The sequence below is a fragment of the Lepidochelys olivacea genome (genome assembly GCF_965140295.1).
Source record: "Lepidochelys olivacea isolate rLepOli2 genome assembly, chromosome: 28".
NCBI classification, from domain to species: domain Eukaryota; kingdom Metazoa; phylum Chordata; order Testudines; family Cheloniidae; genus Lepidochelys; species Lepidochelys olivacea.
This window is the reverse complement of record NC_140438.1, coordinates 2,017,811-2,131,009: the sequence shown is the minus strand read 5'-3', so window position 1 is coordinate 2,131,009 and position 113,199 is coordinate 2,017,811. Positions and strand designations below refer to the sequence as shown.

General features: G+C 63.4%; 8 protein-coding genes across 16 annotated transcripts in view; 6 read left to right on the top strand and 2 right to left on the bottom strand.

Annotated features, from left to right (window-relative positions):
- Nucleotides 1–3,535: 3,535 nt before the first annotated feature.
- LOC311514021 (monocarboxylate transporter 13-like) lies at nucleotides 3,536–16,159 on the top strand. Its single transcript, XM_084616285.1, has 5 exons — nucleotides 3,536–3,907; nucleotides 9,099–9,308; nucleotides 9,447–9,590; nucleotides 11,062–11,829; nucleotides 12,450–16,159. Exons 2-5 carry the CDS (start codon nucleotides 9,107–9,109, stop codon nucleotides 12,701–12,703), a joined length of 1,368 nt encoding a protein of 455 aa, XP_084472411.1. The 5' UTR covers nucleotides 3,536–3,907; nucleotides 9,099–9,106; the 3' UTR covers nucleotides 12,704–16,159.
- A 5,237-nt stretch (nucleotides 16,160–21,396) lies between these two features.
- Nucleotides 21,397–27,549, top strand: LOC311514023 (monocarboxylate transporter 13-like). Of its 2 annotated transcripts, none has more exons than XM_084616291.1 (5): nucleotides 21,397–21,607; nucleotides 22,097–22,375; nucleotides 22,585–22,728; nucleotides 24,061–24,691; nucleotides 26,930–27,549. In XM_084616291.1, the coding sequence occupies exons 2-5, from the start codon at nucleotides 22,159–22,161 to the stop codon at nucleotides 27,057–27,059; spliced, it is 1,122 nt and encodes a 373-aa protein (XP_084472417.1). In that variant the 5' UTR covers nucleotides 21,397–21,607; nucleotides 22,097–22,158; the 3' UTR covers nucleotides 27,060–27,549. The 2 variants fall into 2 exon arrangements, with proteins under 2 accessions (XP_084472417.1, XP_084472416.1); XM_084616290.1 differs by having other exon boundaries at nucleotides 23,924–24,691.
- Nucleotides 27,550–27,648: 99 nt separating this feature from the next.
- On the top strand, nucleotides 27,649–34,614 carry LOC311514019 (monocarboxylate transporter 13-like). Its single transcript, XM_084616283.1, has 4 exons — nucleotides 27,649–28,940; nucleotides 29,229–29,372; nucleotides 31,223–31,990; nucleotides 33,867–34,614. Exons 1-4 carry the CDS (start codon nucleotides 28,736–28,738, stop codon nucleotides 34,127–34,129), a joined length of 1,380 nt encoding a protein of 459 aa, XP_084472409.1. The 5' UTR covers nucleotides 27,649–28,735; the 3' UTR covers nucleotides 34,130–34,614.
- Nucleotides 34,615–35,937: 1,323 nt separating this feature from the next.
- ACAP1 (ArfGAP with coiled-coil, ankyrin repeat and PH domains 1) lies at nucleotides 35,938–59,696 on the bottom strand. 3 transcript variants are annotated; one of them, XM_084616274.1, is made up of 23 exons: nucleotides 59,674–59,695; nucleotides 58,000–58,053; nucleotides 53,954–54,011; nucleotides 52,238–52,357; nucleotides 51,326–51,379; nucleotides 51,029–51,087; nucleotides 50,085–50,268; nucleotides 49,006–49,050; nucleotides 46,904–46,999; nucleotides 43,023–43,097; nucleotides 41,801–41,913; nucleotides 41,501–41,552; nucleotides 41,184–41,284; nucleotides 40,852–40,963; nucleotides 39,893–40,098; nucleotides 39,081–39,150; nucleotides 38,746–38,840; nucleotides 38,310–38,476; nucleotides 37,826–38,010; nucleotides 37,625–37,734; nucleotides 37,340–37,450; nucleotides 37,172–37,221; nucleotides 35,938–36,700 (listed from the first exon to the last, which is right to left on the bottom strand). In XM_084616274.1, exons 2-23 carry the CDS (start codon nucleotides 58,050–58,052, stop codon nucleotides 36,600–36,602), a joined length of 2,217 nt encoding a protein of 738 aa, XP_084472400.1. In that variant the 5' UTR covers nucleotide 58,053; nucleotides 59,674–59,695; the 3' UTR covers nucleotides 35,938–36,599. The 3 variants fall into 3 exon arrangements, with proteins under 3 accessions (XP_084472400.1, XP_084472401.1, XP_084472402.1); XM_084616275.1 differs by lacking the exon at nucleotides 59,674–59,695 and adding an exon at nucleotides 59,476–59,648; XM_084616276.1 differs by lacking the exons at nucleotides 41,184–41,284; nucleotides 41,501–41,552 and having other exon boundaries at nucleotides 59,674–59,696.
- Nucleotides 59,697–61,166: 1,470 nt separating this feature from the next.
- Nucleotides 61,167–79,785, top strand: NEURL4 (neuralized E3 ubiquitin protein ligase 4). 2 transcript variants are annotated; one of them, XM_084616266.1, is made up of 29 exons: nucleotides 61,169–61,507; nucleotides 62,360–62,738; nucleotides 64,104–64,175; nucleotides 64,794–65,092; nucleotides 65,865–65,976; nucleotides 66,347–66,435; nucleotides 66,799–66,871; nucleotides 67,010–67,280; nucleotides 67,625–67,806; nucleotides 68,508–68,593; nucleotides 68,681–68,843; nucleotides 69,475–69,673; nucleotides 69,847–69,923; nucleotides 70,603–70,681; nucleotides 71,278–71,453; nucleotides 71,808–71,936; nucleotides 72,119–72,264; nucleotides 72,811–73,026; nucleotides 73,579–73,677; nucleotides 74,319–74,468; nucleotides 74,864–75,028; nucleotides 75,768–75,926; nucleotides 76,054–76,233; nucleotides 76,439–76,532; nucleotides 76,677–76,784; nucleotides 77,070–77,214; nucleotides 77,365–77,477; nucleotides 77,850–78,015; nucleotides 78,109–79,785. In XM_084616266.1, the coding sequence occupies exons 1-29, from the start codon at nucleotides 61,334–61,336 to the stop codon at nucleotides 78,311–78,313; spliced, it is 4,506 nt and encodes a 1,501-aa protein (XP_084472392.1). In that variant the 5' UTR covers nucleotides 61,169–61,333; the 3' UTR covers nucleotides 78,314–79,785. The 2 variants fall into 2 exon arrangements, 1 of the variants encoding a protein (XP_084472392.1); XR_014709807.1 differs by lacking the exon at nucleotides 77,365–77,477 and having other exon boundaries at nucleotides 61,167–61,507; nucleotides 78,109–78,249.
- Nucleotides 79,786–80,626: 841 nt separating this feature from the next.
- On the top strand, nucleotides 80,627–89,511 carry GPS2 (G protein pathway suppressor 2). Of its 5 annotated transcripts, none has more exons than XM_084616295.1 (11): nucleotides 80,627–80,759; nucleotides 84,303–84,508; nucleotides 85,425–85,537; nucleotides 85,810–85,889; nucleotides 86,245–86,327; nucleotides 86,415–86,580; nucleotides 86,672–86,758; nucleotides 87,609–87,688; nucleotides 88,201–88,296; nucleotides 88,378–88,437; nucleotides 88,554–89,511. In XM_084616295.1, exons 1-11 carry the CDS (start codon nucleotides 80,666–80,668, stop codon nucleotides 88,626–88,628), a joined length of 1,140 nt encoding a protein of 379 aa, XP_084472421.1. In that variant the 5' UTR covers nucleotides 80,627–80,665; the 3' UTR covers nucleotides 88,629–89,511. The 5 variants fall into 5 exon arrangements, with proteins under 5 accessions (XP_084472421.1, XP_084472420.1, XP_084472422.1 ...); XM_084616294.1 differs by having other exon boundaries at nucleotides 86,412–86,580; XM_084616298.1 differs by having other exon boundaries at nucleotides 80,628–80,759; nucleotides 84,399–84,508.
- Nucleotides 89,512–91,231: 1,720 nt separating this feature from the next.
- On the bottom strand, nucleotides 91,232–100,531 carry EIF5A (eukaryotic translation initiation factor 5A). Its single transcript, XM_084616307.1, has 6 exons — nucleotides 100,374–100,531; nucleotides 93,544–93,729; nucleotides 93,270–93,374; nucleotides 93,018–93,149; nucleotides 92,514–92,587; nucleotides 91,232–92,299 (listed from the first exon to the last, which is right to left on the bottom strand). Exons 2-5 carry the CDS (start codon nucleotides 93,706–93,708, stop codon nucleotides 92,525–92,527), a joined length of 465 nt encoding a protein of 154 aa, XP_084472433.1. The 5' UTR covers nucleotides 93,709–93,729; nucleotides 100,374–100,531; the 3' UTR covers nucleotides 91,232–92,299; nucleotides 92,514–92,524.
- A 10,711-nt stretch (nucleotides 100,532–111,242) lies between these two features.
- Nucleotides 111,243–113,199, top strand: part of YBX2 (Y-box binding protein 2) — a gene marked incomplete at its 5' end in the record, with an annotated part of 12,742 nt that continues 10,785 nt past the window's right edge. The window contains 2 exons of the mRNA XM_084616299.1: nucleotides 111,243–111,378; nucleotides 112,959–113,022. Of these exons, the coding sequence (XP_084472425.1) occupies nucleotides 111,243–111,378; nucleotides 112,959–113,022 (200 nt within the window). The remainder of the gene's footprint in view (nucleotides 111,379–112,958; nucleotides 113,023–113,199) is intronic.

Genomic DNA, 113,199 nt, shown 5'->3' with positions numbered 1-113,199 from the left:
TTTAAAAGTAATAACAATTACCTCTGGTAAAAAATATGATGCCTGATTGCCTGTCTGAACGGGTCTAGCTTCAACGTCCGGCCGTCGGTTCTTGTTAGATGGAAGAGATAAATCAAATCTCCGGTCCCCCAGGATCAAATCACCCCGTTGCCTTCTCTCCGTAAAGCTAAACAGACCCAGCTCCTGGTGCCTCTCAGTGTAAGGCACATTTTCAAATCTTTGAATCGTTCCAGTAACTCTTCTCTGAACCCTCCCCAGTTTAACAGCGACATCAGACGCACCGGTGACCTCCCTCCTGGCTGGTCTACGGGCACAAGGTTTTTGTCTCTCGGGCCCGTTCAACAGGTCCATGCCACAGGAAAACGTCCCCAGACTTGTTGGGTACGTGGGGGATTTGCATTAATTACCCCTCTTGTGTTTCCCCCTTCCGCTCCGAGTTCAGGAAACATAACCCCGTGGCCCACGAAGAGGCTCGGACGATTTGTAAAGTCAATACAATATTCCAGCGTTCTCCAAAGCAGCACATCTGCCACACCTGACTTGCACTTCACAGAAGTTACCAGCTATTAAGAACGGCCAGACTGGGTCAGACCAAGGGTCCATCTAGCTCAGTGTCCCGTCATCTGACAGTGGCCAATGCCAGGGGCCGCAGAGGGAAGGAACAGAACAGGGAATCATCAAGTGATCCATCCCCTGGCCCCCATTCCCAGCTTCTGGCAAACAGAGGCCAGGGACCCTGTCCCTGCCCATCCTGGCTAATAGCCATTGATGGACCTGTCCTCCAGGAACGTATCTAGTTCTTTTTTTAACCCTGTTCTAGTCTTGGTCTTCAGAACATCCCCTGGCGAGGAGTTCCACAAGTTGACTGTGTGTTGTGTGAAGAAATACTTCCTTTTGTTTGTTTTAAACCTGCTGCCTATTTATTTCTTTGGGTGACGCCTGGTTCATGAAGAGTAAATAACACGTCCTTATTTACTTTCTCCACACCGGTCATGATTTTATAGCCCTCAACCATATCCCCCCTTAGTCATCTCTTTCCCAGGCTGAAAAGTCCCTGTCTTATTCATCTCTCCTTGCATGGAAGACGTTCCAGACCCCGAATAATTTTTGCTGCCCTTTTCTGCACCTTTTCCAATCCCAAATAGATCTTTTTTGAGACGGGGCGACCACATCTGCACGCAGTGTTCAAGCTGTGGGTGTCCCATGGATTTATATAGAGGCGATAGGATATTTTCTGTCTTATTATCTATCCCTCTCTTAATGATTCCCAGCATACTGTTGGCTTTTTTGGCGGCTGCTGCCCATTGAGTGGACATTTTCAGAGAGCCATCCGCAAGGACGCTAAGATCCCCCTCTTGAGGGGGAACCGCTCATTTAGACCCCGTCCTTTTATGCATAGAGCTGGGATGATGTTTTCCAATGTGCATGACTTTGCATTGATCAACATTTAATTTCAGAGGCCATTGCGTTGCCGGGTCACCCAGTTTTGGGAGATCCCTTTGTAGCTCTTCGCAGTCTGATTTCCCAGTTTATTCCTCCTCCTCTGACTCGGTCTTTCCGCCTTCAGTCCGTGTCTTCGTTCCCTTCTTTCCGGCAACCTTTTTTATTCCCCCCGCCTTTGATGGTTATTTTCATGGGGCTCCTGGCTTCTTCACTGCCAACCGACAAGCAACCCAGCGCCCCGAAGTCTCATCGCGACTTTCCTCCTTCCAAACACGGAGCATTTTTCATGGGCTTCTGTTTCCAAAAAGCGACAGCCCGGAGTTGTCTCCTTTATTTGGTAAAAACGCCCGCCCGTCTGGTTTTCCAAACCACACCGGGCCAACCTTGAGGCAGACGATATCCCTCCAATTTTGCCACAAACTGAGATCCAAAACCAGCTGACGTGAAGCTCAAAGACTATGCCTTGTCGGAGGGAAGTTAAAGCATTCGGCTTTCTACGCCGCTGGGTTTTTCACTCCCTCCTCTCCACCGGGACGATCCGTTTCAGCGCCGTTGGGATCCGACAGCGGCCTAGGAGCATTTGGGGCTAGATCCAGCCCCGCAAGGGAGTTGAAAACACACGACGGGGGGAAGCATCGGCTGCCGGTTGCGTTTCTGCTGGATTCAATCCGCGGCGTCGGCCGCACCGTCGTTGTGACTGAAGGGAGGCGGGGAACTGATCGTTCACCGTGTCCGGCAAGGGGAGAGCAAGGCGGGTTTGGGTCGATCGGCAGCAAAGGCAGAGGGTGGGGAGACGTGAGGAGAAAATGCCCCCTTTGTGCAGAACGCAGGGCAGCCCCATAGCCCCACCCCATGCCCCCTCTGTGCAGGGCACACGGCAGCCCCATAGCCCCCCAGATATCCTCTCTGAGCAGCCCCATAGCCCCCCAAATGCCCCCTTTGTGCAGGGCACAGGGTAGCTCCTGGCCCCGATGTCCCCTCTGTGCAGCCCCATAGCTCTCACCCCACCCCCCTCTGTGCAGGGCACACGGCAGCCCCCCAGCCATCCTCTCTGTGCAGCCCCATAGCCCCCCAAATGCCCCCTTTGTGCAGGGCACAGGGTAGCTCCTGGCCCCAATGTCCCCTCTGTGCAGCCCCATAGCTCTCACCCCACCCCCCTCTGTGCAGGGCACAGGGCAGCCCCCCAGCCATCCTCTCTGTGCAGCCCCATAGCCCCCCAAATGCACCCTTTGTGCAGGGCACAGGGCTGCCCCATAGCCCTCTGACTCCCCCTTCTGTGCAGGAAACGGGAAAGTCTCATAGCTAACCCGATGCCCCCTCTGCCAAGGCACACGGCAGCCCCATAGACCCCCCCCCCATGCCTCCTCTGTACAGCCCCATAGCCCTCTCACCTGCCCAGATGTTTCCCCTGTACAGGGAACATGACAGCCCCATAGTGCCCCCAGATGTCCTCTCTGTGCAGCCCCATAGCCCCCCTCCATGTCCCCTCTGTGCAGGGCACACGGCAGCCCCATAGCCCCCCAGATATCCTCTCTGTGCAGCCCCAGAGCCCCCCAAATGCCCCCTCTGTGCAGGGCACACAGCAACCCATAGCCCCCTGATGCCTCCTCTGTACAGCCCCATAGCCCTCCCACCTGCCCAGATGTTTCCTCTGTGCAGGGCACAGGGCAGCCCCATAGCCCCCCGATGTCCTCTCTGTGCAGCCCCATAGCCCCCCTCCATGTCCCCTCTGTGCAGGGCACACGGCAGCCCCATAGCCCCCCAGATATCCTCTCTGTGCATGCCCGAGCCCCCCAAATGCCCCCTTTGAGCAGCCCCAGAGCCCCCCAAATGCCCCCTCTGTGCAACCCCTTAACACACACCCCATGTCCACTCTGTGCAGCCCCATAGGCCCCGATGTCCCCCCGTGCAGCCCCAGGACAGCCCCCTAGCTCTGCCCCCCCCCAACACTGCCCGGTTGGGGGGGGTGGGGGGCAGGGACAAGAGGCGGACCCACGAATTACGCCCAGGTCTGCGGACGTTTCGGGACAGCCCAGCTGCGCCTGCGCCGGTGGGGTGAGAGCGGGAGGCGGGGCTAAGGGGGCGTGGCCTGCCCCCTGCAGTGTCAGGCTCGGCTCGGCCGGGCCCCCCCTTGGAACGTTGCGACCAGGTGGCGCGGCCGCGGCGCCCCGCCCCCTTGGAACGTTGCGACCAGGTGGCGCGGCCAGGGCGGTCCATGTGAGCGCCCGGCGCGGGGGGGGACACACGTGGGTTTGGGTTTTTTTTTTTCGGATTTGTGGGGTTCGTTGATCCTCGCATCCCCCCCCTCCGCTTTTTAAGGGGGTCCTGGATCGCCAGCCCCCGGGAAGGCGGCGGGCTGGTATCTGGGTATAACGCCCAGAGGGGGATTTCTGAAGGTGGGGGGTGGATTTTTTGCCCTGGCTTTTTCGGGGGAGCAGCGGAGGCTGATGTGATGCTCGGCCAGGTAAGGATTGGGGGCGGGGGGGGAGATCAGCGACCGGGCGGGTATACAGGTGTAACGCCTGGCGGAGGGGAGGGATCGCCGCACACACACACACACCCCCCGGGCTGGAGGGGTGGGGGGAGGAGATGGTGTTTGGAGGTCCATGATTTCCTGCTGCGATTCGATAGACTTTGACCCTGGCCACACTAGCTCTGGTGGTGGGGGAGGGGTGACCCAATACTCCCCCCCCCCCCCCGCCAGCTGCTGTTGCTTCCCCCTTCCCTGGAGTGAGCGTGGGGGAGTCACCTAGCTAAAGGGGTAAACCCCCCCCCAACCCTCATCGCAGCTCCCTCCACTGGATCCCTTCTGACTGCTTTTGGTGTGGCTGATTCTGGGGTGAGTCGCTGCTGGGGGAGGACAGCGAGGGGGCATGCGATCTTGGGGGTGATGGAGATGGGTTCACCCTGGTATGTCTTTGGCTCTGCTGGGGGTGAAGATGTTAATAAAATCCTGGTGGCAAGATTAAAGAGTTCAGCACGCGGGGGGTCAATTTTTTGCTGATTTACTCTTAACCCTCACTGAAGTGGGGGGGGGGGGAAATAAATGTCTCATCCTCTTAAGGCAGTGGTTCTCAAACTTTTGTACTGGTGACCCCTTTCACACAGCAAGCCTCTGAGTGCGGAGCCCCCCTTATAAATTAAAAACACATTTTTATATATTTAACACCATTATAAATGCAGGAGGCAAAGTGGGGCTTGGGGTGAAGGCTGACAGCTCGTGACCCCCCCCCCATGTAATAACCTCGGGACCCCCTGAGGGGTCCCAACCCCCAGTTTGAGAACCCCTGTCTTAAGGGTTTGTCTACACTGGGACGTTAATTCGGATTGAGGGCTGGGTGTGCGTTTAAATCTGCTCTGAAAGCGGATTATCCGTATTAGCCAGTTCACGGGGAAGCAGAATCGGGTCCTGTGTGTGTGGGAGTTAAGCAGAAATGAAAGTGTAAATGAAATCTTGTCAGCTAAGCCTTTAAGCACCAGAGCTACTCCTGAATCTTGTGGAGACTCTGGATTAAGGGGGCTATGTTCCAATCTATCTTCATCCACTTTGCGCCAGTCGCGTCCGTGTATGGCGAACCCCTTATTCAAGATGCAAAAAACCGAAGGCAACCTGGGTAACTGGGTTGAAGTGCGAAGTATGAAGTAAGCCGTTGATCAGAACAATTTCCCTTCGGAGAATCGTAGGGTGGGAAGGGCCCCCGAGAAGTCATCTAGTCCAGTCCCCTGCGCTCATGAAGTATTATCAAGACCAGTGATTTTCAAACCAGTACTGCAAGGCCATTGGGAGCTTGTGGGGAGCGGGGGGGTGCCTGTGGGCGAGAGCCTCCCGAGATAAGCCCAATCCCCTGCCCCACCCCTGAGCCCCCCCAAACTTGGAGCCCCCTCTTGTACCCTCATCCTCGGCCCCACCCTAGAGCCTGCACTCCCAGCCCAGAACCCTGACTGCCTCCTGCATCCCAACCCCCTGCCCCAGCCAGAGGCCGAACCCACACCCTGAATCCCTCATTCCCAGCCCCACCCTGCAGCCCACACCTCAACCCTGTGCCCCAGCCCTGAGCCCCTCCCACACCCCAAACGCCTCCTCCCCAGCTCCGTTGGGTCGTGGGCATCAACAATTTTCTTCAACTGGGGTCGCCAAGAAAAAAAGGTTTGCAGACCACCGATCTAGTCCACATCTCTCTTGGGTGCGACTCGCACGAGACCCCCATCACCGGTTCTTTGCTCCCGTAAAACTCCTGTATAAGAAGTGAGATCGCTGCGTCACGTACGTGGAGGCTTGAAGACTTCCTTGAAAACCCAAGTAAAGCAGGGTGTGAATGCGGTTCCAGAAAAGCCCGATAGATCTGGCATAACAGGCTCTCGGATTGCCATGCGGTCAACTCCTAAAGGTGACGGAAAGCAAAGATCGAAGAACGCAAACAGCGAAGAGTGCGGGCCGACTGTCTAGTTTACGTCTTTCCTTTTTTCTCTCATACCCCTTTTCCATTACAACCTTGCATGTCTCAACCCCTGTCCACGTGTGATATTCCAGGGAGCCTGAGTTTACTTCTCCACTCCACCCGCTATTTCTGTCAATCCATCTCCCGCTGCCTTGGACAAATCACTGCGGTCCGCTCCGGCCGGTGGGCGTTTGGTGTTCTGAATTGTTGGAGCAATTTCTAACGAGTGTGTGTGTGTGGGGGGGGAATTCTCCACTGCTGACAATTTTGTGGTCGAGGTTGGAGGTTCGCCAAAGGGCTCAGCTCTGGGGATGGTTTTATGGGGACGTTCCCCGGCTTGGGTTATGCGGGCATTGGACGATCGCTCAAGTGTTGCCCCAGTTCTGTTTGTTCCCTCCGAAGCGTCCGACGTTGGCCACTGTCGGAAGACAGGACACTGGGCTCGATGGACCTTTGGTCTGACCCAGTCTGGCCATTACATGCTTTTGGGGGCATGCACCCCAAATCCCCGCCCTCCCAAATCTACCGGTTTTGTTCTTCTGGGGTTTGCTTGGATATCACGAGTTACGAATTGCTAAATCCTAGAATTGTAGGGCTGGAAGGGACCTCGAGAGGTCCTCTAGTCCAGCCCCCTGCCCTCAAGGCAGGACTAAGTATTCTCTAGACCATCCCTGACGGGTGTTTGTCTAAGATGCTCTTAAAAACCTCCAATGACAACCTCTCTAGGCAATTTATTCCAGTGCCTAACAACCCTGACAGTTGGGAAGTTTTTCCTAATGTCCAACCTAAACCACCCTTGCTGCAATTTAAGCCCATTGCTTCCTGTCCTATCCTCAGCGGTCAAGGAGAACAAATTTTCTCCCTCCTCCTTGTAACCACGTTTTATGTACTCGAAAACTGTGATCGTGTCCCCCTCTCAGTCTTCTCTTCTCCCAGACTAAACAAACCCAAGTTTTTCAGTCTTCCCGTGTGTTTTCTAGACCTTTCACCATTTCTGATGCTCTTCTCTGGACTTTCTCCAATTTGTCCACCTCGGTCCTTGAATGTGGTGCCCAGAATGGGATGCAGAGCAGAGCGGAAGAATTACTTCTCGTGTCTGGCTTACGACAATCCTGCTGATACAGCCCAGAATGATGCTTGATTTTTTTTGCAGTAGGGTTACTCTGTTGACTCATATTTTGCTTGTGGTCCACTCTGACCCCTAGATCCCTTTCCACAGTGCTCCTTCCTAGGCAGTCATTTCCCATTGTGTGTGTGTAACTGATTGTTCCTTCCTAAGTGGAGCATTTTGCATTTGTCCTTATTGAATTTCATCCTCTTAACTTCAGACCATTTCTCCAGTTTGTCCAGATCATTTTGAATTTGAATCCTACCCTCCAAGGCACTTGCAACCGCTCCTGTGTCCACATATCTGGGGGAGGGATAGCTCAGTGGTTTGAGCATTGGCCTGCTAAACCCAGGATTGTGAGTTCAATCCTTGAGGGGGCCATTTAGGGATCTGGGGCAAAAATTGGGGATTGGTCCTGCTTTGAGCAGGGGGTTGGACTAGATGATCTCCTGAGGTCCCTTCCAACCCTGATATTCTATGATTCTATGATCTATTCAGGGGACACCATCATAGGGCCTAATCACATCAGCCACACCATCAGAGGCTCGTTCACCTGCACATCTACCAATGTGATATACGCCATCATGTGCCAGCAACGCCCCTCTGCCATGTACATTGGTCAAACTGGACAGTCTCGACGCAAAAGGATAAATGGACACAAATCAGACGTCAAGAATTATAACATTCAAAAACCAGTCGGAGAACACTTCAGTCTCTCTGGTCGCTCGATTACAGACCTAAAAGTGGCAATTCTCCAACAAAAAAACTTCAAAAACAGACTCCAAGGAGAGACTGCTGAATTGGAATTAATTTGTAAACTGGACACAATTAACTTAGGCTTGAAAAGAGACTGGGAGTGGATGGGTCATTACACAAAGTAAAACTATTTCCCCATGTTTATTTCCCCCCTCCACCCCCCACTGTTCCTCACACGTTCTTGTCAACTGCTGGAAGTGGCCCACCTTGATTATCACTACACAAGGTGTGTGTCCCCCGCCCCGCTCTCCTTCTGGGAATAGCTCACCTTACCTGATCACTCTGGTTACAGTGTGTAGGGTAACACCCATTGTTTCATGTTCTCTGTGTATATAAATCTCCTCCCTGTATTTTCCACTGAATGCATCCGATGAAGTGAGCCGTAGCTCACGAAAGCTTATGCTCAAATAAATTGGTTCGTCTCTAAGGGGCCACAAGTCCTCCTTTTCTTTTTGAGAATACAGACTAACATGGCTGCTGCTCTGAAACCCTCCTGGTTTGGTATCGTTTGCAAACTTTTACACGCATTCCTGCTACCAACCCAGGGTCTGGAGGCCCAAACTTATTGCAAAGCCTCCTTCCGACGTGCAGTAGAACTTTCTTCGGCCGCCGTCGTTCCGGGTCGCGGCCTCTTCGCTCGCCTTTTGCGCGTGATACGTCGGGTTTAATCTTGCACTGAATATCTGTGGAGACTCTGGATTGAGAGGGCGTCGTTCCGATCTGTCTTTGTCCACTTCGCACCCGGTCTCCCAGGAGGGTCTGGCAGTGGGGAGAGGCCTGTTGATTTTAGGGGGAGGAGGGTCAACCCCTGGCCTCAGGCGCGTGCCTCTGGGATTGCCTGTAGAACAAAGAACCGGGGAAAGGCAGAAATTAGGGTCTTCCAGCTGAATGGTTCCCCCCCCCCAATGGAGCTTACTGTGTTGACACCCTAAATGACCGATCTCCCCAATAGAAAGACGAGAAATAAGATTGGAGGTGGGGGGCACACAGCCCCAGGCATGGGGGGGATGGTGGCCCTGGCATAGGGAGAGACGGGGACACACAGACACAGGTATGGGGGGAGAATAGGGGCCCCTGGTAGGGGGGGAGGGGCAGGTGGGGGGCCACCCAGAGCCCCAGGCATGGAGCCGGAGGCCAGGAAGGGGGCGCACGGAGTCTTTGTTGGGGGGCAGTTTTGAGGCCAAGTGAGAGATGCAAAGGGAGGGAAAAAGCAGCTGCTCGGAAGCCGGGACTGGAGGAGCTGGGAGCTCCCCCGCGCCCCACAGCGCCCCCTGCTGGGAGAGGCCGGGACTGGAGGACCTGTACCCCAGGACAAAAGCGCCTATTGTAACGCCCCGCTCTCTCTCCTGCAGTGAGCCCCATGCCGGTGGTGCACCCCCAACCCCCCGACGGGGGCTGGGGCTGGATGGTGGTGCTGGCTGCCTTCTTCCAGTCGGCGCTGGTTTTCGGGGTGATCCGCTCCTTCGGTGTCTTCTTCATGGAGTTTGTGGGGTACTTCGGGGAGCTGGCGGGGCAGGTCTCCTGGATCACCTCCATCGGGATCGCCGTGCAGCAGTTTGCTAGTGAGTTCGGGGGGGCGGGGGGGCAAGGGATCCTGACCCTCTTTTGGAGGTAGGAGAGAGAACCCCACTCCTCCCCCAGAGTCAGCAGCATCGCAGGGTAACAGGGCCCGCCCGTTGTCTCTCTGCTGCTCCCTGCAGGTCCGGTGGGCAGCGCCCTCAGCACCCAGTACGGCGCCCGCCCCGTGGTGATGGCCGGGGGCGTCCTCTCGGGGCTGGGCATGTTCCTGGCGTCCTTTGCCACCAGCCTGACCCACCTGTACCTGAGCATCGGGCTGCTCTCAGGTAGGTCCCCCCCGAGCCTCCCCCCCTGCCTCAGTGCCCTCTGGGAGTATCCTCGCTCAAGGCTGGGAGCAAGAGCTTCTGGGTAACCCAGTGCACCCTGGGACCATCCTCGCCCAAGACCAGGAGCAAGGGATTCTGGGTCTAATATCCGGTATTCCAGGCAGGAATGACCGGATGTTGCCGGTGGCGGGTTTTCAGATCTTCATTTCACCTTTTCCGGGAGTTCAAACAGCCAACCCGAGCTAAACCTTCATTGGTGGGCTTGGCAACATTCGATGTTGTTTGTTTTTGAGCATTTAGATGGGTCGTTTCGACGCTTTCTTTTAAAGCGTCTCTGTGAGATTTTTTTTTTTTTTTTTTTTATCCACTTACGCTTTCACGGTTGCGTAAGATTATGGGTTCGACCTTTTGTTTTCTCCTCCCTGGTTTTATGGATTGAAATTTGCACAGCGGCGGGAAACCGCGGGGGCTGGTCGGACAAGTTTGGACCAACAGGCGTAGAGGTTGAAAAAGTTAGACCTTGGTAGCCATAAAAACAGAAGTGGTCCCCCTCACGTGTCCGAACCAAGCTGGATTTCAGGATACTTCCTTTAATCCTTACGGCGCACGACTTTACTTTGCTGATCTGTACATTTCGATCTCTATCGATTGACCATATCTGTTCGTTGGTTTGGGTGTCTACAGCTGAATGGGCGTTTACCAACACTTACCGATGGGGGACGGGGGGGAATATAATTCTTCTAAGCCTACCTGTTGGAGACCATGAAGTCTTCCTGTCTTCCTGTTCTACTAAATTAGGGCTTTAAAATAGTTGACCTTTTTCAAAATGGCTACCATCATGTGGGGGGCAACCGTGGACCCAAGGGGGAAGGAGCCAGGGCTTCTTCAAAATGGCTGCCACTGCGTCTGCAGAATCAGTGGGGAAGTTGTTTGGAGGGACGAGAGCATGGGGGGAAAGGAGTGGGGCCTTTTCAAAATGGCTGCCATCCTGGGGGTTGGAGGGAGAGGGAACTGTGGGGCCACAGGGGAAAGGAGCAGGGCCCTTTCAAAATGGCTGCCATCCCATGGGGGGAACTGTGGGGCCACAGGGGAAAGGAGCAGGGCCTTTTCAAAATGGCTGCCGCTGAGGGGGACGGTTCGGGGGGGGCATCAAAGGAAAGAGAGGACCATCAAAATGGCCACCATTTGATGGGTGGGGGTAGGGAGAAGGAGCTAGGTCTCATTCAAAATGGCCATCAGTATATGGGGGGAGGGTAATCACTGAGGCTGGGGGAGGAAGGAGCCGGGCCTCATTCAAAATGGCTGCAGCCACACAGCAGCCATTTTGGAAAAATGAGTTAAAAAGTAGATGGGCCCAAAACAGTCTCATTTGTGGCCACGTCCGGCCTGTTGCCGTACCAACCTGGATGTGATGGGGGGGGGGGCCCTACGTGTGTATTTTATGCCCCCCCCCTTTTTTTTTTTTTTGCAGGCTTCGGGTGGGCCTTGGTCTTCACGCCTTCCGTGGCCTCGGTGGCCCGTTACTTCAAGAAGCGCCGGACGTTTGCCACGGGCTTGGCCTTCACTGGCGTGGGCCTGTCCTCCTTCGCCTTCTCCCCGCTCTTCCAACTCCTGGTGGACACCTACGCCTGGCGGGGGGCCCTCCTGGTGGTGGCCGGCATGTCCTTCAACCTGGTGGTGTGCGGTGCCCTCATCCGCCCCCTGACCCTCAAGGAGGACCTGGCCGGCGCCGGGGACCCCGGCGGGAGCTGCCTGGGGAAGCTTTCCACCCTCTTTGGCCTGCCTTTGCTCTTCCACTGGCCTTTCATGAGGTTCGTCCTGGCCGTGACCTTGATCAACACCGGCTACTTCATTCCCTACGTCCACTTGGTGGCCCGGGCCCGGGAGCTGGGCTTCGACGAGTACCAGGCCGCCTTCCTTATGTCTGTGGCGGCCGTGGCTGACCTGTGTGGCCGCCTCCTCTCGGGTTGGCTGGCCGATTGCCGGGTTTTCAACCTCAGCCACATCTTGGTGGCCTGGACCTCCCTGACTGGCATCTCCTTGGCTCTGCTGCCTCTGGGGCGCAGCTACCCGCTGCTGATGGCCATCGGCATCTGCTACGGGTTCTTCTCCGGGGCGCTCACCCCCGTGGTCTTTTCCATCCTGCCGGAAATCGTGGGCATCAGGCAGATTTTCGGCTCGATGGGGCTGCTGCAGATGATGGAGAGCATCGGTGGGCTTCTGGGAGCGCCGTTCTCTGGTAGATCGCCTCTGGCTTTCTTCTCCTCCCATTCAATTAATTGGAAATGAGCTCCTCCTTCCCCCATAAATCAATCCCCAACCCTGCCCTTTCCCCTGTAACCTTAAGTCATAGACTTGGTCCTTCTTGGAACCAAGACTCCTGGCCCCTACCCTGGTCTTGGGAACAGTGGTTAACATGTGAACGTCATCCGGCTTGGCATTAGCTGCCCTCCAACCCCAGGTGGGGATAGAACCAGCAGTCCTGACTCCCAGTTCCCCCTGCTCCAACCAGCTAGACCCCACAAGGTTCTCGTGACCTCGTTCTAGGTCGCCCTGTTTCTAGGTCACCCTAGGTTTTGATCTAAGTCATCCTGGCTTCTTATGGCACCGTAGGTCACCTCCATGTTCTAGTTTGCCCTACGTTCTAGGTCACTTTGTGTTCGCATGACAGTCTAGGTCACCTCCATGTTCTAGGTTGCTGTGTGCTCTCTGGATATTGTTCTAGATCACACTTGTCTCTTGTGTCATTTGAGATCGCCTTCATGTGCTAGGTTGCCCTATGTTCTCTGGCTATTGTTCTAGCTCACCCTGGGTTTTCCTGCTGTTGGTCTGGATGACTCTTTCCTTTCTCTGTTCCAGGTTGGCTGCGGGACACGACTGGGGACTACACAGCCTCTTTCCTGGCAGCTGGGGCTTTCCTCTTGTCGGGGAGCCTGGTTTTGGTCACTCTGCCCAATTTCTTCTCTTGCCTGGGCTCCTCCCCTCCTGCCTGCCATGGCACCAAAGTGGAGGCCGGGGCGGAGCCGGCCGCATTGACACCGGCCTCTGGGGAACTTTCCTCCCAGGACAGAGACTGGCCAGCCAGAAGCCAAGATCTCAGGGAGCCGGCGTGACTGCAAGGGGGTTGTGGCAGTGGCTGGGTGAAGGGGGGGAACCAAGGAGGGACAGCTACCCCCCCACCCCACAGCTCTTTTGGGGCCCCTCAATCCATTATCACAGCCTGGGCCTAATCCTCCTTCCCTGGGCCTAATCCCCTGTTTGTATCCTCTGATCCCTGGGGCGAACTCCTTGACCGGGACCAGGTTCTGGAAGGGCTAATGCGGTCAGAGCGTAAATTCCAGCCTGGGGAGGGTCCTAGAGTTTTGCCTCTCTTCCTACCTACCATCCCCTTCAATATCTCCACCGAGAAGGATGCTCCTTCACAGAAATAAGGCACATAAATACCCTTGCCCTCCTGGGGTCTCCGCCGGTGCCTCCCATGGGCTCCAACCTCCCAGAAGCCTGCTGGAAGCTTAAGGCCCTTTGTGGAGGTCCATAATTCAGGGAGGATGCTGAGGAAGCGGGGGAGGGTTCAGTCTATGAAGACCCCAACGAGGAGCAGAAATTGGATCAGAGTCTGAACATTTTATAAAAGAACATTTTATAAAGTGGGAGGAGGATCGGGCCGCTGCATTCATTTGGGGAAACCCTGTACACACCATCAACGGCAGGTCACCTCCATGTTCTAGTTTGCCCTATGTTATCCGGATGTTGTTCTAGGTCACTTTGTGTTCGTATGACAGTCTAGGTCACCTCCATGTTCTAGGTTGCTGCGTGCTCTCTAGATATTGTTCTAGATCACACTTGTCTCTTGTGTCATTTGAGATCGCCTTCATGTTCTAGGTTGCCCTATGTTCTCTGGCTATTGTTCTAGCTCACCCTGGGTTTTCCTGCTGTTGGTCTGGATGACTCTTTCCTTTCTCTGTTCCAGGTTGGCTGCGGGACATGACTGGGGACTACACAGTGGCAGGTGTATGCAGACAGGAAATAAAAGGCCCACTCCCATAATATGTGTGGTAGGCCCCTGCCTCAGTTTCCCCACTTGCTGCTGTGAATGGCTGGCGGACACCCAGCTTTGCACCCCACTCCGGGGGCAGGGGGTTAGTGATGTCCCAGAAATGCAGTTATGGGTGTAAAGGCCCCCCTCCCGGATTAGTTTAACCTCCAAAATGTAGGATTTGCTCATTAAAGGGGGGAGGGAGTTGTTTAGCAAAATGACAGTTTTATGGGGGTGGGGGACAAAAGTGGCAGTTTCGAGTGCCGCCTTTTTTGGAACAGAGCTGCGTTCGGGGGGGAATTAAAACCAGCCAATTCCTCTAGCGGGCATCTGAGTTCATGGACCCCTAACCAGCGCATGAGAGGAAGGGGCCCAAGCGAAGGTGACTTTAGCTTGGAAGTGGCCACAATGCCCCCCCCCGGGCAGGTGGGCCAAAGGTCAAAAGTGCCTCATTGAAGCAAAGTGGCTTGAAAGTTCATCTTGAGTTTTCTCGCATTGAAAGGAACAGGTCTCTTCACAGCGGGGTGGGTGAATATTAACGGAGTAACAAGGGAGGTTTCTCCAAGGATTGGGCAAAACGGCTTGGGGTGGGTGTGCGGAGTGGGGGAAAGATAAGCAAGTAAAGGGATTAATTTAGGTATGGTGCAGACCTGGTGATGGAACCCAGGAGTCCTGGCTCCCAGCCCCGGCCCCCGCTCTAACCCACCACACCCCACTCCCCTCCCAGAACCATCCTGTCCTAGGGAGTTTGCCCTGGGCTCCCCCTGTGATCCTGGCCCCTGTCCATTGTCTGGGGCATTGCTCGTACCCTTTGTAATTCAGCCTTTCCCAGGCTCTTTGGAGGCGGCTGGTTATCCAGGGACCCCTTGCCCAGCACTGAGATGCGGCCACCTCTGAGGCAGGGCGGCTGGTGACACAGGGAACCCTTGCCCGGCACTGAGATGTGGCCACCTCTGGGGCGGGGCGGCTGGTGACACAGGGACCACTCACCCGGTGCTGAGATGCGGCCACTTCTGGGGCGGGGCAGCTGGTGACACAGGGACCCCTTGCCCGGCGCTGAGATGCGGCCACCTCTGGGGCGGGGTGGCTGGTGACTCAGGGACCCCTTGCCCGCCGCTGAATTGCGGCCACCTCTGGGGCGGGGCGGCTGGTTATACAGGGATGCCTGGAAGTTACATAGAAACTTTTTAAAGATGCCATTTTAGGGGCTCCATTGAAAGGCATACCCCGAAATTAAAAAAATCCTAGCAAGAGAACCAAAAAACTGTCACCACGGTTAAACAACCAAGTAAGAGAAGCAGTGAGGCAAAAAGGCATCCTTTAAAAAGTGAAAGTTAAATCCTAGTGCGGAAAACAGAAAGGAGCATAAACTCTGGGTAAAAATATAATCAGGCCAAAAAGGAATTTGAAGAGCAGCTAGCCAAAGACCCAAAAAGTAACAGCAAAAAAATGTTTTAAGTACATCAGAAGCAGGAAGCCTGCTAAACAACCAGTGGGGCCCCTGACCGATTGAGGTGCTAAAGGAGCAGTCAAGGACGTTAAGGCCATTGCGGAGAAACTAAATGAATTCTTTGCATTGGTCTTCCCGGCTGAGGATGTGAGGGAGATTCCCAAACCTGAGCCATTCTTTTTAGGTGACAGATCTAAGGAACTGTCCCAGATTGAGGTATCATTAGAGGAGGTTTTGGACCAAATTGATGAATTAAACAGCAGTAAGTCACCAGGACCAGCTGGTATTCACCCAAGAGTTTGGAAGGAACTCAAATGTGTATGTCTACACTATGAAATTAGGTCGATTTTATACAGTCGATTGCGTATGTCCACACTACGTGCATTAAGTGGGAAGAGTGCGTCCTCACTACCGTGGCTAGCATCGACTTACAGAGCGGTGCACTGTGGGTAGTTATCCCACAGTTCCAGCAGTCTCTGCCACCCATTGGAATTCTAGGTTAAGCTCCCAACACCTGATGAGGCAAAAACATTGTCGTGGGTGGTTTTGGGTACATGTCGTCAGTCGCCCCTCCCTCTGTGAAAGCAACGGCAGACCGTCTACCCCAGCCTACCCCTTGCTCCCGTGGTTCATGCAGCCTGGACAGTAGTAAGGAGCAGTTCCATTATAGGCTGAGCAAGTGGAGAATGGTGGTAGAATGTGCCTTTGCACGTTTAAAAGCGCGCTGGCGCTGTTGGTCAGACCTCAGCGCAACCAACATTCCCGTTGTTATTGCTGCTTGCTGTGTGCTCCATAATATCTGTGAGAGTAAGGGGGAGATGTTTATGGCCCGGTGGGAGGTTGAGGCAAATTGCCTGGCGTCCGATTTTGAGCAGCCAGACACCAGGGCGATTAGAAAAGCACAGTTAGGTGCGCTGCGCATCAGAGAGGCTTTGAAAACCAGTTTCATGACTGGCCAGGCTACAGTGTGACCGTTGTGTGTGTTTCTCCTTGATGCAAACCCGCCCCCTTTGTTGATTTTAGTTCCCTGTAAGCCAACCACCCTCCCCCCTTCGAAATAAAGTAACTACTGTTTTGAAACCATTCATTCTTTATTAATTAAAAAAATGAGGTAACAGACAAGCCCGGGTGCGGTGGGGGAGGAGGGAAGGACAAGGCCACATTGCTTATTGTAGCCACACTACAAATCAAACTGTTTGAATGACAGCCTTCTGTTGCTTGAGCCATCCTCTGGAGTGGAGTGGCTGGGTGCCCGGAGCCTCCCCACCACGTTCTTGGGCGTCTGGGTGAGGAGGCTATGGAACATGGGGAGGAGATCAGGCAGTTATACAATGGATGCAGCTGGGGTCTGTGCTCTTGTTGGCTTTCCTGCAGCTCCACCAGATGCTTCATCATGTCCGTTCGCTCCCCCATTAGCCTCAGCATCGCGTCCTGCCTCCGCTCTTCATGCTCACTTAATTCTTTCCTGGTCTCTGCCGCTGAATGCCTCCTTGCATTACCAGGGATCGGCAACCTTTGGCACGCGGCACGGCAGGGTAAGCCGTCTGGCAGGCCAGGCCGCTTTGTTTACCTGCTGCATCTTCAGGTTCGGCCGATCACGGCTCCCACTGGCCGCGGTTCGCCATTCCAAGCCAAAGGGGGCTGCGGGAAGCGGCGCGGGCCAAGGGATGTCGACAAAACAGGCTTGGTTGTGTGGACGTGTGCAGGGTTAAATGGATCTAATGCTGCTAAATTCGGCCTAAACTCGTAGACCAGGGCTAACTGTCGTCTGTAATTGTGAAATCAGCTTCGGTACCAGATGGCTGGCGGATGGTTAATGTTATGCCAATTTTTTTGAAAGGCTCCAGAGATGTTGTTTGCCTTTCGTTCTATTCACTGCGACTATAGCCAATGGGCTAGCTTGCCTTTACTATATTGACTGCCAGCCAGTAAACCAGAAGGTTTATTAGACGACAGGAATACAGTCCAAAACAGGGCTTGTAGGTACAGAAAGCAGGACCCCCTCAGTCAGGTCCATCTTGGGGGGTTGGGAGCCCAGACCCAGGGTCTGGGCCTCCCTCTGTTTCCCCAGCTAGCTCCATACTGAAACCCCCTCCAGCCCCTCCTCTGGCCTTTGTCTCTTTTCCAGGCAAGGAGGCCACCAGATCTCTTTGTTCTCCAACACCTTCAGTTGGCACCTTGCAGGCCATCAGTTGCCAGGAGACCGGGTGTCTGCAACAATCACACACCCTTATCCCACCACCTAGATACTTAAGAACTACCTAGGGGAAACTGAGGCACCCACACAGTATTCAGAGAAAACATTAAGAACATTCCCACTTCGTGACACATGTGTCAACCACGGAGGTGTCCTGGCAACAAACTGACGAACATAACGGGTACATCAAAGGCTACCCAGCTTGCTTGCCTCTATATTGTTTCTTATTTTCTTACGGGTTTGATTATTTGTTTGATTATTATAGGTTTATATTAGAGTATATTTTGGCTGTAACACAAGGGACCTGCAGCCCACACCCTGTATGTTGAGCTAAGGTGAAGTTGGCATACATATGTTTGGGACTTTTCAGCTAGATAGATGGTTATGAGGTAAAACATAAGGTCTGCGACCTTTAACATAGATGATGTGTTAAAGCAGGTTGGTCTATGGGCTTTCCTAAGTTCAGACCCTTTTAAACTTAGGAGGAACACCACAATTCGGTGTGACAAAGTGAGGCTTTTCACCTTGTTATGTTGCATGTGAGTTTTACACAGTGTGTGCCTCAGTTTCCCTGAGTTCTGCACCAATGCCTAAGGGGTGGGTGTGCCAGGTTTTCCCTCCGGAACTATGGTACCCGCCTGATCCACCAGCCGGGGCTCCCTTCACACTGTACTGCTGTGACAAGCTACAGACACGCTCTTGGTCTCACACTTTCACCAGCGCACATTCAGGTAGGGACACAGCCAGTGGTGGTAACATGTCAACAGGCTTTCTGACCAGCCCCTGCATGGGAAAGCTTCAGCTAAGGAAGTGCCCAGATACTCAAAACCCAAAATTATACCGTCCTGCAATGCACAGGGAACTGTACAGCGTAAGCTCATGAAATTCACCCCCTCTCTCAATGTGGAGAGGAAATATTCACAGCTTTCCATCCCTCGTTATCATAGAATTTCAGGGTTGGAAAGGACCGCAGGAGGTCATCTAGTCCAACCCCCTGCTCAAAGCAGGACCAATCCCCAACTAAATCATCCCAGCCAGGGCTTTGTCAAGCCTGACCTTAAAAATATCTAAAGAAGGAGATCTCACCACCTCCCTAGGTAACGCATTCCAGTGTTTCACCACCCTCCTAGTGAAAAAGTTTTTCCTAATATCCAACCTAAACCTCCCCCTTATGACTCCCACACACTGGTTTCAGACAAAACAAAAACAAATTTATTAATTACAAAAGATAGATGTGAAGTGATTCTAAGGGACAGCAAACAGATCAAACCCTTCTCCGGTTCAGTCCTGGTTTCTCGGGTGTTTCCAAGCATCCCCTTGGGGCAGACAGTCAGTGAAGAATAACCATGATGATGTCACTTCCATGCATCAGTAGGAGCATCACCAGCAGATGGAGGGAAGTGATTATTCCCCTCTACTCATCACTGGTGAGGCCACACCTGGAGTATTGAGTCCAGTTTTGGGACCCCCACTACAGAAAGGAGGTGGACAAATTGGAGAGAGTCCAGCGGAGGGCAACAAAAATGATCAGGGGGCTGGGGCACATGACTTATGAGGAGAGGGTGAGGGAACTGGGGTTATTTAGTCTGCAGAAGAGAAGAATGAGGGGGGATTTGATAGCAGCCTTCAACTGCCTGAAGGGGGGTTCCACAGAGGATGGAGCTCGGCTGTTCTCAGTGGTAGCAGATGACAGAACAAGGAGTAAAGGTCTCAAGTTGCAGTGGGGGAGGTTTAGGTTGGATATTAGGAAAAACTTTTTCACGAGGAGGGTGGTGAAGCACTGGAATGGGTTCCCTAGGGAGGTGGTGGAATCTCCTTCCTTAGAAGTTGTTAAGGTCAGGCTTTGTGACGAAGTGGGACTGTTCTTAATGTTTCCTCTGAATAGTGTGGGGGTGCCTCAGTTTCCCCTAGGCAGTTCTTAGGTATCTAGGTGGTGGGATAAGGGTGTATGATCATTGCAGAGCCCTAGAGGGCAGGTGTGTGCAGGGGTCTGGACACAGAGAATGGCCGACACCCTGTTTCCTGGCAACTGGTGGCCTGGCCCTTCCCCCCTGCGAGGTGAGAGCTAAAGGGGTTGGAGAACAAAGGAATCAGGCGCCCTCCTGGCCCCAGAAAGGGACAAAGCCCAGAGGAGGAGGGGCTGGAGGGAGTTTCAGTTTGGGGCTGGCTGGGACATGGAGTGAAGGGCAGATGTGGTTGTCTGGCTCCCTGGCCCCAAAATGGACCCAGCTGAGGGGTCCTGTTCTCTGCACCTACAAGCTCAGTTTTAGACCATGTTCCTGTCGTCTAATAAACCTTCTATTTTACTGGCTGGCTGAGAGTCCCGTCTGACTGCGGAGTTGGGGGGCAGGACCCTCTGGCCCCCCCAGGACCCCGCCTGGGCAGACTCGCTGTGGGAAGCGCACGGAGGGGCAGAGGATGCTGAATGCGCCGAGGTCAGACCCAGGAAGGTGGAAGCTGTGTGAGCTTCTTGCCCTGGAGACAGTCTGCTCAGAGAGAGGAGGTTCCCCGGAGTCCTGCCTGGCTTCGTAGGGAGCAGTTCCAGAGCCTTGACTCGGTGACAACTGGTGTCAGCAGTGGGATAAACTGCACCCCGTGGTTGGAGCATCCCGCAGTAAGTGACTGGAGAGCAGTAAAACGAAGGGGGATTAACGGGAGACGGGCGGGCTGGAGGCTCCGAGAGGTGCAATTCCAGGAGGCGGAGGAGCCTACGACTTAACCCCGAGAGAGAGTAGACCCCCGAGAAGGGCTGTCGATTCTTCCCAGGGAGCAGGGGGAGCTGAGAGCACAGGCCTGTGAGTCCGTGAGCACGTGGGAACAGCGAGGAGATGGCCTATCACCATCTCCTTAAGAAGGACATTGTAGACCTGTGCAAGGAGAGAGGGCTGCCCACTGGAAAGCTCACTGAGGCACAGCTGATTGCTCGGTTGGAAGAGGAGGATCGCGCCAAGGAGCCGGTTCCTGACTCAGCTGAGGCCGCGAGAGAGGCTGGGAACCACCAGGCGGCCCCAGGGCCTGTGCCAGTTCCCGAGCGAGCTGGGGCCCGGGGAGGGGCTGGGAGCAGCCAGGCAGCCCCGGGATCCACCTCCCCGACCAGCGGGGGATCTTCACGGCCCATTGGTGGAGCTGAAACGGAAATTGCAGAAGGACCGGGAGAGGCGATGGCAGAGTCGCAGCTGGGGAGAGTGGGGATGATCTGGGAAAAGGGGTATCCAGTGAGGTGGCAAACTTGGCCGATGACACAAAACGACTCAAGATAGTTAAGTCCCAAGCAGACTGCGAAGAGTTACAAAAGGATCTCTCAAAACTGGGTAACAAAATAGCAGATGATATCCCAGCCCCACCCGGCTGCTCTAACCACCAGCCCCCACTCCCCTCCCACAGCTGGGGAGAGAACCCAGGAGTCCTGGCTTCCAGCCCTAACCCACCAGCCCCCACTCCCTTCCCAGAGCTGGGGAGAGAACCCAGGAGTCCTGGCTCCCAGCCCCCCTGGCTCTAACCACTAGCCCCCACTCCCCTCCCAGAGCCAGGGAGACAACCCAGGAGTCCTGGCTTCTAGCCCTAACCCACCAGCCCCCACTCCCCTCCCAGAGCTGGGGAGAGAACCCAGGAGTCCTGGCTCCCAGCCCCCCACCCCGCTCTAACCACTAGCCCCCACTCCCCTCCCAGAGCCAGGGAGAGAACCCAGGATTCCTGGCAGTGCCCCAGGTACATTCCTTCTCAAGACCCATAGTTGTCTCAGTCCTGCCCTTAAAGCAGGGGGTTCTCAGACTTCACTGTGCCCCCTTTCTGACAACAAAAATGACTACATGACCCCAGGAATGGGGACCGAAGCCTAAGCTCGACTCCCACTGCCCCGGGCAGGGGGAACAAAGCAGAAGCCTGAGGGCTTGGGGCCTGGGCGGTGGGGCTCAGGCTTCGGCCCGGGGTCCCAGCAACTCTCAGCCAGCTCTGGCCGGCCCATTCAAATGGGGGTCCCGACCCACCGTTTGAGAACCACTGTCTTAAAGCGAAGGGGGAGGGGGAAGGAGCCAGTGGCCTGGCTGGGGGGCGGGGGAGCGGAAGGAAATTCTTGAGGACACAAAGTGGACTTTGCCCCCCCTATTTGCCGTGTGATCCGAGTCGTCCCCCCCTCGGACACGGCCTGCAGCCCCCGGCCCCCAGCCTGTCCCTGGCGCTCCTGGGACTCCCAGAGCTCAGCGCAGACCCAGAGGTAGCTGGGAGCCAGGACTCCTGGGTTCTCTCCCTGGCTCTGGGAGGGAAGTGAGGGCTGGTGGTTAGAGCAGGGGGGAATGGAAGCCAGGACTCCTGGGTTCTCTCTTTGACTCTGGGAGGTAAGTGGAGGCTGGTGGGTTAAAGCAGCGGCGGGCTGGGAGCCAGGACTGCTGGGTTCTCTCACCGACTCTGGGAGGGGAGCAGGATCTGGTGGTTAGAGCAGCTGGGGGATGGAAGCCAGGACTCCTGGGTTCTCTCCTTGGCTCCGGGATAGGAGCTGGGTCTGATGGTTAGAGCAGGGGGAGCTGGAAGCCAGGACTCTAGGAGGGGAGTGGGGTGTAGTGGCTAGAGCAGGGGGGATACTGGGAGTCAGGACTCCTGGGTTCTAACCCAGGAAGGGGAGCGGGATGTAGCGGGGGTGGGGGAGGAGGCTGGAAGCCAGGACTCCTGCCTTGTCTCATCAGCAGTGCTGGTAAGTTGCTGGCAGGAGCCTTTGTCTCCCTGTGCCTCAGTTTCCCCAGCTGCGTCTCAGGAATTGAGGAGACTAGCTTGCCAGAGGATCCACAGCATCAAAGTTCATGGACTGACCCTCATCTCTTTCCCTTCAGCTGGTTTGTTTTTCCACCCCAGCCCCCAGCAACTTCTGATCTCCTGTCTCCAGGGAACAGCGATGGGGGACCCCATGGCAGAACTTGCATGCCCTGAACCCCCCGATGGGGGGTGGGGCTGGATGGTGGTGCTAGCCGGCTTCCTCCAGTCAGCGCTGGTTTTCGGGGTGATCCGCTCCTTCGGCGTCTTCTTCATGGAGTTTGTGGGGTACTTCGGGGAGCTGGCGGGGCGCGTCTCATGGGTGACCTCCATCGGGATCAGCGTGCAGCAGCTGGGGGGTGAGTGAGGGACCCCGGCGTGGGTGGGGGGCTAAGATCTCAGGGACAGAAGTGGAGTAGCTGGGAGCCCCCCTCCCCCAGCCACTGCTCCCCAAAGAGCCCCTGCTGGGGGAAGCCCAGAGCTCCCCCGCAAGCCCACTCCTCCCCCAGAGTCAGCTGCATCGCAGGGTAACAGGGCCCGCCCCATGTCTCTCTGCTGCCCCCTGCAGGTCCGGTGGGCAGCGCCCTCAGCACCCAGTATGGCGCCCGCCCCGTGGTGATGGCCGGGGGTGTCCTCTCGGGGCTGGGCATGTTCCTGGCATCCTTCGCCACCAGCCTGACCCACCTGTACCTGAGCATCGGGCTGCTCTCAGGTAGGTCCCCCCTGAGACCTCCCCCCCGCCTCAGTGCCCTCTGGGAGTATCCTTGTTCAAGGCTGGGAGCAAGGGCTTCTGGGTAACCCATGGGTGCACCATGGTCTAGTTATAGTTGCCCAGGGAGCAGGGGCTCCTGGGTAAAATCCAGGCATCTGTGTCCTCAGGTTAGGGTCCTGGGACCGGGGGTGGGGTCTCTTTTAGGGTTCTCCAGCCATTCCTCCTCCCAGATGGGTCCTAGACATTAAGACCAGGAGGGGACCATCCAATCTGGCCTCCTGCACCATCCCTGCTGCCTACTCCTCCTTCCAGCCCATATCTGGTGGTCGAGCTAGACCATGGCACACGAAGCAGTGGAAAATCACACCCACACCCACACCTCCCACGGCCTTGGTTCTTGAATGTGGTGCCCATGGCCCAGACTCTGCTGCCCCTTCTGAGCTCTAGAACCCTCTGCTCTGGATCATCCATAGTTGCTCTAGCCCAGATCTCCATGCTCACGAGCGTGGCCTAGATCGTTGCAAGGCCAATTTCCTGCCTAGCTCAGGCCCGTCCATTTCACCCAGTTCCTTCCCCGCCACAGCTCCGGCAAGCTAGAGCAAGGGCCAGAGCAGTGATCTAGAACCCAGCACAATGGCAGCTGGCACCTAGAACCCCCCACTCACAGGCCTCACCAGGACTTCCCCTCCCCGATCCCAGACCCAGCCAGCATGGCTTGAGATGACGTGTCTCTAATTGCTCATGACTCTCCCACCCCCAGGCCAGATGCTAAAGGGACAATGGCTCTTTCTCCCCAGTCATATCCTGCAGCCAACCTAGAACATACAATGCTTTGGGTTACCTAGAGCACACGGCATGTGTCACCTAGAACCCAGAGTATCTAATTGTTTAGACATCCTTGAACATATGATGCTTTGGGTTACCTAGAGCACACGGCATGTGTCACCTAGACCCCAGAGTATCTAATTGTTTAGACATCCTAGAACATACAATGCTTTGGGTTACCTAGAGCACACGGCATGTGTCACCTAGAACCCAGAGTATCTAATTGTTTAGACATCCTAGAACATACAATGCTTTGCGTTATCTAGAATGCTCCATTCAGCCTGGTGTCCTACCTGCCCCATCCCCAGATCAGACCCACCAATCCTGGTTTTGGTCACCTGTTCCCTTTCCTTCCCCCCCCCCCCCGCAGGACTGGGCTGGGCCTTGGTCTTCACCCCTTCCGTGGCTTCTGTGGCCCGGTACTTCGGCAAGCGCCGGGCCTTCGCCACGGGCCTGGCTGTCTCGGGGGCAGGCCTGGCCTCCTTCGCCTTCTCCCCACTCTTCCAGCTGCTGGTGGACACCTACGCCTGGCGGGGGGCCCTCCTGGTGGTGGCCGGCATCTCCTTCAACCTGGTGGCCGCTGGGGCCCTGCTGCGGCCGTTGGAGCTGGAGGGCAACAAGGCATCCGTGCCGGAGGCGGGGTGGCTGCAGCTGCCGGCCTTCTCCTCCTTCTGCCGGCCACGCCTGGCCTGCCACAGGCCCTTCCTCCTGTTCTCTGCGGCCTTCATCTTGGTGGACGCCGGCTACTACGTGCCCTATGTCCACCTGGTGCCCCACGCCCGGGAGCTGGGCTTCGACGAATACCGAGCCGCCTTCCTCCTGTCCTCAGCCGCCGTGGCCGACCTGTGCGGCCGTGTGGTGGGCGGCTGGCTGGCCGACCGCTTCGCCATCCGCCTGGTCCACAGCCTGACCCTCTGGACCGTCCTGACGGGCTTCTCCATGATGCTGGTGCCCCTGGGGCAGAGCTACTCCCTCCTGATGGGCCTCTGCATCTGCTACGGCTTCTTCGCCGGCGCCCTGGTGCCTCTCCAGTTCTCTGGCCTGGCGGAGATCGTGGGAACGGGGCACATCATGGAGGGGATTGGGCTCATGCAAATGCTGGAAAGTGCTGGCTCCCTCGTGGGGGCCCCTCTGTCCGGTAAGGAACCAGGTTCTCTTTCCTACTGGGCTGCCCCGTCCCTTTTGGACCCAATATTTGGAACGGTTGCTGCCAGGAGAAACTGAGGAAGGAGGCAGATAAAAGTCTTTCCTGACAAGTGGTCCCAGGCAGCCCACCGTCCTTTGCCTGGTCTCTGACACATCCCCAGGGGCTGGTAGGGGAACCCGGGCCTGCCCTCTACTCTGGGTTCCAGCTCACAGGCTCTCCAGTCACTGCCCTACGTCCTGGCTTCCCCCTCTCCCCCATCTCTGGGTTCACCAGCCTCCCAATTCCCTCCTCCCAGGGAACAACTATGGACTACCCCCTAGAGTCCCTACTTGGCCACCATCACCCCTTCCAGTCTTGTGTGGGGGTGGACACCCACTCCCACAAGTTCTAAGCCTTTCTTGCATGAATTCATCAATCTAGCTTCATAGAGAGGGCTGTAGGGAGGGAGGGAAACAAAAAGGAAGGTGACCCATTAATTACAGGTAACCCCCAGAATTAAACCTTCCCCCAGAACGAGGTCCTGGCCTGGGACTCGGAAGACCTGGGTTCTAGTTGAACAACATGTTCTAGGTCACCCAAAGCCTCCCATTGTCTAAATAGCCCTAGGAATATGGTCGAAAGGGGATGCCAATTCTGGGTGCTAGGCTGTGGCGCTCCGGGTCCTAGGTAGCTCTAACAACTCTAAAAAGCCCTAATCATATGATCTAAAGATGACTCCAATCCTGAGAACTAAATCGTGGCATTCTGGGTTCTAAGTATGGGTTCTAGGTAGCCAAATAAACCCATGTGGGCCTATGTAGCCTGAAATCATGTAGGCTAATGCCTGATGTCGGCCAGCTAGCTAGAACATTATTAGTGATTGATTACTGTAGACATAGGAGCCCTTGTCATGGACTGGAACTCGATTGTGCTAGGTGCCGTATAGAATCCAAAGATGGTGTCACGGAGTCCCCGGGCGATGCTCTGGAACTGCTCCCCACGAAGCCAGGCAGGACTCTGGGGCAGTCGCCTTTCTGGGAGCAGCCTGTCTGCAGGACACCCAGCTCACCCGGCTTCCACCCTCCTGGGTCTGACCTCGGAGCATTCAGCCTCCTCTGCCCCTCTGTGCGCTTCCCACAGCGAGTCCGCCCAGGCAGGCTCCTGGGGAAGCCAGAGGGTCCTGCCCCCCAACTCCGCAGTCAGACGGGACTCTCAGCCAGCCAGTAAAACAGAGGTTTATTAGACAACAGGAACATGGTCTAACACAGAGCTTGTAGGTGCAGAGAACAGGACCCCTCAGCTGGGTCCATTTTGGGGGGCAGTGAGCCAGACAACCACGTCTGCCCTTCACTCCATGTCTCCAGCCAGCCCCAAACTGAAACTCCCTCCAGCCCCTCCTCTCTGGGCTTTGTCCCTCTCAGGGCCAGGAGGTCACTGGATTCCTTTGTTCTCCAATCCTTTAGCTCTCACCTTGCAGGGGGGAAGGGCCCAGGCCATCAGTTGCCAGGAAACAGGGTGTTGGCCATCCTCTGCGTCCAGACCCCTGCACACACCTGCCCTCTAGGGCTCTGCAATGACCATACCCCCTTATCCCACCAACTAGATACTTAAGAACTGCCTAGGGGAAACTGAGGCACCCCCACACTGTTCAGAGGAAACATTAAGAACAGTCCCACTTCGTCACAGATGGTCCTTCCCCCAAAGCCCTTACCATCTAAGTATAAGACAAGAGACAACAGCAGGATATGTATAGAATATGGTATTCTGGAGTCTAAGTATCACTGAAAATGTGTTTGAGATAATCCATGACTGTGGTCTGCATAGTCCCATGAGACTGTCAAGCAGATATGTTCTAGGCTGTCCAAACCACCAGGCTTTGGGGTTCTAGGTAGCCCTTTCAGTACTTTCTAGGTAACCCATCACTTCGTATTGTCTAGTCTGTCTAGACACCAAGATGTTCTGTGACTTAGGTGACACATACAGTACTTTCTAGATAATCCGTGCAGGATGTCTAGGCAATGAGGCATTTTGGGTTCTAGGTAATGCATATTGTACACTCTAGATAACTCAAAGCCACATATGTTCTGGGATGTCTAGAGAATTAGATATTCTGGGTTCCAGGTAACATGTAGTGCATTCTAGATAACACAAAGACTTGTATGTTCTAGCATGTCTAAATAATTAGATGCTCCAGGTTCTAGGTGACACACACCGTGTGCTCTCGGTAACCCAAAGCATTGTATGTTCTAGGTTGGCTGCGGGACATGACTGGGGACTACACAGCCTCTTTCATTGTAGCAGGGACTTTCCTCCTCGCTGGAAGTTTGCTCCTTTTTGCTCTGCCAAATTATTTCTCCTGCCCCATGGACTCAACAACTGAGGAGGAGACCAGGGGAGACCCCTGAGACTTTAGCTCCTGGGGGGTTGTCCCAGAGAGCCAGATCAGAAGTGAGAGGTCAGCAGGAGGCAGAGCAGCGAGTACTGTATACAGAGCCAGCCAATAGGTGTCTGCTTCTTCGCTGACCATCGTAAGACGGTTGGAGGATGCATAAGAGATAGAAGGAGGAAGCTACCCAGTCCAGATTCACTCCTCTTTGCAAACTGGTGTCCAAAGCATCCTAGATCTTTCAGGCTAGAAAGGACCCCAATGGTCCCCTAGTCTGACCTTCTGCATGGCACAGAGAACTCCAGCCATTCCTGCCTACAGCCCATATCTGATGGTCGAGCTAGCAGTCTTGATTTAAAAGGACACGTGTGATGGAGAAGACGCCACCACTCCAGGGGAAATTGGCCCCCCTGGTTAATCACCCTCCCCATGAAAAATTTGCGCTTGATTGGCCGAGCTAGTGAAGGTCGTCCCCTCCCTTTGACCGCGTTTCTCTGTCTGTCTGTGCGTAACACAGTCGCAACCGGCCGCCCCGGCCGATCGGTTCCAAACTTTCAGGGCACGGTCGAGGCATTGATAGCTAGAACCCTGTTGATTTAGGGGGAGATTGGAAAACAAACTAAGTGGGGAGAGGGACACACGGTGACTCTGCCAGACCCTCTGTGGTGAGGGTCTCTAGCTCAAAAGTTGATGGCAGAAATGTGATGCCTTGACTAGCTCGGCTTCCTTCCCCTGGAGTTGCACACCCTGAATGGCTTTCATGATGCGTGTCCCCCGCAGAACTGGCCACAGCCTTCCAGGGAGGCTGGAGAGGGGGGGAGCCAGCTCCGTGTCAGCCGAGCTCCACAGATATTTATACAAGGACCCCTCGCCCGGCGCTGAGATATGGCCGCCTCTGGGATGGGGCGACTGGTTATCCAGGGATCCCTCACCTGGTACTGGTTCTACCTGGTGCTGCCTTGCCCCAGCAGTGGCTGCATCTCAGCACTAGGTGAAGGGCCCCTGTATAACCAGCAGCCCCACCCCAGAGGTGGCCGCATCTCAGTGCTGGGTGAGGGATCCCTGTGTAACCAGCTGCCCTGCTCCAGAGGTGGCCGCATCTCAGTGCCGGGCGAGGGGTCCCTGGCTAACCAGCTGCCCCCAGTTTTCTCCCACACCCACTGGGGCCAGACTGATGGGGTTCATAGCCTAGCAACACATGGGGTGGGGGGAAGGGTGGGGTTGCCATTAGACGCCTCCTCTCAGCTGCGGACTTCGCCTCACAATTCACTGATAAGAAAGCCCAACCTTTGAGACCCGGGTTGCCGTCTGGTGCCAGGCACCCTGCTGCTGTTTGCCGGGTCCCCAGAGCCGGGAGAGGGTCGAGGGGGCCTCTGTGCAGCCTCACCCACCCCGAGGTTAACAGCCTCAGGGTCATTCTGCAGGGCACTCGCTGGGATGCAGCCACCTCTGGCGTAGGGCATGGCTGCTGATTCATGGCCCAACCCCCCTGCTGCGCTGCCCGGGGACCGTTCATCGTGGAGTCACCTCTGGGATGGAGCAGATTGATCAGCCACACAGCAATGTTACACAGAGATTGCTCACCCAGCACCGAGGGGCTACCCCCTCTGGGGAGGAGTGAGGCAGCTGATTATGCCAGACTCACCTCTGGCACTCTGCACTGAATCTCCATGGAGCGCCCCGTCCTCTCGGAGCCCCCCGATGGGGGCTGGGGCTGGCTAGTGGCCCTGGCAGTCTTCCTGGAGTCGGGGCTGATTTTCGGGGTGATCCGCTCCTTCGGGGTCTTCTTCGTGGAGTTTGTGGGGCACTTTGGGGAGCCGGCGGGGCGCGTGTCCTGGGTCACGTCCATCACAATAGCCATCCTGCTGTTTGCTAGTGAGTATCGACTCTCCGGCCTTCTCCCTCCCCGCTTTAACCAGAACGTCTCATCCCTTGCCCGGCGGGGCGGCTGGTTACACAGGGACCCCTCGCCCGGTGCTGAGATGCGCCCACCTCTTGGGCAGGGCGGCTGTTTTTCACTGGGATTCTCCCAACCCCACTTATTGCACCATCCTCCAGGAAAGGAGGGTGCTCTGAGCTCCACATACCTCCACTCCTCCCCCAGAGTCAGCTGCATCACAGGGTAACGGGGCCCGACCGGTATCCCTCTGCTGCCCCTTGCAGGTCCGGTGGGCACTGCCCTCAGCACCCAGTATGGCACGCGCCCCGTGGTGATGGCCGGGGGCATCCTCTTGGGGCTGGGCATGTTCCTGGCGTCCTTCGCCACCAGCCTGACGCACCTGTACCTAAGCATCGGGCTGCTCTCAGGTAGGTCTCCCCTGAACCCCCCCTGCCTCAGTGCCCTCTGGGAGTATCCTCGCTCAAGGCTGGGAGCAAGGGCTTCTGGGTAACCCAGTGCACTCTGGGACCATCCTCACCCAAGGCCAGGAGCAAGGGATTCTGGGTAGCCCCAGTGCACCATGGGAGTCTAGCCTTTTGCACAGGCCTCTTCCTGGAAGCAAGGCATTCTGGGTAAAATCTGGACAGAAGGATGCTCTGGGCTTGGGCAGTGAGGATTGACTGGCCCTTGGCTGTAGCTTAGAACCTTCTATAATGTAGGATCTGGAGAACCAGATTCTAGAACAGCAAACCCGGTTCTAGATCAGCAAACCCTGGTCCCAATCCCAGCGCAACGAGGATCTCGAGCTTTGAGGCTCCAGCCTTCACTATAACAAAGGGCTGATCCCGCCCAATGAGCTGTGAAATCTCCGCTCCACTCCCTCCTCCCCAGTAGCCTCCGGTGTCCGGATAATGCGAGGGAGGACATGGGGGTTTTGGTGTGCGGGCAATTCCCGACTGATGCAGGGGTGCGGGGGGGGGGGGGGAAGGAGGGCTGTGCATTTTGGGTCAGAACTGACATTTGTCGAAGTTTGCGGTGCATCGAAAAGTTTGAACCAATCTCAGCTTTGCATGTTCTGATTTCGAGCATGTTTGGAAACAAAGTTGAAGGAAATGTGGACCTGACAAAATGAGAATGTTCTAATTTGGGGGGAGGTTTTCATGCCACACACACGCCCCAATGCGAAATCAACACAGATCCATCGACCATTGCGGTGTAATCTGAGCTGCATTTTCACAACTCCAATATGTTCTAGGTAGCACAAACAGGATTCACGATGGGTTCTAGGTTGGCTTAACATGGGCCATTCCAGATGCACGATAGCTGTACAAGCTGGAGTCTACTTCAATTCAGTAGGTTCTAGGTAGCACAGACAGGAGTCATGCCTAGTGTCACGGAGTGTGGGGGAGTCCAGGCCCTGCACCCCTTTTCCTGGGATTCACTGAGACTCTCAGCCAGCCAGTAAAACAGAAGGTTTATTGGACAACAGGAACACAGTCCAAAACAGAGCTTGTGGGTACACCCAGGACCCCTCAGTCAAGTCCTTCTGGGGGAGCAGGGAGCTTAGACCCCAGCCCTGGGGTTCCTTGTGTTCCTCCACCCAGCCCCAAACTGAAACTAAACTCCCTCAGCAGGCTTTCTCCTGCAGCCTGTCTTCACGTTCCTGGGCAGAGGTGTTATCTCCCCCTCCCCCTCCCCCTCCTGGCTCAGGTGACAGGCTCTCAGGTCTCCCATCCCCAGGGCACATTCCCAGGTCAACACGCCCCCCTCCCTGCTGCGTCACATCGTCACACCTAGTTCTAGGTTTGTCTTAACACAGTGTGCTCCAGATGCATCCTAGCCCTGTAAGCTGTAGTCTACTCCAGCTCCAGATGTTCTAGGTCACACAAACAGGATTTATGGTGGCTTCTAGGTTGGCATAGCATGGTGCATTCTAGATGCGTCCTAGGCCTATACACTGTAGTCTACTCCAGCTCCAGACGTTCTAGGTCGCACAAACAGGATTTATGGTGGCTTCTAGGTTGGCATAGCATGGTGCATTCTAGATGCGTCCTAGGCCTATACACTGTAGTCTACTCCAGCTCCAGACGTTCTAGGTCGCACAAACAGGATTCATGCGGGGTTCTACGCTGGCTCAGCATGGTGCATCCTAGACGCATCCATACAAGCTGTAGTCGACTCCGACTCAAACCATTCTAAGTAGCACAATCTCCTGGCTCGAAGCAGGAGAGCCCACCTATCCAACCCCCATAACCCCAGTTCCCCACCTCTCTTGCAGGCTTCGGTGGCGCGCTAGTCTTTGCCCCTTCAGTGGCCATGCTTGCCCGTTACTTCAAACGACGCCGGGCGCTGGCCATCGCTGTGGCCTTCTCTGCACCTGGGTTGTCCTCGCTGGCCTTCTCCCCCCTCTTCCAGTTCCTGGTGGACTCCTATGGCTGGCGTGGAGGGCTCATGATTGTGGCAGGCCTGACCTTCCACCTGGTGGCATGTGGCACCCTCCTCCGCCCGCTGGCCCTGGCAGAGGACTTGGCTCTGGCACCAGCCCCACAGAGGTCGTGGCTGGCGAAGCTGTCCTCCTTGTTTGGCTTGGCTTTGCTTGCCAGTCGGCCTTTCCTGACCTTTGCTGTAGCTGGCCTGTTGATGAATTTGGGCTACCTTGTCCCCTTTGCCCACCTAGTGCCCCACGCCCGCGAGATAGGCTTTGACGAATACCAGGCTGCCTGCCTCGTGTCCGTGATGGGTGCCACCGATCTGTGTGGCCGCCTGGTGGCTGGCTGGCTGGATGCCCGCAGGGCCTTCCGCCTCCTTCACATCCTGACTCTCTGGATCCTCCTGACGGGCGTCACGCTGCTCCTGGTTCCCTTTGGGCACACCTATCCCATCCTGATGGGCATTGACATCTGCTATGGGTTCTTAGCTGGTGCCGTTATCCCACTGAAATTCTCCAGCCTGGTGGAAATCGTGAGGAATGGTCGGATCTCAGAAGCTACTGGGCTCATAAACCTACTGGAGAGTTTTGGGGCTCTGGCTGGCCCCCCGTTATCTGGTAAGGTCTTGGAGTTTGCCTTTCTCCCCCTACTTTAGGCAGCAAGCACCTCCCATCCCCTGGCTGCTCATTCCACGGTCATGGATCAGCCAGTGTGAAGTGGCCAGGGAGGTTCTGGTGACCCACAAGCAGGAACCAGGTTGTAGGTGATCTCTTCAGTCTGGGTACCATTTCACCCACCCTCTAACCTTTGGGGTCACCGCAGGGGCCATGGTTCACACCCCCTAAATTTGTACATTCTAGGTAGTGCTAGCCCTATGGGCTGTAGGCAGCTCTAGAACCTGGCTTTCTGAGTAACTGGAATGCTACATGCTTAGGTTCTAGGTAGCTCTAACCCTCTGTGCTAGACATGACTTCACATCCCAGCTGTCTAGATTATTTGAACACTAGAAGGCCTGGGTTCAAGATAGCTGTAACCATATTGGTTAAGGACAACTCCAGTACTTGGCTTTCTGGATAGTTGGAACACTATATTCCCTCGGTTCCAGGTAGCTCTAACACTGTGGGTCATGGGCATCTCCTGAATCCAGCTTTCTAGGCAATTGGAACTCGATCTGCTCTGCGTTCTAGGTAGACTTGTGTTTTCCAGGGAGCCCTAAACCTGTAACCTGCACACAACTGCAGGCTCAAACTCTCTTGGTGACTACTCCAGCTTATGTTCTAGAAATCACAACCTTGCTGGGTTGTGAATACTGTCACGGAGTCCCCGGGCGATGCTCTGGAACTGCTCCCCATGAAGCCAGGCAGGACTCTGGGGCAGTCGCCTTTCTGTGAGCAGCCTGTCTGCAGGGCACACAGCTCACACAGCTTCCACCTTCCTGGGTCTGACCTCGGAGCATTCAGCATCCTCTGCCCCTCCGTGCGCTTCCCACAGCGAGTCCACCCATGTGGGGTCCTGGGGAAGCCAGAGGGTCCTGCCCCCCAACTCCACAGTCAGACGGGACTTTATCTAACACAGAAGGTTTATTAGACGACAGGAACATGGTCTAACACAGAGCTTGTAGGTGCAGAGAACAGGACCCCTCAGCTGGGTCCATTTTGGGGGGCAGTGAGGCAGACAACCCCGTCTACACTTCACTCCATGTCCCCAGCCAGCCCCAAACTGAAAGTCTCTCCAGCCCCCCCTCCTCTGGGCTTTGTCCCTTTCCAGGCCAGGAGGGGACCTGATTCCTTTGTTCTCCAGCCCTTTAGCTCACCTTGCAGGGGGGAAGGGCGAAGGCCCTCAGTTGCCAGGAAACAGGGTGTCAGCCATTCTCTGTGTCCAGACCCCTGCCCACACCTGCCCTCTAGGGCTCTGCAATGATCATACACCCTCATCCCCCACCTAGATACTTAAGAACTGCCTAGGGGAAACTGAGGTACCCTCACACTATTCAGAGGAAACATTAAGAACAGTCCCACTTCGTCACAAATAGCTCATAGCCTCCATTGTTGTGCCTAACTTTACTCATGGGACTTTTGTCGCAATTCCAATCTTGCTGCATTTTAGATACCTACCGTTGGCTGCATGCTGGGTTCTAGGTAGCCATAAGTAGTTGAATCCTAGGCAGTGCCTATGAGCTATAGTCAACCCCAGCTTAATATGTCCTACGTAGCACAAAGATGATGCATTCTGGGTTCCAGGTAGGCTTAACATGCTGTGTTCTAGATCCATCATAATCACATAAGATGTTGTCTATTCTGACTCCGCACATTCTAGGTAACACAAATAGGCACGCTGGGTTCTAGATTGGCGTAACATGGTGTAATCTAGATGCACGATACCATATAAACTATAGTCCACTCCAACTCGGTACATTGTAGGTGTCACAAAATGATGCAAGCTGGGTTCTAGCTACCCCTAATATTGGTAAACTTGTGTTCTTTTGTGTACTAGGTTTCCTAAGGGATGTGACTGGGAGCTACACAGTCTCTTTCATAGCATCTGGGACTTTCCTCATGGCGGGGGGCCTGGTCCTCTTTACAGTGCCAAACTTTTGCTCCCGTTCCACTACTTCTCCTCTCAGTCAGTCAGGTGACCCAGAGGATGCTGGGAATTTAACCCACCAGAATGGAGACCACCCCTGCACAAGGGAGCCCTGGGCGCTGAGCTCTGGGAACGGCCCAGAACAACTGTCCCCACTTAAATCAGGACAATAACGTCCTAGAGAGGAGTGAGATGAAGTGACATTGGAAATGGGGGAGAAGGGTAATCACAGCAGGCTAGATTCCGAGCTCAAATCCAGTGGTGTAAATCCAGAGTAACTCCAGGTCTGTTAATGGTGTAAATCCAGAGTGGCTCCAGTTCGGACAATAATATAAGGACCAGATTCTGAGCTCAGTGATGCTAGTGTAAATCCAGAGTTCAGTGTAACAGCCAGATTCACATCTCAGTTCCACTGGTGTAAATCCAGAGTCATTCCAGTTCAGTCAATGGTGCAAATCCAGAGTCACTCCCAATCAATAAAAGCTATAAGGACCAGACTTTGATCTCAATTCCACTGGTGTAAATCCAGAGTTGCTGCAGTGCAAAAAGGGCCAGATACTGAGCTCAGTACCACCAGTGTGAATCCAGAGCCACTCCAATTCACTCAATGGTGTAAATCCAGAGTCAATCCCAATCAATAAAAGCTATGAGGACCAGACTTTGATCTCAATTCCACTGGTGTAAATCCAGAGTCGCTGCAGTGCAAAAAGGGCCAGATACTGAGCTCAATACCACCAGTGTGAATCCAGAGCCACTCCAATTCACTCGGTGGTGTAAATCCTGAGTGACTCCAGTTCAGTCAATAGTTTAAATCCAGAGTCACTCTTCTGAGAGGGTTACTCCATTTTTACAGCTCAGGTCTGCTCTTCCACCGGCTTCTCCCCTTGAAGTTTGTGTAGACCCTACTGAAAAAACATTTGCCGGAAAACCATGCTCTCGGCGTTAAATGCAGGGTAGGCACCAGGTTCACCCTGGGAGCCGAGCCCGCGGCTGACCCCAGGGGCCCTTTTGAAGCTTCAGCTCTATTTCTTATCAGCAGTGCCCAACCCCACCCGCCCTTATCTCGGTGCCCCAGGCCCACGGGCAAGCCGGGTCAATGGGACCCTTGGAGGGCAGAGACAGGGAGGCGGAAAGGAGACAAGCTGGAATCGTGCGTGAGGTTTCGGGGGGTGTGGCTGAAAGAGGCTACGGAGACGTTGCAGCTGTGGGGCGTGGGGACAAGCGGGGACTCCTGGGTTCTCTCCCTGGCTCTGAGAGGGGAGTGGGGGCTGGTGGGTTAGAGCCGGGGGGCTGGGAGGCAGGACTCCTGGGTTCTCTCCCCGTGAGAGAGGAGTGGGGGCTGGTGGGTTAGAGCTGCGGGGGCTGCGAGCCAGGACTCCTGGGTTCTCTCCCGGGCTCTGGCTGGGGAGTGGGGGCTGGTGGTTAGAGCAGGTGGGGGGCTGGGAGCCAGGACTCCTGGACCCTAGTATCCCGGGGAGCAGGAAGGAACAGTGAACCTCACTGTCACCTGGAGATCTCCACACTCCTGTGGGGGGTGCAGAAGGGGCAATTTGGGTGGGGTACAAGAGGCATGTGGCAGGGCTGGGGTGAAATTCACCAGCCCCCCACCCCCAGATTTGCACCCGGGGGGCTGCCCCATGCCCAAGGATCCAAGCTCCCGGACGCGCCCACCTGGGAACGCCCGGGAGTGGGGTAGGTGCTGCCCCCTCCAGCCCCAAGGGTGAACCCAACGCTGCCCTCTAGGGGAGGAGACACATGGACAACGCCGCCACGTGGTGGGAGATGGAGAAACAGGCGACGAAGCTACAGGATCCCCGTGTCACCAGCCGCCCCGCCCCAGAGGTGGGCGCATCTCAGCACCGGGCCAGGGGTCCCTGTGTAAACCGCCGCCCCGCCCCAGAGGTGGCTGCATCTCAGCGCCGGGCGAGGGCTCCCTGGATAACCAGCCGCCCCGCCCCAGAGATGGACGCAGGAGTTGATATTCCAGCCTGGTCTGTTTATTGCATGCCAGCTTTGTACAGCTGCCCGGATCTCCCGCTGCTTCCGCAGTGGGGCGGAGAAGGGGGGGCTCCTCCTTCCCTTCCCTTCAGAGATGGGGGCCCCCCACTCAGAAGGAAGACATCTCAACCGGAGGAGGGGGGCCGTGTGCGTGTACATTGGGGGGGGTTAAAACAACAAACAGGGAGGGTGGTCCCATAGAAACAATAAATAGGACGGGTGCGGATATGAGATTAGCCCCTGCCCCATAAATGGGAGGGGGGAATCTGGGGGCCAGAAGGGGGGCCAGGGAGAAGCCCCTCCCCATAATGGAGGTGGGGGAAGGATAAGCCCCTGCCTTATAATGAGGGGGCGATCTGGGGGCCAAAAGATCAGCCCCTGGCCTGGGATAGGGGGCAGGAGTGGGGGTGACAGGAAATCGGCCCCTACCCCCTATTACCTCTTACCCAAGAGTCACATCAAAGCAGCAGAAAAATGGGGGGCAGTAATTAACAAGGCAGCCCGGGGCTGGGGGGAGGAGTCCCCGCGGCATCGCTGCCCCGCCCAGCCGGGGAAGGGGGAGGAGCCAGGAGTGGGGGAGGGGATTCTCCCCCCTCCCCCCCCCGACAGACACATGAAAGGCGATGGTGGTGGCCCCCCTGGGGGCTACAGGGTGGTGAGTTTCAGGTCGCGGCGGGTCAACTTCTCGGGGTTGTCCGACGCCATCAGGGAGAAGTCCCGGAAGATGTCGAGGTAGGTCTCGTCGCCTGGGAGGGCAAAGGGCGTAGGAGTGGGGCAAGGTGCCCCCCCAGTCCCGCCCCACAGCCCCCCGCTAGCCCAGCCCTGCCCCCCCAGCCCTGCTGGAGCCCCTCACTCCCACCCCACAGCCCCCCGCTAGCCCAGCCCTGCCCCCCAGCCCTGCTGGAGCCCCTCACTCCCACCCCACAGCCCCCCGCTAGCCCAGCCCTGCCCCCCCAGCCCTGCTGGAGCCCCTCACTCCCACCCCACAGCCCCCCGCTAGCCCAGCCCTGCCCCCCCAGCCCTGCTGGAGCCCCTCACTCCCACCCCACAGCCCCCCGCTAGCCCAGCCCTGCCCCCCCAGCCCTGCTGGAGCCCCTCACTCCCACCCCACAGCCCCCCGCTAGCCCAGCCCTGACCCCCAGCCCTGCTGGAGCCCCTCACTCCCGACCCACAGCCCCTGCCAGCCCAGCCCTGGGCCCCCAAGACAAGACACCCACCTGACTGTCCCTGCGCGACCTCCGCCTCCCGCATCTTGGCCAGCCGCAGCCTGCAAGGGGGTGGGGGGGGGGCAGAAAATGAGACAAATTCCCCTCCCCCTCCACCAGCACCCCCGCCTCCCCCCCCACCCGCCATCCCAACCTGGGGGGGGGGAGCAGGGGACTCACAGGGTGACGATGTCAGCGTTGGCCGTGTCTATGGCGATGGAGAGCGGTTCCTTCCCCTCCATGTCGACCGCATTCAGATTGGCCCCCCGCTTGAGGAACAGGCAGGCCAGCCTATCAGAGAGCAGAGCCGTGAGAGGCGGGTGGGGGAGCCAAGGTCCCCCCTCCAGGCCGGCAACACGGCCCCGGCCCTGCTTAGCTTCGCCGCCGGTGCATCCCCGGGGTGGCGGGCGCCACGCCGCCATCTAGTGGCCAGGTGAGGGACAGCAAGCCCCCCGAATCACCTACCCGGTGTGGCCCAGGATGGTGGCGTGGTGCAGGGGCCCCCGCCCGGCGCTGTCGGCCTGGTTGACGTTGGCTCCGTTCTGCAGCAGGAACTCGCAGGCCAGCAGGGAGTTCTGGGGACGGGGAGAGGCGGAGTGAGCCGGGGCACAAGGGGTTAATGCCCCCCCCCCAGCTAAGGCCCCCCCCTCCCCGCCCCCCGCCTACCGCGGCCACGGCCCGCAGCAGCGGGGTCCGGCTGTCCTCGGCGGCGTTGACCCAGTTGACGTCGGCGCCGTGGGCCAGGGCGTCGGCCATGGTGGGCAGGTTCTGGTGGCCAGCGGCCCAGTAGAGCAGCGCCCCCGGGTGGAGGCTGCGCAGGTCTTCAGGGGGGGAGCCGGCCTCCCCTGGCTCTGGAACGGGGGGGGGGAAGTGTGGGGGGGGGCATCAGGGACGGGGGAGCCACCTGGCCACGTCCACCGGGCTACACCCAGGCCCCAAGGCGTCCCCCTGCCCAGCTGCACCCACCCCAGCTATGTGTCCCTCCCCCCCACAGCCGCACGCCACCCCCCCTCCCCGGCTCTGCAGGGGTGGAAGAAGGGGGCTGGGTTAGACACAGACAGACATCCCCCCCCCCCGTAGCCCTACACTCACCCCCCCCCCACAGGATTCCCTCCTCCCCAGGATCTTAACCCCTTCCCCTGTCAGGTACCTGCGGCCCGGCCAACGCTGCCCGGTTTGGGTTTGAGGGGGGGCTTGGGGGGCCGGTCCCGGTCGAGGGGTCCCCGGCGCCCCCCCCGGCTCAGCCGTGCCTCCGGCAACTTGGTGATGAATTTCTTCTCCACGTATTTGGCCCGGATCCAGCTCTCCTTCTCCGCCCTGTGGGGTGGGGGGGGGTGAGACGGGGCAGCCTCTGCTGGTGCGGGGGGGAGGACACAGCCTTGTGGGGGCGTTTGTGGGCGTGTGGGGGAGGGGGGTCTCATGATGAGCAGCTGGGCTGGGGGAGGGGCCAGGAGGTTCGGGGGGCGCTGCGGAGGGGGGCTGGAGAGGGCGGGGCCAGGGGGGGGCACCACTGGGAGCTGACAGCCTGGAGGAGGGGCACGGGGAGGGGGCCGGAGGGTTCAGGGGGGCGCTGGGGGGGGGCTCACCGGGAGCAGCCGGGCTGGGGTCTCTTGACCGTCATCTCGTCCACACGCGCCTCGTAGATGCGGTTCAGGGCTCCGTTCCCCAGCTCGCACATCAGCTGGGGGGGGGAGGGAAGGGACACACACGGGGGGGGGGGGGTCACAATCCAGATGTTGACCCCCCCCGGGCCTGACCCCCATCCCGTGGCCCAGTGACCAGACCTTGCAACCCACCAACATGGGGAGGGGGTGTGACTCCACGGGCAAACAGCCCCCCAGGTCACCCCCTGCCCTGCCCCCCTTAAGCCCACCCCTCGTGAGACACCCCTCAGGCGGACACACCCCCCCCACACCGTTACCTTGACGAGCTCCGGCTCCCAGGAGTCGAGCGTCAGGGAGCGAACCTTGGAGAAATGGACCCCCAGGCTCCTGCGACAGAGGGGGGGAGGAGTCAGCCGGGGGGGACTCAGAGGGGGCCCCCCGGCTGCCCCCCAAGACCCATATGCGCCAGAGCTCTCGATGGCCAGGCTGGGGGGCTTGGGAGGGGGGCAAGGGGAGGTCAGGGGGCAGTGGAGGGATGGGGGCGCAGTGAGGAGCCAGTGGGGTTCGGGGGGAACCGGTGGATGCCGGAGCACTCGATGGACAGGGTGATGCCCAGGCTGGGGGAGATCGGGGTTCGGGAGGGCAGTGGGGGAGCAGGGGGAGATCGGGGTTCGGGAGGGCAGTGGGGGGCTCGGGGGGCTCCGGGGGGGATTCGGGGGGTACCAGTGGATGCCAGAGCACTCGATGAACAGGGTGATGCCCAGGCTGGGGGAGATCGGGGTTTGGGAGGGCAGTGGGGGGCTCGGGGGGCCCCGGGGGGGTTAGGGGGGGACCGGTAGATGCCGGAGCACTCGATGCACAGGGTGATGCCCAGGCCGGGGGAGATCGGGGTTCGGGAGGGCAGTGGGGGAGCAGGGGGAGATGGGGGTTCGGGAGGGCAGTGGGGGGCTCGGGGGGCTCGGGGGGCCCCGGGGGGGGACCGGTGGACGCCGGAGCACTCGATGCACAGGGTGATGCCCAGGCCGGGGGAGATCGGGGTTCGGGAGGGCAGTGGAGGAGCAGGGGGAGATTGGGGTTCGGGAGGGCAGTGGGGGGCTCGGGGGGCCCCGGGGGGGCCCCGGGGGGGTACCGGTGGATGCCGGAGCACTCGATGCACAGGGTGATGCCCAGGTTGATGCTGGCCCACTCGGGCGCGGGCTCCCGGCAGTCGCAGCACTGCGCGTTCCCCTCCAGCCGCTGCACCTGGTCCAGCACCCGCTTGTCCCCGCCCGCCCGGGGGCTCCGGCCCCACGCCTCCAGGGTGCCCCCCACCAGCGAGGCGGGGCGCTCCGGGTGCTGCGGGGGGGCGCGGAGTTAGGGGGCTGGCTGGGCTCTTCGCTCCCGGCCCGCAGCCCCCCTACTTCCACGGCGTTCCCCGCTCCCCACCCGCAGCCTCCCTTCCCCCACGGCGTCGCCCGCTCCCCACCCGCAGCCCCCACATTTCCCCACAGAGCCCCCTGCTTCTTCCCCACAGACCCCCCATTCTCCAACAGCAGCCCCCCCCACCCCCGACCAGATAAGGGGTCTCCAGCTGCCTCTGGCTGAAGGCCAAGGCCACGGGGGATTTTGGGGGGTTCCCGGGGGGGGGTCCGTACCTGGCTGGGGGGCTCATCCCAGAGGCTGAGGCCATGGGGGAGTTTAGGGGGTCTCCGGGGGGGGGGCCATATCTGGCCGGGGGCCTTGGCCTGCCCCTCGCTGAAGGCCGAGGCCATGAGGGGGGTTGGGGGGGGTCCCTGGGGGGGGTCCATACCTGGCCGGGGGGCTTGGCCTTCCCCCTTGTCGAAAGCCGAGGCCATGGGGGGGGTTGGGGGGTCCCGGGGGGTCTGTACCTGGCTGTGGGGCTCGGCCCGGAGGCTGAGGCCATGGGCGGGTTTGGGGGGTCCCCGGGGGGGGCCGTACCTGACCGGGGGGCTCGGCCTTCCCCCTTGTCGAAGGCCGAGGCCATGGGCGGGGGTTGGGGGATCCCGGGGGGTCTGTACCTGGCTGGGGGGCTTGGCCCGGAGGCTGAGGCCATGGGGAGGTTTGGGGGGTCCCCGGGGGGGGCCGTACCTGGCCGGGGGGCTCGGCCTGCCCCTCGCTGAAGGCCGAGGCGATGCTGTTCTGCACGGCCATCAGCCAGGCCTGCTGGTGTTTCTCCGAGTCGGCCTGCAGCATGCAGCTCCTGGGGGGGGAGGGAACGACATGGGGCATTTGGGGGGGGCTCCGTGGGACCCCCCCTTCCCCCCCCAGACAGAGGGGGACGGGAGGCCCGGCCTGAGCAGGGGGAGAGAAAGCTGGTGATGGGGGGGGCGGGGCTGGGGAGGTGCAGCGGGTGGAGGCAGGGGCTTGGCACCGACGCGGGGGGCAGTTGGGGGGCAGCGGGGTTGGGGGGCAGGACTCACTTGGAGGGGGACACGACTTCGAAGCAGAAGCGCCGCTCGTGGTCGGGGCAGGGTTTGACGGTGCAGAGCCGCAGGTCCTCCACCACCACCGTCAACGCGTCCTGGGGGGGGGCAGAGAGATAGCACCCCATAGCCCCCCCCAACCCTCTGCCTCCTGGGGGGGGCAGTGAGGAAAGCCCCCCCGCCCCACCCCTCTGCCCCCCGAGACCAGCCGCCTCCCCACCCTTCCTTTGCACCCCCAACTCACCCCTGGCCGGGCCCCGTCCCCCCGACCCCTTGGGGCCCCCCCCAGCCCCTCCACAAAGGCCCCCACTCACCTTGGCCCGTTTCTGATAGACCAGCTGATTGCTCTGGATGGAGAACCAGCGCCTGGCGGAGAGCGGGGGGGCTGTCAGTGGGGGGAGAGGGGTTCGGGGGCCACAGCCCCCTGCCTGGGGGGGGAGTGCCATAAGGGGGCGGGGGGGAAGGAAGTGGGTCGGGCGGGGGGACACGGGGGTCTTCGGGCCCCCCCCGGACAGATGTGGATGTGCACCGGGCAGGGGAGTGGGGAGGGGCGTGGGGGGAATCGGGGGGGGGGGCGTGGGGGGAATTGGGGGGTAAAGAGGGGGGTCTCTGACCTGCTCCACGTCTTGAAGGCGTTACTGGCTCGCTTGTAGAGGTACCCCTCCATCACCACCCCGTCCGGCGCCTCCCCGCGGCCCTCCAGCACCGCCTCGTCCTGGGACAGGTCCTGGGGGGGGCGGGCCGTCACTGGGGGGCACGGCCCCGCCCCACCCGCTCCACGGCCTCGCCCCGGGCCCCCCAGGACCCCGCCTGCCCTCTTCACAGCCCCCGCCCTGGGCCCGGGCCCCGCCTCCCCTCTTCACAGCCCCCGCCCCCAGCCACAGCCCCGCCTCCCCCCCAGGGCCCCGCCCCCAGCCACAGCCCCGCCTCCCCCCCAGGGCCCCGCCTGCCCTCTTCACAGCCTCCCCCCCCAGGGCCCCGCCTGCCCTCTTCACAGCCCCCGCCCTGGGCCCGGGCCCCGCCTGCCCTCTTCACAGCCCCCGCCCCCAGCCACAGCCCCGCCTCCCCTCCAGGGCCCCGCCCCCAGCCACAGCCCCGCCTCCCCCCCAGGGCCCCGCCCCCAGCCACAGCCCCGCCTCCCCCCCAGGGCCCCGCCTCCCTTCTTCACAGCCCCCGCCCTCGCCCCGGGCCCCGCCCCCAGCCACAGCCCCGCCTCCACCCCAGAGCCCCGCCCCACCAGCCCCAGCCAGGCTCCTCCTCCCATGGTCCCGTCCCACCCCCTGCAGCCCCGCCTCCACCCCACTGAGCCCCGCCCCCAGTTCACTGCCCCCAGCCCCCACCCCACCTGCTGCAGCCCCGCCCCCACCACCAAGCCCTGCCCCCCTCAGCCCCACCTGACCGCCCCCAGTCCTGCCCCCCCCCACGCCAGCCCCACCCACGCTAGCGCCTACACCCCACCCACACCACTCAGGGCCCCGCCCCTCCACCCGCAGGGCCCCGCGTCCAGCCCCTCTCCCCTGGGCCTGGGCCTTGCTCCCCCACCCCAGCACCGCCCCCACCCACCCCAGACCTCGCCTCACCAGCTGCTGCCCCATATCCAGCCCTGGCCCCAACCCACAAACCCCCAGGGCTCACCCCCCATCCCGAGCCCTCACCCCCGCCCTCTCTGGCCCAGGCCCCACCCCTCCAGGCCCCAGCCACACCCCCGACCACAGGCTCCTCCCACTGCCCCCCATAGCTCTCTCCCCCCAGAAGGCCCCGCCCATACCCACCCACCGGAGACCCCCCTCCCCCCACACCTGCCCCCATCCCCTGCCCCCCAGCCTCTCCCCTCACCTTCTGTTTGATCATGATGTGTCTCTGCTCCATGTCCCGCTTCTCCCGCGCCGACTCCAGGACCAGCTGGTGCAGCTGCAGGGGCGGGAAGGACGGAGGGTGAAGTTCCCAGACAGCCCGTGGGGGCCCGGACTCCTGGGTTCTCCCGCCGGCTCTGGGAGGGGAGTGGGGGCTGGGGGGTTAGAGCAGGGGGGGCGGGGAGCCAGGACTCCTGGGTTCTCTCCCCGGCTCTCGGAGGGGAGTGGAGGCTGGAGGGTTAGAGCGAGGGGGGGCTGGGAGCCAGGACTCCTGGGTTCTCTCCCCGACTCTGGGAGGGGAGTGCAGGCTAGTGGTCAGAGCAGGGGGCCTGGGAGCCTGGACTCCTGGGTTCTCTCCCCGGCTCTGGGAGGGGAGTGGGGGCTGGGGCGTTAGAGCAGGGGGGGGGGAAGCCAGGACTCCTGGGTTCTCTCCCCGGCTCTGGGAGGGGAGTGGGGGGCTGGTGGGTTGGGGGGGGGCTGGGAGCCAGGACTCCTGGGTTCTCTCCCCGGCTCTGGGAGGGGAGTGGGGGCTGGTGGGTTAGAGCGAGGGGGGGCTGGGAGCCAGGACTCCTGGGTTCTCTCCCCGGCTCTCGGAGGGGAGTGGGGGCTGGTGGGTTAGAGCGAGGGGGGGCGGGGAGCCTGGACTCCTGGGTTCTCTCCCCGGCTCTGGGAGGGGAGTGGGGGCTGGGGCGTTAGAGCAGGGGGGGGGAAGCCAGGACTCCTGGGTTCTCTCCCCGGCTCTGGGAGGGGAGTGGGGGGCTGGTGGGTTGGGGGGGGGCTGGGAGCCAGGACTCCTGGGTTCTCTCCCCGGCTCTGGGAGGGGAGTGGGGGCTGGTGGGTTAGAGCGAGGGGGGGCTGGGAGCCAGGACTCCTGGGTTCTCTCCCCGGCTCTCGGAGGGGAGTGGGGGCTGGTGGGTTAGAGCGAGGGGGGGCGGGGAGCCTGGACTCCTGGGTTCTCTCCCCACAGCATCTGCGCGTGGCATTTGAGTCCTGTTGATTTTTCCACCCTCCCCTTAACATCTGGGCTGCGAGGGGAGCAAGCCTGCATTCCCCCCCCACCCCGCCCCAGCAGGAACCCCCCTAAGCCGGGGGGGTCAGAGGTCACCGAGCAGGAAACCTGAAGTGAAAACAGGAAGCGGCCGAGCGAGTGTCAAACTTGGCAGCTGCTGTAGTTGGCTCTGGGGGGGGGGATTGTTCTTGTGAACACCTCCCCCCACAGCTCCTCGATACGGGGGTGTCTGATTCCCCCATAGCCCCCCACTACATGCCGACCAGGCGGCCTATGACCTCCTGCCAACAGCCCACCCCCGACACTGTATCCCCCCACCACACACACTAACCCACCAGCCCCCGCTCCCCGCCAGAGCCGGGGAGAGAACCCAGGAGTCCTGGCTCCCAGCCCCCCTGCTCTGACCCACCAGCCCCCGCTCCCCGCCAGAGCCGGGGAGAGAACCCAGGAGTCCTGGCACCCAGCCCCCCCCCCCAACCCACCAGCCCCCCACTCCCCTCCCAGAGCCGGGGAGAGAACCCAGGAGTCCTGGCTCCCTGCCCCCCCTCGCTCTAACCCACCAGCCCCCACTCCCCTCCGAGAGCCGGGGAGAGAACCCAGGAGTCCTGGCTCCCCGCCCCCCTGCTCTGACCCACCAGCCCCCGCTCCCCTCCCAGAGCTGGGGAGAGAACCCAGGAGTCCTGGCACCCAGCCCCCCCCCCCAACCCACCAGCCCCCCACTCCCCTCCCAGAGCCGGGGAGAGAACCCAGGAGTCCTGGCTCCCAGCCCCCCTGCTCTGACCCACCAGCCCCCGCTCCCCGCCAGAGCTGGGGAGAGAACCCAGGAGTCCTGGCTCCCAGCCCCCCCTGCTCTGACCCACCAGCCCCCGCTCCCCGCCAGAGCTGGGGAGAGAACCCAGGAGTCCTGGCTCCCTGCCCCCCTGCTCTGACCCACCAGCCCCCACTCCCCTCCCGGAGCCGGAGAGAGAACCCAGGAGTCCTGGATCCCAGCCCCCCCTGCTCTGACCCACCAGCCCCCACTCCCCTCCCAGAGCCAGGGAGAGAACCCAGGAGTCCTGGCTCCCAGCCCCCCTGCTCTGACCCACCAGCCCCCACTCCCCTCCCAGAGCCAGGGAGAGAACCCAGAAGTCCTGGCTCCCAGCCCCCCCTGCTCTGACCCACCAGCCCCCACTCGCCTCCCAGAGCCAGGGAGAGAACCCAGGAGTCCTGGATCCCAGCCCCCCCTGCTCTGACCCACCAGCCCCCCACTCCCCTCCCAGAGCCGGCGAGAGAACCCAGGAGTCCTGGCTCCCCGCCCCCCTGCTCTGACCCCCCAGCCCCCACTCGCCTCCCAGAGCCGGGGAGAGAACCCAGGAGTCCTGGCTCCCAGCCCCCCTGCTCTGACCCACCAGCCCCCACTCGCCTCCCAGAGCCGGGGAGAGAACCCAGGAGTCCTGGCTCCCAGCCCCCCCCCCAACCCACCAGCCCCCCACTCCCCTCCCAGAGCCGGGGAGAGAACCGAGGAGTCCTGGCTCCCCGCCCCCCTGCTCTGACCCACCAGCCCCCACTCCCCTCCCAGAGCCGGGGAGAGAACCCAGGAGTCCTGGCTCCCAGCCCCCCTGCTCTGACCCACCAGCCCCCACTCCCCTCCCAGAGCCAGGGAGAGAACCCAGGAGTCCTGGCTCCCCACCCCCCTGCTCTGACCCACCAGCCCCCACTCCCCTCCCAGAGCCAGGGAGAGAACCCAGGAGTCCTGGCTCCCCGCCCCCTGCTCTGACCCACCAGCCCCTGCTCCCCGCCAGAGCCAGGGAGAGAACCCAGGAGTCCTGGCTCCCCACCCCCCTGCTCTGACCCACCAGCCCCCACTCCCCTCCCAGAGCCAGGGAGAGAACCCAGGAGTCCTGGATCCCAGCCCCCCCTGCTCTGACCCACCAGCCCCCACTCCCCTCCCAGAGCCAGGGAGAGAACCCAGGAGTCCTGGCTCCCCACCCCCCTGCTCTGACCCACCAGCCCCCACTCCCCTCCCAGAGCCAGGGAGAGAACCCAGGAGTCCTGGCTCCCCGCCCCCTGCTCTGACCCACCAGCCCCTGCTCCCCGCCAGAGCCAGGGAGAGAACCCAGGAGTCCTGGCTCCCAGCCCCCCTGCTCTGACCCACCAGCCCCCACTCCCCTCCCAGAGCCGGGGAGAGAACCCAGGAGTCCTGGCTCCCAGCCCCCCTGCTCTGACCCACCAGCCCCCACTCCCCTCCCAGAGCCAGGGAGAGAACCCAGGAGTCCTGGCTCCCCACCCCCCTGCTCTGACCCACCAGCCCCCACTCCCCTCCCAGAGCCAGGGAGAGAACCCAGGAGTCCTGGCTCCCCGCCCCCTGCTCTGACCCACCAGCCCCTGCTCCCCGCCAGAGCCAGGGAGAGAACCCAGGAGTCCTGGCTCCCCACCCCCCTGCTCTGACCCACCAGCCCCCACTCCCCTCCCAGAGCCAGGGAGAGAACCCAGGAGTCCTGGATCCCAGCCCCCCCTGCTCTGACCCACCAGCCCCCACTCCCCTCCCAGAGCCAGGGAGAGAACCCAGGAGTCCTGGCTCCCCACCCCCCTGCTCTGACCCACCAGCCCCCACTCCCCTCCCGGAGCCGGGGAGAGAACCCAGGAGTCCGGCACCCACCTGGCCGAGGTGGGCCCGGAGGCCGCGGGCGCAGGCTCCCCGGGGCGGTGACATGGTCTCCGGGCAGAGGAGCCCCCGGGCCCCGCGCCGCCGGCCAGGATGTGCGCGCCGCGTCCTGGCTGCTGCATGGCTCCCGGTTGGGAAGTCCCCGCCCCCCCCATCTCCCCGCCCAGACCTGCCCCCCCCGTATCCCCCGGCCCCCCCCCAGGTCCCCCACCTGGTCGCCCAGCTCCTTGCGGTATTTCTCCAGCTGCTGGGCCAGCCGGTGCCCCTGCTCCAGGCAGCAGGCCTGGGCGTCCATCAGGGCCAGCATCTGGGGGGCAGACGGGGGGGGTCACAGCCGGGCTACGCACCGACCCCCACCTAACCCGCCCTACAGCCCCCCTTCCTGCCCCCTAGGCACCGCCCCCACCCTACAGCCCCCCATCCTGCCCCCTACGCACCGCCCCCACCCTACAGCCCCCCATCCTGCCCCCTAGGCACCGCCCCCACCCTACAGCCCCCCATCCTGCTCCCTACGCACCGTCCCCACCCTACAGCCCCCCTTCCTGCCCCCTACGCACCGACCCCACCCTACAGCCCCCCATCCTGCCCCCTACGCACCGTCCCCACCCTACAGCCCCCCATCCTGCCCCCTAGGCACCGCCCCCACCCTACAGCCCCCCATCCTGCCCCCTACGCACCGCCCCCACCCTACAGCCCCCCATCCTGCCCCCTAGGCACCGCCCCTCACCTCGAGCCCCCCCGAGCTCCCCCATCCCACAGCCCCCCTTCCTGCCCCCTACACACCGCCCCCACCCTACAGCCCCCCATCCTGCCCCCTACACACCAACCCCACCCTACAGCCCCCCATCCTGCCCCCTACGCACCAACCCCACCCTACAGCCCCCCATCCTGCCCCCTACGCACCGCCCCCACCCTACAGCCCCCCATCCTGCCCCTTACGCACCGATCCCACCCTACAGCCCCCCATCCTGCCTCCTACGCACCGCCCCCAACCTACAGCCCCCCATCCTGCCCCTTACGCACCGATCCCACCCTACAGCCCCCCATCCTACCCCCTAGGCACCACCCCTCACCTCGAGCCCCCCCGAGCTCCCCCATCCCACACCCCCCCTTCCTGCCCCCTACGCACCGACCCCACCCTACAGCCCCCCATCCTGCCCCCTAGGCACCGCCCCCACCCTACAGCCCCCCTTCCTGCCCCCTACGCACCATCCCCACCCTACAGCCCCCCTTCCTGCCCCCTACGCACCGTCCCCACCCTACAGCCCCCCTTCCTACCCCCTACGCACCGCCCCCACCCTACAGCCCCCCTTCCTGCCCCCTACGCACCGTCCCCACCCTACAGCCCCCCATCCTGCCCCCTACGCACCGTCCCCACCCTACAGCCCCCCATCCTGCCCCCTACGCACCGATCCCACCCTACAGCCCCCCATCCTGCCCCCTACGCACCGCCCCCAACCTACAGCCCTCCATCCTGCCCCCTACGCACCAACCCCACCCTGAACGCCCACCCTGCCCCCTACGCACTGCCCCCCAGCCTGAACCCCCATCCTACAGCCCCCCTTCCTGCCCCCACCCCGAACCCCCATCCTACAGCCCCCAGTCCTGCCCCCTATGCACTGACTCCCACCTGAGCCCCCAATCTCACAGCCCCCCCTTCTTGCCCCCGAACCCTGCAGCCTTACAGGCCCCCCTTCCTGCCCCCCTGAACTCCCCACGCTGGACCCCACCAAGCCCCCCATCCCATAGCCCCCCCATTCCTTCCCCTAAGCACTGCCCCCACCCCACAGCCGCCCATCCTGCCCCCTCCGCACTGTCCCCCACCCCGAACCCCCCATCCCAGTCCCCCCTTCCTGCCCACTCTGCATTGCTACCAGCCTAACCCCCATTCCTCCCCCACCCCGAGCCCCCCACCTCACAGTACCCCACCACCCCCACCCCTGACCCCAATACTGCCCACCCCGATACACATGGATCCTCCCAATCCCTCCCCTACCCACCCCGATGGGCCCCCCACATGCCCTCCTCACAAGCACATTCTGCCCTCTCTGCCCTGCTCCCCAGATCTCTTCTATCCCTCCATCCCCCTGATGGCCCCCCAATGCCCTTCAGAGCCCCCCACGCACTGCCCAGCCCCCCCAGATACAGACTCTCCAGAGCTCTTCTCTCACACTCACCCTGCCCCCCAGAGATCTCCTCCCCCACAGACACCAATCCCTCCACAGCCCCCCTGCCCCCAGAACCCCCCACCCACCTCTTGCCCCCCACAGGCCCCCCTCTCCTCAGTGTACCCCCTCCCATCACCCAACTCACAAATTGCAGGATCTCAAACTTCTTCTTGGACTGGATCACGTTGATCTGGGGGGCAGGGGAGAGGACAACTCTATGGGTCAATTCTGGAGAGAACTGGGGGGCTGATCCCCCCCAGAAACCCTCCCCCCAAAGCTCTCCACGCCCAGCTCTGTCCCCCATCCTAGGAAGCCCCCGAGCCCCCCTATAGACACCCCCCAGTTCCAGAGACCCCATCCCCTCTCCTGCTCCCCCAGTTCCAGCCCCATCCCAGGACTCTCTGCCCCCCATATTCCCCCACCCCACACCCCTCCCTCTTCCCTGCCCCCCATATTCCCCCACCGGTTCCAGACTAGGGTTGCCAACTTTCTATACACACAAAACCCACCCCTCCTCTGAGGCCCCGCTCCCACTTACTCCATTCCCGCCCCCCCCATTCACTCTCCCCACCCTCCCTCATTTGCTCATTTTCACTGGCTGGGGCAGGGGGCTGGGGTGTGGGAGGGGGATCAGGGCGGGAACAGGGGGTTGGGGGGGGAGTGAGGGTTCCAGCTGGGGGTGCAGGCTCTGCGGGGTGGGGGGCAGGGATCAGAGGTTTGGGACTGAGGGGTTCAGAGAGCGGGAGGGGGGTGAGGGCTCTGGCTGGGGTGCAGGCCCTTGGGTGGGGCTGGGACCGAGGGGTTCGGAGGGCAGAAGGGGGATCAGAGCTGGGGCAGGGGATTGGGGTGCAGGGGGTGTCAGGGGTGCCGGCTCCGGACGGCACATACCTCAAGCGGCTCCTGGAAGCAGCTGGCATGTCCCCCCTCCAGCTCCTACGCTGCCCCGTCCTCAGGCACCGCCCCCACAGCTCCCATTGGCCACGGATCCCAGCCAATGGGAGCTGCAGGGGCGGCGCTTGGGGCGGGACCAGCGTGCGGAGCCCCCTGGCTGCCCCTCCGCAGAGGAGCCGGCTGGGGAAACATGCCGGCTGCTTCCTGGGAGCCTGCCAACCCCACTGGGCCGCTGACCGGCCCACTCAATGGCCCGGTGGGTGGTGCTGACCGGAGCCGCCAGGGCTTTTGGACACACCTGATCCCAGACACATACACATGCCCGGTGCCCACCTGGAGCACATAGTCCAGGGCGCGGCTGCGGGCGCTGGTGCGGGCGGTTTGCAGGGCCTGGGCAGCCTCCTCCGCCTCGTGCTGCTTCCGACGCGGCACCTCGGCGTTGTGGTGCAGGGCGCTGGCCAGCCCCTCGCTGCCCCGCTCAAACTCCTTCCGGGCCTCCTTGAACCGCTTCATGTCCCTGGAACAGTGGGGGGTCAGGGGGAGCCCCGAAACCACCCCCACGAACTCAGACGCCCCAAACCCGGCCCCTCGCTGCCCCGCTCGAACTCCTTCCGGGCCTCCTTGAACCGCTTCACGTCCCTGGAACAGCGGGGGATCGGGGGGGCCCTGAAACCACCCCCACGAACCCAGACCCCCCAAACCCGGCTCCTCGCTGCCCCGCTCGAACTCCTTCCGGGCCTCCTTGAACCGCTTCATGTCCCTGGAACAGCGGGGGGTCAGGGGGGGCCCTGAAACCACCCCCAGGAACCCAGCCCCACCCCAAACCCAGCCCCTCGCTGCCCCACTCGAACTCCTTCCGGGCCTCCTTGAACCGCTTCACGTCCCTGGAACAGCAGGAGGTTGGGGGGGGCCCCTGAAACTGGCCCCCTGCCCTCCCAAACCCAGCCCCTTGCTACCCCCGTAACCCAGAATCAGCACCCCACCCCCCCACCCGAGAACCCAGCCTGCCTCCCCACCCCCAACCAGCCCCCAACTCCAGATCCAGCCCCCTCCCGGAACCTCCCGCCCGCTGCCCCGCAATCCAGGCACCTCATCCTGAATCCACTCAGCCCCCCCAGATCACCAGGGCACCCCCACAATGCCCCCCCTTCATTCATTTCAACCTCTCACCCCCTAACCATCTACCCTGCCCCTCCCCAAAACTTCTCCTCCCAGCTACCCCCCTGGGAAGTTCCCCCTCCATCCTCCTACGCCCCCCAGCCCCCCCAAAAACTCACTCTTTCACCAGGGTATGGATGTGATGCCGGGACGACTGCTGGGTGCTGTCCAGAAGCTCCTGCAACGAGCCAGGAAAAGGGGGGGTGTCAGAGATTGGGGGGCTGGGGAGAGAGGAAGGATGGGATCAGAGATGGGGGGCTCAGTGGTCAGAGATTGGTGGGAGAGAAGCCTAGAGCAGGGAGGAGGTGGGGGCCAGCTGGGAGTGGGAGGAGTCAGAGGTGTTGGGGGGCGAGGCCCAAAGCAGGGGTGAAGGGGGAGCTGGAAGGTGAGCGGGGGTGTGGGGGGGGGTCTCTTACCACTTGGTTGTCAAGCATTTGGTTGAGGCTGTCGGAGAATTTTTCCAGGCACTCCTGGGGGGCAGAACAAGGGGGAGACGGTGAGTGAGGGGCCAGCAGGGCCCCCTCCCCAAGCTGCTGTGTGTCCCTGCCCCTGCACTGTTCCCCACCCAAGGGGATTCCCCAGCCCCAAGGCCAAGTTCCTCCTCTTTGCACCGCTCTCTGCCTTAAGAGAGAGAGTGTAATGTGGCAGGGAGTTCCCCAGGCTACAGAGAACCCGCAGCAATGCAGCTCAATGGGTCACCACAGCACCCCCTAGCGTCACACTGGGGGTGGGGGATGAGCACCCTCAGCTCTGCCCCCCAAGTCCCCCTAGGGGAGCTGGGAGACGGGACTCACCCCCCACGTGTGATCAGTATTGCATTGGTGGGGGGGGGAGGGGGGACTGAAGCACCCCCCAGCCCAGCTGGCTCAGGGCCCCATGGGCGACAGGTGATGGCCCAGGCGGTCCCACAAGTGGAGCCCCCCAGATCAGACCAACGCCCACCCCAGCCCCAGATCCCCCCTAGCCCCGCTGGATCAGCCCCATGGGCCCCCCAGCCCAACCCCACAGGCTCCTCCAGCCCCAGATCAGATCCATGCCCTCCCCAGCCCCAGATCCCCCTGAATCACCCCCTCCATCCCTCTCCAGCCCCAGATCATCCCTGGCCCCCGCTGGATCAGCCCCATGGGCCCCCCAGCCCAGCCCCACGGGCTCCTCCAGCCCCAGATTCGTCCCCAGATCAGACCCACAGGCCCACCCAGCCCCAGATCCCCCTGAATCAGCCCCATGGGCTCTTCCAGCCCCAGTCCAGCCCGACGGTCCCCCCCCCGCAGCCCCAGGTCCCCCTGAATCGGCCCCCCCCCCCCCGCCTGGCCGGGTGGGAGACTCACGCTCATCATGGTGTCCCCCTGGGCGTGCTGGGAGAGGTCGCGCACCCCGCCGACAAAGGCCTTGCTGGCCACACAGTACTGACGCCCCGAGTCCAGCATGGCCCCACAGAGCTTCAGCAGCTGCCGGGGAGACGGGGGGTGGGGGTCAGCCACACGCAGCCTGGGCCCCCCCGGTACCTTCCCCCCAATACTGAGTGCTGACGGGGACTCTCCCCGCAACCAGTGCCTCCCGCCAGCGCCCCCGAAGCAGCCCCACCCTGCCTCCTGATCTAGCCCCCCAGAACCTGCCCCCTGCCCTCCATCCAGCCCCCAGAACCAGCCCCCAAACTGCCATCCAGCCCCCAGAACCTGCCCCCCATCCTCCCTCCAGCCCCCCCAAACCAGCCCCAACCTCCATCCAGCCCCCAGAACCAGCCCCACCCTGCCTCCTGATCTAGCCCCCCAGAACCAGCCCCAGCCTCCATCCAGCCCCCCCAGAACCAGCCCCACCCTGCCTTCAAATCTAGCCCCCCAGAACCTGCCCCCGCCCTCCATCCATCCCCCCAGAACCAGCCCCACCCTGCCTCCTAATCTAGCCCCCGCCTCCATCCAGCCCACCCAAACCAGCTCCTGCCCTCCATCCAGCCCCCAGAACCTGCCCCCTCCCTCCATCCAGTCCCCCCAGAACCAGCCCCACCCTGCCTCCTAATCTAGCTCCCCAGAACCAGCCCCCCAACCTCCATCCAGCCCCCCAGAACCAGCCCCCCAACCTCCATCCAGCCCCCCAGAACCAGTCCCACCCTGCCTCCTAATCTAGCCCCCGCCTCCATCCAGCCCACCCAAACCAGCTCCTGCCCTCCATCCAGCCCCCAGAACCTGCCCCCTCCCTCCATCCAGTCCCCCCAGAACCAGCCCCACCCTGGCTCCTAATCTAGCCCCCCCGAACCTGCCCCCCACCCTCCATTCAGCCCCCAGAACCAATCCCCCAACTGCCATCCAGCCCCCCAGAACCTGCTCCCCAACCTTTATCCAGTCCCCCTGAACCAGCCCCTGCCCTCCATTGAGCCCTCAGAACCAGCCCCGCCAACCTCCATCCACCCCCCCAGAACTAGGCCCCCCACCTCCTAATATAGCCCCCCCAAACCAGCCCCCTGCCTCCCATCCAGCCCCCAGAACCTGCCCCCCAACCTCCATCCAGCCCCCAGAACCAGCCCCCCCAACCTCCATCCACCCCCCCAGAACTAGGCCCCCCACCTCCTAATATAGCCCCCCCGAACCAGCCCCCTGCCTCCCATCCAGCCCCCAGAACCTGCCCCCCAACCTCCATCCAGCCCCGCAGAACCAGCCCCTCCCTCCCTCCTAATCTAGCCCACCAGAACCTGCCCCCCAACCTCCATCCAGCCCCCCAGAACTAGGCCCTCCCTCCCTCCTAATCTAGTCCCCCAGAACCAGCCCTCCACCCTCCATCCAGCCTCCCCAAACCAGCCCCCCGCCCTCCATCCAGCCCCACATCCAGTATCCAGCCCCACAAAACTAGCCCCCCAACCTCCATCCAGCCCTGTGATCCAGCCCCCCCGTCCTCCATCCAGCCCCCACCCTCCATCCAGCCCCCAGAACCAGCCCCACCCTGCCTCCTGATCTAGCCCCCCAGGACCTGCCCCATGCCCACCATCCAGACCCCCAGGACAGCTCTGTGCAATCAGGACGCCTGGGTCCCCTCCCCTCCCCCCACCTCACCTTCTCCAGACGAGTCTCCAGCTCAAAGACATCACATTCCACCCCCTCGACGGCAGCCCTGGGGGGGCAGGATGGGGTTAAAGGAAGATCTGGGGGTCGCTAACAGCCCATCCACACCCTTCCTCTGCATGGGGGGGCGCTTTGTCATCCTAGGGTCACCCCAGGAATCGCTGGAGCGGGCACCCCGTGGCAGCAGGGGAGAGGGGTCAGCTGCGGGGCCGGGGACTAGGCTGGTATTGGGGTCCATGGAGGGGGGCGCTGGGGAAGGGATCAGGGTCCCAGGGGACAGGGAGGGGGGGCTGCCTAGGGGGAGGGGTTAGCAGCTGGGGGGGGAAGGAGCAGAGGGCAGGGCTGGGGGGGGCATGCACCGGGGGGGGCTCGACTGCTGGGGGGGCCATTTGGGGGCCACAGGGAGGGCAGGGGACATCAGGGCTCATTAGGAGATGGGGGCAGAAGGGACTGGGGGAGGGGACTCCTAGGGGTGTCAGGGCTCAATGGGGTGGGGGGGCTCCTGGGGGCATCAGGGGTCAATAGGGCAGGGGACAGGGCTCCTGGGGGGGTCAATGGGGGATGTATTTTTTCAGGGGGTGGGGTGTAAATCGGCGGCACCCATTCCCTCACCACCCCCCCCTCCCCAGGAGCCGCCTCTCGCTCTCCCTTGCGGTTGCTTCTTTCCGGCCTGGCCCTGCTACCTCCATCAGCCCCACAACCGCTTCCTGTCACCCCCCCCGCCGTCGCCCGGCAACCCCCCCACACTGGTTACCATGACGGCATGGACCGGGGCGGGGGGAGGGCAGGGACAATTTTGGAAATGGAAAACATAAAGCCTGCAAAACCACCCATGACGCGAGGAGAGAGGATCATGGGAGACGAGCTTTCTGGGGCAGGGGCCTGTCCCCTCTGGGGGGCGCCGGCTCCCCTCCAGCCCCAGGGGGGCAGGGAATGGGGCAGGGGCCTGTCCCCTCTGGGGGGCGCCGGCTCCCACCTGGCCCCAGGGCGGGGACTGGCTGACTTAGGGGGCCAAGACAGCTCCCAGCTGTCCCAGCATGCACTGGGGGCCTCGCGCCCTCCTCCAGCCCCCCCAAAAAGAGGGGGGTGTGAGGGAAATGGGGGATTCTCTGGGGTTGGGGCTGATCTTGGGGGGAGGGTCCCTCTATGGGACGATCTAACCCTAGACAGCCCTATCTCCGCACTGGTATCAGGGGTGGGGGGGCTGGCTGGGAGAGAGAGACACCCCCCCCCCCAAGGGGGACATGGTGTGTGTGTTTGTGTGTGTGTGAGAGACACACAGCCAGGGGGACACAGGGGGGTGTGTGTGTGAGAGAGAGAGAGAGATACACACAAAAACAGGGGTACATGGGGAGTGGGGGTTGTATGAGAGAGACACGGATGGGGGGACACAAAGGGGGGGTGAGTGAGAGAGACACACAAAGCCAGGGGTACACAGGGAGTGGGGTGGGGTATGAGAGAGATACAGCCGGGGGGACACAGGGGTGTGTGTGTGTGTGAGAGAGAGACACACAAAAACAGGGGTACACGGGGAGTGGCGGGGGGTATGAGAGAAACACGCAGGGGGGGACACAAGGGTGTGTGTGTGTGAGAGAGAGACACACAAAAACAGGGGTACACGGGGAGTGGCGGGGGGGTGTATGAGAGAGACACGGATGGGGGGACACAGGGGTGTGAGTGAGAGACAGAGACACACAAAGCCAGGGGTACACGGCGAGTGGGGGGGGGTATGAGAGAAACACGCAGGGGGGGACACAAGGGTGTGTGTGTGTGAGAGAGAGAGATTCAAGACACACACCCACAGAAGGGGAACAGGTGCGTGTGTGTGAGTGTGAGACAGAATGAGGGATTCCCCCCCCCCGGAGGGTCACAGATCCCTGGGGGGAGGGAGGGTGTAAGCTACGCCCCATCCCCAAACCACATCGGGGCGTGGGAATGCAGCTCGGGGGCTGAGGGGGGGTGTAAGCTATGCCCCATCCCCGTGCTTGGCACCCGGCTGCAAACCCCTCCCCGCCCCCTGGTGCTGCTGGGCCCCTGATCCCTGGGGGGGGGGCCATGTGGGTCCGTCTGTTTGTCCACTGTTCCCAGGGCCCTGATCCCTGCGGGGGGGGCCGTGTGGGTCCATCCCTCCATCCCCTGCCCCCAGTGCCCTGATCCCTGCGGGGGGCCGTGTCAGTCTGTCCCTCTGTCCCCTGCCCCCAGGAACCCTGATCCCTGTGGGGGGCCATGTGGGTCTGTCCATCCCCTGCCCCCTGATCCCTGTGGAGGGGCCATGTGGCTCTGTCCCTCCGTCCCCTGCCCCAGGGGCCCTGATCCCGGGGGGGGGCATGTGGGTCTGTCCGTCCCTCTGTCCCCTGATCCCCATGGGGAGCCGTATCTGTCCGTCCCTCTGTCCCCTGGGCCCGTGATCCCCATGGGGGGAGCCCTGTGTGTCCGTCCCTCCATCCCCTGCCCCCAGGGCCCCTGATCGCCACGAGGGGGGAGGGGGGGCATGTGTGTCCCCTCTATCCCCTGGGCCCGTGATCCCCATGGGGGGAGCCCTGTGTGTCCATCCCTCCGTCCCCTGCTCCCAGGGCCCCTGATCCCCACGGGGGGGGGCATGTGTGTCCCCTCTATCCCCTGGGCCCGTGATTCCCATGGGGGGAGCCCTGTGTGTCCATCCCTCCATCCCCTGCCCCCAGGGCCCCTGATCCCCACGGGGCGGGGGGCATGTGTGTCCCCTCTATCCCCTGGGCCCGTGATCCCGATGGGGGGAGCCCTGTGTGTCCATCCCCTGCCCCCAGGGCCCCTGATCCCCACGGGGCGGGGGGCATGTGTGTCCCCTCTATCCCCTGGGCCCGTGATCCCCATGGGGGGAGCCCTGTGTGTCCATCCCTCCATCCCTCCATCCCCTGCCCCCAGGACCCCGATCCCCACGGGGCGGGGGGCATGTGTGTCCCCTCTATCCCCTGGGCCCGTGATCCCCATGGGGGGAGCCCTGTGTGTCCATCCCTCCGTCCCCTGCCCCCAGGGCCCCTGATCCCCACGGGGGGGGGGGGCATGTGTGTCCCCTCTATCCCCTGGGCCCGTGATTCCCATGTGGGGAGCCCTGTGTGTCCATCCCTCCATCCCCTGCCCCCAGGGCCCCTGATCCCCACGGGGCGGGGGGCATGTGTGTCCCCTCTATCCCCTGGGCCCGTGATCCCGATGGGGGGAGCCCTGTGTGTCCATCCCCTGCCCCCAGGGCCCCTGATCCCCACGGGGGAGCTGCGTCTTCCCCGCCCCCAGTTGCTCATCCTCCCCAGCCGCAGCTCTGGTTTCCGGCCCTCTGGGTTGCGCAGCACCTTGCGCACCGGCTGCTTCCTGCCCCCCCTCGTCCCCGCTTCAGGGTGTGTGTGTGTGGGGGGGGAATCTCGTGCCACGTGGGCTCACTGGTGTCTGGAAGACACATGCAGGAAATTGGCTGTGAGCAGGAGTGGGGTGCAGGGTGTATAGGGGGGCAGGGAAGGGCAGAAGGGGTGGGAGGATGGCTGATGTGTGCCGGGGAGGGGGGACACCTGGAGAGGGGACGGGGTGAGTGGAGAACTAAGGGGGCGTGGCATAGGGGGCAGGTGAGGGGTCACCTCACAGCCCCCCAGTACCCCTCCCCAAGACAGGGGATCTCCCCGCACTTTCACGCCAGGGGAGATGGCTCCCACCATCCCAGCGACCCTCTACCTCCCGCGAGATTAAATTGGGGGGGCTGTTTGGCCGAGGGGTTCCCCAACAGCTCAACCTGCCCCCCCATATAACCTCATTTGCTAACCCCTCCCCCGAAAATAAACCAGCATTTACAGGGGGCCAGGTCCCAGGGGACACACTGCTCCAGCCCCCTACAGAGCCGGGGAACCACCCGGGGACCGCTTGGCCCCAAAGCCAGAGGCGCATGGAGAGATGCGTAAAAGCGCACAAGCTGCCCTGGGGAAGGGGAGGCTTGAGACCGGGGGGGGGGGGGGGGAGAACAGGACCGGCACCGGGACCGAACCGGACTCCCCGCCCCAGCGCTGCGAGAGACCCACCTGAACCGGGGAGAGTCCTTGAGACACTCCTCGAAGTCCAGTTTCACCGTCATCCTGGACGGAGGAAGAGAACCGGCCACTGAGGTTCAGGCTCCCCGGCCCGGCCCGGAGAAGGCTCCTCTTGGGAACAGAGGCGAGAGCAGCCCCGGAGCGCGCCGCGCAAGGAGCCACCGACCGATACCAGCCAGAGCGCCGGGCTCCCCGGCGGCCCCGCCCTGCGCCCCGCCTCGGGGAGGGGTCCCGGGGCGCACGGGGGGGGCGCCGAGCCCGGCTCCGCCTCGGGGAGGGGTCCCGGGGCGCACGGTGGGGGGCGCCGAGCCCGGCCCCGCCTCGGGGAGGGATCCCGGGGCGCACGGGGGAGGTGCCGAGCCCGGCCCCGCCTCGGGGAGGGGTCCCGGGGCGCACGGGGAGGCGCCGAGCCCGGCCCCGCCTCGGGGAGGGGTCCCGGGGCGCACGGGGGGGGGCGCCGAGCCCGGCCCCGCCTCGGGGAGGGGTCCCAGGGCGGATTAGCTACTCTCCAGGGAAGTGCTGCGTTTTCCGTCTCTTGGGGGCTGATCCACACCAGATGCCTTTTCTGGAGGATGCTTTAATCCAGAGTAAATGGGTGGGCTCCATACAGGGGGGAAGAAACTGAGGTTCCCTGCCCTGTGATAGGCAGGTGGGGGCAGGCTAGATAATCTAGAGCAGAGGTGGGCAAACTACGGCCCCGGGGAGCAGGGTCGGGGGCCACTCCCACTGGGGTCTCAGAAGCAGCAGCATGGCCTCCCTCCAGCTCCTAGGTGTAGGGGCAGCCAGGGGGCTCTGCTCGGCAGGCTACCCCCACAGCTTTTACTGGCTGGGAACTGGAGCCAATGGGAGCTGCAGGGGCCATGCCTGCGGACGGGGCAGCGTGCAGAGACGTCCGGCTATGGCTTGGAGCCGGAGAAGGGACCTGCCACTGCTTCCAGGAGCCACATGAGATAAACGCCGCCCGGAGCCTGCACCCCTGAGCCTCCCCCCTGCACCTCAACCCCCTGCCCCAGGCCTGATCCCCCTCCAAACCCCTCGATCCCAGCCCAGAGCACCCCCCCTGCACCCCAAACCTCTCATCCCCAGCCCCACCTCAGAGCCCACACCCCCAGCCAGAGCCCCCACCCCATGCCCCACACCCACCCGGAGCCCCCTCCCGTGCCCTGACCTCATTTCTGGCTCCACCCCATAGCCCTCGGGCCAAAAAGTTTCCCCACCCCTAGGGAGGCGTCCGACCTAAAAATCTGTGCCTCTGGGAATTAGCAGCCATTTTGGGTGCACCAGTTACTGGTCTCCCCAGCAGGTCCTGCATGGAGTGACACCGAACTCACGAGCCACTCACGCTAGTCTGAAGGCGGGCTCAGCTCCGCCAATTGTTATGTTTGACTTTCATTGTTAGCGGTAATGAGCTATTATTTGCACCACTCAGTCGAGTTTATGCCAACTAATTTTCGGAGTGCTACTTACTACTGGGCATAACGCTGGCCGGAATGGTCCCCTTTCTATGCCGACAGTTCCACCCACTGATCTGCACGAATTATTATCCACGCTAGTTAGTCATTTGCACTAATTATGTACAGGAGGGATGGGCCCCCCGTGGTTATTCTCACCCACGGCTTGCACTCATTATTTGCACGAACGCACGGACTCGTTTCACTTTATTACCGTGGGGTAACACGAGGCAGCCCCGAGGGAACCGTCCACCTGCTGTGATAGGAGGCCGCACGAGGAGCGGAGTTGTAAGGGGGAACTCCTAGAGTTAGCGACCTGCACCTATTATAATTGCGCCCACCCCTCGCGCGAACGGAGCGCGCCCACCCCTCGCGCGAACTTAGCGCGCCCACCTCTCGCGCGAACTTAGCGCGCCCACCCCTCGCGCGAACGGAGCCGCGCCCACCCCTCGCGCGAACGGAGCGCGCCCACCCCTCGCGCGAACTTAGCGCGCCCACCCCTCGCGCGAACGGAGCCGCGCCCATCCCTCGCGCGAACGGAGCGCGCCCATCCCTCGCGCGAACTTAGCGCGTCCACCCCTCGCGCGAACGGAGCGCGCCAATCCCTCGCGCAAACTTAGCGCGCCCACCCCTCGCGCGAACGGAGCGCGCCCGCCCCTCGCGCGAACTTAGCGCGCCCACCCCTCGCGCGAACGGAGCGCGCCCACCACTCGCGCGAACTTAGCGCGCCCACCCCTCGCGCGAACGGAGCCGCGCCCACCCCTCGCGCGAACGGAGCCGCGCCCACCCCTCGCGCGAACTTAGCGCGCCCATCCCTCGCGCGAACGGAGCCGCGCCCACCCCTCGCGCGAACGGAGCGCGCCCGCCCCTCGCGCGAACGGAGCGCGCCCGCCCCTCGCGCGAACGGAGCGCGCCCACCCTTAGTGCTCACACGACTCCCTGCACAAGCAGCTTCATTGCCCCACTTTGCACTAGATATTTCTTCGCACGAATTATACTTGCACCCGTGACCCCCCCCCTTAGTGAATTGCCCCAGGATCGCCGCACCAAGCGCTTGCGCTAATTAAAACGGCCCCAGGCCTTGGCCCTGCTGAGCGAGCGGCTGCTCATTGGCGCTCCTTCCCCCAGGCTTGCTCATTGGGGCCAATCGCTTCTCGCCATTGCGCCACGCCCCGCCCCCCGTAACCCGGGCAACAGCGGCGAGGCGAGGGAAGCATTTCGGCCGCGCTGCCGTCAAGCAAAAGCGCCTGGCTCCGCGGAGCGCGACAGTGTCGTAAACCAACCCCAATGCCTCGCCTCGCCTCCCCTCCCCTCCAAGCGGGAGAGGCGAGGCGCGGTCGGAGCCTGTTCCCGGAGGGCCACTCGTGACAGACGCTGCGGCGTCGCCGTCACACGTGGCTGAGGCGAAGCCGCCCCTGTTCTTTTTGTAGCTGCCACGCTGCCGTAAAGCAGTCGACAGCGCGACCGTAAAGCGATCCCTCCCGCGTGTCGCAAAAGTTGGCCTGTGCGGGGGGGGCGCGTTCCGCGGTGCCGTAAAGCGCGGCCGCCCTGAGAGCGCCATGAACCTCCCAAGAGCGGAGGTCGCGCTTACGTTGCGGTGCAGCGCGTCGCGACGCTGCCGTAAAGCGAGGTCGTCGTGGGAGGAAACGTTTGACGCCCCCCATAAAGCGCGCCGGCGCCGTAAAGCGCGCCGGCGGCGTCGCGCGCCTGCCGTAAAGCACAGCGGCGCGATGCGCGAGGAGCGGCAACGGCCGCGGAACAGAGGCGTCGCGACGCTGCCGTCAAGCGCGGCGAGGGCCGTCTGACCGAGGCGTCGCGACGCTGCCGTCAAGCGCGGCGGCGCGTCCTCGCAGCCGGCCCGGGCGCGGGGCGGGATGTCGGGCCCGGGCGGGGAGCTGCACCCGCGCACGGGGAAGCTGGTGACGCTCTCGCAGGGGGGCCGCAGCGCCGCGCGCTCCCAGCCGGGCCAGGAGTTCAACCACGGGCTGGTGCTGAGCCGCGAGCCGCTGCGGCCCGGCCGCGTCTTCGCCGTGCGCATCGACCGCAAGGTGCGGAGCGCCGAGCGCCTCGAGCGGGGCCCGGGGGGGGGGAGCGCCGAGCGCCTCGAGCGGGGCCCGGGGGGGGGGAGCGCCGAGCGCCTCGAGCGGGGCCCGGGGGGCGGGGAGCGCCGAGCGCCTCGAGCGGGGCCGGGGCGGGGAGCGCCGAGCGCCTCGAGCGGGGCCGGGGGGGGGGAGCGCCGAGCGCCTCGAGCGGGGCCCGGGGGGGGGGAGCGCCGAGCGCCTCGAGCGGGGCCCGGGGGGGGGGGAGCGCCGAGCGCCTCGAGCGGGGCCCGGGGGGGGGGGAGCGCCGAGCGCCTCGAGCGGGGCCCGGGGGGGGGGAGCGCCGAGCGCCTCGAGCGGGGCCTGGGGGGGGGGAGCGCCGAGCGCCTCGAGCGGGGCCCGGGGGCCGGGGGGGGGAGCGCCTCGAGCGGGGCCGGGGCGGGGAGCGCCGAGCGCCTCGAGCGGGGTCGGGGGGGGGAGCGCCTCGAGCGGGGGCTGGGGGGGCCGGGGGAGCGCCGAGCGCCTCGAGCGGGGGCTGGGGGGGGGGGTGGGAGCGCCGAGCGCCTCGAGCGGGGCCGGGGGAGCGCCGAGCGCCTCGAGCAGGGCCGGGGGAGCGCCGAGCGCCTCGAGCGGGGGCTGGGGGGGGGGGGGAGCGCCGAGCGCCTCGAGCGGGGCCGGGGGGGGAGCACCGGGCGGGGGGGCTTTGGTGCCGGCCTTGGCTGCAAGGGGGGGCCCTGATGAGCCATGGAATGGGGGGGCCTCTGGGGCCCGTCCTGGCTGCAAGGGGGACCCCCTCGGAAGAGCCAGAACCTGACTCCCCCATCTCTTTTCCCCTTCCCCCCCACCTCCCTTCCCCCCCAGGTGAACTCGTGGAGCGGCTCCATCGAGATCGGGGTGACGGCGCTGGACCCCGACCACCTGGACTTCCCCAGCAGCGCCACGGGGCTGAAGGGCGGCTCGTGGATCATCTCGGGCTGCTCGGTGCTGCGGGACGGGCGCTCCATCCTCGAGGAGTACGGCCAGGACCTGGACCAGCTGGGCGAGGGCGACCGGGTGGGCATCCAGCGCACGGCCGACGGGGAGCTGCGCCTGTGGGTCAACGGGCACGACTGCGGCGTGGCCGCCACCGGCATCCCGCCCCGCGTCTGGGCCGTGGTGGATCTCTACGGCAAGTGCACGCAGGTCACTGTCGTGCCCGGCGAGCCGGAAGAGGCCGAGGACAGCGCGGCAGGAGATGAAGGTAGAGATCCTGCTTCTCCCGCCGCCCGAGACTCTTCCTACTAACAAGCACTTCCCGGGGACACCTCGCTACCACATGCCCCGTGTGTGTCCGCGGTGGGTCGGCACCCCGATTTCCACGGCCAAAGCAAATGCATCCTACGCCGGCCCCGCTGTGTCTCGCCCGGCTAGCGATAGGCACTCCCCGACCTCCCCCTCGGGGTGTCTGCGGGCCTCTTCAGTGTTCACTGAAACGACCCACCCTCGTTTGCTGGTCCCCCCTCACACCATCGCTCAACTCGCCATCCAACCTGTTGTCTTTACTTGTAAACGGCACCCGCCCCGTGCTGCTTGTCTTTTTCTGGGTTTTTTCTTGGCAGCGCCCCAGTCTCAATTAGCTGCTGTCTCCATATCCAAATAAATGTGTGCAAGACGACTCTGAGGCCGGACGCAGAGACAAGTGTCTGCTGTCTCCTGCCGGGCGTCTTAACTCCTGGATTCAAAGAACGTCATTTTCAGTATAGACGGAAAACTCCAATATCCCCCGCCCATACATCTCGCAAGGGTTAAGCTGACCAGCAAGTCTCTGGCTCTCGCATGCTGCCCTTTGGTGCATTGCCCTAGAGACATCAGACTTCAGGGATCCCTGCGAACCCCTCATGCCGTCAGCCAGCTGGTACCAACTTCACCACTGCTGTGTGGGGGGGATCCAAATCTCCGGGGTGTGTTAATCTGTTGACAGGCTGAAGTGCAGGTTCTTGTCTGGCTCGTTTCCTGGGCACCGATTCCCGGGCTGCTGCCCCTTCTCCGAGCCAGCGCTGAGCCTGGAGGCAGCCCAGGCATTTAAACGGGCCCCCATTGTACCCAGAGGTGTGAAGCTTCTGCTTTCCAGTTTACTCCTGGGGGAATTCTGCGCCAAGAAATAAAAGAATTCTGCGCAGGATATTATAAAATTCTGCCAATTTGATTTGTCAAAATAACACTGCATAATGGCACCAATTTCAATTATTTTGGTAATTTATTTCCAAATACCCGTCGGTGAGTGTGGATGTAACAATACCAACACACGCACACATGTCCCCCAGGAGTAGAGAGTTAAAGAAACCTCTGTGACCACCCTGTTCCTGTGTCTCTGGTCCGTTCTGGTTACCCAGAGCCCCAGCCCGTCCCTCTGCGTCCTCGGGGCCAGTCCCGCTGGCCTTCCTCAGCCTTTTTTCCCCATGTCCATGAGGGATTATCTCCCACCAGGGTGCCGTGGGTCTGGAGTGAGGGGCATTGGCGGAGCTGGCGGGGGCCATGGCTGGGCTAGCAGGGGGTTGCGGGTTGGGATCGAGGGGTATAACACTGCAGACCTGGCTTCACTTCTTTCTTGTGTTTGCCTTCCTAGCCTTGGCCCTGGCCCTGCCCCATAACCAGAGCCGCCCGGATAAATTCCCCAACAGCCTGGAGTCTGAGAACGGTGAGTGACCCTGACCAGCCCCCGTCTACACCACTCATGGAGGGGGTGCAACATGATCTGGGCTCGGACCCCTAAGCTGGTGCCGCCTGGCCTACGCTGGTGGGAAACTTTGGCCCTGGGCTCCCAGTCACCTGGCCCCATCTCCTAGCCTGGAGGGGGCGGGGCTTCCCCTTGTGGGCTGACCCCGCCTCCTAGCCCTGGGGTGGGAAATCTGGGCCCTGAGGGCTTGACGGGGAGGAGCGGGAGAGACTGAGGCTCCTAAGTGTAAGCCTGTCCCATTCCTGGGTCGTCCCCCCCCCCCCCCCCCACGTCCATCTGTCCATTGGTTCCTGGTTTCCCTCTCCTCCCTCACGTCCATCTGTCTGTCCGTTACTGCCCGCCATCCCGCCTGTCTCTCCCTGATTTCTGTCCCTCCCCGCCACGTCTGCCTGTCTGTCCCTGATTCCTCTCCCTCCCACCTTCCCACATCTGTCCATCCATCACTGGTTCCTCCCACATATATCTGTCCATCCGTCCCTGGTTCTTGTCCCCATGCCCACCCCATCTGTCTGCACCTGATTCCTGTTTCTCTCCCCCCTCCTCCCCCCACCCCGGAAAATCTCTCCCCCCACCCCACAGGCTTGTCCAGCATGGAGCTGTCAGAGGTGGTGAGCAACGCCATCCTGTCGGCCTACAACGGCAGCTTGCTGAGCGTCAGCCTGAGCAGCCCCCCGGCAGGTGAGGGGCCCCCGGGCGGGGGGGGCGGTGGTGCCGTCCCCCTCACCTCCAATGATGCCCTGCTCTTCCACGAGAAGTGCGGGACCCTCATCAAGCTCAGCAACAACAACAAGACGGCCGAGCGGCGCCGGCCCCTGGACGAGTTCAACAACGGCGTGGTCATGACCAACCGGCCGCTGCGGGACAACGAGATGTTTGAGGTGGGGGGCTGGGGCGGGGTGACAATGAGATGTTCGAGATGGGGGTGGGGATAGGGGCTCTGGTGGAACACGTGGGGCTGGGGCGGGGTCCTGGCCAGCCAGATACTGAGTGACGACAAGATGTTCGAGGTCTGAGGCCAGGAAAGAGGTCCTTGGGGGTCTGGGGCAACATGGGGGGGGGCTGTCCTGGTCAATCACACACTGAGGGCTGGGATGGGGTTCTTGCAGGCTGGGGGGGGGGGCTGCAGCGTGGTCATGATGAACCAGTTGCTGGACAACGAAATGTTCTAGGTCTGGGGTGGGATGGGGGTTGGGGGGTTTGGGATATAGGGGGGCTGGGGTAGGGGCATTGGTGGGGGAGCAAGATGTTTTGAGGTGTGGGGGGTATGTAAGAGGAATGGGGGGGTGCTGTTTGACAGATGTTGGAGGTGAGGATGGGGTCACACGCTGTTGGGGGGTGCTCTGGAGGGGAACACATGGGGGAGGGATGGGGCAGGAGGGCTTGTAGACAAAGTGTGTGTAGGAGGGTATGGAGGGGTGAGGCTGGGGGGTCAGGAGTGCCCAGGGGGTGAGTCTCGGAGAGGGGGCAAGGGCAGGGGCTAACCTTGTTGGGGGAGCCATGTCACGTGGCGGCATTATCCCAGGGGTTTGGGGCAGGAGGGGAGAGAGTTGGGGTGCAGCCAGAGGAGGAAAAATACGGCAGGGGGTGGGGGTCAGACGACTGGCTGGGGGAGGGGCGAATCCCCTGACCCCCACCCCTTTTGCCCCATAGATCCGCATCGACAAGCTGGTGGACAAGTGGTCGGGCTCCATCGAAATCGGGGTTACGACCCACAACCCCAACAGCCTGGAGTACCCCGCCACCATGACCAACCTGCGCTCCGGTACATGCCTCTGAGAGGCGTCCTGGCCTTCCCCCGGCTCCCGGGTTTTCTCCCTGGTTCTGGGAGGGGAGTGGGGGTCTATTGGTTAGAACAGGGTGGAGGCTGGGAGCCAGGACTCCTGGGTTCTATCCTTGTCTTGGGGGGGTGGGTCCCTATTTCTGTTTTTTACCTTAGTTTTCCCCCTCTGCAGCTCTTTTGATGGCTGAATTTGGGGGGAGGGAAGAAGGAGCTGAATAGGGGGCGCGGAGAAAGCCGGAAGTGGCCAGCTGGCTTCCCCTTGACATCAGCAGGATGGGGTGGGGGGGTGTCCCTGGGGGGCAGGTCCCCGCAGCTGATTGGCTGATGGGAGCCGCCCCCCCCCCCCCACCAGGCACGATCATGATGAGCGGCTGTGGGATCTTGACCAACGGCAAAGGGACACGCCGGGAATACTGCGAATTCAGCCTGGACGAGCTGCAGGTGAGAGGCTCCCCGAGACTGATCCCGCTGGCCCCCCAAACCTTCCTAGCTACCCCCCTGCTGATGAGCCCACAAAACCCCCATAGCCAACCCCCTGCAGGCGCCCCGAAACCCCATCGCCATCCATCTGTGGATGAGGGGGTCCCCATATTCCTGCACCCCTCATGTGTGAACCAGGCTCCTCCAAACCCCCCAGACCCAGCCCCTTGTATCCCCGCACTTCTCTCTCATACTCCAACCCCCTGACCTGCTACAACCTCCTCTGTAGCCCCATAAGCCCCCCCTCCACCTCTGCCCTCACCTCTTCACTGGGTTCCCCGGCTGCAGCTCCCACTAACTGCCTCCCTCACCTTGTCCTCACAGGAGGGGGATCACATTGGCCTGACGCGGAAATCCAACAATGCCCTGCACTTCTACATCAACGGCATTGACCAAGGTATGGGGTGGAGCAGAGTGCCCAGCAGGGGGCGCTCTCTTCTCTGGCCAGCAGTGTTTACTCTGGTGCCGTTATAACCAGCCGCCCCACTCCAGAGGTAGCCGCATGGTGTGTGAGTCTCCCCTTCTTCCCCCCCAGGCGTGGCTACCACCCTGACCCCGCTGGTGGTGTACGGCGTGGTGGATCTCTACGGCATGGCAGTGAAGGTCACCATCGTCCACAATCACAACCACAGCGACCGGCTTCGGCGCAACAATGCCATCATGAGGGCACTGTCCCCGGATGTGGGGCGCCGTGCCCTGGAGGCCGGGGGGGTGGGCGAACCTGAGCCAGAGCGGCTGCTTTTCCACACCAACTGTGGCCAGAAGGCGGCCATCGTCAATGACGGGCGCACGGCCCTCCGCCCGCAGTGAGTGCCAACCTGCCCCCAGGGACCGCTGCCCCCGCCAGGGTCTGGGGCCCTCACGTATCCTGTATCACAGTGCTGGGCGAGGGGTCCCCGGGTCACCAGCCGCCCCACCCCGCATCAGAGGTGGCCGCACCTCGGCGCCGGGCGAGGGGTCCCCGGGTCACCAGCCGTCCCACCCCGCATCAGAGGGGGCCGTATAAACAGCCGCCCCGCATCAGAGGTGGCCGTATCTCAGCGCTGGGCGAGGGATCCATGTGTAGCCAGCCACCCTGCCCCAGAGGTGGCCGCATCTTCGCGCAGGGGTCGGTGGTTCGTGTCTGAGCTATCCCATCTCTCTCCGCCAGTGCCACGGACGACTTCAACCACGGTGTCGTCCTCAGCAACCGGGCCCTGCGCAACAACGAGGTCTTCCAGGTGCGGATCGATAAGATGGTGGACAAGTGGGCAGGCTCCATCGAGATCGGGGTGACCACGCACAACCCCACCTACCTGCAGCTGCCCTCCACCATGACCAACCTGCGCTCAGGTCAGGGCCCCGGCGCCCCATCCTCGCCCCTTCTCTAGCAGGTGGCTAGCTTCCTTCGGGAGAGACCTGGCCCCCTAACTGCCCCCAAAGTGGCCCACCAGGGCTGGCAGATGTGTCCTGAGGTGGGTAGTTTCCCGGGTTAATTGCCAGCTGGGGGTGCTGGCAGGTGGTAGTTCCCAGGATAATTGGTGACTGGAGCTGGCAGCCATGCCCTGTGGCATGTAGTTCTCTGGATTAACTGCTGCCTAGAGAGCTGGTGGGTGCTCTGTATGCCAGGTAGTTCCCCGGGTTAACCTTTCCCTGGGTGGCCTGGTACCTGTGGCGGGTAGTTCTCTGGGTTAATTGCCGGCTGGGGGTGCTGGCAGCTGGTAGTTCCCAGGATAATTGGTGGCTGGCAGCAATGCCCTGTGGCAGGTAGTTCCCTGGGTTAACTGCTCCCTGGGCGGCCTGGTAGCTGAGTCCTGTGGCAAGTAGTTCCTTGGGTTAACCTCTCCCCGGTTGGGTAGTTCCCTGGGTTAATTGATGACTTGGGGGGGGCTAGCAGTCATGCCTCGGAGGTTGCTGACGGCACCCACGCAGTTGAGCTGGTCCCTGGGTCCTTCGCCAGCCTGCCCGCTGTGGCAGGCAGTTCCGCGGGTCAACGGCGAGCCGCGTGACTGGGCCGGGCGCCGCCAGTAATCTCCGGCCCCTCTTCCCCCCAGGCACCTGGATGATGACGGGCAACGGAGTCATGCACAACGGCACCACCATCCTGGATGAATACGGGCACAACCTGGACCGCCTCAAGGTGAGTTGGGGGAAGCAGGGGGGCAGCGTGCCCCAATCTGCCCCCAGGCAATGCCCTCACCTCCTCTGCTGTCCCCCCCCAATGCAGGCGGGCGACACAGTGGGCGTGGTCCGCAAGGAGGACGGGACTCTGCATTTCTTCGTCAACGGGGTGGCACAGGGGCCGGCTGCCTGGAATGTGCCACCCAACGTCTACGCCGTGGTGGATCTGTATGGGCAGGCGGCGCAGGCCACCATCCTCGACGACACGGGTGAGCTGGGAGGCCTGGTGTGGGGCTGGGGGATAGCCGCTGGGGGGGGCGGGGGGCAGTCGCGGGGTTGTGTCGTGCTTTCTGTGGGGGGCTGGGATATAGGTAGGGGGAACAGAGCTGTGTCTTGGTGCCGGGGGTTCCGCAGGGACTGGGGTATGTGTGTGTGGCTGGGGGGGGGGGGGGGGGAATCTTGGTGTCGGGGGATCCCAGGGGCTGGGATAGAATGGGGTGGGGGTGGGGGGGCTGGGATATAGCTGGGAGGGGAGGGAACAGGGCCATGTTTTGGTGCTGGGGGATCCCAGGGGCTGGGATACAGTTGTGGGGTGGGGGGGAATGAGGTCATGTCTCAGCGCCGGGAGGGGGTCCTAGGGGCTGGGCTGTAGCAGGGGAGGAGCTGGGTCTTGGTGCCGGGGGATCCTGGGTGGGGAAGGGCTGGGATATGGCTGGGAGGGGGACGGAACAGGGCCATGTTTTGGTGCCAGGGGATCCCAGGAGGTGGGATATAGTCATGGGGGGTGGGCGGGAATGAGGCTGTTTCTCTGTGCCGGGGGGGTTACCAGGGCTGGGATAGAGCTGGGGGGGCCCCCTGTGCACCCCGGGAACACCCCGCCTCCCTCGCTTCCCCCCCCAGATCTCCTCCCGCTGCCCGACGACCTGTCGGAGGGCAACAACCAGCTGTCGCCCAGCAGCCCCTCGTCCGTGGCCTCGGTGAGCGACCTGCGCTTCCACCAGCTGCACGGCACCAACGCGGTGATCACCAACGGCGGGCGCACGGCCCTGCGCCAGAACTGCCGTAGCGAGTTCAACGACGCCATCGTCATCTCCAACCGGTCGGTGTGTGTGGAAGAGATGGGCGCCGTCCCCCCGCTTCCCTGCCCGCCTCCCAGCGCGCCCCCTGCCTGCCCTCTCCGCTCTGCCCCGAAGCCTCCTCTCGGCCCCGAGCTGTATCCGCGCCCCGGGGCACCGGCGCCAGGCTTCATCGCTCTCCCCTCTCCCCGCGCAGGGCCCTCCGGGACGGCGAACTCTTTGAGATCGTCATTCAGAAGATGGTGGATCGCTGGTCCGGTTCTATAGAGGCAGGTGAGAGACGGGGAAGGGGAAATGGGCGGGGGGTTGTCCCTGTGCCCCACGGCCCCACTTCCCTGGCTTAATTTCCCTCCCACCCATATAGAGCCACTAGGGGTCGGTGGTCTGTTTCATTTCCTGTCCCATCTCAGCACGGGGCGAGGGGTCCCCGTGTAACCAGCCGCCCTGCCCCAGAGGTGGCCGCATCTCAGCGCTGGGCGAGGGGTCCCTGGATAACCAGCCGCCCCGCCCCAGAGGTGGCTGCATCTCAGCACCGGGCGAATCACATTCAGACCTGGCGAGACAGGAGCTCGGAGCGAGTGGGGTCCTGCGGGGGGCAGCCCTGGGTTCGGCACTCATCTTTAGTTTCGTGGCTCACCTGGGTGACGGAGTGGTGAGTATATTTACCGAACTTGTGGCTACCCCGAGCTGGGAGGAGTCGCCAGCGCTTTCGGGGGCCGGATCAGAAGTCGAACCGACTGCGCCAAATTGGTCTGACCTCCCTGAGTTGAAACTCCGTGAAGACCAGCGCCCCGTACCCCACTTAGGAAGGGAAAACCAACTGGGGGGCTAACCGGCCGGGGGCTCGGACGGGAGGGGGACGCGCGGGAGATGGCGGGGCTGGGCGAGCGTGGGGCGGGGCGGCCTCGCCGGATCCCTTCCAGCCCCTCACGGCTCGGATTCCCTCCGGCAGGGGTCACGGCCATCCGGCCTGAAGACTTGGAGTTCCCCAACACCATGACGGACATCGACTACGACACCTGGATGCTCAGGTGAGTGTGGGGGGAGGTGTGGGCTGGGGGGGCGGTGGGCTCGGGTGCATTTCCTGGCTCTCAGCCACTGGGGAGGCAGGGCCATGCCTTGGGGCAGGGGGCTGGGATATGGGGCTGGAGCTTGGGTTCCTGGGGGCTGGGATATAGCGAGGGGGGGAGATGGGGCTGGGATACATGGGGGCGTGGCTTGGGTTCCTGGGGGGGGGGGTGTCCATGGCTGTGTTCATGCGGGGCTGGGATATAGCGAGGGGGGGAGATGGGACTGTGGCTTGCGTTTCTGGGGGGATGGGATACGGGGGGGGGGGTGTCCGTAGCTGGGTTCCCGGGGAGCTGGGATATAGCGAGGGGGGGAGATGGGGCTGCGGCTTGGGGGGCTGGGATACATGGGGGTGTGGCTTGGGTTCCTGGGGGGCTGGGGTACGGGGTGGGGGTGTGGCTTATGTTCTGGTATACAGTACACGGGGTGCTGTGGCTCAGGTTCCTGGGGGCTGGGATATAGTGGGCGGGGCGGTCAGGGCTGTTGCTCAGGCTCCTGGGAGGGGATGGGGCCGTGTCTCTTTCTGACGCCCCCCCGTCGCCCCCCCCCCCCCCCCCAGTGGCACGGCCATCATGCAGGACGGCAACACCATGCGCAACAACTATGGCTGCGACCTGGACTCGCTGACCACCGGCTCCCGCATCGGCATGATGCGCACGGCCAAGGGAGACCTGCACTACTTCATCAACGGCGTGGACCAGGGCGTGGCCTGCTCCGGCCTCCCCCCTGCCAAGGGTGAGCCCCCCCCCCAGCCCTGGGCCCGTTGGTCTGATCCAGCCCGGCTTGTCCACCCCCCCCCCCCCACAGACGGGCCCAGTGGTCTGATCTGGTGGGGGGAAATGTACTGGATTGGATGGGCCCATTGGTCTGATCTGTGGTTATAACAGGCTGATCGACCCATTGGTCGGGGCAGGGGTGGGGAGGTGGCTGGATGGACCCATTGGGCTCATGCGGGGGGGGGTGGAAATACAGCAGACTGGATGGATCCATTGGGCTGGTCGGGGCAGGGGGGGAATAGCCTAGCTGTGTGGTGTGGCATCTGCTGCCAGGTTAACCCTCTGCTCCCCTCCCCCCGGTGGCGCGGCACAGAGGTGTACGCCGTGGTGGATCTGTACGGCCAGTGCGTCCAGGTGTCCATCACCAGCGCCACGGGCCCCATGGACAACAGCCTGTCGACCAGCAACGTCACCGAGAAATCCTTCCCCATCCACTCGCCAGGTGAGAGCCCCGCCCCGGCCCAGAGGCGGCTGCATCTCTGTGCTGAGTTCAGGGGCCCCTCTGCGGAGAGCAGCCCCACCCGGCCTGCCAGGGGAGAGCGCCCCCTGCTGAGCCCTGCAGCACTGCGCCACCTGGCATCCCGCCAGCCGTTGATGGCCCCATCTCTCCTCCCTTCCCCCCAGTGCCGGGCGTGGCTCACCGCTTCCACAGCAGCTGCGGGAAGAACGTGGCCTTCCAGGACGACGGGTGCCGGGCCATGCGTGTGGCCGGCTACTGCCACGGGATCGTCTTCAGCATGAAGGAGCTGAAGGCTGACGAGGTCTTTGAGGTGAGTTTTCCCCGCCCCTCCGGGGTTGGGGTATCTGCTGCCCCCTGCTGGGGGGATGGGACTCTCACCAGCCCCTCCAGAGTGGGAGGAGCCCAGCCCCTGCTAGATTGCTTCCCCCTTCGCCAAGGGGGGTGAGTCTGGGCCCAGGTGGCTCCTGGTGCCTTCCTCCTGGGGTCTGTAGGGGGAGCTGTGCCCCAGCCTGGATCTGGGGTGAGGGCTACACTCATGATCCTGCCCCCTAGTGCTCCGTGACCTCTGACCCTTGGAGCGGATCCTGCCCTCCGTTGCTCGGTGACCTCTGACCCTTGAAGTCTGATTCTCCCTATTCAGTGACCTCTGACCCTTGGAGCCAGATTTCCTCCCCCATTGCTCGGTGATCTCTGACCCTTGGAGCCAGACCCCCCAGTGATCAGTGACCTCTGACCCTTGGGGCTGGGTTCCCTGTTGCTCGGTGACCTCTGACCTTTGGAGCCACACCTTCCCCCATTGCTCGGTCACCTCTGACCCTTGGGGCTAGATTTCCCCCCCCACCCCCCTCATCCGCAGGTGAAGATCGAGGAGCTGGACGAGAAGTGGTCGGGCTCCTTCCACGTGGGGCTGACCACGCTGCTGCCCTCCGAGGTGCCCTACGCGGCCACGGGGCTGCCGGCCTCCCTGCTGGAGCTGCACTCCAAGGCCACCTGGCTGGTGGCCGGCTCCGAGGTGCGGCGCAACGGCCAGCTGCAGAAACAGAACTACGGCTGCTCGCTGGAGAGGCTGGGGGTGAGTCGCGGGGGAGCTGTGGGGCTGGGCAGGCCGGTGGGAGGGATCGGAGGGGAAATGCAGGGCTCCAGAGGCCCATTGGTCCAGTGGGGGCAGGAGGAAGATGTGGGGCTGGAGAGGCCCAGTGATCTGGTGGGGTGGGGGGAGAAGGCAGGAGACATGGGGATTGTGGGGGCAGCGGTCTGGTGGGGGGGGGTGGTCCCAGCAGTCTGGTCCCCGGGTGGGGGGAGTGGCGGGGGACTGGAGGCACCCCAGCGGGTGGGGTGGGTGTGGGGATGGGGATGGGGGGGGCGAGGGGATGGGCAGGGGGTGTGGGGTTGGGGGGCCCAGTACTCTGGCCAGTGGGGGTGGGCAGGGGGCGTGGAGTTCAGGGACCCAGCAGTCTGGTCGGGGTTGCGGGGGCAGATGGACAGGGGTCTTGGAGATGTGTGGGGGCAGCGGTCTGGTCCGGGGTGTGGAGGGGAGTGATCAGGGGGCATGGGGCCAAGGGGACCATGGGTCAGACCTATGGGGCGGCCCCGTCGCTCTAACCCAGGCCCCCCCTCCCGGCAGGTGGGGAACCGCGTGGGGGTGAAGCGCTGTGCGGACGACACCATGCACATCCTGGTGGACGGCGAGGACATGGGGCCGGCCACCACCGGCGTGGCCAAGGTAACTCCTCGGCCCTGGGGCTGGGACCCCCAACCGCCCGAAGATGCTGGGGGGGCAGAGCCTACGTGAGCCCCGCTGGATGGAGCTCAAAGCTTTCTCCCTCCCTGACCTGCACCCCAGCAGCCAGCATCCCCCAAGGGGGCTGCCTTTTGGGGGGACGTGTGATGTCATGGGCATCGGTCCGCCACTTCCTGTCTGGAAAGGTTGTGATGTCATGGGTAGGGCCCGCCTCTTCCTATCTGGGAGCGGATGTGATGTCGTGAGGGGATAGGCCCCACCTTCTCCTATGTAGGAGGTGTTGTGATGTCATGGGGGAATATAATGTGATGTCATGGGAGGGTTAGGGTCCGCCTCTTCCTGTGACATCACATCATACATCCCCTCCCCAGACAAGAAGTTGCTGCCCCGTGAGCTCCTGGAGTGTCCCTCCCATCGCTTTCTCCTCCCCCCCGGCAGGACGGCTCTGCTCCTGCCGTGTCTGGTTCTGACACGGCATCGTCAGTTCCACCTGACTCGAGTGCGGGATAAACCCAACGGTCCCAGCCCCCACTCCCCTCTCAGAACTGGGGAGAGAACCCAGGAGCCCTGGCTCCCAGCCCCCCCGCTCTAACGGCCAGCCCCCACTCTCCCCGTGTCCTCAGAACGTCTATGTGGTGCTGGATCTGTACGGCCGCATCACCGCAGTCTCCATCGTCAGCTCCACGGTGCTGGAGGAGTCGGACGGCACCAAGCCGCCGTCTGTCGCCTCTGAGACGTACAGCGAGGAGGAGGAGGAGGAGGAGCCCACGCCTGTGAGTGCAGGGAGACGGGACATTCGCCCTTTTTCCTTGAGGGGGCGCCAGTCCTGCTCCAGCCTCAGGGTGGGAAGAATAGGAGATGCTGCCTGTCTCCTCTAGGGGGCACTGGCTCCCATCCGACCCCAGGGCGGGGCCTGGCTGGCTCAGGGGGGCGGGGAATGGGGCATAGGGCCTGTCTCCTCTGGGGGCGCCGGCTCCCACCTGCCTGGCTGGCTCAAGGGGGCGGAGAATGGGGCACAGGGCCTGTCCCCTCTAGGGGGCGCTGGCTCCCATCCGGCCTATGGCAGGGACTGGGGGGCTCAGGGGGGCGGGGAATGGGGCATAGGGCCTGTCCCTTCTAGGGGGCACCGGCTCCAGCTGGTGAGTGACTCTCCTCCCCTCGGCTGCAGTGTGAGAACGAGGCCCCCATGCCGCCGGCCGCCATGGAGTTCCTGGAGAACCACGGCAAGAACATTCTGCTGTCCAACGGCAACCTGACGGCCACCCGCGTGGCCAGCTACAACCAGGGCATCGTGGTCATCGCCCAGCCCCTGCCCCAGGGCCAGCTGTTCCAGGTGGGGCTCTGGCCCCGCTCCTTCCCCTCGCAGGAAGATGTGATGATGGGGAAGGGAGGAGGGCCTGCGACTTCCTGCTGGGGAGGAAGTGATGTTGTCATGACACGAGCGACTGTAGGGCCTGCTACTTCCTATCAGGGAGGATGTGATGTCATGACACGAGCGAATGTAGGGCCTGCTATTTGTCATGGGGGGTGGGTGTAGGGCCTGCTACTTCCTGTCAGGGAGGAAGTGATGTTGTCATGACACGAGCGAATGTAGGGCCTGCTACTTCCTGTTGGGGAGGAAGTGATGTCGTCATGACACAAGCGAATGTAGGGCCTGCTGCTTCCTGTCAGGGGAGGATGTGATGTCATGACATGAGTGAGTGTAGGGCCTGCTACTTCCTGTCGGGGAGGATGTGATGTCATGACACGAGAGAGTGTAGGGCCTGCTACTTCCTGTCAGGGAGGATGTGATGTCATGACACGAGAGAGTGTAGGGCCTGCTACTTCCTGTCGGGGAGGATGTGATGTCATGATGGGGGTGGGTGTAAGGCCTGCTAATTCCCGACGGGAGGATGTCGGTCCTGCTCGTGTCCGTCTAGGGTGTGTGTGATGTCGTGATGGGGGTGTGATCTCACAGGGGGTGATATCATTAGGTGCCCTATGGGAGGTGGGTCCCGGTGGCTTCTGACATCACTTCCTCTCCAACGGCATCATGGGAACTCTCCCACTCTCCCCCCGCCTCCCCTTTCCAGGTTCAGATCGACTTCCTGAACCCCCAGTGGACGTCGTCCCTGTCCCTGGGTGTCATTGGCACCTCGCCCGAGCGCCTCAACTTCCCCGCCACAGCCTGCTCCCTCAAGCGCTCCGCCTGGCTCCTGCAGCGTGACTCCGTCTTCCACAACTCGCTCAAGGTGCGGACGGGCCCGGGGCCTGCCCTGCCCCCTCTAGGGGGCGCCGGCTCCCGGCGGGCTGGGGCGGGGAATGGGGCCGGGGGCCTTTCTGGAGCTCGCTGTGGTCTCTCCCTTCCCGCCCCCCCAGATCTGTGAGAACTACGGGCCCAATCTGGACACGTGCCCCGAGGGGACGGTGCTGGGACTCTTGGTGGACTCGAGCAGCTGCCTCCACGTCTACGTCAACGGGATGGACCAGGGGGTGGCCGCCCAGGACATCCCCACCCCCTGCTACGTGCTCGTCGACCTCTATGGGCAGTGCGAGCAGGTGAGCCCCACCCCCGGAGGGGGGAGAACCCAGCCCCCCTGCTCTAACCACTAGCCCCCCCACTCCCCTTCCAGAGCCGGGGAGAGAACCCAGGAGTCCTGGCTCCCAGCTCCCCCACTCTAACCCGCCAGCCCCCACTGCCCTCCCAGCCAGGGAGAGAACCCTGGCACCCAGCTCCCCCCAACCAGGGCATTTGTCCCCCCAGGTTACCATAGTAACGAACGACACCCCGGCGCTGGGAGGGGAGAGCGCGGACCCGCACGCCCAGGCAGACATGGAGAAGGCGGACATGGTGGATGGTGAGTGATGGAGTTGGGCTGCCCTCTGCTGGGCGGGGGGCCGGGATCTGCCCAGGTGAGGGGCTGGGGCTGTGCCCTCCCCTCTGAGCCTCTAGGGCGTGTGGGGCAGGGGCGGGCTGGCTATCCCCTCTTTCTCTGTTGCAGGCGTTAAGGAGAGTGTGTGCTGGACGCCCCCCGTGGACATGAACACCATGAAGACCTGCGAGTACCACGCCCTCTGCGCCCGCTTCAAGGATCTCCTCCTGCTGCCAGGTGAGCCGGGACCTGCCTCTCCGTGGGCATCGGGGTGGGGCGCCCTGCTCCTCGTTAACCCGCCCCGGATCGAGCCATGTGTGCGACCAAACGGGGCCGGCTGGTTTCAAACGCATGCTAGGGGGAGCTGGATGGTGAATGTTGTCATTAGGGTTCAGAGTTAACACCCCATGCATCAGGCTTGGGGTAGCTCTCCTGTGGAGGGGAAGGAAAAGGGGGGCGGGCTGCCTTCCCCCCCCCCCTCACCGCCCAACACCTGACTCGCGCCCCCCCCTTCCCTCCCAGATGACTACTTCGCGGAAGATCCTAAATTCAGCCTCTGCTACTGCGAGTCATGCCACAAGCTGCGGGGGGACGAGGCCTATTACAAGCGGGGGGAGCCCCCCCGGGACTACGCCTTGCCCTTCGGATGGTGCCGTTTCAACCTCAGGTACCCGTCTGGGCGGGAGGGGGCTCTGGGTCCCACCTGGGGGGCAGGGGGATCGGACTGGAAGGGGGAAGGCTGGGCTGGGAGGGGTCTGGAGTGGAGATGTGGGGCTTGGGGGCAGGTTCACGGCTCTGATACCCCCCGCCCCGGCAGGGTGAACCCCCAGCTGGAGGTGGCCAGCACCTGTAAGAAGTGGCACATGGCTTATCACGGCACAAGTGTAGGCGCCGTCCGGAGGATGCTGGACCAAGGGGAGTTGGGAGCAGGTAGGAGGAATCCGGTACCGAGCCCATCGCGCCCCGCCCAGAGCTGGGGAGCGAACCCAGGAGTCCTGGCTGCCAGACCCCCCTGCTGGACCCCACTCCCCTCCTAGAGCTGGGGAGAGCACCCAGGCATCCTGGCTCCCAGCCCACCCTGCTCTAACCATGAGTCTCCACTTCCTCTCCCAGAGCTGGGGAGCGAACCCAGGAGTCCTGGCTCCAAGCCCCCCTTGCAGGACGCCACTCCACTCCCCGAGGGTCACATGCATCAAACATGACCAGGCCTGATGCAGACTCCTCCGACCTGCGGAGGGGGGCGGTGTTTGTGGGGGGGACGGATCCAAACTTGCTGAGTGGCTGTCCCGTTCTCCCCCCCAGGCAGTGCGTCCATCCTGAGCTGCCGGCCTGCCAAGGCGGACCCCCAGGGCGGGGGCTACCATGAGCCCGAGAACAGCTCCCCGGATCGGGGGGCCGAGCCCCAACGTGTCCTGCTCTCGCCCACCCTGCGCTACGCCGGCCTGGAGGCCTTCGCCACCAAAGTGCAGTGAGTCCTGCCCGCCACCGGGGGGCGCCAGGGGGGCTGTGGGGGGAGAGCAGTGAGTCCCTGACCTCTCTCTCTCTCTCCCCACCCCCACAGATTCCGGGACCCCAAGTCTCAGCGGCAGCACGGGGCGCAGGTGGCCTTCCAGGTGTGCGTGCGCCCCGGTTCCTACAAGCCGGGCCCCCCGTCGGCTGGTGCCCCCGAGCCCCCGGACCCCCGCTTCAGCGCTGCCGAGCTCGAGTGGGTCACCAAGGAGAAAGGGGCTACTGTGCTCTACGGCCTGCTGGTGCGTGTGGAGTGACCCCCGCCCCCCCCCGCGGCTGGCGGGGGGAGCTCTAACACCAACCCCCCCCCCCATGGACTACCACAGCTCCCCATGGCCTGGGGGAGGGGGAGCTCTGCAGTGCACATCTCTCCCCACCCCTCCTGCACACCTTGGACCAGCAGGGGGTGTCGGACGCTGGGGGGGGAGGCTTCCGGCTGTAAGACACCCCCCCGGATTCCAGAGGAGGACTGTATTTCTGGGGGTCTCTTTGCACCACGTGCCCCCCCGTGCCCAGCAGGGGGCAGGGCACTAGAAGAGGCTGCCTTTCTTTTGCGGGGGGCTCCCTCCTCCTCTGGCAAAGCCTGGTGGGAGGGGGGGAGAATTTGGACAAGATACAAAGAGTCTGACACTGTTTTAAAGGTTGGGGGGGGAGACATCCGCTCCCCATACACACAGCTCCCTCTGGTGGCCAGAGCTGTATTTTGCACATAGAAAAAGCTAAGGATTTTGGGGGGGCTCGTACAGCATGCTGGGAGATAGTGGGGGGGGGGTGGCAAATTGATTGCACCATGAAGGACTTAATTTTTTTTTAAAGGGGGGGGATCTACCTCGATGGGGGAGGGACCCCCAAAAATAATCCAGTTGGGAGGGGTAGAGAAGACATGCCCCCTTCCCCCCCCCCCCCCCCCGCCCCGGCATGCTCTAATGGATTGCTGTGGGCAGGGGTGCCTCTCTGTGCCTGGGGGGGGGGGTACCACTGCTTCCTCCAGAGCATATGGACCCTTTGTTCTGGGGGGGGCTGGCTCAGCTGTGCCCTTGGCTGGGATTTTTCCATTGAACATTTCGAGGGGGGGAGTGCTTGATTCAATTATTGCCGGGGGGAGCGGTTGGACTAGTCCAGGGGCAGTATGGGGGGGATTTGTTCTGTTACACACACGCACACACACCCCCTTGTTCTTTGTTCCCTTGATTGGGGGGAGGTGATTCTCCTGGTATTGTGGAGGGGGTGCCCCAGCCCCTGATCTGGGGGGTGGTGTGTTGCATTCTAGCACTTACGAGGGTTACTAATCTGCCCCCTGCTTGGGCTGGGGGGGAATGTGTCAGCTAAGTGATCCTGCCCCCCCCCCCGCTACCACTTTCCTCCACCCTGTTCCTTTTTCCCCCCCAGCCCTCTGTTCCTACCCCCAGTGTGCCAGTTCCCACCCCCCCACACATCAGCCCGTCTCTGTCTCTCCCCCACTCCCCTCCTTATTTATTACCTGTTGGTGTTGTTGAAATGTGAATTTTCCGGGGGGAGGTGGGGCAGGGGGGCAGGTTCAGCTCCCCTCCACCCCACCCCCCCGGCTGTTACTTTTTTTTTAAAGTTTTTATTTAAGCTGCTTTTCCATGTAAGGTTGGGGGGGGGGGGGGAGGCAGAGCTGTGTTGTGAGGTGGAGTTGAATGTGGGGTGTAGAGGGGGGTGTCCCTGGAGCCCCCCTACCCCGATTGATAAACCGCCATGCAACCACCTCGTCTGCGTCTGTGTCTGTGTGTCACCCCCAGCCCTGAGGGGGGGGTTCCCTAGTGCAGAAATACCCCCCGGTGATTCCTCCCCATAGGCCCATGCCCGATGTGGCTCCCTGCAGCCCTAGAGGTGATGCCCATGCACCCGATGTGGGGTTCCCAGGGTACCCCAGGAGGGGGGTTCTCCCCCCAGCTCTAGAAGGGGGGGGCACAGTCCTTCATAGCCCTGCCCTAGATTCTTGGAGGGAGGTGAGCCCCCTGCCCTGCTGGGTTCCCAGGTGGGGGTGGGCCCTTTCTCTGGGTCGGGGGGTGGGGGAGCAATGGGGTCCCCCACCCTCTCTAGGAGTGGTTTGGCCCTGCACCTTGGCCTCCTGCTGCCGGTGGGGGCCCCTCTGCTGCCTGCCTCTCCTCCTTGCCCCCCCCCGCCCGCCACGGAACCGGGCAGGTCTGTCCCCCCTCCCCCGCCGGGAGAGGACTTCGCGCTTCGTCGGGATCCCACTGCTGCCACCACTGGGCGCGGGGCGGGGCGGGGCCGAGCCTCGCTCTCGCGCGCCGGGGGCGGGGCGGGGCCGAGCCTCGCTCTCGCGCGGGTGAGGGGAGCGCGTCTCCCCGTGAAGCTTGCGGAAGGCGCAGGGCCGAGCCTCGTTATGACGCTCGGGGGCGGGGATCTTTGAAGGGCTGGGCCGAGCCTCGCTGGGAACCAAGGGGGGGGCGGAGCCTCGCTATGATCCGCCAGGAGGGGGCGGGGCCTTGTGAGGTGCGGGGGCGGGGCCAAGCCTCGCTGTGACCCGGCGGGGTGAGGCGCAGGGGCCGGGCCACGGGGCGGGCCGTGCCCCGGAAGCGGAAGCGCGGGGGCGGGGCGGGGCTTTCCGGCGCGGAGCGAAGATGCCGGCGCTGCTGGAGCGGCCCAAGCTCTCCTCGGCCATGGCGCGCGCCCTGCACCGCCACGTCATGGTGGAGCGCGAGCGCAAGCGGCAGGGTGAGCCCCGCCCCCTCCTCCCCCTCCCGCCCCCGACTCCGCGCGCCGCGGCGTCACCCGGCAACAAGCGCCCCCAGCCCCGCCCCCTCCCCCCCCAACTCCGCGCGCCGCGGCGTCACCCGGCAACAAGCGCCCCCAGCCCCGCCCCCTCCCCCCCCAACTCCGCGCGCCGCGGCGTCACCCGGCAACAGCGCCCCCAGCCCCGCCCCTTCAACTCCGCGCTCGCGCCTCAACTCCGGCGTCACCCGGCAACGCCTCCCACGTCACCGATCAGCTGACACTCCCCTGCCCACACCTCCTGACCCCGCCCCCGCCGAGACCCCGCCCCCACCACCGACCTGGGGGCGGGGCCTTAATCAGCCACACCCCCGGCCCATCCCCCCACCCGTGACCCCTAGAGCCCTCCCCCCCATACTGCCCCAGGGACCCCCCACAGACCCCTCCCCTCCCCCCCCACCAGGGACCCCTCCAGACCCCTCTCCCCTCCCCCCCATACTGCCCCAGGGACCCCCCACAGACCGTTCCCCTCCCCCCATACTGCCCCAGGGACCCCCCACAGACCCCTCTCCCCTCCCCCCCACCAGGGACCCCTCCAGACCCCTCCCCTCCCCCCCATACTGCCCCAGGGACCCCCCAGAGACCCCTCCCCTCCCCCCCACCAGGGACCCCCCAGACCCCTCTCCCCTCCCCCCATACTGCCCCAGGGACCCCCCCCAGACCCCTCCCCTCCCCCCCCACCAGGGACCCCCCACAGACCCCTCTCCCCTCCCCCCCATACTGCCCCAGGGACCCCCCACAGACCCCTCCCCTCCCCCCCCACCAGGGACCCCCCACAGACCCCTCTCCCCTCCCCCCCATACTGCCCCAGGGACCCCCCACAGACCCCTCCCCTCCCCCCATACTGCCCCAGGGACCCCCCACAGACCCTTCCCCTCCCCCCCACCAGGGACCCCTCCAGACCCCTCCCCTCCCCCCCATACTGCCCCAGGGACCCCCCAGAGACCCCTCCCCTCCCCCCCACCAGGGACCCCCCAGACCCCTCTCCCCTCCCCCCATACTGCCCCAGGGACCCCCCCCAGACCCCTCCCCTCCCCCCCCACCAGGGACCCCCCACAGACCCCTCTCCCCTCCCCCCCATACTGCCCCAGGGACCCCCCACAGACCCCTCCCCTCCCCCCCCACCAGGGACCCCCCACAGACCCCTCTCCCCTCCCCCCCATACTGCCCCAGGGACCCCCCACAGACCCCTCCCCTCCCCCCATACTGCCCCAGGGACCCCCACAGACCCTTCCCCTCCCCCCCACCAGGGACCCCTCCAGACCCCTCCCCTCCCCCCCATACTGCCCCAGGGACCCCCCACAGACCCCTCCCCTCCCCCCCACCAGGGACCCCCCAGACCCCTCTCCCCTCCCCCCATACTGCCCCAGGGACCCCCAGATCCCTCCCCTCCCCCCCACCAGGGACCCCTCCAGACCCCTCCCCTCCCCCCCATACTGCCCCAGGGACCCCCCACCGACCCCTCCCCTCCCCCCCACCAGGGACCCCCCACAGACCCCTCTCCCCTCCCCCCCATACTGCCCCAGGGACCCCCCACAGACCCTTCCCCTCCCCCCCACCAGGGGCCCCTCCAGACCCCTCCCCTCCCCCCCACACTGCCCCAGGGACCCCCACAGACCCCTCCCCCCCACCAGGGACCCCCCAGACCCCTCTCCCCTCCCCCCATACTGCCCCAGGGACCCCCAGATCCCTCCCCTCCCCCCCACCAGGGACCCCTCCAGACCCCTCCCCTCCCCCCCATACTGCCCCAGGGACCCCTCAGACCCCTCCCCTCCCCCCCACCAGGGACCCCCCAGACCCCTCTCCCCTCCTCCCATACTGCCCCAGTGACCCCTCAGACCCCTCCCCTCCCTCCCGTACTGCCCCAGGGATCCCCCACAGACCCCTCCCCCCACCAGGGACCCCTCCCCTCCCCCCCCACAGATCCCTCCCTCCCCCCAGGGACCCCTCCAGACCCTTCTCCCCTCCCCCCCATACTGCGCCCAGGGACCCCTCAGACCCCTCCCCTCCCTCCCATACTGCCCCAGGGACCCCCAGACCCCTCCCCTCCCCCCCCAGGGACCCCTCCAGACCCCCCTCCCCTCCCCCCCATATTGCGCCCAGGGACCCCTCAGACCCCTCCCTCCCCCCACCAGGGACCCCTCAGACCCCTCTCCCCACCCCCCCATACTGCCCCAGGGACCCCTCAGACCCCTCCCTCCCCCCCATAATGCCCCAGGGACCCCTCCAGACCCCTCCCTCCCCCCACCAGGGACCCCTCAGACCCCTCCAGACCCCCCATAATGCCCCAGGGACCCCTCCCTCCCCCCACCAGGGACCCCTCAGACCCCTCCCTCCCCCCCATAATGCCCCAGGGACCCCTCAGACCCCTCCCCTCCCCCCCATACTGCCCCAGGGACCCCCCCACAGACCCCTCCCCTCCCCCCCGTACTGCCCCAGTGACCCCCCCTCCTTCCCCACCAGGGACCCCCCAGATCTCTCTCCCCTCCCTGGTCCTGCCCCAGGGATCCCCCCAGACCCCTCCCCTCCCCCACATAGAGCCCCAGGGACCCCCCCGACCCCTCCCCTCCCCCCCCGTACTGCCCCAGGGACCCCCCTAGACCCCTCCCCCTGTCCTGCCCCAGGGACCCCCCCAGACCTGTCCCCTTCCCCCATACTGCCCCCAGGGACCCCCCCCGACCCCTCCCCGCCCCCACCAGGGACCCCCCAGACCCCTCTTCCCTCCCCCAGTACTCCCCCAGGGACCCCTCAGACCCCTCCCTCCTCCCCCAGGGACCCCTCCAGACCCTCTACTCCCCTCCCCCTGTACTGCCCCAGGGACCCCCCCAGACCCATCCCCTCCCCCCATAATGCCCCAGGGACCCCCCCCGACCCCGACCCTGGTGGCTGGTAACGAACAGGAGCCCTAACGAGGCCGGAGCTTTCTCTTTTTTAATTAAATGGGGAACGGAGGGGGTGGGCGGGTTTATAAAGCCTGGCCCGCACCCCCCCCCCCCCGCACTCCCCCACAGGGAGACGTTTCCCCCCGAGAACGGGGGCTGGGCCGCAAAGTTGTAACCAATTTTGCGGTTTCGCCGTCTTCCTTTTGGACGGGACCCGTTTGCGACCCACGATCCGTGGGGCCGCGCCCTCGGTCCCCCCTTTCCAAAGGGGCCGCCCGCCTGCCTTGCAGACTTGGTTAGGGGTCTGCAGATGACAAAAAGGGGGGGGGGGACCCCCACGCTCGGAAGGGACGGGAAGCCGTGGAGGCCCGTGGTTCGGATCGAATCCGGTTTCCCTTCGAAGCCGCCTGCAACCCCCCCCGCCCCCCCCCGACACGTTGAAACTTTCCGCTACTTTCCAGCCTGAATTGCCACCCCCCCCCCGGCCCCCGTTGCGCGGCCCCTCCCCGTGCGTGCGTGGGGGGGGGGGGGCCCGCAGATCCGCTCCCCGGCTCTGTGTTTTTCCTGGGGGCGGGACGGGCTGTGACGAGTTGGCCGTCCTCAGCTGGGAGCGTTTCCACGCGAGGGCCCCTGCATCAGCCGGGATCTCCCCCCCCGGGGGCGGGGGGCGGCCGGCCTGACCCCGGCTGTGTCCCCGCAGAGGAGGAGGAGGTGGACAAGATGATGGAGCAGAAGATGAGGGACGAGCAGGAGCGGCGCCGGAAGAAGGAGATGGAGGAGCGCATGTCGCTGGAGGAGACCAAAGAGCAGGTGAGTTGGAGGGGGGGGGTCGTGGGGGTCCCCCACCCCCCCTCAACCCTGCTGGGGCCGGGGGTTGTGAGCCGGGCAGGGCGGGGGGATCCGGGTTCCCGGCTTTGCAGTCTGACATCGGTTATCCCCCCCCCATCCCCCCTCCCCGTTCATGGCACTCCCCGCGCCCGTGGTGGGTCTCCGGGCCCTGCCCTCTGTGAGGGGCTCCCCCGGATCCCAGCCCCCCCCCCCCAGCAACGGGTCTCCGGGCCCTGCCCTCTGTGAGGGGCTCCCCCGGATCCCAGCCCCCCCCCCAGCAACGGGTCTCCGGGCCCTGCCCTCTGTGAGGGGCTCCCCCGGATCCCAGCCCTGCCCTCTGTGAGGGGCTCCCCCGGATCCCAGCCCCCCGCCCCCAGCAACGGGTCTCCGGGCCCTGCCCTCCGTGAGGGGCTCCCCCGGATCCCAGCCCCCCCCAGGAACGGGTCTCCGGGCCCTGCCCTCTGTGAGGGGCTCCCCCGGATCCCAGCCCCCCCCGGCAACGGGTCTCCGGGCCCTGCCCTCCGTGAGGGGCTCCCCCGGATCCCAGCCCCCCCCAGCAACGGGTCTCCGGGCCCTGCCCTCCGTGAGGGGCTCCCCCGGATCCCAGCCCCCCACCAGCAACGTGTCTCCGGGCCCTGCCCTCTGTGAGGGGCTCCCCCGGATCCTAGCCCCCCCCGGCAATGGGTCTCCGGGCCCTGCCCTCTGTGAGGGGCTCCCCCGGATCCCAGCCCCCCCTCAGCAATGGGTCTCTGGGCCCTGCCCTCCGTGAGGGGCTCCCCCGGATCCCAGGCCCCCTCAGCAACGGGTCTCCAGGCCCTGTCCTCAGGGAGGGACTCCCCCATATCCCAGCTCCCCATCTCACGCTGCCCCACTTCCTCCCCCCGCCCGCCCCCCCCAGATCAGTAAGCTGGGGGAAAGGCTCCAGGCCCTGCAGGAGGAGAAGCATCAGCTCTTTCTGCAGCTGAAGAAGGTGCTGCACGAGGAGGAGAAGCGCCGGCGCAAGGAGCAGAGGTGAGGTGGGGAACGGGGAGGGGTGGGCAGGGAGGGTCCTGTCCTGGCTGGGGGGCTGGGGGGCGGGGAGAGTCCTGTCCTGGCTCGGGGGGCCACCAGAGAGCACTGGGATGAAGCGCGAACTGGGCGGGGGTGGGGGCGGTGGGTGAAGAGGTGACTGTGTTAAACTGGGGAACTCCCTGCTGCAGTGACTTTGCGTGCAGCAGGGTGGCGGGGCAGACGGGGGGGCAGCGGGCCCCGTGCCAGCCGCTTCTCACTCTTAACCCCTACAGCGACCTGACCACGCTGACGGCGGCACCCTATCAGCAGGGCATGGTCGCGCACGCCGGGACCCACATCCTCAACATGCAGGGTACGGGGCCGGATCTGGGGGGCAGGATCTGAGGGCAGGCCAGGGGGAGGATCAGGGGTGATGGGAAGGCTAAGGGGGTGCAGAAGGTTGTGGGGGGGCTGCAGGGGTGACAGCGAGGCCGGGTGGTGGGGGAGGATCAGGGAGGCTATGGGGTGGCAGGCAGGGGGGGGGGGGAACTGGGAGGATCAGGGAGGCCAGAGGGGTGGGGAAGGCTGGGGGCGGGGGAGCACGGCAGGTGGGAGGGGGTTGGAGCAGCCGGGGGCCTGCGAGGGAGCCCAGGGCAGGCCGGGGGTGGCAGCAGTCCTGGGGGGGGCGAGTGTGGGACCCCCCCCGGTTCACCCCACTCTCTCGGCAGGGAGCCCCGGCGGACACAGCCGGGCCGGGACGCTGATCTCGGCCGACCGGAGCAAGCAGATCTTCGCGCCCCCCGTGATCACGGTGAGTGTCGGGGGGCTGGGTGGGGGCAGGTCCCCTCCGCGGGGCGGGGGTCGCTGCGGGGCCACTGACCCCCCCTCTGTCTAGCAGCCGCGGCACTTCGCCACCCAGCCGGCCTTCGCGCCCGGCACCCCAGAGCACGGGCAGTACCAGAGCGGGCAGGCCGGGCCCAGCCCCTACGCCGTGGGGCAGGCCCAGCACTTCGCCCCGGGCCAGGCCGGGCCCGTCAGCTACGCCAGCAGCCAGCCCATCCGCGGTGAGTCGGGGCCCGCGGGGGGCGGGGGGGGGGGGGGGCCCCGGGCCGGGACAGAGCTCTGACCCCCCTTCCCCCGCTCTCTGCCCCACAGGCCCCTCGGCCTTCCCCGCCATGCAGTACCTGTCGCAGCAGCCGCCGGGGTACGCGCTTCACGGACACTTCCCCCCCGCCCAGCCAGGTGAGACCCCCGACGCACCCCCCCCCCCCGGCCGAGACCCCCAACACCCCCCCCCCCGCACGGCCAGGTGAGACCCCCGACGCACACACACCCCCGCCCGGCCAGGTGAGACCTTCCCCGCCTGAGACCCCCGATGCACCCCCCTCCCCTGCCCGGCCAGATGAGACCCCCGACGCACCCCACCCCCGCCCAGCCAGGTGAGACCCCCGACGCGCACCCCCCCGCCCGAGACCCCCAACACCCCCCCCCCAGCCCGGCCAGGTGAGACCCCCGACACCCCCCGTCCGCCTGAGACCCCGAACACCCCCCTCCCCCCCCGGCCAGGTGAGACCCCGACACCCCCCTCCCCCGCCCGGCCAGGTGAGATCTCCCCCGCCTGAGACCCCCAACACCCCCCTCCCCTGCCTGGCCAGGCGAGACCCCCGACACCCCCCGCCCGCCTGAGACCTCTCCTCCCCCGCCCGTCCGCCTGAGACCCCCAACCCTCCCCTCCCTGGCCAGGTGAGACCCCCCCCTCCCCTGACCCCCCCCCGCCCGCGTGAGACCCCTCCTCCCCCCCCTGGCCAGGTGAGACGACGCCTCCCCCCGACACCTCCTCCCCTGTCCAGCGAGGTGAGATCCCCTCCCCCGCCCATCTGCGTGAGACCCCCCCCAACACCCCCCTCCCCCGCCCATCTGCGTGAGACCCCCCCCAACACCCCCCTCCCCCGCCTGGCCAGGTGAGATCCCCTCCCCCGCCCATCCGCCTGAGACCCCCAACACTCCCCCCTCCTTGCCCACGGAGCCCTGCCCCTTCATCGGCTGCCCTCCCAGCACTGAGCCCGGTCCCCCCCTTCTTTCTCTCTCACAGGTTTCATCCCCCCCAGCACAACCATCCCCCTGCAGAAACAACTGGAACATGCCAACCAGCAGTCCGGCTTCACCGACTCGGTGAGTCCCCCGGCCCCAGGCGGGGCCTGGCTGGCTCAGGGGGGCGGGGAATGGGGCCAGTCCCCTCTGGGGGGCGCCGGCTCCCACCCAGCCCCAGGGCAGGGACTGGCTGGCTCAGGGGGGCAGGGAATGGGGCAGGGGCCTGTCCCCTCTAGGGGGCGCTGGCTCCCCTCCAGCCCCAGGCGGCGACTGGCTGGCTCAGGGGGGCAGGGGTCTGTCCCCTCTAGGGGGCGCCAGCTCCCCTCTGGCCCCAGGGCGGGGACTGGCTGGCTCAGGGGGGCGGGGAATGGGGCAGGGGCCTGTCCCCTCTAGGGGGCGCCGGCTCCCATCGGGCCCCAGGGCGGGGACTGGCTGGCTCAGGGGGGCGGGGAATGGGGCAGGGGCCAGTCCCCTCTAGGGGGTGCCGGCTCCCACCCAGCCCCAGGGCGGGGACGGGGAGGGAATGGGGCCCGGGGCCCAGGGCCCCTGCCCGGTGGGGGTCTCTCCCCAACACTCTGCTCCTTTCTCCGCAGTCAACCCTGCGCCCGATGCACCCCCAGGCCCTGCACCCCAACCAGACCCTGCTGCCCAGCCCCCAGCTCCCTGTCCAGATGCAGCCGGCCAGCAAGGTGAGCAACCCTCCCCCCATACCCCATTCTCTGGGGGGCCAACCCCCCCCTCTCTAACTCACCCGTCTTTGCTCCCCACAGTCGGGCCTGGCCTCCCCTGGCAGCTTCCCCCACGGCTCCACCCCCCAGCAGGCCCACACGGTGAGTGTGGGGGAGGGTGACTCTGGCACGGCCCCTCGGGGGCACAGTTTGGGGGGGGGGGAGGATTCCACTGCCCAGCCCCCCCTCGTTAACCCTCGTCTGTCTGTCTCTTGCAGTCGGGCTTCCCCGCCAGCGGCCAGCCGGCCTCTCGTCTCCCCTTCATCCAGGGCCAGCGCTTCTACCACAAGTGAGCCCCCGCCCGGCCCGCGGGGCGCCCAGCTCTGGGGAGGGGCCCGTGCCGACGCGGCCCCCTGCCCCCCCGTCCAGGTTCCTTCCCCACTCTGAACTCTAGGGTACAGATGTGGGGACCTGCATGAAAGACCCCCTAAGCTTACTTTCAGCCGCTTAGGTTAAAACTTCCCCGAGGTACAAATTAATTTTCATCCTTTGCCCCTGGATTTCCACCGCCACCACCAAACTCTAACTGGGCTTACCGGGAAACGTCCTTTGGAGACGTCTTTCCCCCCAAAATCCTCCCACCCCTTGCACCCCACTTCCTGGGGAAGGTTTGGTAAAAACCCTCCCCCCTTTGCATAGGTGACCCCAGACCCAAACCCTGGGATCTGAGGACAATGAGAAAACGTTTCGGTTTCCTTCCGAGACGACTTTTAATGGCAGTAAAGGAAGGAGCTCTGTAAACTCAGGCTGGTGGATACTCTACAGGGGAATTAGATTCGAAACCGAGGGAATCCCTCTCGGCAAAACCTTAAATTACAGAAAAAGACACCGCCCGGGCCAGTCGCTATTCAGCACAGCTCTTTTCGCCGCCCTTTCGAGAAATCAGACTCCAACGCCTACCGAGCTCGGTGACCTGCTAGGCTCCCTTCCCGGTCTGTCCCCGGCCAAAGCACCCCACAGACAGACCCCCACCCTTTGTTTTTTCTCCCCCCCCCAACCCCCGCTTTGAAAGTATCTTGTCCCCTCATGGGTCATTTGGGTCAGGGGCCAGCGAGGTGACCTTTAGCTCCTTAACCCTTTACAGCTGAGAGGAGTTTTCCTCTGGCCAGGAGGATTTGAAAGGGGTTTACCCTTCCCTGGATATCTGTGACACCCCCAATAAATGGGGACCCTCTACTTGCAGCGTGTGGTCTCTGGGGGAAGGGGTGGGGGGGTTCTGCTGTGTGACCCGGGGATGGGGAGGACCCCCCCCCAGGCTTCTCTGCTGCCTGGTCTTCGTCTCCCCCCCCCTACCCCAGGCCCCACCCCCTGTCATATCATGGCCTGGCATGTAACTCCGCCCCCTGGGTGGGCCTGGCCCCACCCCCCACATAACTCTGCCCCCTTGGTGTGCCTGGCCCTGACCTGTCTGTCACATCCTGCCTGGGCATGTAACTCCCCCCTCAGTGTGTTTGGCCCTGCCCCCTGTCTGTCACAGCTCTGCCCCCTTGGTGTGCCTGGCCCCACCCTGTGTCTGCCACATCCTGGCCTGGCATGTAACTCCGCCCCCTGGGGATGCCTGGCCCCACCCCCTGTCTGCCACATCTGGCCCAGGCATGTAACTCTGCCCCTGGCATGTAACTCTGCCCCCTGGGGATGCCTGGCCCCAGCCCCTGTCTGCCACATCTGGCCCAGGCATGTAACTCAGGCCCCTGTGTCACATAACTCCCCCCTTGGTGTCTGGCCCCGCCCCCTTCTGTCACAACTCGGCCCCCATGGTGTCCCTAGCCCCACCCCATGTCTGCCACATCCTGCCCTGACATGTAACTCCACCCCCTGGGGATGCCTGGCCCCACCCCCTGTCTGCCACATCCGGCCCAGGCATGTAACTCCGCCCCCTGGGGATGCCTGGCCCCACCCCCTGTCTGCCACATCCAGCCCAGGCATGTAACTCCGCCCCCTGGGGATGCCTGGCCCCACCCCCTGTCTGCCACATCCAGCCCAGGCATGTAACTCCGCCCCCTGGGGATGCCTGGCCCCACCCCCTGTCTGCCACATCCGGCCCTGGCATGTAACTCAGCCCCCCCATAGCTGCTGCCCTGAGGGGGGGCCTCCCCCCAAGCTGGCCACAAGAAGGAGTCAACGGCTGCCCCAGCCTCTCAGAGACACTACCTCTGCAGGAGCTGCCCCCCACCCCCCCCCCCCCCCCGGCCTGGCAGGCTAGGGCTCAGCCTCAGGGTGGGGTCCCCCCCATCCTCAGCCCAGGGGGAAGCACATCCGGCCCCCAAGGAGCTGGAGCCAGGTCAGCAGGCAGGGTGGGTTCTAGCCCCCAGGCTCAGATTTTGTGGGGTGAGGGAGGAATCGCTCCCCTGTGCCCCCAAACCACATGGATTTTCCACCAGTGTTTCCTTCCCAGCTGGGCATGGGGGGGGGGGTAGGGAGAGGAGACACTGGGGCCCCATTAAAACTCAGGGCTTTGAGCTCCGCCTCCAGCCAAACGCAGGGGGCACTAGGGGCCAGACTGCCCCCCCCACTGAAATCAGGGGCCCCTGCCATGAGCTGGGCCCCCCCTTGTGCCAGGTGCTGCCCAGACACCCCTCCCCCAACTGAAATCAGGGTCCCCCCATCAAACCCACCATGACAGACACACCCTCTATTGTGCAGGCTGCATCCCCCCCCCAATGAGATCAGGGCCAGGAACACAGCCCCCCCAGTTCTGCAATGCAGGATGTGAAAGGGGAGGGGTACAGAGGGGAGCTGGCCTCTCCCCTCCTGCAGCAGCAGGGGCAAGTCCCTCCCCCCCTTTAGGACAGGAAATGAACACCCCAGGTAGGGGATGGGGAAGAGAGGGAGACAGTGGGGTTCCCCACTCGCTCCCCCCCAGAACCAGACACAGCAGGAGACACGACCCCAGAGCTTCGTATTAAACTTTTATTGAGGCTGATTAACAAATGTGTGGGGGGCGGGTGCTGACCCCTTGACAGCAGGGCGGGGGGAGAGATGAACCTGGAGAAGGGGGCAAGAGAAGGGGGGGCTAGTGGGTGACCCAGGACACCCCCCCTTTGCCCCCACCCCAAGAGCTCCAGCAGGGAGGCGACCAGGGGGGTGCTGGGTACACCCCTGGGTCCCGCACAGCAGTAGGGAAGGGGAGCAGCTACGCCCCTCAGCCAGGTGGGCCCTGTCCTCCAAACAGCAGGGCAGACAGGTGCCCTTTTAGGGGGGGTGGGGCCAGAATGGGGGTATCACCCCTGGCAACAGCTGCCCCACAGCTGGGGGGAGACAACAGGAAGCAGACAGCTCAGGTCACCTTGACCAATGAGAAGGCAGCAGGATGCTGCGCCCTCACCCCTCCCCAGTCACTCACTAGCCTTTTTGCCCTAGGAGAGGCTAAAAAAGGGGGGCTGGGGGGGGTGTTGGCCTGCAGGGGGAGGGGGCTGAGATTCCATTTTCAAAAGGACCCAAGAGCTCCTGGGTTTGGGGCACCCCCCCACCCATTTTTCAAAGGGATCTTAGATTTGGGGGGACCTGAGATCTGCAGGGACTTTGGGGGGGTTCTTGGTTTGAGATCCACAATGGCCAGGTTTTGGGGACCCCACCCTCTGCAGGGTTTGGGAGGACATTAAAAAATGCTTAGGGAGGCTTCCCACCCCACTTCTGTCAATTTCTCTCGCCCCCCCTTTAAATAATCCCCCCCTTCCTCACACCGATGTAGTGTTCCAAGCACCCCAGGGGAGGAGCAGGGGGGAAAAAGGGGAGCCAAAAACAACCCCCCCCCCCCAGGAGGGCAGGGGGGAGAATCAGCTTCCAGAACCAACAAAAAGACCAAATTAAAAGGATTTTTGTTCCTTCGTTTTAATTCCCCGGGGGCAGGGGCTGGGGAGTTTCATGGGGGGGCTGAGATCTGGGGGGGGGCTGAGCCACATGGAGCCGGTTTTGGGGGGGTTGCAATTCTCTCTGGTTTGTAGTAAAAGTTGCTGTCGCCGCCCTGGAAAAAGGAAGGAGCAATTACGGGGGGGGCCACTGCCTCCCCTCCACCACACCCCCCCAGCAGCTGGGCCCTGCAGAGGCTGGCGGGCCTGCCCCAAGCTTGGCTAGCAAGGCCCACAAGTGGCCAGTGCCTTTGGCTCTGGAGGTCCAGGTTCCCCGCCCCCCATGTCCCTTCCGTGCCCCCCCCATGCCCCCACCCCCCCAGCACCCACCTGTGGTTCCTTTATTTAGCCATGGCTTTGATGGCGACAGCAGCTTCCTCGGTCATTGCGGACAGCACAGTGATCTGGGGGGAGGAGAGGGGTTAGGGGGCCATGCTCCAGAAGATCCTGCCCCCCCCCCCAGCTCCCTTCCTGGGGTCGGGGGGGACAGGACAGCCTGCACTAGATGCTTCTGGAGCAGACAGGGCCCTGGATTCGAGTCCCAGCTGGTGGGGTTACCCTTGGCAAGTCACCACCCTCCCCTCCGGGCCTCAGTTTCCCCATCTCTGTGAGGTGCTTTGAGATCCGCCGCCAGGGGACCCGGGTATTATGGTAACGGGGGTCACAGCTGAGCCCGAGCTCATCACTCAGAGCTGCCTGAGTTTGCCGAGAGCCGGAGCCCACTGGTGAGATTGAGCCACACTGGACAGCAAAGGGGTGTTAATCCCCTGCCCCTTTGATCTGGGGGGGCCACCAGCATTGCCCCCTTACCTGCTCCCCCCGCCCCCCCCTTACCAGGATCTCTTCTCCGCAGTCGTATTTCTGCTCGATCTCTTTGCCCAGGTCCCCCTCGGGCAGACGCAGGTCCTCCCGCACGTCCCCGCTGTCCTGGAGGAGGGACAGGTACCCGTCCTGGATCCCGATCAGCTGCAAGGCAAGAGGGGGGCCCCTTAGCCAGGCCCAGCAAACGCCCCCTCTGGGAAGGGGTTCGGCGAAACTGACGGGAGCGCCCCAGATCTTCGTTAGTCCGCGGGCACCTCCCCTTACCTGGAAGTCGTTTCTCTTGATGTTGGGCACATCCATGTTGTGGGTGGAAGGGCAGATATCTTCGTATTTCTTCCCGGTGAAGATGTCAATGCCAACCAGGTGCACCTGGGGGGAGCCAGGACAGAGTCACCCTGGGGGCTGGGCATCAGCCGCCCCACCGGGAGGGTCCTACCCTGAGATCTGCGGGCAACCCACGGTGCCGGGGCACACAGCTCTCTCCCCCCCCCCCCCCCCCAGCGAGCGGGCGCAGGGCAGGGCGGGCAGAGCCCCATACCTTGGCGTGGCCGTGCTTGCCGGTCTTGGAGGTGGACATCTCGACGATCTTGCAGGGGCGCCCCTTGAGCACCACGAACCCGTTTTTGCGGAGGGCCGAGCACTGCATGGGGAAGGTGGCGGAGGCCCCGGCATCGCCGGTCTCGAAGTCCAGGTCATCGGCCATGGTGATCGGGCGTTAGAGGAACTGGGGGGGGGGGGGGGGGGGGAGAGGAGGGGGTGAGAGCAGGCAGGTTACAGTAACACCCGGAGACCCCCCGCCCCCATCAAACCAGGGCTTACAGACCCCTGCCCCCCAAAATCTGGGGCCCACCCCATCACACCAGGGCTTATGCAGACACCACACACACACAGACACCCCTGAAATCTGGGCCCCCCCATCACCAGGGCTTCTGCAGACCCCTCCACGCCAAGATCTGGGCCCCCCACCACACCAGGGGCTACACAACCCTCCCCTGCCCCCCCCCCAAAATCACACCAGGGATTACGCAGACCCCTCTGCCCTCCCCCACACCCCAGTAAGTGCTGCCCAGCCCCACAACAAGAGAGTCCCTGTCCCAGAGCATCTAGAGGGAGGGGGTAGAACAACGCACCCAGGGCCTGCAGCTCTGAGGCCCAGTCCAACGCTTGATCAATGATCAGCCCCCACCCCAGGCAAGGGGCAACCTACAACCCCCCCCCCCCCGATCCAGCCCCCCCATCCCTCACCCTACCTGGTTTCAGACCCTCCTCTCTGTACCCCCGATCCCGCCATGACCTCAGAGACAGGAGAATACAGAGGAGGCAGGCCCAGCCCTAGAGATATGGGGAGGGTGGCCTGGCATCGCGAGCCCACCAAGTGTAGGGCAACCCAGGCACATTCCCCACGAGGGGCCAGAGCACCTGGCTGCCGCCAGCTCTGGGGAGAGGCAGCAGCCAGCTGGGGGACAGGAGGGAGCCCCCCCGGACAGGCAGCGCTGGAGGTCCCGGGTCGGAAATCAGGCAGGACGCCGGGGATCCACCCCAAGCCAGAGCCCGCGGCACCAGCTCGAAGGCTTCCACTTTTACGCCTCCGCGGGAGCGCGCTGGGGTCTCGCCTGACCTACTTGTAGGTCTCTTCTCCACAGGGGGGCAGGGCTTGGCCAGCAGGGGGCTGCGGGTCGGGAGTGAGGGGCACCGGCCAGGCTGGGGCGGGGCCGGGCTAGCAGGGGGCTGCAGGTCAGAAATGAGGGGCACCGGCCAGGCTGGGGCTGGGCTTGCGGAGGGCTGCGGGTCAGGAGTGAGGGGGCACCGGCCAGGCTGGGGCGGGGCCGGGCTAGCAGGGGGCTGCGGGTCAGGAGTGAGGGGCACCGGCCAGGCTGGGGCTGGGCTTGCGGAGGGCTGCGGGTCAGGAGTGAGGGGGCACCGGCCAGGCTGGGGCAGGAGTGAGGGGCACCAGCCAGGCTGGGGCGGGGCCGGGCTAGCAGGGGGCTGCGGGTCAGGAGTGAGGGGCACCGGCCAGGCTGGGGCTGGGCTTGCGGAGGGCTGCGGGTCAGGAATGAGGGGGCACTGGCCAGGCTGGGGCAAGAGTGAGGGGCACCAGCCGGGCTGGGGCGGGGCCGGGCTAGCAGGGGGCTGCGGGTCGGGAGTGAGGGGGCACTGTCCAGGCTGGGGCGAGTGTGAGGGGCACCGGCCGGGCTGGGGCGGGGCCGGGCTAGCAGGGGGCTGCGGGTCAGGAGTGAGGGGCACTGGCCGGGCTGGGGCAGGAGTGAGGGGCACCGGCCAGGCTGGGGCTGGGCTTGCGGAGGGCTGCGGGTCAGGAATGAGGGGGCACTGGCCAGGCTGGGGCAGGAGTGAGGGGCACCGGCCGGGCTAGCAGGGGGCTGCGGGTCGGGAGTGAGGGGAAGTGGCCAGGCTGGAGCGGGAGTGAGGGGCACCAGCCGGGCTGGGGCGGGGCCGGGCTAGCAGGGGGCTGCGGGTCGGGAGTGAGGGGAAGTGGCCAGGCTGGAGCGGGAGTGAGGGGCACCAGCCGGGCTGGGGCGGGGCCGGGCTAGCAGGGGGCTGCGGGTCAGGAATGAGGGGGCACTGGCCAGGCTGGGGCAAGTGTGAGGGGCACCGGCCGGGCTGGGGCGGGGCCGGGCCAGCAGGGGGCTGCGGGTCGGGAGTGAGGGGAAGTGGCCAGGCTGTGAGGGAGCCCAGGGCCGGGCTAGCAGGGGCTAGCAGGGGGCTAACACACTGGAGTCCAGAGCAGCGCCGGTTTAGAGGGATTTGGGTTAAGTAACCACCTGGGCTCCCAACTCTCCCCCACAGTGCGCGTAGCGGCTCCCCCCTCCTGGCCAGCAGGGCCGGGTGCCCGTTAGCCCACGTCCCCCCTTCCCGGGAGGACCCCTTCCCAGGCCGAGTGTCCTGTATTTGCATTAGGAAGCTGAAGGGCCGGGGCCCCGGGGGCAGCACACGTGGCAGCTGGGGAAATCTCTCCAGCAGTCACCTCTGCCCCACGGGATTTCCCCTCCCCCAGCGAGCCCCAGGCACAGGGCAGACAGGGAGGAGCCAGCCTGCAGAGGGGGCACTAAGGCACATCTGTGGCATAGCTGGGGCGGGGAGGAACCCAGGAGTCCTGCTTCACAGCCCTTCCTCCTTCGGGAGGGGAGTGGGGTCTAGTGGTTAGAGCCGGGGGCTGGGAGCCAGGACTCCTGGGTTCCATCCCTGGTTCTGCCATTGGGTTATATGCAAGCTGGGAGAATCACTTCCCCATTGCCCCACTGCGGGGCTAACGGCATCCATCTGCCCCTCTAGGATGGAGCGATAACCCCCCCTCCCCACCCATGAAGGGCCGATTCGGAGAACCCAGGCATCCTGGCACCCCCATTCGAGGCGAGTCCCAGCACCTGTTCTCCAGCTCTGCTCCCAACTCCCCCTTCGTCAGAGATCCCCCCCCCCCCCAAAGCAAGTCAGGGCATGGGTAGCAGCCCTGGATTTCTCTCCTGCCCCCCCCAGCGTGGGGGAGAGGACCAGATGACTCATCACTGACCTAGGTTCAACCATAGCAGAGCAAGGCGGCCAGGTCTGCTTGCCAAGCGCCGTGACACGCCAGAAAAGGCGAGAGCAGGCAAGCGCCCTGCAGGGCCCGCTAGCCACGGGGCGGGGGCTCTTTCTCCCGCCCCGGGGGGAGCCTGAGGCAGGCTGCAGGGAGCGGGGCCAAGACCCCAGGGTGAACGGTTCCCGGAGGCAGCGGATCGTCACCATCGCAGGGGACCGGCTTGCGTGTGTCGGTTTAATGACCGGCAAACAAGGCCCACAGGCCCAGCGGTTTTCAGCTCGCCTCCCCCCCCACGCCCGCCCCGTAACTGATCAGCACAACTGCTCCCCATAGCTCACGCAGGGTGACAGCCGCGCAGCTCCACACACGTGCTTCCGTCTGCAGCTGTGGGGGGCGGGGGGAGAAAAAAACTCCAGCAGCTGAAAAAAGTTCCTGCCCCGAGCGCCGGGGAAGGAACCAGGCCGGCTCGGTGGCCCGGCAGCTCCCTCCCACACACGCCCCATGCAGAGCCAGGGCCCTCCCTGCCCCACGGCTCTGCCCCATGCGTCATTCGGTGGCTGCTGCAGCTGTAACCCGGCCCGAGCCCCAGCTCCCCGCAGTCGAGGTCAGCTGCCCCCTGCGTACCCAATGCCACTCATCCATCGCTTCTCTGCCCCCCACTTGCCTTCCTGCCCCCCAAATCCTGGGAATTATTACAAGGGCCACTTTGGCACCAAGGGAGGGCACCCCCGACCCTGTGCTGGAAAGCGCTGCCTTGATCTCCCTCTAAAAACCCTCCTAGGCCATGGTAGAGGCCCCCCTTGCACCCCCCAAACCACCTGGAATCTATAGCCCCAAAACCCTGCTGCAGATTCCAGACTGCCTCAGTTTCCCTGCCCTACCTCACTCTAGAGGCCTTTTGCACCCCCCCCCCCAACCACATCATACTCCTTACAACAGGCCTCCAACCCCTAGAGCCCCCCACCCTAACACTGAAGGGAGCAATGACTCCCCTCAAGAAAGGGGTCTAAGACACGGTGCAGATCCAGGCACCAGTCACCCCCATTTTCTCTACCCACAGCATGGGGCTGGGGGGGTCTCTTAAGCAATGCCCAGCCACCAGCACTGACGCCTTCCCCCCGCCCAATTTCAGTGAAAGGAAGGCTCTCCAGACGCATTTTTGGGGGGAAGGTGGAGATCTTCCCTTAAAGAGGGAAGCGAGCGTCTCCCCCCATCTATCCCCTCATCAGTTCCCTTCACCTCATAGTCCTGACCCCAGTCCCTGAACCCCAGTTCTTCCCCCCAGAGGCTTATTCAGATCTCACAGACAGCCCTCTCCGGGGGAACCCCTCCCACACCTCCATGGGGAGGAGGTGTGACCCCAACAGGGATTCCCCCCACACCCTGACCCCTCCCTGGGAGATGGCCTGCTCAATCCCCACAGCCAGCCCCCCCAACTCTCCTTCCTCCCATCCCACTCCCTAGGGGAATCCCCCACACCCCAAACCCCTCTATCCTATAGGGGAAAACCACAGAGATCACTACAATCCCCCACCCTGCTAAGGGGACCCTCCCCCAAATCCTCTTCACTCTAGGGCAACCCACGGTCCCCCTCACCCCCTTTATGCCTTGCTCTGGAGGAAATTAAAATGATTGAGAACCAACCCCTCCCCTCTGCTCCCCACTCTAAGGAGACCCAAACCCCCCTTCCTCATCCCCTCCCCACTCTGCCCCCATAAGGGGCCCCCTTAGTGTCAGGAAATCCAAGGGCCTCCTCCCCGCACAGCTAACCTGATCTCATTCCTCCCTCCCCTCTCCCTGGTTCCCGGGGGGACCCCACCACACCCCATCCACCTCCACAAGTGGACCCAAGGCCACCCCCCCAACTCCTTCTCTTACGAGGACCCAAGTCCCCCCCTCATCCCCTCGGAGGTGCCCAAACCCTTAACTCCCCTTCTCCCCCCCCCCCCCATCAGGAGGAACCAAGGACCACCAACTAGATCACAGCTACTCCTTCCCTTTCAATGAGGCCCATCTTCCCATCCCCCACAGCAAGACCCCCCTCCCCAAGAGAACTCAAACTCCCCCTCCATGGTTCCTTCCCCTCCAGGGGGTAGGCAAGCCCCCCTCAGATCCCAGCCCTTAGGGGACCCCAGCCCCCCCAGGAGTCCCCGTCTAGCCTGCCCCAACCCCCTCCCCAGCACTTTGGGGACCCCTCAGCCTGCCCCCTAGCACTTTGGGGACCCCCCTGCTCCTCAGCCCACCCCAACCCTGCTCTAGCCCTTAGGGGCGGGGATGGGATCCCCTAGCCCCCCTCTATCCCTGAGGGGACCCCCCAACCCCCATAGCCTCCCTAGCCCTTAGGGGCGGGGTTGGGATCCCCTAGCCCCCCTCTATCCCTGAGGGGACCCCCCAACCCCCATAGCCTCCCTAGCCCTTAGGGGCAGGGTTGGGATCCCCTAGCCCCCCTCTATCCCTGAGGGGACCCCCCCAACCCCCATAGCCTCCCTAGCCCTTAGGGGCAGGGTTGGGATCCCCTAGCCCCCCTCTATCCCTGAGGGGACCCCCCCCAACCCCCATAGCCTCCCTAGCCCTTAGGGGCGGGGTTGGGATCCCCTAGCCCCCCTCTATCCCTGAGGGGACCCCCCAACCCCCATAGCCTCCCTAGCCCTTAGGGGTGGGGTTGGGATCCCCTAGCCCCCCTCTATCCCTGAGGGGACCCCCCCGACCCCCATACCCTCCCTAGCCCTTAGGGGTGGGGTTGGGATCCCCTAGCCCCCCTCTATCCCTGAGGGGACCCCCCCGACCCCCATACCCTCCCTAGCCCTTAGGGGTGGGGTTGGGATCCCCTAGCCCCCATCTATCCCTGAGGGGACCCCCCAACCCCCATAGCCTCCCTAGCCCTTAGGGGTGGGGTTGGGATCCCCTAGCCCCCCTCTATCCCTGAGGGGACCCCCCCAACCCCCATAGCCTCCCTAGCCCTTAGGGGCAGGGTTGGGATCCCCTAGCCCCCCTCTATTCCTGAGGGGACCCCCCAACCCCCATAGCCTCCCCAGCCCTTAGGGGCGGGGTTGGGATCCCCTAGCCCCCCTCTATCCCTGAGGGGACCCCCCAACCCCCATAGCCTCCCCAGCCCTTAGGGGTGGGGTTGGGATCCCCTAGCCCCCCTCTATCCCTGAGGGGACCCCCCAACCCCCATACCCTCCCTAGCCCTGAGGGGCAGGGTTGGGATCCCCTAGCCCCCCTCTATCCCTGAGGGGACCCCCCAACCCCCATAGCCTCCCTAGCCCTTAGGGGTGGGGTTGGGATCCCCTAGCCCCCCTCTATCCCTGAGGGGACCCCCAACCCCCATAGCCTCCCTAGCCCTTAGGGGTGGGGTTGGGATCCCCTAGCCCCCCTCTATCCCTGAGGGGACCCCCCAACCCCCATAGCCTCCCCAGCCCTTAGGGGACCCCCCCAGCCCCCATAGGCCTTAGAGGTGAGGTTGGGGTCCCCCTAAGGGCTCCTCCCCAGCCCTCAGGGGACCCCGCCAGCCCCCATAGCCCTTAGGGGCGGGGTTGGGGTCCCCTAACCACCCTCTAGCCCTGAGGGGACCCCCAGCCCCCCCACGAGCCCTGAGGGGACCGCCATACCACCCGCAGGCCTCCCTCCCACCTCTTAGGGCCCCCCGGGCCCAACCCCAACCCCCTCCCCTCAGCCAGGCCTCTCCACGCGGTGTGGGGCCGGGGGGGGAGGGGCGGGGCGGCGCGGCCTGGCCGCGCTCGCGCGACGAGGGGGAGGGGGGCCGCCCAACCGCCACTCGGCCTCGCTCCCGTGCGCACGGGCCAGCCGGCCGCGCGCGCGCGCGCACTCACCCGACCGCGAGCTCAACCGCCGCTGCCGCCGCCGCTTGGCTCTGCCTGCTTGCTGCTGCTGCTGCAACCCAGCCCGCAGTGCGCACGCGCACTTATGCTTCCCCACACCCAAACGAGGCGGCCCCCCGCCTGACAGCGGCGCGAGGGGGGACGCCCACGCCGCAGCGCGCCTGCGCCAGAGGGCGCCGCGCCTGCGCAGCTCCGGCACGCCGGCCCGGCGGCCATCGCGGCGCAGGCGCGCTTGGGAAAGGGACGTGCGAGAGCGGCAAGGCCCCACCCCTCCCCACACGCCGGCCAAGTCGCGGGAGCTCTGCCCGGCCACCCCACACGCCATGCCGACAGCGCGCGTGCGCAGAGGCGGGACCAAACCCGCCTCGCAGCCGGCCCCTGCACACATACCGGTGCCATGCGCATGCGTACACAAGGCACCTTGCCTCGTTCCATCCTGGTACCCATACAAGACGCATGCGCATCCGAAAAACGCCTGCCTCATTGCTCGCCGCAAATGGTCCGATGCGCATGCGCGCAGGAGCCCCCCCGTCTCCATTCATTATTACACTGTGCCCATGTGCCCTTCCACCGCGCTGGGTTCCCTACTGAGCATGCGTGCCATTCTCCACGCGCACCAATCTCCACTGCACGCATGCGCACTTCTCACCGCCCCTCCGGCCTGCCCTCTTTCAACCCGTTGGGAGAACCATAGAGCGGGAGCCGGGAGGAGAGAGTGTCCCTCCGCTGGGAGCAGGGCCGCCATCTCGGAAGCCGGGTGGCCGCCATGGTTACCATAGCAACCGTGAAATTGCGCCTCTTCCGTCCTCCACCACGGGGTCACCCCTCCCCCCACGGGGTCACCCACTCCCCGCCCCCCCGGGATCAGCCCCCTCCCCCACGGGGTCACCCCTCCCCCCACGGGGTCACCCACTGTCCGCCCCCCCCGGGATCAGCCCCCTCCCCCACGGGGTCACCCCTCCCCCCACGGGGTCACCCACTCCCCGCCCCCGCCGGGATCAGCCCGCTCCCCCACGGGGTCACCCCTCCCCCCACGGGGTCACCCACTCCCCGCCCCCCCGGGATCAGCCCCCTCCCCCACGGGGTCACCCACTCCCCGCCCCCGCCGGGATCAGCCCCTCCCCCACGGGGTCACCCCTCCCCCCACGGGGTCACCCACTCCCCGCCCCCGCCGGGATCAGCCCCCTCCCCCACGGGGTCACCCCTCCCCCCACGGGGTCACCCACTCCCCGCCCCCCCGGGATCAGCCCCTCCCCCACGGGGTCACCCACTCCCCGCCCCCCCGGGATCAGCCCCCTCCCCCACGGGGTCACCCCTCCCCCCACGGGGTCACCCACTCCCCGCCCCCCCGGGATCAGCCCCCTCCCCCACGGGGTCACCCCTCCCCCCACGGGGTCACCCACTCCCCGCCCCCGCCGGGATCAGCCCCCTCCCCCACGGGGTCACCCCTCCCCCCACGGGGTCACCCACTGTCCGCCCCCCCCGGGATCAGCCCCTCCCCCACGGGGTCACCCCTCCCCCCACGGGGTCACCCATTCCCCGCCCCCGCCGGGATCAGCCCGCTCCCCCACGGGGTCACCCCTCCCCCCACGGGGTCACCCACTCCCCGCCCCCCCGGGATCAGCCCCTCCCCCACGGGGTCACCCCTCCCCCCACGGGGTCACCCACTGTCCGCCCCCGCCGGGATCAGCCCCCTCCCCCACGGGGTCACCCACTGTCCGCCCCCCCCGGGATCAGCCCCTCCCCCACGGGGTCACCCCTCCCCCCACGGGGTCACCCACTGTCCGCCCCCCCCCCGGGATCAGCCCCTCCCCCACGGGGTCACCCCTCCCCCCACGGGGTCACCCACTCCCCGCCCCCCCGGGATCAGCCCCCTCCCCCACGGGGTCACCCCTCCCCCCACGGGGTCACCCACTCCCCGCCCCCGCCGGGATCAGCCCCTCCCCCACGGGGTCACCCCTCCCCCCACGGGGTCACCCACTCCCGGCCCCCGCCGGGATCAGCCCCTCCCCCACGGGGTCACCCCTCCCCCCACGGGGTCACCCACTCCCCGCCCCCCCGGGATCAGCCCCTCCCCCACGGGGTCACCCCTCCCCCCACGGCGTCACCCACTCCCCGCCCCCGCCGGGATCAGCCCCTCCCCCACGGGGTCACCACTCCCCCCACGGGGTCACCCACTCCCCGCCCCCCGCCGGGATCAGCCCCTCCCCCACGGGGTCACCCCTCCCCCCACGGGGTCACCCACTCCCCGCCCCCGCCGGGATCAGCCCCTCCCCCACGGGGTCACCCCTCCCCCCACGGCGTCACCCACTCCCCGCCCCCGCCGGGATCAGCCCCTCCCCCACGGGGTCACCACTCCCCCCACGGGGTCACCCACTCCCCGCCCCCGCCGGGATCAGCCCCTCCCCCACGGGGTCACCCCTCCCCCCACGGGGTCACCCACTCCCCGCCCCCGCCGGGATCAGCCCCTCCCCCATGGTGTCACCCCTCCCCCCACAGAATCACCCACTCCCCGCCCCCCCGGGATCAGCCCCCTCCCCCATGGGGTCACCCCTCCCCCGGGGTCACTCACTCCCCCCGGGATCAGCCCCCTCCCCCACGGGGTCACCCCTCCCCCCACAGAATCACCCACTGTCCGCCCCCCCCCCGGGATCAGCCCCTCCCCCACGAGGTCACCTCTTCCTTCCCCAAGGGCTCCCCCTCCCCCCACGTGGTCACCCCTTCCCGCCCCCCAATATCATACTCTCCCCCACGGGCTCACCACTCCCCCCACCGAGTCAACCCCCAGGGTTACCCCTCCCCCCACAGAGTCACTCCCTCCCCGAATCACCCCCCCCACGGGGTCACCCCATCCCTGCCTCCACCCAGGATCACCCCCCCGCACAGAGTAACCCCCATCCTGCCTCCTGGATCACTGCTGCCCCACAGTGTCACCCCCTTCCTTCCCCAAGGGCTCCCCCTTCCCCCTGGGATCATCCCCCACACAGGGTCACCCTCTCCCCGGGATCAACCCCTTCGCCACAGGGTCACCCCTCCCCCCATGAAGTCACCCCCTCCCTGCCCCCCTGGATCACCCCCCCCACGGGATCACCCCTACCTCCATCGGGTCTCTGTTCCCCCCCGAGTCACCCCCTCCTCCCATGGGGTTACCCCCTCCCTGCCTCCACATGTGCTGCCCCCCCCAAGGGGTCACACCCCTCCCCACATGCTGCCCCCCTCAAAGTCACCTTCCTCCATTGCCCCTCTTGTGTTGTCCCCCTGGCTCACCCCCTCACTGAGCCCGCCCAGGGTCACCCCATCCCAGCCCCCCCCCTCGCTGTCCTCCACGGGGGACACTCCCCTGCCTGTCCCCCACGGTAGGGTCGTCCTTGGCCGGTGGTTGCATCCCGCGACATCTCGAATTCAAGATTCATCTTCAGGCCCTTGGGATTCCCCAGGCCGATCCTGGAGGGTTGGCGACCCTCCGCCCCCTGTGTGTGTGTGTGTGTGAGTGTGTGTGGAGCCCCCTCCTGGAGAGGATCAGTGTGTGTGTGTGTGTGTGTGCGGAGCCCCCTGCTGGAGAGGATCAGTGTGTGTGTGTGTGTGAGTGTGTGTGGAGCCCCCTCCTGGAGAGGATCAGTGTGTGTGTGTGCGGAGCCCCCTGCTGGAGAGGATCAGTGTGTGTGTGTGTGTGTGTGTGTGGAGCCCCCTCCTGGAGAGGATCAGTGTGTGTGTGTGTGAGTGTGTGTGGAGCCCCCTGCTGGAGAGGATCTCTGTGTGTGTGTGTGTGTGTGAGTGTGAGTGTGTGTGGTGCCCCCTGCCGGAGAGAATCAGTGTGTGTGTGTGTGAGTGTGTGTGCGGTGCCCCCCGCTGGAGAGGATCAGTGTGTGTGTGTGTGTGAGTGTGAGTGTGTGTGGTGCCCCCCGCTGGAGAGAATCAGTGTGTGTGTGTGTGCGGTGCCCCCTGCCGGAGAGGATCAGTGTGTGTGTGTGTGTGTGGAGCCCCCTGCTGGAGAGGATCTGTGTGTGTGTGTGAGTGTGAGTGTGAGTGTGTGTGGAGCCCCCTGCTGGAGAGAATCAGTGTGTGTGTGTGTGTGAGTGTGTGCGGAGCCCCCTGCTGGAGAGAATCAGTGTGTGTGAGTGTGAGTGTGTGTGGAGCCCCCTGCCAGAGAGGATCTGTGTGTGTGTGTGAGTGTGAGTGTGTGTGGAGCCCCCTGCTGGAGAGGATCTGTGTGTGAGTGTGAGTGTTAGTGTGTGTGGAGCACCCTGCTGGAGAGGATCTGTGTGTGAGTGTGAGTGTGTGCGGAGCCCCCTGCTGGAGAGAATCAGTGTGTGTGAGTGTGAGTGTGTGTGGTGCCCCCTGCTGGAGAGAATCAGTGTGTGTGTGTGTGTGCGGAGCCTCCTGCCGGAGAGGATCAGTGTGTGTGTGTGTGTGTGTGTGCGGAGCCCCCTGCTGGAGAGAATCAGTGTGTGTGAGTGTGAGTGTGTGTGGTGCCCCCTGCTGGAGAGAATCAGTGTGTGTGTGTATGTGTGTGTGTGTGTGTGTGTGGAGCCCCCTGCTGGAGAGAATCAGTGTGTGTGTGTGTGTGCGGTGCCCCCTGCTGGAGAGGATCAGTGTGTGTGTGTGTGTGCGGTGCCCCCTGCTGGAGAGAATCAGTGTGTGTGTGTGTGAGTGTGAGTGTGTGTGGAGCCCCCTGCTGGAGAGGATCAGTGTGTGTGTGTGTGTGTGCGGTGCCCCCTGCTGGAGAGGATCAGTGTGTGTGTGTGTGTGAGTGTGAGTGTGTGCGGAGCCCCCTGCTGGAGAGGATCTCTGTGTGTGTGTGTGTGAGTGTGTGCGGAGCCCCCTGCTGGAGAGAATCAGTGTGTGTGTGTGTGTGTGTGTGTGCGCGGAGACCCCTGCTGGAGAGAATCAGTGTGTGTGTGTGTGTGTGTGTGTGTGTGAGTGTGTGTGGAGCCCCCTGCTGGAGAGGATCTGTGTGTGTGTGTGTGTGTGTGTGTGCGGAGCCCCCTGCTGGAGAGAATCAGTGTGTGTGTGTGTGTGTGTGTGAGTGTGTGTGGAGCCCCCTGCTGGAGAGAATCAGTGTGTGTGTGTGTGTGTGTGTGAGTGTGTGTGTGAGTGTGTGTGGAGCCCCCTGCTGGAGAGGATCTGTGTGTGTGTGTGTGTGTGTGTGTGTGAGTGTGTGCGGAGCCCCCTGGTGGAGAGAATCAGTGTGTGTGTGTGTGTGAGTGTGTGTGGAGCCCCCTGCTGGAGAGGATCTGTGTGTGTGTGTGTGTGTGTGTGTGTGCGGAGCCCCCTGCTGGAGAGAATCAGAGTGTGTGTGTGTGTGTGTGTGAGTGTGTGTGTGTGGAGCCCCCTGCTGGAGAGGATCTGTGTGTGTGTGTGTGTGTGTGTGTAGCCCCCTGCTGGAGAGAATCAGTGTGTGTGAGTGTGTGTGGAGCCCCCTGCCAGAGAGGATCAGTGTGTGTGTGTGAGTGTGAGTGTGTGCGGAGCCCCCTGCTGGAGAGAATCAGTGTGTGTGTGTGTGAGTGTGTGTGGAGCCCCCTGCTGGAGAGAATCAGTGTGTGTGTGTGTGTGTGTGAGTGTGTGCGGAGCCCCCTGCTGGAGAGAATCAGTGTGTGTGTGTGTGTGTGAGTGTGTGCGGAGCCCCCTGCCAGAGAGGATCAGTGTGAGAAAGACGGAAGGCAGGTGGAAGGGGGCGGCGCAGGGTTTCAAGTCCAGCTCTGCACCCACACAGCAACACAACCTCCTTTGTCAACGATTAAAGGGAGCCGGGCTGGATTTTGATCTGCCTAGATGTTGTGACTTGGCAAAAGGATCAGCGCACCTGCTGCCTGGAGCAAAAGCGAGCGAGCGAGGATCGGGAACAAGCGAGGGGCGTGGACCTTCCGCTCCCTTTCCAAAACTGTTCTTGCGGGCTGTTAAACAAACAGCGGCCCCGCCCCAGAGGTGGCTGCATCTCAGGGCCGCACAAAAGATCTTTTTACGAACAGCTGCCCCGCCCCAGAGGCGGCGGCCTCTGGCAGGCACCCTATATATGCAGCTGTTGTGCCCCAGCCCAGAAGCAGCTGCATTTTAGCACAGGGGGAATTATTAAGATGATTTCGTCTTTACAATACCCGAGCGCCCTGCATTGTGCTGTGCAAACACATGCGAAGATACAGTCTGTCCCCGTGTCCCAAATGGTTAGTAATCTAAAACAAGTGAAGAACAATGGGGGGGGAGACAGCGATTGATACGGGGATCTATGACCCAACGCTGAGATGCAGCCAGCTCTGGGGGGAGACAGCGATTGATACGGGGATCTATGACCCAACGCTGAGATGCAGCCAGCTCTGGGGGGAGACAGCGATTGATACGGGGATCTATGGCCCAACGCTGAGATGCAGCCAGCTCTGGGGGGAGACAGCGATTGATACGGGGATCTGTCGCCCAACGCTGAGATGCAGCCAGCTCTGGGGGGAGACAGCGATTGATACGGGGATCTATGACCCAACGCTGAGATGCAGCCAGCTCTGGGGGGAGACAGCGATTGATACGGGGATCTATGACCCAACGCTGAGATGCAGCCAGCTCTGGGGGGAGACAGCGATTGATACGGGGATCTGTCGCCCAACGCTGAGATGCAGCCAGCTCTGGGGGGAGACAGCGATTGATACGGGGATCTATGACCCAACGCTGAGATGCAGCCAGCTCTGGGGGGGAGACAGCGATTGATACGGGGATCTATGACCCAACGCTGAGATGCAGCCAGCTCTGGGGGGGAGACAGCGATTGATACGGGGATCTATGACCCAACGCTGAGATGCAGCCAGCTCTGGGGGGGAGACAGCGATTGATACGGGGATCTATGACCCAACGCTGAGATGCAGCCAGCTCTGGGGGGGAGACAGCGATTGATACGGGGATCTGTGGCCCAACGCTGAGATGCAGCCAGCTCTGGAGGGGAGACAGTGATTGATACGGGGATCTATGACCCAACGCTGAGATGCAGCCAGCTCTGGGGGGAGACAGGGATTGATACGGGGATCTATGGCCCAACGCTGAGATGCAGCCAGCTCTGGGGGGAGACAGCGATTGATACGGGGATCTATGACCCAACGCTGAGATGCAGCCAGCTCTGGGGGGGAGACAGCGATTGATACGGGGATCTATGGCCCAACGCTGAGATGCAGCCAGCTCTGGGGGGAGACAGGGATTGATACGGGGATCTATGGCCCAACGCTGAGATGCAGCCAGCTCTGGGGGGAGACAGCGATTGATACGGGGATCTATGACCCAACGCTGAGATGCAGCCAGCTCTGGGGGGGAGACAGCGATTGATACGGGGATCTATGACCCAACGCTGAGATGCAGCCAGCTCTGGGGGGGAGACAGCGATTGATACGGGGATCTATGGCCCAACGCTGAGATGCAGCCAGCTCTGGGGGGGAGACAGCGATTGATACGGGGATCTATGACCCAACGCTGAGATGCAGCCAGCTCTGGGGGGGAGACAGCGATTGATACGGGGATCTATGGCCCAACGCTGAGATGCAGCCAGCTCTGGGGGGGAGACAGCGATTGATACGGGGATCTATGGCCCAACGCTGAGATGCAGCCAGCTCTGGGGGGAGACAGCGATTGATACGGGGATCTATGGCCCAACGCTGAGATGCAGCCAGCTCTCGGGGGGAGACAGAGATTGATACGGGGATCTATGGCCCAACGCTGAGATGCAGCCAGCTCTGGGGGGGAGACAGCGATTGATACGGGGATCTGTGACCCAACGCTGAGATGCAGCCAGCTCTGGGGGGGAGACAGCGATTGATACGGGGATCTATGACCCAACGCTGAGATGCAGCCAGCTCTGGGGGGAGACAGCGATTGATACGGGGATCTGTGGCCCAACGCTGAGATGCAGCCAGCTCTGGGGGGAGACAGCGATTGATACGGGGATCTATGGCCCAACGCTGAGATGCAGCCAGCTCTGGGGGGAGACAGCGATTGATACGGGGATCTATGACCCAACGCTGAGATGCAGCCAGCTCTGGGGGGAGACAGCGATTGATACGGGGATCTGTGGCCCAACGCTGAGATGCAGCCAGCTCTGGGGCGGAGACAGCGATTGATACGGGGATCTATGGCCCAACGCTGAGATGCAGCCAGCTCTGGCGGGGAGACAGCGATTGATACGGGGATCTATGGCCCAACGCTGAGATGCAGCCAGCTCTGGGGCGGAGACAGCGATTGATACGGGGATCTATGACCCAACGCTGAGATGCAGCCAGCTCTGGGGGGAAGACAGCGATTGATACGGGGATCTATGACCCAACGCTGAGATGCAGCCAGCTCTGGGGGGGAGACAGCGATTGATACGGGGATCTATGACCCAACGCTGAGATGCAGCCAGCTCTGGGGGGAGACAGCGATTGATACGGGGATCTATGACCCAACGCTGAGATGCAGCCAGCTCTGGGGGGAGACAGCGATTGATAGGGGGATCTATGACCCAACGCTGAGATGCAGCCAGCTCTGGGGGGGAGACAGCGATTGATACGGGGATCTATTGCCCAACGCTGAGGGGCAGCCAGCTCTGGGGGGGAGACTGCGATTGATACGGGGATCTATGACCCAACGCTGAGATGCAGCCAGCTCTGGGGGGGAGACTGCGATTGATACGGGGATCTATGACCCAACGCTGAGATGCAGCCAGCTCTGTGGGGAGACAGCGATTGATACGGGGATCTGTGACCCAACGCTGAGATGCAGCCAGCTCTGGGGGGGAGACAGCGATTGATACGGGGATCTATGGCCCAACACTGAGATGCAGCCAGCTCTGGGGGGGAGACAGGTATTGATACGGGGATCTATGGCCCAACGCTGAGATGCAGCCAGCTCTGGGGGGAGACAGTGATTGATACGGGGATCTATGACCCAACGCTGAGATGCAGCCAGCTCTGGGGCGGAGACAGCGATTGATACGGGGATCTATGGCCCAACGCTGAGGGGCAGCCAGCTCTGGGGTGGGTTGGCTGTTTATACAGGGATACCTTGCCCGGTGCTGAGATGCAGCCACCTCTGGAATGGCACCGCTGTTTATTCAGGCATCACTCACCCGCTGCTGAGATGTCCCCACCTCTAGGGTGGCACAGATATTTATTCAGGGATCCCTCACCCCCTGCTGAGATGCAGCCACCTCTGGGGTGGGGAGCAGCCGCTGTTAACACCTGCCAACACATAAACACACACTTAATTTGAAGCACACAAATAATACCACTGACACAAGTGTCCAAAGCAAAGCTACGCCGAGCCTCGCGTTTGCAAATATCGGCACACTGTGGCCAGCCTGGAGTATCGTTTCACGCCATTGCCACAGAAATGCTGACAACCAAACACAATTACAATGAATACTCGACTATGCACATCAGTGGCGCTGATTAAGGATCTACCGTGAGCCAGTGACTGGAAGTTGAAGCTAGACAAACTCAGCCTGGAAATAAGATGCAATTTTTTAATTAAAGCCTTTGCCAAGATCTGTGATGAATTTTCCGGCACGGGCAGTTTGCAAATCAGGACGGGCTGTTAAAAGCTCTTTGGACGGCTTGTCGTCTTGAGAGGTCAAACCAGATGACCATCATTCATAGCAGAACAATACATAGGATAATACATGCAAATAAATGTATGCACTCACCGGGATAAAGCCGGCAATTACATTATATGCAAATGTAATGGACCATACACAAATAGATGCAAAGTCTGCAAATGTATGTTTGTGGAGGGATAACACCGCTGATGAAAATATATGCAAATATATGCTATCTATGCTAATATACGGATGGGGAAGGGCAAGGCAGAAATGGAACGGGTATGCAATGATTTGGAAACGGTTCCAGGAATATGCTAATACGTGCCCATGGAGGAATGTGACCCAACAATGAAACGATTTGCAAATAAACGCGCGCAGGGGATTAAGCCAATGGGGACTTCTATGCAAATAAATGCAAATACACGCACGTGGACCTAGAGCGAGCAGAAGCATGCGACTAGACGTGATAACGGAGTGGCACCAAACGTATGCAAATACATGCAAATTTATGCAAAACAGGCAACATTATGGAGCGAGCGGTGAATGGAGCCAGCCATGCAAATAGAGGAATAACGAATCAGGGCAAAAATATACAACTAGAGGCACAGAGCTCGCAATGCAAATATATGCAAATACAGGCACACAGAGGACCAGACCCCACAGCAAAACTATATGCAAATAATGACCACCCCCCAGGAGGAATGGTGTGCACCATGCAAATATATGCAAACATATGCAAATATATGTAAACCGCGCGCCTAGATTATGAAAATATATGTAAGATATGCAAATAGACTATGCAAACATATGTAAATATCTGGGAGATATGCAGCTAGAATGTGCAAACACCTGTCAATATATGCAAATAGACTATGCAAAATAGGTGTAAAATATGTAAATATACGCACCTGTAGGAACAGGACCTCCACGCAACCAGATGCAAAACACCCAACCAGAGGGCTCGCGACCCGATTATATGCAAATAGCCTCATCAGTATGCAAATATATGCACGCCCCGCGCTCGGGCCAGCGTCGCACCTCCTGGCCCCACGTGGGCCGGCAGGCGGCGTGCGCGGCCCGCCGCACAACGGCCGGGGGACGAACCCCGCGGGCCAATGGGAGCGCGGGGGTGGGCGAGGCCCAATCGGGGCCGGGCGCGAGGGCGCGGCGGGCGGGCGGGGATAAAAGCCGGGCCGCCGATTGGGCGGCGCGCGCGCGCGGGGCGGTTGCCGATTGGGCGGCGCGAGGCAGGCGGCAGGGCGGGGCCGGCGGCGCGAGGCGGCGGCGGCGGCGGCTGAGGAGCGGCGGCGGCGGGGATGCTGAGCGAGGCGGAGAGCGGGGCCGGCGCCGGGGAGAGCCCCGCGGGGGAGCCGGCCAAGCCCGGCCCGGGCGGGGCCGCCCCGGGCCCCGCGCCCGCCCCGGCCCGCGGCCAGGCGGCCAAGCGCGTCCTGGGTGAGACGGAGGGGCGGGGCCTCGAGGGCGGGGCGGCTGTTGAGGGGGGCGGGGCCTCGAGGCGGGGGCGGGGCCGGGCGCCTTGCGGGAGGTGAGGAGAAGGGGCGGGGCCTTGGGCCGGGCGCGTGCTGGGCCAGGGGCGGGGCCAAGCGTGCCCTGAGGGGAGGGGAGGGGCGGGGCCAAGCGTGTCTTCGGGGAGAGGAGGGGGCTGGGGTAGTGGGTGGGGCCAAGAGTGCCTAGGGGTGGGGCTTGGGGAGGGGCGGGGCCAAGCACACCCTGAGGCAGAGGAGGGGGCTGGGATAGTGGGTGGGGCCAAGCGTGTCCTGGGGGTGGGGCTTGCCGAGGGGCGGGGCCAAGTGTCTCCTTAGGGGAGCTGGGATAGTGGGCAGGGCCAAGTGTGTCCTGGGGCAGGCTTGGGGTGGGGCCAAGTGTGTACTCAGGGAGAGGAGGGGGCTGGGATAGTGGGCGGGGCCAAGTGTGTTCTGGGGTGGGGTTGGGGGCCAAGTGCTGTCCAGGGGTGGGGTATTGGGTGGTGTCCTTTGGGTGGGGCCAATTGCTGCCCAAAGGAGGGGAAAGGATGAGGGGGTGTAATGGGGAGGTCAAGTGTGTCCTGGGGGAGGTGGAGCCAAGTGCATCTAAGGGGAGGGTGGGGCCCAGTGGGTGGGGCCAAGCATGTCCTAGGGGGAGTAGGTGGTGTGCATCATTGGCTCTTAAGGGAGAGGTTAAACCAAGCTGGAGCAGCAGGGGGTGGTGTGGAGCCCACTACATTGGGGGCGGGGTTAAACGGATTCCAAATCAGGTGAGGTGGGGCTAAGCAGCTCTTCAGGTGAGTAGAGAGGGTGTGGGTTGTGACGAAATCCATCCTGGGCATGAGGTGGAGGTGGCCTAGCTGAGAGCTGAGCGGAATCTGAAGAGTGGGTTGGAACCCGCGTAGTGGGTGGAACCAAGTGGTGGGGGGGCAGGGGGGAGAGGCCAAAGTTGAGAAAAGGGGCACCTGGGGGTCATGTAAAGGCAAACTGGGACCTGAAGGTGTTGGAGACAGGTGTCTGAGTGGGGAGGGAGGGAATTCTAGGGGACTAGGTGAAAATTGAGGGAGCCTGCAGGGCGGGATGGTTGTGTGTGTGTGTGTGAGGGTGTGGCTGCGAGAGGGATGGGGGGGCACATTGTTTCCTCTCCATACAGATTATCTTTGAGGGGAGCTGGAAGGGGAATAGTTTGTGGGAGGAAGCTTCTAGCATTAGGGAAGGGGTGGTGGGATCAGGGGGGATGGGTTGTGTGAATGAAGAGGGGAAAGATCGTGGGCTGATCAGTGGTCCTGCCTGGCCTCGTAATCGGAGCCTATGAACTTGGCGGGCCATGGGGCAGGAAGAGATGTGAAGGGGAGGAGGGCGTGGGGTGTGTATTGGGAAGGCTGGCCCTGTTCCGGGGGGAGTAGTGTGGGGCCTCTGCCTTGGGGCTGGAGTGCCCCAGATTTTTAGAGCTTATACAGAGGTGCTTCCCTGCCTGCTCAGTCAGAAGGGCTGCCTGCTGGTGACTGACCTGTAACCTCTCAACTTTCTTCCCTGGGAAACCACCTGCAGCAACCCAGGTGCTGGGCACAGTTAAGTGGTTCAATGTTCGCAACGGCTATGGATTTATTAACAGGTGAGCTCTCCACCCCCTGCTTAGACTGTTGGGACTCGTCAGGGCTGAGGCTGGGGTCCTCACACTCTGGAAGCTGGCAGGGAGAAGACTCTGTGGGTTGGGGATCAGACTTTCTCAAGCAGAGCTGAACTGTGAGAAGTCTCTTTGAATGAGCAACTCACAGAGCTTAGGAGACAC

Excerpts from the sequence above, each read along its gene's own strand:
- LOC311514021 (XM_084616285.1), top strand. The coding sequence starts at position 9,107 with ATGCCGGTGGTGCACCCCCAACCCCCCGACGGGGGCTGGGGCTGGATG. Across the intron at positions 9,309-9,446 it reads CGCCGTGCAGCAGTTTGCTA|GTCCGGTGGGCAGCGCCCTC; the intron begins GTGAGTTCGGGG and ends TGCTCCCTGCAG. Across the intron at positions 9,591-11,061 it reads GAGCATCGGGCTGCTCTCAG|GCTTCGGGTGGGCCTTGGTC; the intron begins GTAGGTCCCCCC and ends TTTTTTTTGCAG.
- LOC311514023 (XM_084616290.1), top strand. The coding sequence starts at position 22,159 with ATGGGGGACCCCATGGCAGAACTTGCATGCCCTGAACCCCCCGATGGG. Across the intron at positions 22,376-22,584 it reads CAGCGTGCAGCAGCTGGGGG|GTCCGGTGGGCAGCGCCCTC; the intron begins GTGAGTGAGGGA and ends TGCCCCCTGCAG. Across the intron at positions 24,692-26,929 it reads CGTGGGGGCCCCTCTGTCCG|GTTGGCTGCGGGACATGACT; the intron begins GTAAGGAACCAG and ends TGTATGTTCTAG.
- LOC311514019 (XM_084616283.1), top strand. The coding sequence starts at position 28,736 with ATGGAGCGCCCCGTCCTCTCGGAGCCCCCCGATGGGGGCTGGGGCTGG. Across the intron at positions 29,373-31,222 it reads AAGCATCGGGCTGCTCTCAG|GCTTCGGTGGCGCGCTAGTC; the intron begins GTAGGTCTCCCC and ends CCTCTCTTGCAG. Across the intron at positions 31,991-33,866 it reads GGCTGGCCCCCCGTTATCTG|GTTTCCTAAGGGATGTGACT; the intron begins GTAAGGTCTTGG and ends TTTGTGTACTAG.
- ACAP1 (XM_084616274.1), bottom strand. The coding sequence starts at position 58,052 with ATGACGGTGAAACTGGACTTCGAGGAGTGTCTCAAGGACTCTCCCCGG. Across the intron at positions 54,012-57,999 it reads AAGGACTCTCCCCGGTTCAG|GGCTGCCGTCGAGGGGGTGG; the intron begins GTGGGTCTCTCG and ends CTGCCCCCCCAG. Across the intron at positions 47,000-49,005 it reads AGTTTGAGATCCTGCAATTT|ATGCTGGCCCTGATGGACGC; the intron begins GTGAGTTGGGTG and ends TCTGCCCCCCAG.
- NEURL4 (XM_084616266.1), top strand. The coding sequence starts at position 61,334 with ATGTCGGGCCCGGGCGGGGAGCTGCACCCGCGCACGGGGAAGCTGGTG. Across the intron at positions 69,674-69,846 it reads GCCATCGTCATCTCCAACCG|GGCCCTCCGGGACGGCGAAC; the intron begins GTCGGTGTGTGT and ends CTCCCCGCGCAG. Across the intron at positions 76,533-76,676 it reads GAAGGCGGACATGGTGGATG|GCGTTAAGGAGAGTGTGTGC; the intron begins GTGAGTGATGGA and ends TCTCTGTTGCAG.
- GPS2 (XM_084616294.1), top strand. The coding sequence starts at position 80,666 with ATGCCGGCGCTGCTGGAGCGGCCCAAGCTCTCCTCGGCCATGGCGCGC. Across the intron at positions 85,538-85,809 it reads CGCCGGCGCAAGGAGCAGAG|CGACCTGACCACGCTGACGG; the intron begins GTGAGGTGGGGA and ends TAACCCCTACAG. Across the intron at positions 86,328-86,411 it reads TCGCGCCCCCCGTGATCACG|CAGCCGCGGCACTTCGCCAC; the intron begins GTGAGTGTCGGG and ends CCCTCTGTCTAG.
- EIF5A (XM_084616307.1), bottom strand. The coding sequence starts at position 93,708 with ATGGCCGATGACCTGGACTTCGAGACCGGCGATGCCGGGGCCTCCGCC. Across the intron at positions 93,375-93,543 it reads GCAAGCACGGCCACGCCAAG|GTGCACCTGGTTGGCATTGA; the intron begins GTATGGGGCTCT and ends GGCTCCCCCCAG. Across the intron at positions 92,588-93,017 it reads ACTGCGGAGAAGAGATCCTG|ATCACTGTGCTGTCCGCAAT; the intron begins GTAAGGGGGGGG and ends TCCTCCCCCCAG.